Source organism: Barbatula barbatula, assembly GCF_947034865.1.
Source record: "Barbatula barbatula genome assembly, chromosome: 17".
Classification (NCBI taxonomy): domain Eukaryota; kingdom Metazoa; phylum Chordata; class Actinopteri; order Cypriniformes; family Nemacheilidae; genus Barbatula; species Barbatula barbatula.
In genome coordinates this window covers 7,021,133-7,143,028 of record NC_136780.1, presented here as the reverse complement: position 1 = coordinate 7,143,028, position 121,896 = coordinate 7,021,133, and the positions used below count along the sequence as shown (strand labels likewise).

General features: G+C 38.3%; 7 protein-coding genes across 12 annotated transcripts; 4 read left to right on the top strand and 3 right to left on the bottom strand.

Annotated features, from left to right (window-relative positions):
- The first annotated feature begins 292 nt into the window (after positions 1–292).
- On the top strand, positions 293–11,409 carry cacnb3b (calcium channel, voltage-dependent, beta 3b). The gene is made up of 13 exons (XM_079478436.1): positions 293–464; positions 4,336–4,455; positions 4,541–4,663; positions 4,878–4,999; positions 5,156–5,231; positions 5,983–6,063; positions 6,832–6,890; positions 6,965–7,065; positions 7,155–7,306; positions 8,197–8,292; positions 8,423–8,593; positions 8,662–8,709; positions 8,874–11,409. The coding sequence occupies exons 1-12, from the start codon at positions 423–425 to the stop codon at positions 8,689–8,691; spliced, it is 1,173 nt and encodes a 390-aa protein (XP_079334562.1). The 5' UTR covers positions 293–422; the 3' UTR covers positions 8,692–8,709; positions 8,874–11,409.
- Positions 11,410–15,472: 4,063 nt separating this feature from the next.
- rnd1b (Rho family GTPase 1b) lies at positions 15,473–28,417 on the top strand. Its single transcript, XM_079478855.1, has 5 exons — positions 15,473–15,723; positions 16,148–16,235; positions 24,952–25,061; positions 25,604–25,738; positions 25,839–28,417. Exons 1-5 carry the CDS (start codon positions 15,604–15,606, stop codon positions 26,082–26,084), a joined length of 699 nt encoding a protein of 232 aa, XP_079334981.1. The 5' UTR covers positions 15,473–15,603; the 3' UTR covers positions 26,085–28,417.
- Positions 28,418–38,392: 9,975 nt separating this feature from the next.
- Positions 38,393–43,634, bottom strand: dtx3 (deltex E3 ubiquitin ligase 3). 2 transcript variants are annotated; one of them, XM_079478566.1, is made up of 6 exons: positions 43,118–43,561; positions 42,888–42,934; positions 42,423–42,475; positions 40,881–41,692; positions 40,497–40,714; positions 38,393–40,368 (listed from the first exon to the last, which is right to left on the bottom strand). In XM_079478566.1, exons 4-6 carry the CDS (start codon positions 41,676–41,678, stop codon positions 40,293–40,295), a joined length of 1,092 nt encoding a protein of 363 aa, XP_079334692.1. In that variant the 5' UTR covers positions 41,679–41,692; positions 42,423–42,475; positions 42,888–42,934; positions 43,118–43,561; the 3' UTR covers positions 38,393–40,292. The 2 variants fall into 2 exon arrangements, with proteins under 2 accessions (XP_079334692.1, XP_079334691.1); XM_079478565.1 differs by lacking the exon at positions 42,423–42,475 and having other exon boundaries at positions 43,118–43,634.
- A 432-nt stretch (positions 43,635–44,066) lies between these two features.
- Positions 44,067–49,045, top strand: ptges3a (prostaglandin E synthase 3a (cytosolic)). Of its 3 annotated transcripts, XM_079478564.1 has the most exons (9): positions 44,067–44,303; positions 46,647–46,760; positions 46,969–47,038; positions 47,126–47,224; positions 47,497–47,586; positions 47,680–47,736; positions 47,863–47,890; positions 48,046–48,094; positions 48,176–49,045. In XM_079478564.1, coding segments are annotated over exons 1-8 (480 nt in total). In that variant the 5' UTR covers positions 44,067–44,301; the 3' UTR covers positions 48,066–48,094; positions 48,176–49,045. The 3 variants fall into 3 exon arrangements, with proteins under 3 accessions (XP_079334690.1, XP_079334689.1, XP_079334688.1); XM_079478563.1 differs by having other exon boundaries at positions 48,046–49,043; XM_079478562.1 differs by having other exon boundaries at positions 47,497–47,736; positions 48,046–49,041.
- A 2,348-nt stretch (positions 49,046–51,393) lies between these two features.
- mipa (major intrinsic protein of lens fiber a) lies at positions 51,394–56,658 on the top strand. The gene is made up of 4 exons (XM_079477842.1): positions 51,394–52,077; positions 52,451–52,615; positions 53,967–54,047; positions 54,147–56,658. Exons 1-4 carry the CDS (start codon positions 51,718–51,720, stop codon positions 54,330–54,332), a joined length of 792 nt encoding a protein of 263 aa, XP_079333968.1. The 5' UTR covers positions 51,394–51,717; the 3' UTR covers positions 54,333–56,658.
- Positions 55,958–71,613, bottom strand: stat6 (signal transducer and activator of transcription 6, interleukin-4 induced). The gene is made up of 21 exons (XM_079477841.1): positions 71,247–71,613; positions 65,367–65,500; positions 65,125–65,269; positions 64,682–64,762; positions 63,926–64,127; positions 62,510–62,601; positions 62,277–62,425; positions 61,335–61,469; positions 61,006–61,182; positions 60,399–60,486; positions 60,191–60,313; positions 60,007–60,099; positions 59,711–59,914; positions 59,391–59,485; positions 59,179–59,312; positions 58,461–58,610; positions 58,198–58,258; positions 58,017–58,106; positions 57,893–57,913; positions 57,494–57,571; positions 55,958–57,374 (listed from the first exon to the last, which is right to left on the bottom strand). The coding sequence occupies exons 2-21, from the start codon at positions 65,495–65,497 to the stop codon at positions 57,296–57,298; spliced, it is 2,328 nt and encodes a 775-aa protein (XP_079333967.1). The 5' UTR covers positions 65,498–65,500; positions 71,247–71,613; the 3' UTR covers positions 55,958–57,295.
- Positions 71,614–75,784: 4,171 nt separating this feature from the next.
- Positions 75,785–102,034, bottom strand: fignl2 (fidgetin like 2). Of its 3 annotated transcripts, none has more exons than XM_079478894.1 (3): positions 91,961–92,104; positions 90,212–90,355; positions 75,785–80,310 (listed from the first exon to the last, which is right to left on the bottom strand). In XM_079478894.1, the coding sequence occupies exons 2-3, from the start codon at positions 90,234–90,236 to the stop codon at positions 78,260–78,262; spliced, it is 2,076 nt and encodes a 691-aa protein (XP_079335020.1). In that variant the 5' UTR covers positions 90,237–90,355; positions 91,961–92,104; the 3' UTR covers positions 75,785–78,259. The 3 variants fall into 3 exon arrangements, with proteins under 3 accessions (XP_079335020.1, XP_079335021.1, XP_079335022.1); XM_079478895.1 differs by lacking the exon at positions 91,961–92,104 and adding an exon at positions 101,913–102,034 and having other exon boundaries at positions 75,791–80,310; XM_079478896.1 differs by lacking the exon at positions 91,961–92,104 and adding an exon at positions 91,712–91,801 and having other exon boundaries at positions 75,791–80,310.
- Positions 102,035–121,896: the final 19,862 nt, after the last annotated feature.

The following is a 121,896-nucleotide window of genomic DNA, read 5'->3' as shown; positions in this document are numbered from 1 at the left end:
TCTTTACATAATATCACTGCATTAGCACAGGCATCCCACTTGTGTACCCCCTCGGTGTTTCCTGCTGCAGGAGAATCAGATGTCAGTGTCTCGTGTGAGAGGTAAACAACTAAACATCTCTTCCCCCGCTGCACTGGTGCAACAGCATCTCCAGCGCGTGGAGAAAATGGAGCCTGATTGAATGTGAGTGCAGGCGGAAGAAAAGCAGCAGCGGCAGTGTGTGGATGCGGTGTGGGGGGGTGTTTGCTCTCAGCGAGCTGAACTCAACTGCTGCAGTCAAGGCATCAATTTTGTATAGGCGTAGAGTGCAGTTAGTTGGCTATCATCCGCGGAGGCTTCCCTTTACTGTTGCTCATGGGGAGCACCTCGCGTCTCGCTCGGCCGCTGAGTGATGCGCGGGGACATGAGCGGTCTCTATAGGCATGTCCGCGTCCGATTCAAGCGCAGCGCTGCTCAGCTGCAAGGTAGGGATGCTTCGCCTTCGTTCTTACCTTCCTCGCTCTCTCTCTCTCGTGCACTTGATCTCTGTCACTTTCTCTCTCGCCGTATTACATTTTTCCTCCATGTGATTCTGTAATCAATCAAGTGAATGAATTTTGCATGCATTCCACCCGCCTGCCTCACAGTCTATTAATAACCTCCTATAAGCCTTTTTTATGAATAAATGATTCTCGGTCGAGATACAAGACTGGCTTTTAGACAAGCATGAAGATGCATTCAACTGCATTCATTGTTTAAGTGATACAAGCGCGTTCGTCCGTTCTGCTCCTTTATTTGCTTATTGGTAAATTAATAATTTGTTGAATATTAATGAGATGAATATATGCTACAGTTGTTGATATGTCTTGACATGCATACCTGTTCCTCTGTTAAAATACAGAGTGACAGCCAGGGGTATGACTTTGAAAGCTTGTTTTCAGTTTCTGCATCTATTGCTTATTTCTTTTTTGATATTGGATACATCGACCAAGACCAGTGTCTCTCGACTTCACAGTATCAGTGTTGCAGGTGATTTATTGTAAAATAGAAATTCTGATGATTTCCTTTACAAATACCTAGGGGTGTGACGAGATTATCGCACAAGACGAGAACGAGACTGAGTTCACGAGAACGAGATTTTTTGAAATATATATAGGGAAAATAGTCTCTAATTCACCTTAAAAACACAAAATGCAAAAAATGTAGGTATTATAAAATCAACCTTCAAATTAAACTTCTATTTTAATTAATTATAATATGCAGTAATAAACTAGCCTATGTGTAAACACTGAAAAATGTTTTGTCACGAAATCAACTGACAGGCAGTAATTGCACAACAATTATCTGTGGTTAGCTATGGTGGTTGTTTTCTTTATATGCTTTTTGCACAGTGTTAGCAATCCTCCTTCCTCCACTGACTGAACCTTCACAGCCTTCAGAGAAACAGTTAAAACTGTATAAACAAATCGTATTTTATGCTAAGATTGCACTGATGTAAGAGACAGGTAATCCATTTTTGTTTGCCTGTGAATGTATTTAAAATAAAGTAATGTGAACTTTATTGCTATACTCAAGTGGTACTAGTGGTACAGTCCGCTACTGTTCAACAGCGTGCTGTGCTCTCAAAACACGTGTTGATTTCGTGTTGTGATTGTAGCTCACAGCACGCACATACTTTGTGCGGTTATTAGCATGTTTTGTACAGTAATGAAAACAGGTCGCATGACAACAAAATGTGCACTCACACAAATGCTCCCAAATATATTTTGAGGTCTCACAGGTTAAGGGAGCGTATGGGACTAAAATGGTCGCAATTTCGAGCCCAGCACTCCATCTTGCCATGGCGTGAGGATGTTGTGTTCTCACGAAACCAATCAGATATTTTGGTTAAACACAAAGAAAGATATTTGGAGGAATGTTAGTAACTGAGATTTCTGGGGCACCATTGACTACCATAGTAGAAAAAAATATTCTATATATTTTGTTCTGTAGAACACGGAAAAACATATTTTGAAGAATGTAGAAAAACAAACAGTTCTGGGGCATCTTTAACTACCATTTAAGTTTTTTCTACTATGGTAGTCAATGGTGCCCCAGAAATGTCAGTTGCAAACATTCTTCCTAATATCTTTCTTTGTGTTCATTAGAACAAAATATTATACAGATTTAGAACAACTTGAGGTTGAGTAATTCATGACAGAATTTTCATTTTTGGGTGGACTATCCTTTAACTGATGTGACATTCACAAACATTATTGAGAAGAGTTGTCCTGCACCATTTCATTCCTTTATTTCTTTATCTCATGTCTGTACATGTGGTTTTGAATGGTGCAAAGTTAAATGTTGGAGAGATCCACCCACCTCTCTCTGCTCTGGCCTCATCAGTCAGGTTCTCTGCAACCAACCTCCGGCTCCATGCTGTTCAAACTGCAGCAGACACATACGAGACAAGTGAAATACATTCTGACAATATCAAAACATGATGCAGTTAAAACTCTGAGGTTTAGGTTAATGAATAACTGTTATCTAACAAGACCTGTTAAAAAGTGGAGCTAGGTTGTGCGCCCCCTGCTGGCTGTGTGCTGTTACTGCGCATGCTGCATAACAAGTGAATATGAATGTATTGCATCGTTATACATTCATCCCATTTAACTGCATTCGGTCTTCCTTTAATAAAAACTGTAACATACAATGTCTTAAACTAGTAAAATAACTACGTAATATATATGTTTAGATTTGCTAAGATAAGACATGTGTTACATCTTGTCTATTTTGTGGTGAACTTTGATATTCCTGACTGGGGTTCTGATGCATTATTTTTCTTACATAAGCTTTGTTCACGGTTTTTTTCTGGAAAGGCTGATGGTTAGAATGTGTGTCGTAAGTGGAATATCAGATGAGGTGTTGTGTAAACACTCTTAGCTCATGAGGTTGCCATACACTGTGTCTTTTAAAGGATAACATTACTCTATCGACCCAGGTACTGACAGAAAAATTGCTTGTCTGTCATGTCATCTAAAATAGAGTTAATGTCAAATGTAAGTGTATGGGATTTAACATGTGTGTCGTCAGAGACGCAGCAGTTTAGTTTAATGCGCTCTGACACAATGATGGTTTTAGATGGGTGTTGGAAAACGATGAGCAGGTGCACACACCATCTTGGGCAAGCTGGAAGACCAGGTAAAATAAAAATTCTGTCATAATTTATTTACTCTCATCATTTCATTTAAACAGTATATGACTGTTTCTATCTGGAACACAAAAGAAGATATTTTGAGAAATGTCTCAGTAGTTTTGTGTCCCTTACAATGGATGTCCATTGGTTGGTTACCAACGCATTCAGATAACAATATTACTATGGTAATGTTAAACATATTTTTCTTAACATTTATTTGGAATAATTCCGAACAATTTAGAGATGACCATGACATAGAACAGCCAATGGTTTGATGAGGATATCTGTGTGATCATCCGCCCTCCCTACCAAGGTTGCTTTTTAATAAACATGTTCATTAAAATGGCAGGTATATTTTAATGGCACATAAGAATCTTATCTTAGACTGTGTCTGCTTAAATATGCTTTGTTTCTTTGGACGGTGGGAGCTGCAGATGCCTGCAGCCTGTGACTAGCTTTGATATTTAAATGATATCCTCATTGTTTTAGGTTTGGAGGGGAGAGAAAAGAGCAGTTTTAGGGCCGGGCTTTCAGTTTTGCTGGTTTGTACATGAGAGACTTCTCCGCACCCACCAACACGTGACTTTAAATTACAATAACAACTTTTCCTCTTCTGAATAATTTGTATTGCCTGTTAGTGTGCAATCATAAAATAAAAAATGTATTGATGAGATTATTTAGATTTCTGTGTTTATTGAAGGTTTATATTTTAAGGTCCAGTGTATGCAATTTGACGGCATCCAGTGGTGAGGTTGTGAATAGCAACCAAGGGCTCACTCCCCATTCTTTTCAAAGCACTACGGAGGCTGACACAGACCTAAAGCACGGTTTCACTTCTTTGCCGAAGAAGCGCAGTTTTCCGGTTAGGACTACTGTAGAAACAACATGGTAAATTCCATGTAAGGGGGCCCGCGGTGTATGTAGATGGAAATATCTCATTCTAAACGCTTCATTATGTAATGTCTTTATATACCTCTGAAGATATAGTTATGTATATTATATACATTTCTGTCAGTAGATCCTCTGAAAAATGACACACTGGACCTTTAAAACCTCTCATTTACTTTCTTAGGTAAGGTAAGGTCAGGTTCTCCCTTCTCGCTCTCTCTTCTCTATATCTTTGCTCTATGTGACAGCCTGTCTCTTGTTGTAGTCACATTCAGCTCTTGTCTGTTTTGCAGAGTTCAGCTGATTCCTACACGAGCAGGCCATCTGATTCCGACCTGTCCCTGGAGGAGGACAAGGAGGCGTCTCGGCGTGAAGCCGAGCGCCAGGTCCTGCTCCAGCTCGAGAGAGCAAAGGTGCACTTACTCATACAGATTTTCATTACTTCATCTCTTTCGTTTCTGTTTGTTAAGAGACTTTTTTATTTATTTATATTTGCAGACCAAGCCTGTGGCATTTGCAGTGAGAACCAATGTCAACTACTGTGGGGCTCTGGATGAGGACTGTCCGGTTCAGGGTGCCGCCATCAACTTTGAAACCAAAGATTTTCTACATATAAAAGAGGTGAGAACATTTATTTTTTAAGGAACACACAAGCTGTTCTTTCTACACATTGACTTTCTTTTGAGGCTCTAATTACAACAAATATTAAAACAACATGCTATTCACAAAGTTTTGACATCCAAACTGAAAATCGTGCTGGTTTGGAAACTGAGTGAACGATGACATAATTTAAACTAGACCTGTATTGGTTAGTGTATTGTTTTCCATCCTCCAGAAATACAATAATGACTGGTGGATTGGGAGGCTGGTAAAGGAGGGAGCAGATATTGCTTTCATTCCCAGTCCTGTTAAACTGGAGGCCATGCGCATCAAACAGGAACAGAAAGCAGCTCAGAGGTTGGACCAACAATTACATCTCATCATTATGGATCATTTTGAAATATTCTATAAATCAGCAATATATGTATGTGCTTCTCTTTAATAAAAAGAAAGCATTTAGTAATTCATTTGCATGTCTATTTCAATGTTTGGACATGTGTTTATTATTAACAGAAAAGCAGGAGGCAATGCATCATCTGGGAGCTGGAGGTCTACACCTCCTTCTGCAGGTGAGAGGTATTTAAATACTGTCGCAGTATTTGAACGACAGACATATTACCGTAATGACATTATTTCAGCTGTAATCATAAATATTCTTAGCGTTCGCTAAAAAATGAAACTTCTGTCATCATTTATTAACCCTCATGTCAGTCAAAATATGTCATACACCCCTATGGCTCTTGTGGAACACAAAGAAGATATGTTGAGAAATGTGTTTTGTGTCCATTCAATGGAAGTCAATGGGGGCTAATGTTATTTAGTTACCAACATTCTTCAAAATATCGTCTCTTGTGTTCTGTATCATAAAGAAAGTCACACAGGTTAGGACTGACATGAGGGCGAGTAAATGATGAAAGAGTTTTGATATTTGGGGGAATTATCCCTTTAGATGCTTGGTTATCATATGCAGATCTGTAATTCCTCCAAAGTTTGTTTGAGGTTTCAGTAAATCTGCTTTCATCTTTTAGCAAGATTTATTCCATTGTTAATATGAAATAATTTACTCATTCCACACGCTAACGGCCACTATAGGTTTTTCTTAAACACTTTTCTCTTGTTTTCAAAAAGCCAAACAGAAGCAAAAGCAGGTTAGTGGTTTAGGTTGCTTCTTTCCTCCCGTAATGCATCACTTTCCAAAAACTGATAAGACCTTTAGTTTGTGTCCAGCCTCATGGTCTCTTCAGATAGTTAAGATTCAGAACATGTAAGACCTGTGTGTGTGTGTGTGTGTGTGTGTGTGTGTGTGTGTGTGTGTGTGTGTGTGTGTGTGTGTATTGCAGACAGAGCATGTTCCCCCCTATGATGTTGTTCCATCTATGAGGCCTGTTGTTCTGGTTGGTCCCTCACTGAAAGGCTATGAGGTAACTCTACTAAATTAAGTTTTTGTTATATTTATAGAAACAAGCCAGTTTTATGATGTAACTACGAGTATGCAGGGTCAAAAAGGAGCATTCACAAAGCGCTAAATTGACTTTGTGCTTGAAATTCCTGGAACTGTTTGAATATATAGTAAACTGGAAGGATGACAGTCTAAAGCTTATTCGTGTGGCTCAAGCGAATTAAGAATCAATGGCAATCATCATTCTGTCAATAATCAGTTCACAAGAAAAGTCTGGTGAATGTGAAGTTTTGTACCTTTAAAACGGTACCTCTATAGACAATTGTCTGTATCAAGGTTGTTGTTTTTTAACTTCACATCATCTATATTGGCATATGTGGCAAAATGTAAATTTAGGAACCTTTATGTGAATTCCCAGACATTTTAAGATGCTTTTCTTGTAATTTGGCGTGTCAGTGGATTCCTGAACCTGAAATATTTAAGTATAGCTGTGGCACCAAGCTCTGGATTCACTAGTCAGTTCTTCAACACTGGGTACCTTCTTCTACAGCATCTATTTCTGGAGTCATTCATTTTTCACTCCTGCGTCTAAATAAAACCACATCACCCAAACCACATTATATACAGCTCTTCTTTCAAATACCGGGCAGAGGACTCCTTTATTTTCTCCTCGATTCCCTGGACAACATGAACGTTAACACTGTTAATACCCTGTGACCTAAATTCTCTTGGTTAATTTTGCATGTAACATTTTAGACCATATGTTTTCTTACAAAGTCCTGTTGTGCAGGTAACCGATATGATGCAGAAAGCGTTGTTTGACTTCCTGAAGCACAGGTTTGATGGGAGGTAAGTGCAAATACTTTTGGTGTAAAATTCGAATTTGTACCGAGTACTACTGTTGGTTTGTGGTCTCCTGGCAGGATCTCTATCACACGGGTTACTGCAGATCTGTCTCTGGCCAAGAGATCTGTATTGAATAAGAAAGCTATTATGGAAAGGTCTAACACGCGATCCAGTCTGGGTGAGTGACATTATACTGGAGTTATGCTACACAGAGCATTATTATAGTGAGTAATAAAATATTTGTTTGTTATTCTATTATTTTCTCAGCGGAGGTGCAAAGTGAGATTGAGAGAATATTTGAGCTGGCTAAAAGCCTACAGCTGGTGGTCCTGGATGCAGATACAATTAACCACCCTGCACAACTTCTCAAGACCTCACTCGCTCCCATTATAGTCTATGTGAAAGTGTCTTCTCCAAAGGTACAGCTTTTTTTATCCAGTCAACAACTTTTTTTTGTGTGTCGATTTTTATTAAAACTATTAAAAAACTAAGTTAATAAGAGATTATAATTTTCACCCTTGTCTAATACAGAATTATTAAAGATTTGTTTTTAAATATTAATATTTTGAATTAGATTTTATTCAGAAGTTTAGTTTCATTTTAGCCATTTTGTTTTTGTCCATCTGTGATTTTATTATATTTTTTGTATTTATTGCGTTGCTTTACAAGTTAAATTTATGAAGTTTATAAAGTTAAAGTTTTAATTTAGTTTCTATTAATATTAAATTGATCATTTTTGTGCCTCAACTTAAACTTTAGTTTACTGTGAAGGCAAAAAAAATTGTTTAGTTTAAGTGTTTTAGACAATATTTATGCCAAAATTTTCTTTGATTTAATTGAACAGAAATGTTTTAATGGTTTTAGTGTTCCTAAACTTTAACAAACTTGCCCTAAAACTAATAAATGTTTAATACCATGACACTGACATTCTAAACCATGAGTGAACATTTCAATATTTTTATTATAAAGTCGACAGAAAGTGAAAATGAATTCTCATGAGATCTATGTTGAACATTGTTAGCATACAAATTAAATAAAGTATTGAGTAATAAGAAGTGTGTATTTTGGGGATCTTTAAAGTCTATGATTTTCTTAATGTTTATAGGTCTAAAATTACCAAAAGTGAAAGAAACACTAAAATATTATCTACCATTGATTTCTTTACAGCTCTAAATTGTCCTCAAGTACCTTTAATGCGTCTTACATACATATCCGTGGTATAGATTTTATAGGTCACTAAATCAATGTCTTTCAAGCAAAACTTCCACAAGTGCTTCACATTTTCTCACTGTCACTCACTCCACACCAGGTCCTTCAAAGACTCATTAAATCCAGGGGGAAATCTCAAAGCAAACATCTCAACGTACAAATGATGGCAGGAGATAAACTAGTGCAGTGCCCACCAGTGAGTCCTGCAATACTGTAAACAAACATACATAGCTCTTATCAATGTACACACATTTAACTAAAGTGCTGATCCTGCAGTTTCTGCATCACTACTGTTTGTCCTCACCACTGCTGTCATGTTCATTCAGGAAATGTTTGATGTCATACTGGATGAAAATCAGTTAGAAGACGCTTGTGAACACTTAGCTGAATATTTGGAAATATACTGGCGGGCCACTCACCTTCCAGGCTCCGCCCCTATAAACCCTGTGGTGGAGCAAAATGTTGTAACCCCGCCCTCAGCCAACTCTAGCCAACAGGTGAGTTTATAAATGTCAGCATATCACATCTGCAATGACGGTTTCTTAAACACTTCATCTTCTTCTAGTTCTCAGAGACGCAGGAACTAATTGAATGAGAGCCACCACGAATAACGGTGAGTATTTAATAAAATGTAAAATACTGCTTCTAAATACTTGATTCTGATTGGTCAATCGTGACATTCTGCAGTCAAAAATGTTTTTACAAAATAAACTAAGCTTGTCACCAGAGGGCACCTAACCCATGATGATCTCTTCCTCCACGTCATGATTCTTACAGAGTGGTCTGTGAAAAACAAAACATTCCAGAAAGACCCCCAGAATATTCCTCAAAGGCCAGCCACTCACTGCCCCTGAATGATACAAGGGCTCAAAGCAGCTGCCCACCGATTAGAAAGAAAAGGAGTGGACGGATGGAGATTAAGATGAGGGTTTACGAGGAATTGGACCAATCCCAGCCTCACTGCGAGGTCACGTCCCCTTTCCCTGCACTAACACGCGTGTGGTCCTCAACATCTCAGGACCACTCTGCTGCAGGCCATCAGCCAACACAAAAACACAAATACAATTTCTCAGATACACACGCTCGGCTGATCTAAAGTAAAGATGGGTTATGATGAGATGCCGTGTTGTGCTTTAGCTGTTAGACAGTTTGCATGGTAAAACCATCTTAAATTGTATCCCCTTATAAGCAACGGTGCTAGCCACACACAATAAGAAAGCACCATGCTTTGTTGCATTTTTTCACCATGTCAGGTTTCTATAAAAGCGTACCGTAAGACTCTAGTTTTTGCATATGAATGGGGTCAGATGAACCCCAAAGCATCCTTAATGTGCAGGGCGACCTTAACACAGATGAGTCAATGAGTTATTTATGGTAGACCATAGAGAGATGATATGTAGTATGGCTCACTAAAACCCATAGCGGGGTAAACGGGTGTTCTGAAGCCCCTCGGTGGTGCCGTCTGTCCGGCAGGTTCTGCCAATCTCCTGTATTTATCCCTGGTGTCTCTTTGGCACTGATATCAGAGATCTCTAACCGTTTTACCACAGAGAGGTGCCCTATGAAACTAACATGAACCCGCACTGCCAGTCAGCTGAGTCAACCTCCTGCAAGTGTTCTTTTTGAAAAATAATACCATAAATATATACACTTTGCTTAAAGGAACAGTTCACCCAAAAATATAAAGTAAAATAAACATAAGAAAAGAATACGAATTTTCATTTTAGAGTGAAAACCTCTTTTATTTGCCTCATAAGATTCCTGTAACAACCATAATGCCAATTGCATCTTTACAGTTTTATCATTGTTTATATTGGAAGTTGTAGGGGAAACTGTTTGTCAACTAGCCATTCATCAATATTTCCAACCACATCACACTAACTTATCATTTCAAAAGATAAGTAAAAATAGACCACGTGAATGTTTGCTCACTGTTGCACTGATCAGCTTCATTAGACAAAATTAAAGTCTTTATACTGATTGTTTTCAGTGACCTCTAGTGGACATGTTTAAAACACTTTTACAAGAGTTTACAAAAATTCAGTTGTAATTGACTTTCATTCATTGAACTTAATTTTCCATTTAACTACACCGTTTGAAAAGAGAATGCAGTGGTTTTTCTTTCCCATGCAAGAGAATTGGTACTGGACCTTTCAAACATGCAAGGAATGAAAAGAACCATTGCAGTATCATAAAGGTTGCATGCTGTCCTTTCAGCTAGTGTGCTAAAAGTCTTCTAAAGCCGTAGATTTGATCTCCTGTTTTTGGTTCATTCGGGAGATTTCTTGAAGGAAGTTGTGATGTCGTGAAGGAATCATCTAGACAATGATCCGTTCACAAATTGGATCGTTTTTTATCTTTCCCATAGACACTTATTTGCATGATAAGTGGTCATTTAATGACACATCTGCTGCTGCGTTCTTGCTTGCTGTTCTTCCGTAAAACAACACCGCAACAAGTTATCACACATACAGAATGACTTATTTGCAAGACAATCTCTTAAAGATCACTTATTTTACTCTCGGCATACATGCACATGCAGTCTCATTGTACATTGCAGATCATAACTATGCATGACAAACTTTACAGCCATTTATAGAAAACCACTGCACTGTATACTAAATAAAAGCGATACAATGGGCGGAAAAGATGCATATAACCCATCAAAAACTGCTTGAATATCTTGCACACCAAAAGTCTAGAATAGCACAAACAAAATAATATGTTTTTGTTGATTACATGTGTATATGTGTAATATTATTTGCTTATATTGTACAAAACAATACGATTTGGGACCATGCTGAATATTGTTTGCTGTTTGGTTTACATTTGGCACATTTTTTAATCAAGATATATGGTTTGAAAAGCAACATGCAAGAGACACAAGCTTTAAAGCACAAAATCAATGACCACTAAAACAAGTTCTTCCCAACGATAAAATATGCTTGATATTCTTCCAGGTGGTTTGTGTGAGTCTTCAAAGTATATTTTAAATGCTGATTGTTTGATTCGATATTTATGTTGTTCTGCACCACAGTTTACTGTACTGAATGCAACACTGAAGGAAAAAAGACAATAACAAAGGTCTATCATAGAATAAAGGGAAATCAATATGATTGCACTATTTTGGTTTTGTGTCGTTTGGTTTGATTTACGATGCAATAAATGCACTGTAAGTGTGTAAACCATCTTCCAATACAGTTATTTGTAACATTGTACTAATGTGACAACACTGACCCAGCACTAAGTACTGATAAAAGACTAAATTGAAAAGTACTACCTGATGCTGAACAGAATATTTTGTGCTTCTGAGAAACAAAGAAAATAATAAAAAATAAAAAACATATTTTCTGCTTCTCTCTCGGCTTTTTCCTAAATCATTCACAAAGAGTGTGCTAATGCTGCATTTAAGACACCTCGGAAATGTCCCACCTCTAACCAGAAATTATTTCTGGAACAGTGATCTTTTGATGTTAATAAATACTTGTAGCCCCGGTTTAACAGAAGGGGCTTGAGACTAACTGATAATACCTTGCATTATCATAAGATGCTATCAGTAATGTTTTTTTTCTATGGCATTTTAATAAAGGCGACTTAAATAGCTTAAAGGCATTGTCTTCGCTTAGCCTATGAAACCGGGCTGTAATGTTTTAATGGTGTAATATCATTATTATCAGGAAATATCCCAAATCCGAGGTGTCTTAATCAAATGCAATCTAATGTAAATATCACAATTTCTATATCACTGATTTTTTGTTTCAACATTAAAAAATAAGTTACCTGGCTGCCTTAAGATTGCTATGCGAGTAATATTTAAAGTTGAATTAACTTAAAAAATTTAAGGCAGCCAGGTAATATAGTATTTTATGTTAAAACAAGTTTACAGTTTATCAAATGTACACCAGGTGGCAGTACATGAGCACTTGCTGGGCAATTGGAGAGCAAAGGCATTTATCCCTTGTGTGTGGTGTTCAAAAAAAGATGTAAATTGTTTTTCACCCTTATTATAGACTTTTCTAAGTAATGTTTTAACGAATAGCACCTCTTTTCAAAAATGTGATGTCACAGATGATAAATATTTACCATACAGGCCTAGGCCTTGAGTGTAAGAAAGCCGCAAGTAAAATGTATTATTATTATGTTGCTTGTTATTCGGAAAAAGCAAACATCTCTTAAGTATTTTTTACATTACGCATGTGGCTGTATTGATTTAAAAACGTAATGCTGTGGATCCACTATATACAACAAACATTGGCTGTGCAACAAAAACGTGAGCCGCATAAAGGGGTCAAATAATGCCAGTGGGTAATTTTAGTAAAAAATATAGATCAAATAAAGCTGTCATGTGTGAACAAGAGAAAAAGAAATCAAACAGTCCAACAGAACTTCACCATACCGTAAGTTGTTTCACCTCAAAATGCCACATGAAGAAACCCCAAGGGTCAAACTAAGGCAAACACCCAGATTTGTGCTTAAAGCTGAACATAAATACAATATAGGACAGATAATTTACTTCAAATGCTCATTACTGCAGAACATTCAGAATGCATGTAAAACATCTGTTGTCGCCGTTTTGAGTTCCAAAGCATGTCCAGACTGTTTGTAATTGTGTTTACAAGCGCCGTGAAGCACCTACACCATACTTCCACACTTCCCCTGCACTACTGAGTGCGGGTCACCCTGGCACAGGATCTCATTAGCACTTGCTAATTAGCTGCCTGCTGTGTTTCTGTCTGGTGCAAGTGGGCGGTTGTAGGTCAGGGGTGTTGTCGGAGTCTCTCTGCCTCTCTTTCTCTCTCTGCTGGAGTTTTAGCAGGAGATGATTACCGGTGTGGCCTGATACGGCCGATAGTGTGACATCCCCTGTCATCAGACCGTAACGGCCCTGTAACACAGCTCAAAGGGGGATTTCAGTAATGAGAGAGAGACGTGGATGGAAAGATGGGTTGGTGAGCAAACTGTCAAATTCGAGAGAGCGTTTCCACAAATTCTCTTGACCCCATTGTGCTGTTTATCAGATCACCGCCTGGCCCAGAATAAATGGGCTTTGCTGTTTCCATATACTTCTCTTCATTTCTCCACGATCCATTTTCTTCCTGAGAGCTTGACGCTAAAATGCTTTCATTTTCATCTCCGAATGACACAGCTATCTGTCACACGCGAGGGTTTATCTCTCGCTGAAAACCAGTACATATGAAACAGCACGAAGCAGAGAAATTACAAGCTTAACAAATATCGTTTTCTTCGTTAACTGCGCATTTGTATTTACAAGCAAATAACTATTCATTTAAAAGAACATACCAAGTGTTGAACATCCTACGTATAGAACAACAGAATGGAAATAAAACACGTATACAGACAGCATAAAGTTAGTTGGCTTGCAAATAAGTAATGATCGGTTATGATGATCCTTTCAATGAACTTGCAACAGCCATTGACAAATGTGTGTAAACCAAACATGCCAAAATGAAGTCAAACAAGAGGTCCTTTGGGTCCTTTCAGAAGCAAATTAGGAAATTCACACATCATTAAAGGATATTGCCATTAGGAGGATGGACAGGAATGTGTTAATAGCCCTATTGTCCTCATGTCTGTGGCTAATGATGCTATATGAACATAATTGAATTGATTACTTTGAAGACAAAGAGTTTGTCTGCATATGCAGGAAATCTTAAAAAAGGCCATCCTTAAATACGCATGTGATAGACCTCCCTGATAAGAATGCACTTCTAATGCAATCTATATCACATGTAGTCATTTTGACCGATGTTTACAAAACATTTTACTAAATGCTAAATGACTTACTACTAGTATACAGTATGTACTGTATATGATGAGATCTATATATGCATATTGGTAATAATATATATCTGTATTTGTAGGAAAACACTGATGAAATCTATCACAGTTTTGTCTTATATACCCACACGTAAAATATTGTTGTCACAATGAACCTTAGAGGTTAAATAGTATCGTAACCTCCTGACAAATCCTTCCTCCGCCTCCGCAGCAGATTGTGAGGTGGCACTTGGATATGTTGTTTATTCAGCTCCACCTGCTTCCCAGTTACAGCAAGGGACTTCTCTCATACATACTTCATGGGGTCTCCACCCTTGCAGCAAATACAACACTCCTCAAACTAACATCACAAACTGCTTCGTCAAGCATGATAAAAAGATGTTCCAGACAGAGGATTCAACCATACAGATTGTATTCTAAGGGATATTTGTGTATTTGTGATATTGAAGATCGATGTATATCACGAGAATATATAAACAAGCATGCCATCCATTATGACGGCACTATGATATGAGATATGCTCAGCAAAATGAATGTGCTGTGTATGAAGAATAATTGAATTTGTAAGTGGGGAAGGAAGAAGAGAAATGTTTGCTAAAGGTCTATTCTTCCCAGCCTGCATTCTTAGAGGTGTTTAATATACAAAGATAACCTTGAAGGTGTCAGAGTCTGTGTGTATCGGATTTTACAGACCACTGTAGCCTTCCGAGACTCCCTCAGGGGAGATATGCTGGACATCCCCATCAGGCCAATAAACTTGTGTCCTCACAACAATCAATAACTAAACTTCCCCGTGTCCAAAACAAACACAGACACGGATCAAAGAGGATTAATCCTGTCAGCAAATCGTGTAAACAGTGAATGTTATGCAGTTTGAGTCAAGGGGATTTTTATGAGAGGCCATGCGTAAAACTTTCCAGTAAAATATTAGACCCTGTGGAAAATAAAAAAAGTTAACATGCTTAAACCGATACAACTGAGGTTATTATTATCTTGATAAATAAAAAGTAAACCCAGAAATGAAACCAAAAGACAACACTTGCCGTTCTATGTGAAGACCATTGCTACTGAAGGATCGTTTAAGGTTAAAGTAAAGTTGTTAAGACCGGTAATAGAAATGAAACTATTGTCCTCTTGACTTGCTTATAATGACTAAAACAATTTACATAATTACTCCGAAGACACTACATGTAATAGCAATTATAGCTACTACTTAGTCTAAACGAGGTAGACCTCTAGATATTAAACACACACCTGAGAGGTAACACATGAGTAGCTATAATATTACAAAAAGCTTATTTTCATAGGCTATATGTTTAATTGTACACAATAAGTATTGCGTAATCGGACAACGACCCATTTGTGGACGATTCTGGTCAGCGAGGAACATTAAAACTCCACTGGAATTTAAAGGCATTTTTCATTAGATCAGGATGAATCAAAAGTTTCCCAAAAGGTTGAGTCGTCGGGGAAATACGCTCCGGGATAAAGAGTGGGGTGTGATACGTCACGAGCTTCTTGCACGCTGATTGGCTGCTGTGAGGCAAATATAAGTCCGCAGTCTCCGATTCAGTCACATCCACTGCAGGCGGAGTGGTGCGTACTCAAGTAGACATTACGTTTGCGCATCTTCGCGTTTTATTTAGTCTTTTCGTTTGTTTGTTTGTTTGTTTGTTTCGGTTCGGTTATTTAGCAGATATCGAAAATCATGAAAGAACGAAGAAATACACAGCCACTGGTTGTCAGGTGTAAACTGGTGCTGGTTGGGGATGTTCAATGCGGGAAAACAGCGATGTTACAGGTTCTGGCGAAGGATTGTTATCCAGAGGTCAGTAGACGATTTCAGCTTTTATTTTATAGACGTAGTTTATGCATTTGAGTTCAAACTATTTGTAACGTTAGTGATTTCCATCCTAATTTAAAGGTTGTATGCAACAGGCGTGCTTTCAAGGTCCATATTTGCCGGGAATGAATTTTCTTCACATCCAAATTTTCATAATATCCCACTAGTTAATAGTTTTTGGTTTATTCTTACATTACTGGATAAATCGATATGTGTAACCAATATGTTATTCATTATGTTATCGAATCAGTTATACGCGTTTAATCATTTTATGTAATTGTTTGGTGAAGCAACCGTAAATGCAATTTGTTAGTATTATTTTTGTTATATTTTTTTTCCCATGTGAATTTAAAAATGTTATATGTAAGCATCATACATGTTGATCACTGTTTACATGTTGCATCCACAGACGTATGTGCCCACAGTGTTTGAGAACTACACAGCGTGTCTTGAGCTAGACGATCAGCGCGTTGAACTGAGTTTATGGGACACGTCAGGTAAGATAAAAATGATTAAAAAGCAAATGGCTAAAATAATTTGCAACAATATAATTTATTTGTTATGCAAGCTGAATCCTAAATAGTGTGTCTTGGCATGAAATCTATACTGTATGTAGAGAATCAGTGGTGGGATATAAAAATGACATTAAAATACCTTAGTCTGTGCTGGACTGGTGCACTAAGATGCCCTTTGAAGTGAGCTAGTGTGATGTGAAGAGAATGCTGAGTGTTGTTCCCCTAGTCTTCATGTATTGCAATTACAAGTGGATGAGGCACAGTTTTCAATATTATACTTTTTACATTAATGTGGAGTGTAAGATTAGAGTGTTGTATTCAAGGAGACACCCAGGCTGTATAAGTATCACAAAGTTCATTGTAGCTCGGCTCCTAAAGAATGATACTAGCAATGGCAAAGTCAAGGGTTCAATTCCCAAGAAGTATGCGCGTCTTTCAATTAGTTTCCTTAAAAATGCAGTAGATTCTAATGAGACTCCATGGTCACCGAGGCAGTTCACATCTCCCCCACGGTTTCCTGTTGTAGCTATAGACCTGATTACAACATGCTGTGTCTGTCTGTACGCCTCACATCAGCATCTCCAGTAAATGACAGGCATGATCATCTGTTTTTGGATGTGTGCTAAATGCATGTCAACGTCAGGATCATAATTAGCACCCAGTAACGTGCGACTCGCTGAATCATCTATTTGTCTGTTGTACAAGTGTGATCGTCAGACGTTGTGGGGAAGAGGCAATAAGGCTGGGATTCTTTATGGATATTAAAGCGGCCCTGCAACTGTGTTTCATGCATTCTGACTTATTTACAATGTTAAACGTTTTGTCTTCTCATGCTTGACATGGTCAGCTGGTCAAAAACGAGTTGGACGTATTTTTGTGCTCGATGCGCTCCCCCAGCGTTCAAACAGGTTTCGGAAAGTTTTTTTTCAACATGAAAATCGTTACGTAACAACTTTTCTTAGTCCCTTATTGGACCATTCACGCATCAACCAAGGAGAGCGTGAGAAGGAGCATGCGCACAAGTCACTATCACTTGTGTAAAGGAGAGAGAGTGAGAAGTACATTTGCGGAGTTCAGCTGTGTTTGTCTGTTCACTGCATTTGGGTGATGAATGTTATATAAACGGTGGATATGACGCTGGATTATAAGATCGTTTGAAACTGATAGATAGAACGGCGATCCAAGCCCTAAACGATGCCGCACATGAACCGCACGCGGTACGTGAAACTGTCTGTGTTGGCAATGTGTGCGCACATGCTTTAGTTCCACCTCCTCCCCCCCACACACATAGCATGTTTTCGGAAATAATCGTACAGCTGTATCTGTCTTTTATGAATGTGATCAAACTAAAGACTCTACGTATATTCGAAGGGGGTGATACTATTCTGTAAGTACTCAAGATTAACATGAGATATGTGGAAACTGTGTGTGTTATGGCCTTAAAACACTATGAAATATGTATCGTTAAGATGTCATAGCCCTGTGCTCGCGCTCTTTGATCTGATCAGCTGAGAGGAAGAGTGCAGTTTAAAGTCTTGTAAAACCTGGAAGTTGTGATATTTTTTTCTTCCGTATTCCGACACATTTCCGAGTGAAAAGGAATTGCAAAAGAGAAAATATGTAGGTGTGGCTTGTCACTGCGACTTGATTGGATGTGTAAAAACAGCGTGTGCATTGATTTCGAAATGAAACTGGTAGCATACTGACAGTTGAAGGGGCGGAGTTAACGGATGCTCCGGCCAAGCCGTCTAGTTTACGTCATTTGAGATGGATAGTCATTTCAGGGCGGAAGTGTTCTTTTTTCAGATTTTAACTGAAGATTATGAGGTTATATGAATTTTAAAAAGAAAATGACCCACATTGATAAGCTATTTACTATGAGAGTGCAATATTTCATGAAAAAAATAAGAATTGTCATTTTGTATTTCACTGGGACTTTAAGGGGATGAGTGAGGGTTCGTATGGGAACGAGAGGGCGATGCAGTTTCATCCAGTTTAAGCCGTTAATCATTGCTGGTACTGTGGAAATGAACTGTATTCATGTCTTACTGGTTGCTTGCTTTAAATTTGTCTGTATTTGAACAAGTCAAATATTTAGTAAAGCCAAATGCTTTTGATATAGTTTCATTTGGGTTTAACTAAAGTTTAGGCACAATTGAATGTTATGAGTAACACAATACTATATTTAATTGTTACCTTGTGTTACAGTATTTAAGGGATAGTAAACCCAGAAATAAAAATTCTGTCATCAATTACTCACCCTTAGATTGTTCCTAACCTGTATATATTTATTTGTTCTGGTAAGCACAATGGAATTTATTTGGAAGGATGTCAGAAACCAAACAGATCCCATCCCCATTTACTGCCATAGTAATATGGGAGTCAAGAGGGGACGAGATATGTTTGGTTACCGACATTCTTCCAAATATCTTCCATTGTGCTTACCAGAACAAATAAATATATACAGGTTAGGAACAATTGTGTTCAGCAGAACAAAGGAATTGTAACAATCTAAGGGTGAATAAATGATGACAGTTTTTTTGGGTGAACTATCTATTTAATATTTTGTTACAATTTAGAAATTCTTGTCAGTACATGTTGAGTTTTTTATATATGATCCAAGCCCAATTCATGGCTATTCAAGTCTGCGTTTCCTTAAAATCATCGTTCATTTTTACTTTTGGATACATTTCTTTTGGGTTCCACAGATGAAAAAGTAAAAAAACTAATTGATCAGATAAGGGTAAATAAATTACAGAATTCTCAATTTGGGATGAACCATCCCTTTAAGTTAATAAAATATTATTGACTTATACTTTAGTATGGAGCCGGTATAGTTTTAAATAATTCCTCTAGTTTATTGTGTTAGCAAGACAAAGGTCATGGGTTCGATCCCAGGGAACCGAATGCGCTGGATTAAAGTGCCTGTCATAAGTGAAAGAATAATCAAAGCTCTGGTGGGGTTTGAAAATTTCCATTTATTTCCAATTACTTTTGCCCTGTAGCTCTACTCCATGTTTGAAACAGACTTCTTATTAGTCTTAGTTTCTTCCCATTGACTGAAATGAACATATCAATGGGCTTATGAACGGCTTTCTGTTGAGCCCAGAAAAAATTTACAGGTGAAAATCAATCCTCTCACTTCATCAGAAACTGCCGTAGGCTCTTAGAAGATGGCCGCTGTATTCCTAATATGGAGGCTATGATAAATGTGCATTGAGCTATTAGCTTGGATGACACTGCGTTTGCTTTTATGCTGATGGATGTGTATTTCTGCAAATATAAATTCCGCTGCATCAGTATGGGATGAGCGTGCGAGGTGATGCTCGTGAAATAATGCTCCATTAGCACATTAATACAGCCAATAGATTAATGAGCTCTCTGGTGACCATTGGCAGTTGATGACAAGCGACAATGAGGAAATGCCACTGCAGCTCTACCTTGGGCCCTTTTAAGGGGGTATTCCCTGAGGGGTCATGGCCAGCCTCTCACAATGAAAGGGGGAAGGAATCTCTGCATCTATGGGATTGTAGTGGTATGGGGGTGGGGAGCCATGGAGAATTCTCCAGGTTTTGTTCCCATAATCTCTAATGGGATGAAGAACAGGGGCTTTCACTTTCTTCTGTCTCCTTTGTGAACGTTGACCTATCTCAGCCCCCCGCTCGCATCTACACGAGGCTGGCAGTGTGGAGTGATTCCCACCGATTTGAGGAGAATGTGGTGTTGAAATTTATTTGCATATGCGCTAAACTAAAAAGCATTTTTTTAAATCAGGAATCATGCTATGTCATGCATTTTACTACTTAACACTGTGAAACGGGCTGGCTTCTCATGCTTAACATGGTCAACTTGTTAAAAAACTAGTTGGACGTATGGCGTAGTATTTCGGTACTTGATACACTCCCCTAGCACTCCAACTTGTTTCGGAAAGTATTTTATAATTCTCAGAAGTCGCTTTAATAAAAGCGTCTGCTAAATGACTAAATGTTAAATGTAAATAAAAAGCTTTCAGAAATATTCCTTTTATTGGCCATTCTCCCAGAAAAGCATGGCAAGGCAAACGACAGAGCCCACCCACGAGCTAACCGACAAGCGAAACCCGCTTACCATCAAGATTATCTGCGCTGCTTCAAGATGGGCTGTGCTGCAGCTCGTCAGTCTTGCGATAGTGAAGTTTAGGTGTGTCGTTTGTTCACAGCATTTCAGTGCTGGATGTTATATAGATGATGGCATAACATTGGATTTGGAGATCGTTTGAAACTGATAGATGGTGCATTTCCAGTGCTAAAAGATGCCAGACATGAACTGCATGCTATAAGTCAAACTAAGTCATCGTCTGTGTTTTGTTGGCAATCGGCGTGTACGTGCATAATGTACAAAACACGAAGGGATTAATGTGATGATGTGTTGCTTGCACCTCGTGTTTTTTCGGAAATTATCGTACAGCTGTATCTCTCCTTTATAATTTTGATCAAACTAAATACTCTTTGAAGATACAACATATGCAATATTACTGTATAGGCACTAAAGATTAATATGAGATTGGCAAAAACTGCCTGCGATACATCTTCTAAAGAATGTATAAGATCTTCTAAAATTTGAATCTTCAAAACATTTGTCATTTTATAGAACATTTGTCATTTTATAAAACATTTGTCATTTTATAAACTTAATGTAAGGATACTATTTGCATTATGTTGCACATGCAATAAATATTAGCTGCTCTCCTAAGGCATCCAGTGTGGTAAAACTTGCAGGTTATACATCATCGGCTCACTTCCATGACAAATAAAACATTATGTTCCATATTTTGGATTCCCTGGTGAGCACCCATAGGTTTATTCATGAATTTGCTGAAGGGCTTCAGCAGATGGAATACGCTGCGATGAACCGTGGCTTTTGTCTGTATAACACACAAAAGCAGCCCACTCCACCTCCATCTGTTCGCCTCAGAAGACTCTCTCTGTGCCCAACAGAAAGACCATCTCGTATCAATCACATGCACACGCTGGCCCACTTTTCAACCTAGCTGGTTTGCTTCAGGCATAGCATCTACACACAAAAAACATTTAGTGCTTTTGTGGCAGCGGTCCACTGCTCTTTTTCCCTACTTTGATTTCATGCATCGCAACTCTTCCGTCTGTTAATGGACAGACTTGGAATTCTATGTAAAGATGGTAAATAAAAGCTAGACCATATTATGCCTGCTCTGACCCATCTCAGACCCTACCAAGGCAGTACTGATGCTGCGTAGGTTCTATGTAAGGGTACATGAAGCAGCAGAGCAGCCTTAAAGGGATAGTTCACCCAAATATTTTTTCATCATTTACTCACCCTCATGTCATTCCAAACTGTATGACTGACGTTCTTCTGCAGAACACAAAAGTAGATATTTTGAAGAATGTTGGTAACCAAACAACACGGGCTCCCGTTGACTTTTATGTACATAAAATAACAGGGACATTTCTCAAAACATTGTCTTTTGTGTTTTCCAGTCATATACTGATTATATATCACTCATTACATATCACAGAGGGTTAATAAATGATTACAGAATTGATATTTTTTTGTTTATTGCCACGACAGAGCGTATTTCCTATTTTTTAATAATATTTCCTATTTAAAAGTAACATTTCTTTATGTGCATTTTATATTTCTGTATTGTTATTTTATATATTTAAATACATTTTAAAGTTCTTTGCTACATTTGCAGTTAAATATGGCTCAAGGAGACAGTGAATGTTATCAAATTCATGCAAAGAACTGGCAAAACTATAGTCATCATCTCTCCTTCACTATAGTCATTTCCAAACCCCTATACGACAAAATAATCAGTACACGGTGTATTCTTTGGTAGGTTTGGTCTTTAGAGGTGAGACCTCTGTATTAAGCCTTGCTGTCTTTTTCTCTTGCGGCTGGGATGTGTCATTTGTCAAGTATAATTGAAATTGCTTCTCAGTTCCCCTGGTGTACATCTTCATCGATTGCTGCATTTAGATCAGTAGCAGTTGAATGCAGCCTCACACTCATGCCGGTGTGTCCGTGACTTCCCATTCTGGTAGGAGAGAGAGAGGAGATGATCTGTGTGTCAGGGTGCAGGTATGTCTGCAGTGTGGCTTTCAGACCAATTCCTGCCCTGTTGTCCTTTAAACCTGTGAGCTTTGTGTGAAGGCATGAATGGAAGTTACGGAGTCTAAATGGCCATTAAATCAACTAAATGTAAAAAATATCATATTACAATTTTCACCAATTCTTGACATTTATTTAATATAATTTGCTATAAAAAAGTTCGGACAAAAGCGTCTGCTAAATGACGGTTGTAAATGTAAAAATAAAATGATGTTACTAGTCAAAATTTGTTTTGGATTTTCTTTTTTGGCCAAGGAATCACTATAAAAGGTGTAGGCAGAAAGAGAGAGTTTGTATTTACTAGTACTTGTGTTGTCAATTCATTAACAATTTCAAAAGTTTTTATTCGAATTAAAGCTACAATTTGTGACTTTTTCCAAATCTAATATTTAGCAAGCACATAAAACTGTTTAAACTGTCTATTTAAAGGGACAGTTCACCCAAAAATTACAATTCCGTCATCCTTTACTAAAAATGTCTTTGTTCTGCTGAACACAAAGGAAGATATTTAGAAGAATGTCAGTAATTAAACCGATCTCATCCCCCATTTACTGCCATGGGGAAAATTTATATTATATATTATGGGAGTCAATGGGGGATGAGGTCTGTTTGGTTACTGACGTTCCTCCAGATATCTTCCTTTGTGTTCAGCAGAACAAAGAAATGTATACAGATTTGGAACAATCTGATGGTGAGTAAATGATGACAGAATTAAAATTTTTGGTGAACTATCCCTTTAAGTCATTACATTATTGAGCATAAAGCACTGAAGAGGCAAAGGTCAATATATTGACTACGGAGGTCAATATATTGTTTCTTCATTTTTTAAACACAAGCCCATCACTGGCCTAACTCAACTTCTGTAACCAATGGCACAGTCATGGGAATACATAAAACATTTACCTTGAATGAGATGCTTTGCAGAAAATAATGTTTATAAAATTCAATAGCAACCCTTTTGCAAATGAAGCTGTCCTTCAATGATCATATTGCAAAGACAACGCAATCCTGCCAATATGCCTTATTCAACTTTTGAAAGGTAAGACCCTATCTCACTGAGCATGCTGCACAACTCCTTATCCAGGCCCTGGTAATCTCAAGGTTGGACTACTGCAATGCTCTCCTTGCTGGTCTTCTGCAAGGCTATCAAACCATTTTAGCTGGTTCAAAACACAGCAGCACGCTTCGTCTTCCAACAGCCCAAAAGGGCTCATGTGACACCCCTGTTCATCTCTCTCCACTGGCTACCGGTAGAAGCCCGGATCAGATTCAAGTCACTGATGTTTGCTTACAGGACTATCACTGTATCTGCACCGGCATACTTTTACACACCCATACACCCCATCAAGAACCCAGCGATCAGCAAACGAGTGGCATCTTGTATTGCCTTCTCATAAGGGCAGTAAATCGCTTTCCCGCTCACTCTCCTTCACTACTCCTTCCTGGTGGAACATTCATCCTAACTCGTTCTGGTCAACCACATCTCTCACAAACTTCAAAAAACTACTTCAAACACATCTCTTCTGTGAATACTTGACAGACAAATAAAAAAAAAGTACACTAACCCTTTCTCTCACCAGGTAGTGGTCTAGCTTTAGTTGATACAAGTAACTTTGTATTAGCACCTATTGTACTATTGCTCTTATATGACATATCGCTTATTGCTCCCTGAATTCTTTGTAAGTTGCTTTGGATAAAAGCGTCTGCTAAATGACTTAATGTAAATGAGAATGCCCGGTTAAGATAGGGCATTGATTTACTGACTCATGCAAACCCCCCTTTACCTTTAAGTGAAATCTGTTACATGTGAGGTTCTCATTAGAAAGAGGAGATTCCACAATTCATTCAGTCTTAGCTTCACTTGGGCATATAAGGCTGTTTACAGCACCCCAGCTCCATGGTACCAAGTGGGTGGGTACTTCTCTTTATCAAATGATTGATAGGCAGTTAGGGGACGCCTTTATAGCAGGGAAGAAGGACAGCGCTTTGCAGATGGTTGACTCCAATGCTGTTGCTGTGGAAACAGGGGGACTTGCATACGTGTGGGGGGAGCACGGGGGGGTCTTGGGCGGCTTACTTAAGGATTCTAAGCAAGATGGGAAGAACTGCCTACCCCAGCCCTATCTCTCCAGTTGCATAGTCTCCTGAATAAATGGAAGGAGAGCATGAGACGGAGAGATCAATGAGGATTTAGAGCTCAATTGTAATTTTCTTCTCTTTTAAAATGCCAGTAGGGCGAGCAGCTTTTAACAGGATGTGAGGATATGAGATGATGAAAGTGTGGAACAGGGACGATCTACCTCCCGTCTTTAACTGCTGATGTATACTGTACATTCTGGAACTCTGCCCATTTTAAGAGACTAAAATGCATTTTAAGAGACTAAAATGCATTTTAAGAGACTAAAATGCAAATACTTGAGTACTTTTGAGCATGAGAAAAAAAACTATTATTGCCCTACACACAAATATGCCATATTAGTGATGTCATATTAGTAGGAGATTATGTTCACAGTCAGCTGGTTATATTGCACATGACCTCCATCATTAACAATTTCCTCTCTTGTTTCAGGATCTCCATACTATGATAATGTAAGGCCCCTGTGCTACAGTGACTCTGATGCAGTGCTTCTCTGTTTTGACATCAGCCGTCCAGATATCTTTGACAGTGGACTTAAGAAGGTAATAAGATTACCATTGAAAATCCTAATCCTTAAATTGAATTTAGATCATCTACATTACAAATTTAAAGTGATAGAAATTTTAAATGATAGAAAATTCTGTCATCATTTACTCACCCTCTTGTCATTTCAAACCTGTATGACTATATTTAACTGGCCCTTTCTTTGAAATATCTTCTTTTGTGTTATGCTGAAGAAAGAAAGTCATTCATGTTTGAAATGAAGAGTAAATTATGACAGAATCAACATTTTTGGGTGAACTATCACTTTAACCTGGTCTGCAGATAGTGTACTGCTGCAATACATGTTTTTATCTTGTAACGAATAAATCCATTACTGAGCATAAGTACATAAAATAAATAATCCTCGATCGAAACACTGCATACTTCACCCTGATTCACAATGGTAATATTATCGTATTGATTTGTAAGGTGAGCTGTCAGGTACGATTTTGCAGGAAATCAGTATGTGAAGGAACCTACTATTTTATTACAGCTTTAAAATGATTTCTATCTTATGTTGGCACTTTTTGACTGTTTGCAGTGGAGGACTGAGATCCTTGACTTCTGCCCCAGTACTCGTATACTCCTCATCGGCTGCAAGACAGACCTTCGTACAGATGTCTGCACACTGATGGAGCTGTCCAATCAGAAACAAACACCCATCACTCATGAGCAGGTACCGACCGTCACTTTCTGTTCATGTCAACTGATGCCTACCTAGGCACTATTATTAACTATTTGTGACACTCAAAATGTTTTTGCATCTTCCATTGTAGGGCTCTGCCATGGCCAAACAATTGGGAGCAGAGGCTTATCTTGAATGTTCAGCCTTCACTTCTGAGAAAAGCATCCACAGCGTGTTTCGTACAGCAGCGCAAGCCTGCATCAACAAACTACAACCACTGGCCAAACCCAGCCCCACCCGACGGCTGTCCAAACGCCTGCTCCACCTACCCAGCAAGTCTGAGCTCCTCTCCTCCACCTTCAAGAAGGAGAAAGCTAAGAGTTGCTCCGTGATGTGAGTGGAGATTCGGCTCCCCCAAAAAGCTACACCATTCCCTGCGCTTTGGTCTGGGGAAGGGGGGTGGGTTCCGATTGCCACACGATCGAAGTGTGGGATCCTTCCTCACCCCCCAAAGAAACATCAATCAGAACAAGTGGACACTCTGCTGTCCTCCTTGTCCTGAGTTCTTACAGTGCATACCTGTTTTTTTTCAGTATTTTGCTTTCTAAAATGAGGTTCGATCATCAGCTGTCATCTTTTCACTCCTTGCTGTTGCATCAGTGTTATTGTGCCAGTTGAAGCTCGGAATGATTCAACTCCGTAAATAGAAAACAAATGTTTAAAAAAGGTTCCAATTACGTTTCGTACAATGTAAACGTACAGTGTATACATATGACCTCTCTAATGTGAGATTCAAAAGGAAATGTTTTAAACACAGTATGCACTAGAGACTATAGATGGGGGAATCGCTCCAGGTGATGAGGAGCAGTGCACGTGGCCCAGGTCATGTTGACACGGAAGGATGCATCGAACACTGGCACGTATTTAGCATCGTCATGCTAGGTTTCATTGGCTGCTGTGCAGGAAGTAATATGTAATGTTTTTGTTTTTGTGAGCTGACTGCTTTTGTGGGACACCACCTTTATCTGAAAATTAGTGGTGGGATAGTCTAAAACAAGGGCCAAAAATATTTGTAAAAAAGACTATTTATAATGCTACCAAAGTCAATTTTCCATTGTTCCCTCTGGTGAAATACTGAAATATACAAGCTTCTATTTTTAGAAGCATTAACTATCTAGCGTTTGGCGGGTTGTGAAGACCATCACGGCGATGATGTGTCTCCACGACTTCTGCTGCTGTAGTGTAGGCAACCACAAATCGGTGCAGCGGTGTACTTCTGCAAGGACTCGATCGGATCGAATTTGGCATGATTAATGTTCTTTTATTGTCGAAAATGACCTCCTGATATTGTAGCACTATGTTAATATTTGCAATCATTAAATCGCCTGACATGTGATCAGACCAGCAGATTTATTTAGTTTGTCATCCGTGTGACATCTAACGTAGCATTCTAAAGTAGAACCTCAATTTTTACATCTCTATATCAATGCTCATGTATTGACCTCCTTCGCAGCGGTACTTGCTAAAACATTTGTTGATAGTCCAATATATAAACGTTCGACCGGGAAAATACTTATAGCTTCATGGTTTTTGTGCAGAGTGCTTAATTTAACGTCTGCTTTACACCACAAAGCAATAATTATGGTCCTCATAATTCAAAGTATGTGAAGTGGCAATAAGTAAAAATAAAAAAGCCTGCTATTAATCAGTGCTACTGCTTTGTGGACATACGTACAGTATATGTATGTGGAAATACGTCACTGCTGCTGTAAAAAAAGCCAATATTGTGATTCTGTTGAGCTTTTGATAGAGCAATTAAATAACATCTTTGGGTCACATTCAATTGGATGGGAGATAAAACCAACTACTGGAGTATCATTTGTGTTTTGTTCATAGACGTATGGGGGATGAATGCATCAAAGACAGATGGACTTGGAAGGGATTCAGGCTGGACCTTTTTGATAAATGGAACAGCTTTTGGAGTTTATCTGTGAGGTCACGAAAATGCATCTTTTTGATCAAAATGGAACAGGCTGGCCCTGTTTAATAAAATACATCATTGTCATTTTTAGATTCAAACTGTTTGTCATTTTCTCTTATTTCTTTACACAAATGAATATTTTTCTTGTCATATCAAATCAGCTGTGATGGAAGTGGGCAGCCACTGTTATTTCTTTGCTCCAGTGGCTGTTTACAGACTCCACAATTGTGACCGAAACCCCATTTCCTTTGCATTGTCTTGTAACTTAAGTTTTTTTGGGAGGGGCGGGGGGTTGATGGACAGTGCATAAACATGTCACAGGGCAAGACATTGTAACTTCTGATTTACTTGCAAACGTGTTTTATAAAAGGCTCTGGGTAACATGAGCAGCCCAGATGATTCATCAAAGATACAACACATTGAGTCATTACACTGCCATTGCACATCATAGCGTACGGTTACACGTCAAGCATGTACTGTAGTTCCTCAGTTGTACAGGTCCTGTTTTGTAATCTTTGTAAGACATGTTAATTAATGTCAGGAGATTAATATTTGTTCATGTCGTGAATTGACAAAGATATGTTTGATGTAAACTTGCTTAGTCTTATTTATTTTGATTCATCATTTGAGGTGACTTATGTTTGTGTTGTACACAGTTTTGTTTCTGAACATTATTTTTTTGGGAATTATTGACTTTCTCCTTTCTCTGTCTTTGCAGTAATAAAGCTTGCCTTTGTGTGGCACACATGACTGAGTGCTGGTTTGTTTTAGATTTTGTACAAATCAAAGACTTTCTCAGAAAACTCTTGTAAATTCATTAAATTATTTTCACTTTAAAATTACTACAGTTTAAATAAACCCGTCAAGAGAAAAGACTGCCCTTAGCATCCTCTCATCCTACTTGTGCATGCCAAGTAGGCTGTCACATACCGGGCGATGAAAGAAAAGAACATGCCAACAAGATATCTCCATACTTATTCACAGACGAATAGATTCTTTGGTTAAGAAGCTGTGGTGCACATCTGTCTCAAGACACAACATCTGGGAGGGGTATGAGACACAAGCTGTTACACTGTCCAATGGAAGAACGCTGCCAGGAGACATGTGGCTGAGGTGGAGACCCCGACCCAGCAGCCAGGAGAATTCGGCATGCTGCACTTGCATTACTTGCAAGACAAAGAAGTGTTACTTATCTGGCACATGTATAACTGGGTTATCATTATCAAACATGGTAAACAAAATCTCTTAAGGCTTCTCTAACAAAGTAGAACATTCGATTAAAAAACTGCTGGTGGGGTGTGGAATATTTGTTTACCAGTGGGATATTTACAGACGTTTCACTATAATTTCTGATTATTTTTTACTTAATTTCATGTAGGAATATCTTAATGGGGTTAAACAAAATGCATTTACTTCAGAAGCGAATTAACACAATTCAGGCTTGATTTTGGAGACCTGCAATAAAACTGAATCAAGAAAAAACATTTGTATCTAAAAAAAAATGCATTTCTGTTTTAAAGACTCAATTATTATTTGCAATCTAAAATGAAATAATTTATGTCGAGCAATGTGTGCAACCAAACTGGCCCCTTATAGAGTAACGCAGAGATGACGTTCTTTTGTATGCAAAACCCGGAAGCCTGTTTGCATTTTAGCACGTCCGGTTCCATAGTCCCACAGTCAATGTTTTTTTAATGTGTTTTTTGGTTAAATGACTAAAATACAGTTTGTGAACCTTTAAATATTTTCACGTTTCGTTCTATGACATAAAACACACCAGTCATTACCCGCTCGTGATTTTTAAAGCTTTATCGTGTCTTAAAAACGTTGGTTGCTTACAAGTTGCTAAAAGCGACTATCAAGCATATAAATCTCACAAATAATTCAGGATGGGCACAAATCTCTAAAAACAAGGAGATTTGTTCGCGTAATAATACTTACCAGGGAACACCTTTTAAATAAAGTCTGAAAAAGTTGTCGGAGGCTTGATGGTGGTGAGGCTGATATCGATCGATCTTAGTGTATTCTGTTAAAAGCATCTTGACGACTAGGCTTCAAAAATAGCAAATATTATTATGAGTGACAAAACATGTTATCATCATAAACCTTTGTAAACCACAGAGCTCATTGTTTGCGATCTTCCAATTGTCCAGAGGAAAAACCCACAGGCCTTCGGTCGAACCAGTGCAACTTCTGGGTTGGTTTACAAAAACACGTCATCCCTGCCATACTCTATTACCATAAAAAGCAGACGTCATGCCTTTGCTGTGCTGAAAGCACTGACCTCCTGCCTTATATCAGTACATTTACTAGGTCGACGTGATCTCATGAACACCTGCCGTTTTCTCGATCCACTCAAAACTTCTTATAAAAGCATGCTAGAAGTATCTGGGTTATTGTTAAATGCCATGTTAACCACATGGACTGAAGAACACCTAACGTTCCAGTTTCAACTCATTCAACTGTAGTGACTTTAGTGACCGAACACAAAACATGGTAAACAAGCATACATATGTAAGTGGAGAAGCATCACATGTGTTCACAATTATGCCAAATGATGCCAACATCTGGACAGACACAGGAAAAGAAATTGCTCACTCAGCTATGAACGGATATGGGTCACAAGCATTATGGCACAGGGAAAGACCTAGGAATGTCCTAAAAATAGCTTTTTAGGAAGTTTTCCGGTAACACTTTACAACACATCATTTTCCTTAACATTGCTTAATGCATTAGGTAACATGATCTTACAATTGCATTTATTTATCTTGGTTTATATGAATTTCAGCTTCTACTAATGTGTTTTTAAAATCAAAAGTTGTACTGCATATCTGTTATCATTAGACAATGCAAAATAAAAAACAATATTGTTCATCGTTGTTTATGAAAATTATTTAATTTATTATTCATGTTACTATAGCTATTTTAAAAAGTAGCATCGCAATTTGAGACATGATATACTTTCCCTAGTGACTTTTTTATGACGCCTGGGTCTTCAATAAAAGCATCAGCACTCCCAGCATCCTTCAAAACATCTTTCTCACTGAGCACAAAGGAAACACATTCAAGTGTCTCAGACAGAACAGCGAGTGAGCCGCAATCCAAATAAGCAGATCACTGTTTGGGTTAGAGGTTTCATCCGTGTTTGAGCATGTGTGAACACACACACCTCCTGAGGAGGGGAAGCCAGCATCGCTCCTGATTACTGATGAGCTGTCTGCCTCTGCAGCACAGACACTTACACCCTCTGACTGTCTCACACACACTCTCACAGGCTCTGCCGCAGTGCAGGACCCAGCCAGCTTATCAACATCTATCGCTTTTATTCCATAGTATCTCTCACTGAAGCATATCAGGCTCATCACGCCAGTTCTTTCCTGCCCTGTTTGGTCATTTGCTGTTTGTGGCACAACATTTTGTTGTTGAATTTGTTTCTATTTCCCACACAATAATAATGTGACGTATTTGATTTGACACTTCATTTGTGATGGGCCGTAAGCATCTGGGTGCTCTGGGCAGACTAATAAAGCAGGCACAGCTGCAAGGATAGCATGTGCCCTGCATGACGAAAAAACCCACAGGGCAGCAACTACCGCAGAATTGCTCCTGTGCTAAAAAGGTTGAATAAAGAATGTTGAAAAATAGTGTAAATTAATGGTGTACTAAATATAACTTTATCTCAATACAGACACACACCCCTCAATGCTATGTTCCTGGTGAGCTGTCTATAGAGGCAACATTTTAAGACATCATGTGCTTCCATATCAATTATAAAGATTCCAAGATTCAGTATCATCATGTCTCCTCTGCGGAAAAAGCAATCCCAGAATGCACTGTGTAATGCAATGTAGTAAATTAAGTAAGAAATCCAAGACGGCAGAAGGTAAAAATATAATTTTTTCAGTAAATTGGTCAATATAACAAAAATTGTATTTATATGTACTGTATATTGAATTCAAATCTTACATAAAATAACAAAATAAATGTTGCATTAATTGAAACTTGCATGATGCACGAACAGCATCAAAACATACCTACCCAGCAAATTCAGTTTTTTTTCTTTGTGAACTTTGTGAAATTTAACTTTGAACAGTGTCTCAATCTATATTTTTGTTAAACACGACAAACACAGTACAGCTGTTGCTTTACGACTTCATTGCCTGAAACCTCTTTCCTTTAAAATATCACTGCAAATGCAGCTCTCTGAAGTCTGATGCAAAGCAGATATTGCCAGCTTTCTCATAGATGTGATATGAAATTTATATATCAGTAAATATTATAATCCGCCTTAAAACACCACTTTCCGAACGCATCCTGTCTGTAATTCGTACATTAATGATTCCAACAATATTGTGTCTCGTATCTGTATTGGTATAGTTGTGATGTGAACTCCGCTATTCTCCTTCATTTAGAATGATTTTTAAAGTTATAACTTAGTTGTCGTATAGTGTGAATGTCCATTAAAGCTGGGTATATACTGTATATCTCTTTTTACTCTTACAATAATTAAAAAGCTATTTTGTCATATTAATCACCAAAGCCCTAAACGGCATTTTTGTTGGACTGGTTTGTTTGTCGGACAAAATAATACGTTTTATATCATATGCTTTTATTTGGGGGAGGCACACCCTATTGAAAAAAACAGCTTATGCTGGTTTGGTATGTTTTGATGCTGGTTTGCTGGTTTAAGCTGGTCAAACCAGCATCAAAACATACCTAACAACGAGGCCTTACAACGAGAACCACTGTATTAACTAATGGTAAAATATATGATAAATGAAGAAAGTAACATCAATAAATGCTCAAATTTTTTTTCATATTCTAAAAATCAGCTGGGTTGTTTCAAATATGGAAACACTAAGATGGCCTGTTTCAAACAGTGCTTGGTCCATTTAATTATACATATTCTAACATTTAAACCAATGGTTAGGTTTGTTTATATTTTAACCTTACCACACTATTTTTAGAGCACACTTCATATTAACTAATGCAGGTATCTTATATTAATAAACAAAACCTTATTGTACAGAGACCAAATTTTGTTTATCCAAGCACAACATCTCACCCGTGTGTGTTCTTTTTTAATCACGCAGAAACTAGCTGACAGTATTGTGATCTCATATATTCCCATGAGCACCCTGTCCACCCCCTCACTCTGTATAGGGCAAAGGCAGACATGATCAACTCTTTACCATTCTTGAAGCTCTTCCAGACTCCCTTCCATTTATTTTTTCCAAGATGCACCAAATCTTCTGTGTTTCTAGGACACATCCAAACACATGATGGCATGTCCTGCCCACAATTCAGTCAAGCAAGTCAAGAGCCTTTCCCTTCTGGATGAGTAATCGCAAACCAAGCCTCTGTGTGTATGTATTCATACCGCTGCTCATATAATTGTCTAATTAAATATCGGTTCCGATGATAACAATATCCGCTCGCCTGCTCTGCGTAAACTCAAAGAGGATACTGAGCAAGCCAAGCAAAGACGCACAAACATGCAAAGATGTGCATACACACACACGCATTGTGCTCACCCTCATGCCATCACTAGGCAACAGTGCACACAAAGGCTGCGGCGGTGGCGATGCAATGTGATGTGCTGAATGTAACAGTATTGAACGCATTGTGTGCGACAGCCCAAGCAGAAACATGCGAAAGTCAAAAGTCAGGTTTACTCGTATTCTTTCCCCACCAACGACATAAAGACCAGCCGTGTCCTGTAAGTAAAGAGGAATGTAAATCCTAGGTGATGAGTCATTTTGTCCAAACCAATCAGGTCACCCATGCTTTCAAATGTCAAATACACATGCATAAAAAAGCGCTATTATAAGGAATAGCAGCTACAGCGACGTCGGTACTACATGAGGCTACTATATTGACCGTTTAAGGCCGAATGGATCACATGACTGTGTCACATGACAAAATAAATATGTTTCTTCAGTCACAACACTTTCAATTAAGCTACAACCCATTCTAGCCTTGTAAAACATCTGACCATAAACATTCATACCAAGGTAAAGCAGGTTTCTCTAACACCCTCCTCAAACTTAACTCAAAGCGCAAAAATTGCATCTGTTATTGCGGTCTCGGGCTCTTTCGTTAGGCTGAGGATGGAGGAACTGGCGAGTGAGATGATGTTAAAACCCAATGACAGGCCTGCGATTAGGGCTCACACTCCCTGAGCAAGCACTTGGAGGATGTTTCAACATGGCGTGTACTCACAAGATCTATGGCAAGTGAAGCACAAAGTGAGCTTTAAGGGGCTTATGTAAGAAACACAGAGAGACTCTATGTTCTGTACTGCTCACTTGATCCAAAAACAACTCATGTTTTTGGTATTTGGGAGTTGATGTTGGTTTCCTGATGGTTTGCTGCTGCTTCGATTTGTGTCAAGGCTGTACCGTTTGTTAGCCAGTTTTTGGACAAATACAAGTGTCAGATTTAAACCCGAAAATGTTTTGAACTTGAAGACAAATATTTTGCGCTACTTCTATGTCACTAACCAAATTATGACATTGATCATTTAACACAAGGTCAGATTTTCTTGCTATCATTGAAGACATCAGATAACACTGATAATGAAGCTGAATGCTGCCCATTCAAAAATATATATATATATATAAAATAAACAATGAAATTAAAATTAGACATGCAAAACATAAGCAGTTCCTCTAACTGCTTGGTTCTGTTTTGTTAGAAATCAAGCATTGTATGATCCTCTACAGCAGGGGTCTTCAACTACTTTTCTGTAGGTCCGGTCCGTAATCCATCACTGCTTATAGGTCATATATTAAAACATCCAGGGTTAAAGCATCCAGGGTTTGTGCCTTTTCATTATACTGAATTAAACATTTCAATCATATTTTATATACCGTAATGCGTTAGTTTACCCCAAATTCTTTTTCAAGTAGATATTTATGAAGATGGTTGAATAAATTAAAGTCAAATGAATAAAAGTCGAAAACACTAATAGGCCTACATGCAGCACAAAAGTAATCCCTGCCCCTCGACGTTAAACTGGTGTCTTATTAAGCGAATCAATTGGTCTGTGGAAGAAACTCGTATTATCATAGACATGGCTATTATCGCATCTTCAGTAGAACATTACAGTCAAAGGTTCTCTAAAGAACCTTTTTATAATCGGAGGAACCTTTTTTCGCCGCAATGAACCTTTTGTGAACCAGAAAGGGTATTTGGATGTTAAAGGGTCTTTATGGAACCATTTACACAAAAAGGTTCTAGGGGGTAATAACATACCTTGAAATGTCGCAACTGACTATTCAGGATCAAGTATCCCAGAGAGCCGTGTAATAAAAATCTATATATTCATTTCAAGTTTCCTTTTCCAGTAACACCACCGCTCGCTCATCCCACATGCAACCTCTCTGACCCATTTACCCCACTGATATCCAGTCTATTAACTGTCATTCCTCTAAAGTTATACAATAATATGTTTAAGTGGCAATTACGGATCCTCATTTTAATCACTTGTGCACACAGAGGAATGATGATAATGTCTTTAACTATAGCAAGTGATAACAGACTTTAAGTAATGAATAACAGTTCGAGCAGAGCCTTCAATCTGTCTTCTGGAAACCATGCCAAAACACAACCCTTGCCAGAGCTGTTCTCATGCCCTAATGTTGAAGTCCATCTGTAAATCTGTCAGCAGCATGTGAGGGCTCCTCTGTTAAATTGGGCGGAGAAAAGCCATACACAGATTTAAATCAGAAGACAAAAACAAGACTTATGCTCCCGCGGATTCAGACGACATGCTTTTTCCTATCTGTGCACAATATGCAAACTGCTAAATGATATTTTAAAGCAGATCTGTCTGCAAGATCAAAGAGCATAAAAAGAACAAACACTCTTTCAACCATCTTAAATAAAAGACACGTACTCTGTTGATGCCAGCTATATACTTCAGAGAGGTTCTAGAGTAAAAGAGAGAGAGAGAGAGAGAGAGAGAGACAAAGAGAATCAGAGAGAAGCAGCATGCCAAGGTTGTCCGAGTCCAGATCCTGTATAATTAAAGAGCACAGCGGGAAGGGGGCACAAGGTAGCTTCTTTGTGAAAAAAGGTGCATAAATGTTGATGCCAAAACCCCATAAAACACTGGACAATGTTGCACAGAACCATGAGAAGACATGGAGCAAAGACAAGTTTGGTAGCTGAATGTAGCAACCAGCTCACCTTTCACAATGTGTCATCATTTTGTGCCAAGATTCAATGAATGTCAATGGCAACATACTGGAAGTCACATTTACCTCCAATGTTTACATTTCTGTTTAACATGTTAGGTTTTGTCATTATTGTTACTCTATTTTAGTCATTGTCTTTAAATACAGTCACAGAGATGTTTTGTACAATTTCCTCTCCACATTTGCATTTTAGCTTCATTTCAATGGTTCCCTGCCCCCTCGTAATGCAAGCAGATGGTAATGACATGACAGAGATTGCCCTGGGAAATAGACATGATGAGTAAAAATCAACCACAGAACACACAATTCTGCTGCAGACGTAATATTGACCATTTTTAAAACAATTTAAATAAACTTTAACTTTAACTGCCTGCTAAATTGCATGCAATAGAAAAAAAGCTATTTCGTGTGTTGAAAAACAAATCATAGTTATTATAATAAGCTACATCCTAAGAAATTGTGAATCAGCCCACCCAGACTGGCATCATACAGTAGAAATTCGGTTTGAAAGTATCTTCCGGTCACAAAGCTAACGCACAACCTCCTAAACAGTAGCTTCCAAACATTCAGTTTTAAGAGTCCTCACATATTCTTCTGGTAATGTGAATTATAGAATGGAAAGGATCAAAAGGATGGACGGGAACACTAGGCAGAGTCAAAAAATGTTCTTGGCATGAGGAACAATTATTGTCTAGAGGAAGGGCTGACTGGGCCAGATGGGCCGGGCCATGAGATGGAAGAGCAGCAGATGTCCAGAAAAGCTTCAGCATGGCACTCAGTGCTTTGGAACTCACATTCACACTACTGTAGAAGCTCGCGGTCCATCCGGGCATCACACACTTGAGCCATCTGAACCTCCCAGCTCAGAGATATAATTTAGTAAATAGGAACTGGAAGATTCTTTTTGTATTAGCAATTAAAATCCATTAAAATCCCAAAATGTATAAAGTTTTTTTGATGGCATTGAAGTAACTGCATTTATTGTAATTGTTGTTTATGTTAATCATTTTTTATTCACAAATATATGATTATGATATGCCTTTTTTATTTAAATTCAAAGCAGAAATATGAACCAATCTCGCACAGCAAACACAAAAGAGAATTTCCCATGGCTAATTGTGTCAAGGAGTTATTTCCATACTCTTATCTAATACCCAGACACAGAGAGCGGTCAGTCAGGGCACATGAATAATAATCACAGTGGACCTCAAAGCAGATGGGGATTTACTGCATTGCTCAAGGGCACTCTGGCATAATCAGAGGAAATGCCTTGAGTTACATCTCAACACGGGTTTTCCAATTTACAGCACAATGCTTTTATCATCGCACCACCCGTCACGGCATTTCTGCCAACACACCCTCAAGTATCAGATGTTTTGTGGGCCAGAGAGACTTCAAGTAATACTCATGATTTTATTCCGAAGGACTATAACACAAAATCAATACTAATATCAGCATTCTATTTTTATTTTACTCAAAGCCAATAACTAAGACGGTCTATTCCTACCTTAGAGAAGGACCACAGGGGCTGATGTCTAATACTTTTTCATTCATAGCACATAACTCAGATTTATGGAGTCGTACTCTCTTGTGATGCCTGGGGAGATATGCAACCAAATCTGTGGTATAAAAAAAGCAAAAGAGTAACACACAATAATCCCAAATCAATATAATATGTTTATTAAAGTATAAATGTTTGCTGTTGTGGAACCAAAATATGCTTGGTTATAAGCTATCTTTCTCTGTGTTCATCAGAGCAAAGAAATGTATAGGTACAGGTGTGGAACAACTCGAAGGCGAGTACGATGACAGAAATATTAAATTTTTGGGAGAAGAAGCCTATGTCTTTACGTGGTCTTCGTGTATACTGGTCTGTTTTGGTCTTTGCTACACATAAATCAACGAAAGTGTGGCTATTATATATTTAAGCTATGGTGAATTTTCGTAAGGATGTGGTGGAAACGAGGCTTTGTTTGAAAACTTTACTAGCCTGGCAAATCTTGCGTGTGTATACATGCAGCAGCAGCCTACCTAACAGTGAAGATATCTTCTCCAAAAGACAGCTCAAATCTTCGGAACGAGACGATCCTTTAAAGATGACACGACAACCTGGTTGACCATTGTATCCGTTTACACCTTACATTGAAAATAAAGGTTTATACAATTTTGGCAGACAGGTGAACTTGTGACATGAAGGATAGAGGCAGTGAAGTACTAGCGCCCTCTGTTGGACTTTTTCGGTTTTCTGAACCTGCAATTGTACGACCTTTTGAAGCTGTTGAACGTGTAAACCATAAACACATAATTTATAAACGAAAATGAGTGAGATACAAAATGATCTGTTATAAGACTGACCCTTTATGTACGCTAATGTGGTGTTATTGTGCTTATCTACGCAATGCTATTATTAAAACATGATGATTTATTTTGGGGCAGATCATTTGCAAAAAATAATCTCCACCATAGATTCAGAAAACAACATCCAGGTGAAGGTCACGTGCACAAAATAAAAACAACAGAATTCAATGTAACAGAACAGAACCCCTTTATTCAAGTATGAAAATGTAAAGCACATTTTAATTTTAGCATAAAATTCAATTATGTAATACAAATCAATTAGAAAGGCAAATTATTAACTTTGAACAATCAGTCATCTTAAGAGGTCTATTTTATAAATCTGATTTGGAAGTGCATAGAATTTTGCATGACAGTAACATTTTAGTCCTACGACTGAATTGGTCCTTCTTAAAATAAACGGTGGGGTGAAGAAAACTCAAATATGATACTCTTTTAATTTAATGATACTATAAAATAAAAACAACCAAAGACAATACAAAAGCCTTTTTAACATAAAGTAAATATGTTTTGGTTTGTGTAAAACAATTGTAAGGTTGATAATCCAGCTCTACAGTATGATGGATTTAGTTTAAAGCTGAAATAATGTAATGCAGATTTATAAGAACAATTTAGAAAATAAAATACGAGTGAGTAAAGAGTACTACTAATAATAACAGGCTGTGACCTTAAGTAGAAGGCACAATAACATTTTAATGAGAAATAATCTGATAATTTGCTTCATGAAAGATAGGAAGCATAAATGTTGTACATTTAGGTGAATCTCACAAAATCTGTCAAGAACACACGGGGCCTACTTCACAACAAGATCAAAAGAAAGCTAAAAGGAAAAATTAATGATATTGTGTATAAAATTTAGATATTGATTTTTTGCATTCAGTGTAATTTGGAATGGCCTGTAAGCACACCTTTCTCCTCCAGTTCTCATAACTATAATATCATAGAATCACTTATAGTCTTGGTTAAATGTGACCTTGACTTTCTTCTGAGATTCACCCATTTGCTTTGTTATTTCATTGTTTTCTATAGTAAACTTTGCATGGATAAAGCTGCTAATTCTTCAAAATAAACCTAATGCCAGGTTTTTCTGGAAGTCTGAGGCAAAAACCCAAACGGTTACAATGATTTAAGCTATTATGCTATTTAGTTTGGTTTAAGTGGTTTACGCGCCCTTTTATTTGACATCATTTTATAAAAGTGGCAGAAGTTTTGACAACAACGTGAAGACTCACAAACCTGTAAATAACACAAAAAATCTAAATAAGGGAAAATTGAATCCAACAAACAGCAAGCAAGAACACACTTTTCTCATGCACCCGACGTTAAACGAATAACCACAACATTTCCTGAAGGATGAAGGAAAATGGATGTTAAAGGATCAAAATTAGGACTGAAATCAAAGCATCACAGGGACCTTATAATTAGAAAGGCCTGCAAAAACCACTCTGGAAGATCAGGCAGAATCCACTTTAAATTCTCACCATACGAAGATTACCTATGCTGCAAAGTGCCTCTTAGTGCAGATTACTGGAAAAAAAGGTTGTATGGGATTGTCCCAGCAGTACACATTTAGCTGTGCTATGCCATTTCTCCTCATCCAGATGTTACCATAATTTGACAAGGCCATTAAGCATAATGTGGATGGAAGAACCAGAGAAAGACAGAGGCCAGCAGCCTAGTCATTGGTTGTTACCTGACAGAGGGAAAAGGAAAGTTGTACTGCAGATAAGGAAACCTCTGTACACCTCTCGACATTCACATTTTAGCAGTCAATGGGTACCTTTAACTCAGCTGAGTACCATTTTAACATCTGTTTCGGTAAAGTGCAGCCCAGTTTGTGCCAAAGAAAAAAGTGTATGGAAACACACTGCTTTCACTCATGTAAACCGAGCAACGAAGCTAAACAAAGACTTAAAACAAAAACGTTTAAACATTGTGACAGCGTCCTGAACCAATGTGCAGCAGATGACTGTGGCTTGGTCTGACACAGTGAGTTTGTGATGAGACTGTGGTCAGGTGCACACATTTGCCATCTTTTAGAAAGGTCTTAGATGCTACGAAGAAATGGTCAATCGGGGGTTATTCCTTTCTCTTGTAGTTCCTCTGTCACCCGCACAAGATATGTAGGATCTGGATAACCAAAGCTGAAAAAAGGCCATAATAATGTATGAAATCAAGGTTGGCAAAAAACATATCTTTAAAAGTGTAACAGTACATTTATTTAATCTCAGAGAAATATTATTCATATTATCAGGCCTATAAAAGTGCATACCATCGTGGTCCACCCCATATTGAGGTCTTGTGATGAATATCATTCCAAGTAATAACATTATTCATGCCAGTGGTCATGGAGGTGCCTATGGTAAAGAGAAGGCGCTGTTCAAATGCCCGACGCAGCATGTGTAAAACACGGTTTCCCTCGGGACTGTCAGGCAGGTATGCCACGCGATCTGTGCCTGGGTACCTCACCCCGGGGTTTGGATGCTCTTGCTGAAACCATTTGAAAATATGATGGTTAACATAAGCTATTTATATCACCGAAAATTGTGTGAGACTTTTATGTGCTAGATAATGAAATGTGATCTACGATCTCTGTCGAAGTGCAAAGACATGCAAGACACACTGCTCTTCTAATTGGGCTGTAAGCAGAACTTACCGCTTGGAAACCTGGAGGGAAGGTGTAAATTATGCATATACAGCCGTAACCTTCATGTCCAGGCAACTCCAGGTCTGGGTCTCTTTCCACCATCATGCTCCCATTGGCTGGTTGGTTACCGATGAGCTGACCGTACACGAGTCTGCACACGGGACACGCCTTCTTTACCTGAAACGCCTGTTCTAAGCAAGACCGGCAGAACGTGTGGCCGCATTTGTCTAGAGTTGTCTTTTCTGCTATCTCCCCCATGCAGATGGAGCAAATAGTGCTTTCTTCTTCGTTTAACTGACTGACACTTGATTCCAGCCCGGTTCTTGCCATGGCTTCATGTTGCATGGGTAAAACCGTGCAGTTGTCCACATCACATGCATTTTTTTTGTACTTCTGCTGCTGTCTCTGAGAGCGACGTGGTTGGGGTGGGGGTGGAGGCAGCAAGCTCCCCTCCCCGTTGGGTTCCATTGCCGTCACACAAGGTAACAGAGAACGTTTCCTTTTAGGAGCTGCCTCTTGTTTGGTCATCTCTTTTCGGGCACAGCGGCATAAGTCTATAAAAGCTTTTCGCGTAAGGGGAGAAACTGGCCCTTCTGTCGGCCCAGTTTTGGTCCTGCTGCTGCCCTCCACTGGGGTGAGCCGCACGGCGCAGCAGCCGCCGCGCTCCCCACGTCGGATGATGTCTGCGCGTAGTCCCTGCTTGTCCTCAAAGTCAACCAACCAGGGCCGTCCAGCGGCTGCAAGGTAATCCCACACCGCCTGCGACACCAGCACCTCGTCACTGCCCTGCCCCGCTCGCACGCTCATCTCATCAGATGAAACTGGGAGAAAGAGATCAGTTTGCACATCAGTTGTGAAATGTATTACAAATAAAATACAGTATGAGCAAATGTTATAATATTTAGTTTTTTAAGTCTTTTCTAGTTGTTTGCTTTTTATATATCTAAAGATATATGTTATTTTAAACTATATCATCGGTAGCGGCCAAAAGTGATGTCCTGCAGGAATATTAGTAAAATATTTGTTTTAATGCCCCCTCAAATTGGATTTCATCAAAAATGAACCATCAAAATATGAGAATGTTACAAAATGGAGTACACAATATGGTTATCTATTTTTTTTCGAAAATTGTTTGGCGAAAAAAAATTCAGGTAATAAATAAAACTCAATAAGAGAAAAGCACACATTGATTAAAGTTTTATGAGTTTATTGTTAATCCAAAAAAGATTCATACATTTTGCAGCTTAGGTTTTTTTGTTCAAAACAACTAGTAATACACAAACATTTTTAACAAATATTTAATATATTTGAATATATGACTTCACTGTTTCAAAGTTGGACACCACTTTAAACTCCTACCACACCTATAAATATGCACATATATACCTAAATATATATGTGTATATGTTTTAGTAGTCAACATTTAGGATTTTTAGCTGTTTTACAGTCTCTTTAATACTCCTTGTAGAATCTCTACAAGTCAAAACTTTCTGTGTAAAATGGTTTATGATCAACTATATGTTAAACACTATTCATATGTAAAACATTTACCCTTTTATGTTTTCCCAAGATAAACATCAGCTTGTGATAAATTCGCAGATTGTCTTGTAACGACAAACATTTGATGATTAATAGGTGTGATGAGTCAAGCTTGATGACTTCACAGTACTTCATGCCTGACAAGACATGCTGCAGAAGACATTCAGTTAGACATTCTGTTAGGTCTCGACATCTACAATATTCCTTCTCATCTTTTATAAAATATATATTCATCTTCAGTAATCGTTTAATATTAAAATGTATGTTAGTATTAACCCTCTCCCTGTAGATAAGTGCCCTATGAATAAACTATGCTGAATATATGTCAACTGGTTCAACACCAACAGGCGGTCGCGAGAATCTGCAGAGGTGTTAACTGTATAAACAAAGAATCCTTACAGTATATGCTCCACTATCTGCTCCAGCTCAGACATTTCACTTGGTGCATGCAACAATTATATTTATTAAAACGAATACCTTGTGATCCCATAAATTCCTCTTAACTGCAGTAACGGCCCGTTTCCCTGTTTAGAAAATATAAATATAAGTTAAATCAATATTGTGTATTATTTTGCAGAGCAACCTGACAAACACACACATAACAGAATACCACTTGCTTTGGCGCAAGCACTAAAATAGTTCAAACATAAGAAGAATAGAAAAACGCTGTCATAAAGCCTATTGTGTTCGTGTAGTCGTATATTCACCTTCTGTGGTGACTTTGCCGGAAGAGATGAAGGTATAGGGAACCTACTGCAACCGGAGAATGCCGTCCACTCGAAGAAGTCGACAGACGACCGCTGCATTGAATTTGCCTTAAAAGCGATGACAATTCTTGTGAAACGCGAATGTATACTTGGGATATCCTACTCGAGTTCAGATAACGCCTCTCCTGAATGTTTTACGATACGCTAGCTCATTCTCTTTGTGATGTTCCAGTTCGCCGTCCTTGGCCAAAGGAAGCCAACGTAAATACAAAGAGCATCGTTGACTGTCACGACGAAAATGTCTTCTTTTTAACACCCTTGTGACACAAAGTCATCGTCCGTACGTCGAATTCCGTTGTCACACGGTTCCTTTTGTAGTTATTATAACGAAAAAAACCTGTGAATACAAGATCATGTGGGCAGGAAGTTCGTCACTGTGTAGACAGTTGGTTTGAGGCGGATTAGAGATTAAAGGATGTGACCGCTGCGTGGCGCTCTAAAAACGCAATCAATCGTCTTGGAGCTTTTTAAAGGGGAGCACTTATTTGAAACCCATTCCAGTGTAATTGGGATTAAAATATTCAATGAATAACATATCCCCCGTGTGGCCATCTTTTAATATCACGTGATTAATGGTTATGTAGTTTTGGGGGATTAGAAAATAAATGCGAGCGTGGCGCTGTTTTATACAACGTCATCAATCGTCGTGTGGCTTTATTGTTTGACCTTTGTACTTGAATTCCTATTTGTATGTAGCTTGTCATTTTATTATTTATGACTGTCCTTTATTTCCTCGTTTATTTATTCCCATATTGTCCACGTTTGTACTGTTTTTATAAATAAGAAAAACATTTCACCACAGTTAATTCTACAGTCCCGCATCAGCTGTCGTCTCGTACCATTGAGACGGCGCGATACCCTACGTTACCATGGAGACGCATTTGCTCAGGGTGCGCGCATGGCGCAGAGCGCGTAGCAGAAGTCGCTAGAAACGTCCGTCACCGCGTGCCAGTGAGTAGAACTCAGGCACGCGCGGAGTCTCGTACAGGTTGACAGTTCGTTAAGCTGCTAGCTTCCTTCTTTATGCATTCGCGTTAAACTTATAGCATAGATTCAGTACGCTACCTGAGGCGAGAAGGCGCAAGGGACGACGTAGTTTTTGGGGCAAACGGAAAGATATTAACATGTAAGTTGGACTGCATGATGAACTAACTTGTTAGCAAATGTGTTGGTGGCCTTGTACATCAGTATTTCTCGCTTGAATCGTTCATTTTAGACATTAAAAAACAGAGTATTCTTGAAAACACTGTATCGAATTGCATGGGAGAAACCGCTTATCGTCCAGAGCGGTGGTGATGGTGCACATTGTTCTCATAGCAGAGCCTGGCTAACGTTAGCAGTAGATACACAGGCCTTTAGTTAGAGCCCAGCTAACATCAGAGCTCCACTTCATTTGACTCATGCATGATTACTGCTCTTCGTTTAGGCGCTATTTTGCATTACTGTTAAATATACTGACAATTGACGCAATTTGGTTTAAGCTTTAATTCACCAAGGCTAGCTAGTTGCAATAATGGTGAAGGCTGAATTGATGTATGAATATACATTTTTTATTTGAACGAGTTAAAACTGTTGAGTGAACAAAACATATTTTTCATTAGTCCATCCTTTCATTACCTTTCGACGGCCGAAAGCAGGCTATAGAGAGCTAAACGTATATGTATATCCTAGTTAGTATTTTGTTGTAATAACTTGCATGTATTTATTTTAGATCGCAGTGTACAATATAACTATATCAGGATCCAGTTAAATTTGATGATCAGTTGTTGATGGATTTTTACCTGTTGTGTGTGTGGGTGTGTAACACAACAACAGTCCCAGGGAGCAACACGTTTTAGTAGTAATGGCTTGCTGTACGTCGAATGGATGGTTCGTCCACAGCTGTCGACACTACATATTTTAAAATGACACCACAACAATCCTCCGTTAGCCACTTTGCATTAGCATTCTCAATGACTTTGTGAAGCCCAGGGGTAGATTTAGGTTGTGTACACGTTGTGTTAATGTTGTTTCCCGCTAGGTGGTAGTGTGCGTGACGTCATCCTGCCCATCGCTACAAACAGTAGCCAGATTACCATTATAGATTTCCGCAAAATGTAAGCGAGGTTTTCTAAATGGCGATTAAAACAATATCGCGGGGTGACTGTTTTTCCATTAAATGATGTTATGCAATTAAAGTGTATTTTGATTCTTCTCGCTTTAAAGGGATACTCCACCCAAACATTCTGGTAGGAATTACTCACCCTCTAGTTGTTTCAAACATTGAACACAAATAGAGATATTTTGTAATAATGTTAGCAACCAACAGTTCTGAAGCACCATTGACTGACATAGTAGGAACATTTTAAATGGTAGTCAAAAGTGCCCCAGAACTGTTTGTTTTCCAACATATCTCAAAATATATTTGGTGTTCAGCAGAACCAAAACATTACAAAATATGTTTTCCTACTATGGCAGTCAATGGTGCTTCAGAACTGTTGGTTGCTAACATTATTCCACAATATCTCTATTTGTGTTTAACCGAACAAATACATTGTCTGCTACAACTAGAGGGCGAGAAAGAACATGACCACCTTTTCATTCATGACAGGATTTATTTTTGGGTGGAGTATCCCTTTAACTCATTCTTGTCGTACTTTGTACATTTTATGGCAGGTTGCAATTCGACTTTAGTTCATAGAGCCACCTACTGTGATGAAATCGTGAGGATAAATGAATATATTTCCTTATATATTTTCACGTTACCTCACTGTTCCTAATAAATCTCCATACGGAACTCCCTCGTTTTCCTACATTAGGGCCATCATATAAGATATTATTTAATGTGAATTAATTCCATACATCCATCTTTCCAAATGTTCTCCCAAAAACATACCGCGAATGGTCACTTGACTTGTAAATACGCCATAAAGTGTTTCCCTTGGAGTTTTGCCTTTATCATGTTGCCTGGAAAAAATCCTTATGCGAACATGAGAACTTTTTTGCAAATACATGGGGGTTTTTGCGAGATTGACGTGTTTCCATTGGGTGTATTTTCAATGCACTATTTCAATTTGCACAGTAATGCAAACCTGGCTAGTGGTTGCCAGAGGAACGTAAATTGTTGCTCTGGCTCCGTCCTCAACAGACCATCGGCTTTTAGTGTGATTTGCTACAAATATAGTTGGAATGAATTATGCGCAATGGCACGTCAAAATGAGTAAGGGCATATTACATTAGTAACAGTAGAAGTCACTCACCTCTTCCTCTTCTTACTTTCTATGAATCTTTGAAAGAATTGCATGTAGAATAAAAAGTAGCTTGTGTTAGATGTGCCACCAAAGTCTGGGTTCTTTGTGCACCTGACAAATATACTTAAGTGGTTTCTTTGGGATATGTCCTGTGGAGGACTTTATTTGATTGTCACATGGCTGTCGTGTGGCCTTATTTTCGGCATACTTAATCCGTATTTGTCTAATTCTGTATACAGGCAACCAGCAACTGGCAAGTGGTATGACAGACGAGAGGCGGTCTTCATTGAATTCTGTATAGAAGACAGTAAAGACGTCCAAGTCAAATTTGACAAAACAAAGCTTGATTTCAGGTATGTGTTTATTCTATGTTTTTATACTCTGCCACATTGACATCGTAACATAATTATTTGGAATACTACCAATAACTTATTTACATCTTTACATTTACGTATCTTTATTTAGCTGTATTGTATTAACTGATTGGCTGCCTTCATAGTGTAAAATGAATAGTGGTTCATTGTATATTGTAATGTAATATCCGGGGTTGTTGTGTTTTAGTTGTGTTGGTGGAACAGACAACATGGAACACCATAATCAAGTAGAACTATTTGAATCCATTGACCCAAATGTAAGTGATTCACTTTATACAACTGACTCATGGTTTATGATTCTAGTTGAGTATAGCATGGTATTGTGTGTTTTTTTTATTGCGCAGGGGTCTAAACACAAACGCACAGACAGGTCTGTGTTTTGCTGTCTAAGAAAAGCAGAAACTGGCAAAGCTTGGCCAAGGTTAACAAAAGAGAAAACAAAGGTAGAGTTGTATTACTTTATTTTTATTACTCAATTAAATTATTAAAATGCGAAGTTCATTTTATATTAAAAACACTTGTGTTAGTCTGAGCCGAGTTCGACCTGATTTCGAATTCTGGCTTGAGGTCCTGTGCCTATCCCGCAGCCATCACTTCACCCTGCTCTTTCCTGTCAAAATCTCTACTGTCCTCCTGTCAAATAAAGGCATTAAAAGCCCCAAAATGTAACTTTGGAAAAGATAACACAATTGTTCTTTTTATGTTCTTTGTGCAGCTTAACTGGCTCAGTGTGGACTTCAATAACTGGAAAGACTGGGAAGATGATTCAGACGAAGAATTGTCGAGTTTTGACCGCTTTTCAGAGGTGCATGACATTTTGAGGTTCTTTGACCACTATAAAACACAAATGAGTCATATTAATTCTTTTGTGTGTGTGCTTGTTTCTTTTTTCTTAAAGATGATGAACAACATGGGAGGGGAAGATGACTTACCAGATGTGGGTGGTGCAGAGGATGTGAGAGAAAAATGCCTTCCATAATATCTCTAAACTTTGAAAATCAAATATTAATTAATTCTATGTAAATATGTTTATGTACTCTAAAACTTGTCGTGGCTGACCTGTTTGTATATCAAATTCCAGGAAGAGTCTGCAGATAGTGATGATGAAAGTAAGTTTTCCTCAAAGATTGTTACTTTTCTGATAAGATTTGGTTGATGATTTGCATGCTTTGAGCTAATGTGTGTTCAGAAAAAAAATATTGCTGTTATGTTATACATGATATTCTTTAAAAGTTGAAATCTATCAACACATTTTTTTTTTCAGAAATGCCAGACCTCGAGTGAAGGAACAGAAAACCATCATACAGAGGAAGGCAAGAATTTAACTTGAGTTAAACGAAGAGAGACTAGGTTTAAGTTGGTAGCCATTTAAAAACGGAATCATCTCTTTGCAGACAAGGGATGCATTTTTACTGTTGTGTTGATGGCAACCTCAACCCCTCGACAATATACAATCTTTTCTGTTCTGCATGGACAATTATGAGCTCTCCATCATATATTGTGGAAACCGTGAATGCTCAGTTTTTCAACAATGGCTATTACAGTCTTGAGCTCTTTCCTCGGTGTCAGTGGCGTTATTGCATCCTATTACGCATACATTATAACTCGTAGTAATGGAGAAAGGGCGTGAATTATCCTTTTGACGCATTCTGCTTACATGACCTCCTGTCAAATTGTACATTTTATTTAATTCTGTTGTGTTGTGTGTGTTTGCGCTTGTGCGCGTGTGTGGAGGCTCAGATTTCCTTACATTTGAATGAAGCAAGCATTGTGTTAAGGCACATGCTTCTCAATTATCCCCAAATGCCATCCAAAACATGTGCTGCATTTGAAATGAGCGTATTCAAAGCCCTTGCACTGTTTCTTCTGTAAACTTGTTTTGTGTGTTTTTAACTGCGGTTTTGACCTTGACATAGGTTTGTATCAATCCAACATGTTCAAAGTACATGGTTCTGACTGTACACGCTGCTTAACAAAGTTATTTCAGGATGGCAATTAGTATTTGTGGATGTGTAGCAGGCATTTGTACACTTGTTTCTTCCATATGTCAAAAGTGATTAAAAAGCATACACCTCACTCCTGTACTGAACAAAAGGGTTACTTATCAACAGATGACCAATTTGTGTTTGCACTCTAAATAGAAATGCAGGTGCGACTAAAAGATTAAAACAATGTTGTGACCTGTCTTTTCAGGTTTATGAATTTCAGTTTGTTTAACGCAGTGAGGTTTTTGTCTACATATTTCTAATAAACTGTCTCTAAACAAACGCTGCATTCTCTGTTGTGCTTTTGTAGACTTAATATTGTTATAGATGGTATTATAATTTTCATGACTCATCTTTTCTGTTGAACATAATTTTTTATAGCAAATGTCAAAATGTTTGTTAAAATGCTAGATATAATTGTATGGAAATAGGTATAGATTCTGCTATTCTATTGTTACTAAAAGTTAAATCAGCGATCTTTTCTGGCTGAAAGCATGCCACAGTTTTGTCACCACAAGATGGCACTATAGCTTAATTACTGTATATCTTAATACAGCTTTACAAAAATGAATAATTTCGTTCGTTTTTGTCATTGTGACCAATTACATTGTTGTAAATTTAAGAGAGCCGTGATTAGTGGTCTTTATTCTGACATCTTTTTTCAATATTACTGCCTTTATCCCTTAAAATGGCAAGAGTCATCAAAGTTCCCTCAAACAACCTGTTGTTTTTTTAAACAAAGTTCCTCAAAAACAATTTAATGAGTTGACAGTCTAGTAAGATTTACATTCATTTAAAGTCGCTTTGGATAAAAGCATCTTGGCTTCAAACGGGAGAACATTTAACATTTAGTCAGTGAATGTTTTAAAGTCTTTGTGAAAGCTTTCCTCACTAACAAACACATATTTTCAAAAGTTCAGTCTTCAGAAGATGAAGTCTTTAGATTTTTTGGGTATTTTGAGTTCAGGCCTGGGTTTAAAACGTTTGACAGTTTGACAGTGCATCAAAGCAAATAGTTTCTATCTAGATCAACATTTCCTTTGATTCAGGCTGTAGAAATTCCTGAGTAAGCATTTTGTTTACATTGACAGTGTTTCAGGTTGAGCTGTCAATGAAAATTGTGCTGACGTCAGCAGTCTCCAATGAAGGTAACAGAAAAACTGGATTTCTGCTGTCAAAAGGTGGCTTATCGATACATGAGCAGGCAGCGTGTTAGAGTAATCCTACCCACAATAGAGGTACACAAAGCAGGCACCACCGAGCCAGCCTGGCAGAATGGCTAAAAATGACATTTCAACACCAACTGGTTTGGTTAGTTCTCCTGAAACCAAAAAAAGACTGCACGTTACGGAAAAGCCCTTAATCCAATTCACAACAAAAAACATAATAAATGGCAGTATGATTGATTAAAATAATATTAGCCTACTATGAAAATAGGGTCTTCAAATAAACATCTAAAGTTTAAAACAGTTATGCTTCAACTAGCACATCTTCTATTTGCATAAAAGCACATTCTGTGCACATTATTGTTGCTGCAAATGCAAATCAAAAGCAATAGAAACTGTTGCGAGCAGCCTTTTTGCTTCACAGCAAATAAGAGCAAAAGCACAAGCGAAGCAGTATCCTTTCACCAGAACGCCTAGAGAAGAGGCTGATACCCTCTGCTCTTCAAACATGGATTTTCCAGAGCATTACTGAGGCTCAGGCCAACAGGCCTGGCTGCATACACAATGTAAATCTCGACCTAATCAGTTCCACACAGAACCAACTGGTATAGCCCTGACCAGAGGATGCACTGGCGAAGTTCTCAGTTAGTGGGAAAAAAACTTTTCCACGGACCACTCATGTGCGAACAAAGCAGTAAGCAAAGCAGAGCGTTGATGCCTATTAAAATTCTGGGAATAAACCCACCAAAACAAAAGTAAAAGTGATCTGTACTGTACTTTGGAAAATTTGTGTTTAGAAATATTAAACGAATGCAAATGTCACGACGAAAAGAAATGTCATGCGCACATTTGATCATTTTCGAGGATGTGGTATTTACAATATTTTGAATGTCACATTCCTCAAAAATATTTATTCTCGTTTGTCCTGTGCATGTGTAGCAGGAGGATATTTTCTTTGTGTCAGCACACTATGAAGGAGACTAGACCATTTCAGGGGCCCTGGTGTCATATGTGAGTTAATCTGAGACCGGACACGAAGCAGTTCCTCACTGCTTCATTTTGGGGGCTGGCACAGTGGTGCACTGTGGGCCTTGTCTGAATATTCTCAGTATGTGCTCTTTGCATGACTTCACTTATAGCATCATTCCAAGATCATTTTATTAATAATTAGTTATAAATAAAAGTTTTGTAAATGTCCAAACTGCTTCTCTAAATTTCCCACCTTCCTTAATATCATGATAATGTAAGGTTTTCATTCATTTCGCATTTCTGTAACACACAATTAAATTACAAGTTTGTGGCAAAGCACCATGACAGTGACAGTGAGCTGGAACGACAGGACAAGAAAAACGTTTTAATTTGATCGTATTGTATTGTCCGCAGCCCCCTCCCACAATTCTACCTAAGGATTATGGTGTCACTCTGGGTTGGTATAAATACCCCGTCACCTCTCCGTTCCCCACCGTTTGCAGGACATGCTTATTTTTTGTCTAGCCATGTCCTTTTATTAAACAATCTTTTACATCGATGCTCACTTGCCTGTTTCACATTTGAGGTTTTATGACAAAGCCGCATGTGAGAGATCAACAGGGCATGAATTCATCGTGTGAAACAGGGCTGCTCTTGTTAACATCTGTAAGCATTTGTGTTTAGTGTTTCATAGCGTAATAAGCCTTTGACAGTAGACAAATCTTAAGGGAAGCTCTTTTTGCCAACTTTTGGAGGTTCTTTACTTTCCATTCACATCCCTCAATTTTTTGACATCACCTCTAAAACACCACAACCATGTGGGAATTCCGGTCCATGTCTTTTTGGCGGGCTGTGTTTGCCGAGTTCTACGGCACGATGTTCTTCGTCTTCTTTGGGCTGGGAGCAGCTCTGCGTTGGACAGCCGGACCGCTCAATGTCCTCCAAGTCGCTTTCTGCTTTGGGCTGGCAGCCGCCACTCTCATCCAGTCCATCGGCCACATCAGCGGTGGCCACATCAACCCGGCCGTCACATTCGCCTACCTGATTGTCTCCCAGATGTCCCTGTTTCGTGCGTTCTTCTACATCTGTGCCCAGTGTTTGGGTGCGCTAGCTGGGGCTGCCGTGCTGTATGGGGTCACACCAAACAATGTCAGAGGCAATATGGCCCTGAACACGGTAAGAGCCTTTCATACATGCAATGACTTCAATTGTTGGATAGATGACTTGAGTTGAGAGTTATAAAAACATAAACGCTTTTTCTAGACATTGGTAATGAGATAAAAGTTGTAAATTTTTAAAGTTTATTAATACATTATGTAAAAAAGTTCTGATGTTATTTTAGCATATGTTACGGTTATGGTGTGATGGTGTGCATGTGGCAGTTGCATCTTCAGAAAAAACCAGGAGAGACAAAATGATTTGGCTTATTCAGTCAAATATAAACAAAAGCAAAACCCTAATGACATTTTTAAAACCCCAAAAGTTGTTATATAATAAATTCCAGAAATTGAAATTATATAATAACGTAACCTTTTCTCGTCTCATTCAGCTTCAGCCAGGCATCAGTCTGGGCATGGCCACCACCATAGAAATATTCCTGACTCTGCAGCTTGTGGTGTGTGTCTTCGCTGTGACGGATGAGAGGCGAAACGGGCGATTGGGGTCTGCTGCTCTGTCCATTGGTTTCTCAGTGCTTGTGGGTCACCTGCTGGGGGTACGAGACTGCATTTACAACTTCCTGTTATTCAGATTTCTAGAGCAGTGGTTATAAAATGCTTCTCACAGGCCATGACACAAAGCCAGTGGAAACGTTACACTTTTATGTACTTATTGGCTAAGTACATAAAGAATTAATGTTCAAAACTTTTTCCTTGCAACGGCAAGCTTATAATAATCATTTATAATTTTGAAGGCTCCCATCGAATTTTGCCAAAATATTTTTAGTTTTTTTAACAAAAATTGCTTAAACCATTAAAGTAGCCTTACAAGAAACCTTGGATGACATAAAAATGAATAAAAATAAACAAATAAATAAAGGAAAGAAGGGGAAAAAGTTACGGAGGAACAATCAAAATGATGTCAAATTCATTAGATAAACACTTTTTTACTGTTAATTATCTTGTATGTCTTTAGAAAGTATTTAACGTCACATAAAAATTTACTTTGGGAATTATTTCAGAACATTTTCACTTTTGAATAAAACATTTCGCCAATAAAACAAAAACATTCCCTAAATATTACAAATTATGATTACATGCACATCACACATTGTTAAAGTCCCAGTGAAATGAAAAATGACAATGCCTATTTTTTCATGAAATCTTGCAGCGTTTATTGTAAATAGTTTATCAATGTGGATCATTCTCTTTTTAAAATCCGTGTCCCCTCATCTTCTTTTAGTTAAGATCGGAAAACGCACTCACTGTAATGACTATCCATCTTAAATTACGTATGTTAGACGGCTTGGGCGGATTATCTATTAATCCTCCCCTTCAACTGTCAGTCTGCTGCCTGTTCCATTTCAAAATGCAACCCTTGTTTTCATCAAATCGCAGAGAAGGACGAAAGCCATGGCCACTATTTTAAAGAAAAAACGATCACAAGTAAAAACTATAGCAACTTCTGGTTCAGGGGAATTTGATACATTTCGTAAAAAGTAAGATTGATTCGCCTTTGCGTGGTTACGCCACACCCGTAAAAAGAGAGGGGATCTGGTTGCCAGACCCTCCAGATAAGGGGACCCCGCATTGACACTGTTCTCTGAATATTAGCTGAACACTAATCATAGTGGGAAATGGGGGATTGTTTAATTGCCAGGCGTCAGTTTTCAGCACCACACAGGCTAGTTTTGAATGGCTGTTGGGTTCGTTTTATTACGGAGATCTGGCAACCTCTGCCAGAGGCGCAGTGGCAAAGCAGGGCCCATGTACAGAAAACTTTGCAATATTATGCTATATTATATCTCAGATATGGCAAACGTGACAAATAGCAGCATCAAATAAAATCAACATTATATTAATTTGATATTAAAGGCATTTTGCATGAACATTTCAATCTCACTGCAGATGTATTACACTGGAGCTGGAATGAACCCTGCCAGATCTTTCGCACCTGCCGTGCTTTTCAGGAACTTTATAAATCATTGGGTGAGGATGATTTTATTAACACAGCCTTCAGATAAAGTTCAAATGGATTGAATCTGAGCTTTTGCAAATTTGTATCTGTTCTCTCTCGATCTCTGGTAGGTGTACTGGGTGGGTCCCCTGATTGGAGGTGCTCTGGGTGCTTTGCTGTATGATTTCCTGCTCTTTCCGCGCATGCGTGGTCTGTCTGAGCGGCTGGCCGTGCTCAAGGGCAACCGACCCCCCGAGGCCGAAGCCCAGCATGAGACCCGAGGGGACCCTATCGAACTCAAAACACAAGCCCTATAAACACTGTCAGGACAAGATCGATCCACAATGAAAAATACATATACAATGATTTCACACTCCTCATCCCGACACACCACCAACATACCAACTCAGTCTGCCTTGTTAGGGAGGATAACACCACATGACCCCTTCCCAAGAAATATGAGGTTAAGAACACTTCGCAATGAGGTTTACGCTCTGTACCGGCAGGTATAGGGGCAGAGTCAGTGCCTACCTATCATGTGGCAAGGGGCATCTGTCATTTCTAGTCTGCTTTGAGTGAACTACACTAGAAGTGGACTTGTGCATGCTTTACAGTTTTATAGTGTTTGTGTTGAAATCTTTCAAATTCATTTATTTCAGGTTTGTTTCTTTGATATTTCAGAGATGTGACACATGTGCTATTTTATTAACTTTTGGAACAGTTTACATTCTAATTGCAGTCTTGCATTATGGAGTTGTGTGCATGTGCGCGCATGTGCCTTGTTTAGTTCTTCCTATTCCACCATCCGCCACATCAAGGATTTTTTTCAATCCCAAAATGAAGGCCTTTCTCCTTTAAACAGATGGGTTTGAAGGATGTTGATTCATAGCTAAAAGAGACATATCTTGAATTTGGATCACACTATGAGTCTGTTTTAAACTGTTATATTGGTTAAGTGTGGCCATGTGTGTGTTTCTTAAAAAGAAGCCCAGTCTCACAATCATTATTATTCAAAAACAAACAAAAAAGTTTTACCTGATACAAGCACTTGACCAAACTCGATGAACCCCCGCCCCTCCTGATCATTTTTTAAACTTGAGTTGAATATCTCCAGAAAAATTAGATTACATTAGTATGTTTGATTTCCGTTTTATTTTTGCATGCATAGAGTTTCTGTTTAGTTTAGTGGGTTTGGTGTTATTTTGTGTTTAAATGGCAAGGAAAAGTTTAGGCAAATGCATTTTGTCTCATGCTAGAAAATTTTGTGTATTTTCTTTGTGAAATGTAAAACCTCACTCATTGCATGTTCAAGAAACAACAGAGCATAATGGCACCATTTGGAACAATATGCATTTTTAATTTAGATTTGTTTCAATGTTTTCTGACATTTTCTGAACATAAGCTCAGTGTAGGGTATATCAAACAGTTTCCCTTAAAACTGAGGTCTGGATTTCTCTAGTTTGTGTTGCATTGGATATTAAATGCACATTGATATTGATATAGCATTTGACTTTTTCCCATACCTCCTCTGATTCAAGACCTGGCCTATGGAACATCGAGATCATCAACCTCACTGACTGTGTCACCTTTAAAGGGCACGGTAAACAACTGAAAAACGTCAATGTTTACATGAAAATATGTCTTATGTTAAGTGTACGGGTTTCCATTATCAACTTCAAATGTCTGCAGTTAATATAAATGATAATTCTAAGTCACTGAATGTCTCTCTGTTAGTTTTATGAGTGTAATTTTGGAGTGTGTTACATGGCCAAAGTGCTTGAATTGAATGAACAACTATTGATTTTTCTATCAATGTTTCTATCTTAACACTTTAGTATTAAATTAATAGAATTTAGTTTTTTTTGTTTTTAACTTCAGCTTGTGAATGAGGCAATCATTTTGGTCAAACCAGAAACATTTGATACCGAGGCAAGACATTGAATGCCTGAAAAGATATACTTGCTTTATTATATTTTCCCTTATGACATTAAAAGGGAAATAACATACACTTTTCTTGTGGTCCGGGGACAAATGTTTTAATTCATATTTAGCATATTCATCTAAACATCTGATAAAACACAATACAAAAACGGTGTTATTCCCTTTTATAAATGTTTTAAAATACAAACATTTACTTCTGCAACCTTTTATTTTTGGCACTGACACAGATTGGTATTTTACAAAAGAAATAAAACAGTATTTTTGGAAGGTTAAATCACAGTTATTGGGAAAGAAATCATATTACATTTGAATTTGAAGAAAGTTGACTTGATGAGTAAAACCACTGATGAGTAAAACCAGGAGAGGTTCACACAAAAACACTGTAGAGTATATGAAGAGATCCACACTTTTTGCATCATTTAGACACAAAACCTTATTCTGTGCACATAATTTATGGTTCTATTTATGGATTTATGAGGTTTCCAGAGACGTACGTATCAATGTGGAGAAACAGATCATCGTGCCACTTTACAAACAGAAGATACATGAAAAATTAATATTCATATAACATTTCGATTATACCTTCTCTGTTCTATCAGACTGTGTTATCAGTAGAATACTAAATATTCAATTGATAATATGCAAATCACAACCAAATAAAATACAAGAAATCATTTGATGGAGGCAATAAACACCAACTTTAAACAAGACTGCTGAGATTCTTTTTAGAAAAAAAATTAACTACAAATCCAGAAAGTACTGTCTGCATAAACAATTAGTATAAAATGATATAAAAATCTGTTTAACTTCCAGAATTGTCCTTGTTAAACTCACTGAAATCCCTTTAGGAGTAAACTTTGATAATGTTTACTAAACATTCTACTCGGTATCAGAGAGAGAGAGAACAAGATTTTTTGGTACGTTAAATGTACTCTATATGGTCCATCTTGACACAACTGCCTGAAACCCTCTGTTGGCTTCGAATCTTTTCTATTTGATTTCAGGGTAATTCCAACACACTGCTTTTTACCGCAATAACTTTAGTGTGTTTTGTTATAGTGGGAAGGAGTGTAACATTAAGTTTTATTCAAACCTTAGGACAAATCCAAAAATTTATAATGTTTTATAATTTTAATATGTTTGTAACATAATATGTTTACCATTTATTGAATTATAGATCAGCCTGTTAAGACACATGTAGCTAACATATCCCCATATAGACAAGATTTGTATTTCCTTTTGGGACCTTGGTAAGACAAACAGTTTGTATGGATAGAGCACCAAGTCACGTGATAGCCTTTAACCAATAAGAGGTGATGAATAGTACTGTTTGTCTAATTTAAGTCTTGGTAGTAGTTTGACAAATTTGCAAGATCATGTCCACCGCATCCATGTCCATATCCTCGGGATTTGACTGTCTGTTGCAGAATAAAAGAAAGGGAGAAAGTAAACTTACCAGGTTTGAAGAGAACTGTTACAACGGTAAATGCTGATGATATTAGACTATCAATAAACATTAGTCATGGTTGTGACTTACAAGGCTGATGAGAAGAGTGGTTCAGGAACAGACATGGAGTGCTCTGGCATATATGGAGGAGTAGCATGACTGGGCTGTCTGGGAAGTGAAGCAAAATAATTCTACATTCTATTCTATTCTGTTTATAGACCCCTTTTCAAGATGTAAACAACACTTGTCAGGCAGCACTTCCTGTTACATTTTTTTAACAATACACAAATACAACTAACAAAACCTTTAGAACTGAATCCAAATGTTTAACAAATATCTTTAAGACTTAATTCTCTATGTGAATAGGAAGTAGAAAGGACATTTTCACTCAATATTTGTGTGTGTAACATGTGCTAATGCAGGACTAAATTTAACAATAAGTTCTTACTCTAGTCAAAGTTTTCATACACTTTATAAGTTTATACTTACGGTGGGAAAACGTCCGGGTTCCTGTGAGGGGAAAAAAACGTATTTTACAAACTACACAATAAAAACACTGAAACAATGTACATGTCTGTGGTTGTAAGTGTAGATGAGATGTTCAAATACACACATGTTATGGAAGGGAGAGCCCGCATGGTAAAGCCCCGATGAGGGATCAGTCTGAGGTTGCATGCTTGAGCTTGAGGTGCTAGGATCTCCTCTGAAGATAATAGAAAACAATATGTCACACACCGCTAATGCATTTTAAACATATTTTCAAACAGAGGTTTTAGTTTAATCTATAAACTTACGCGTTAACTACTGTTGTTAGTTTAAATGGGATGTATCCGTCCGCATTAGGGGTAGAGGGCACTGTGTCAGGACAGGAGAAAATAGTTTTAGTAGGTTTTGGTTTTTGCAACGAAACATCATATCATTTTTTATTTGAGTAATTTAAATAAAATGCACTCATTCAAAAGTGTGCACACAGATTTAGCTATAAAATAAGTGTGCATGCCCGGATAGAAAATGATAACCATCATCTTTAAGAATCTGGTTACTTTGGTGTACTTGCCTGTAGAAAATTTCTTAAAAACTTTCTGTTTTGGATATTCAGGATACAAATGACTGATGCAGTTAATATCTAGTATACGGTCACCGAGTCCAACTGAATCCAAATCCTTCTTGGTAAAGGGTTGGATATTCTGAACTCTCCTGCCTCCATCTGGGCAGAAAAACAATGCACCAAAACACTTATTTACATGGCAATAATCTTTTTACGATCCAGTGTATGTAATTTAGCGGCATCTATTGGTGAGTTCACGAATTGCAACCAACGGCTCCCTCCCTTTCGAAGCACTACGGTGGCTGACAAAGCACTAAGATGCCGTTATGGTTTGCTACTTTGCCGAACATATTTATGAAACACACTCTGTAGAGCAGTTTGTCCGTTTAAATCTAGGAACAACATGGTGAATTCCACGCAAGGGGACCTGCGGTTTATGTAGATAGAAAAATATATATCTTAGGTAATATAAACATAACACTTCATTATGTAAGGTCTTAATACACCTCTGAACATATAGTTATGTTTATTCTATTGCATTTCTGTCAGTAGATTCTGGATCTTCAAAGCTAAGTCAGAATATATGAGCAAAAATCACATGTAAAGATCTTTACTATACATAACATATATGTCGTATTATCATAACATAATTACAATCATATTCTTTTATATTGTGGGATAGTCCAATGTTTAGATATATAACATAATGTAAAGACTGCAGACTTACTATCACTAAACTCTACGTAGGCGATGGTGATGCCACTAATCTCTGAATCACTAAAGCGCAAAAGAAACGTTCCATTGGGTTTGCTATCCAGAATGAGATGGAGGTGTTGTTTGCCAATGAAGCCAAAGATTAATCTGCAGAGGCAATGAAAGACAGTGTCAGAATAAAAGTGATACTTTAGCTAACAAAAAGTCACTGTTATTCAACTGTACCCTTCACTCCAATATTCTTTCAGGCATTTCTTTGTGAGATCAATCACCCCCTCGAACCACTGCCAGAAGGTGAAGTTTCGGCCAGGCAGAACTTCCTGTGATAAAATGAGTCAGTGTTGAGATGATCGTTCACTCCAGTTCACCAACACACAAACCCATGCTTTCACATATTTAAAAAATCTCATTTAACCTTCTCGGAATTTTTTTTTTGCATATGCGTTGTAACGTTGTAAGCACGATTCAGAATTGCAATTTGGATTAATGGAATGTTGGCTTTATAAGATCATACAAGCTTTATAGACAGGATATGTGTGTGTCACCTTGTTAAACTGAGCCCAGGACACAGGCATGTTGCTATAATCCCCTGGGATGTCTGGTTGGTCAAAGATCTTCTGGGCAAGAAAGTGGAGATTATATCCATCCAACGCACGCTGCGTCTGCACCTCAGACATGAACTTACTGCTCAGAGCACTACACATCTGCTTCCAGGGTACACGATCGGGTACGACGAATGGTATTCGGTTCTGAAAACACCAAAGCTTTCTGTTTGTGCACTGGTCCAATGGTCAACGACATGAAACAAGTTATTTTCTGTGTCACGTCCTGTGTTACTTACAGGCTCGGAGAAGGCGCAGTCCCATACGACGGTTGCCATCGCATTAATTTCCTGACTACCATGTACAATTACAACAATAGGAAGAGAGATTGTCTGGATGCAGAAAAGACAATAAGTCTATTAGCGCACACAAGTTTATGACAAAAACAGTACATAACTGTACAGTGTTCCATACTGTAATCACCTGAATGCTATAGGGCCTCTCGCAGCCTGTGATGGTTAATTCTGTGGTGAACAGCAGAGAAAACTTCTCCTCTGTCACTGATTCTGAGCCCTTCCTGTCAGCCCGTTTTATCTTCCTAATCGACTAAAAAGGAGAAAATCATTCGATATTTTAACCATTTATCAAACATGACAGAATAAACATCAACAAAGAGTGAAACACCACCGACCATATTTCTGAAAGTGCCACACGTGCTCTTGCTGGAAGTGTTGTGTTCTAATATAGCTGTGCTGTTGATAAGGTCTCCTACGTTTTCACTGAGTGAAAAAAAAGAATAGAAAACATTTGCATCATTTATAGTGTAAGTTTATTTAGTAAATGTACAGATGTCCTGTGAGTGCTCAACTGAAACCCTGATTCTGTTTGCTTATCTGGTTGTACCTGCACTTCCTCTTTATGTCTAAGCACAGTAACAACGTCTGTTACATGTATAACATGCATGGCAGCATTCGTAGGAAGATTTCAACATAGGTCAAGTGTACAAAAGTAATGTTATGACGCAATGACAAGTCATAGATTAAAGTGAACAACACTGTGCAAAATGCTTCAGTATCATCAGATTTTGTCTTCATATACATCTGTTTGCCTTTCTATGGTATGTACACATCCTGCTTCCAACGAATCTTTTCGGAAGATCTGAATGCAAATTCAGTCAGTTATTGTATATATTGTATCATACACAACGAAAAAACGCCTGTCCTCATTGTAAAGTATGTTTTGTATAATGTGTACTAGCATTGTAGATTGCTGTGTGTGCCAGTGATAAGAATGCTTACTTGGGTACGATTCCCTGTTGACCCAAGTTTTTCGCTTGTGCCTCAGTAATAATCTGAGTTTTCAACATGACGGGTTTTCCAGGGGCAATCTTCTCTCCCAGCAGATACCTCACGGTGGTGGAAAATTTTGATTGAGTTTTAATCACCTGTGGAGGATGTTTATCCACCACCAAAGAACTGAGTAACCAAGACAACACCAGTACATTGTTAATCCATGAGAAAACACATAGACGTTTTGAAATCATTGCATTATCATTGGTTACGTAATGTCTAGCTGAGGCAACCTATGCTACCTAGTTTTTTCTCAGCACATGTGATGGATTTGTTACCTCTGTATCAGAGCTTGGAGAAGACGTTCCAGACTCTCCTCCAGCGTGTGAAACTCAAAATCCTCTCTGTGGTCTTTCTTCACCAACATGATCTCCTGTCTTAGATTTCCATTCACACCAAGCAACTGCTCACACCTGCAACCGGAAAAGTAGTTGATAAAAGCAAGCAGATGCCAACATGGACAGTACTGTCCAGAGCATGCAACAAACAAATGCATAATGCACAATGCTAAAACACAACCTGAATATGCAAAGTAAATATTTACTAATAGCAAGCAAGCACACATGGTTTCTGAGTAGCAAGCACAAGTGGTTCAATGTGTTTTAATTAGAAAATAACATCACACTTGAATTTAGTAAAAAAAGACTCAAACCGCAAAGACATGTCTGCCTTTTTTTAAGGAAACAACAGGTCTGTACCCTGAGCAATTTTTGTCCCATTTAAGGTTTTACGCCACAAAAATGACTGAAATGACTTTGGGAAGAGACCTTTTACTTTTAAATCATGTATTAAACGAAGAATTCAGTAGTTTTGGTATCTTTATAAAAGCTAATTTATTTTACACAGAGATCACATGACCAGACCAAAATGACTGTTCTTTTTCACATAGCATTGGTTCGATTGGCATGTTTGGAACAGTGTTTTCCCACTCCACATTTTAAAAAGCCATATTTTCATCACTGTATTATTCAGAATCAGTTTACTAACAAATAAGAAGTGATTTAACTAAGAAACTGAACAGACAAAAAGTGCAAGAACAGGCGCAGAAAGAAATTGCGAAAGAAACAGAAATATTGGGACCTTGAAGAAAATTGGCTCATTTAAAAGCCCTTTATCCACGAAAGTCAGCAAATTAAATAAAAACCAAACCACTCAGAATTGCACAAACAGACCACAATGAGTGAAGTGATAACATTCATAATGGTAAAGTTGGTCCTCACCATGTCTGCAGAGGGCTGAGGTTGTCATCGAAATGCAAGCCAATGGTTGCTCTGTGCTGTTCCCACCTCCACGACTTAATTTTGTGCAAAAGACATGACTGGCATCGTTCCAGGGCACAAACGGCTTCCTGAAGGAGCTGCAGGCGCTTCTGTAAACACACGGCATAGGATCAGTGTCAAACACAGGTTCCAAACATTCTTTTTTCTCTGTCAAGTGCTTTTTAAGTGTTTACCTTTGCACAGATGGAACAGTTGAACCCAAGTTGCTGTATTTTGTTTTGTCGGGCGGCTTTATCCGGATTCTGGTGATCCAAATCGTTTTGTCCTGTTGGAGGGGTCAAACGAAAACAAGATAGAATCAACTTTTGATAAGCGTGTGTGCGCTTATCCGTATGCACGTGTACCAAATAATTACATGAAACTGTATCTTGTAAAGAGATCTCAAATTATAAACAGCTGTGAGCAAAAGGCCAGATTGTGATCTCAATCCAGCAGTTAAGAACAGTTCACTCTTTAATGTAAATATTAGCATTTTATTTATGTAAATAACTCAACTCTGTTATCACTTGTTGTATATTTACAGTAAAATACAAGTATATTTACAGCTATGTACTCTGCATATTAATTTTGTATTTATAAACACATACACTTACATGTTTAAATATTTAGGAAATATTTGTTACATTTAAATTATATATACATTTTATGAAATATATGCATGATGACATATATTATGTAAACACAAACTTTTATTCTGGATGCGATTAATCATGATTAATCGTTTGAAAGCCCTGACACTTCAAATAGTTACTTTTGTGTCCACAGTTTTAAAGTGGCAATCCGTAAGTTATTTTTATTAAAAATGAACTAAAACCAATTATTGAGCAAGTACATAGAAGAATGTTGTTTAAACTCTGTCATTACCCTTGCTTGATTCACCACGGATAGCTTGTAATAATGGTTTGTAAATTTCCTTGTCGGGGTCGTGTTTCTCCGTAAATCCTTATTTGGTGTCTTTCGTCTATGCGTAATTTCATCGCATTCGTAAACAGAATGAAGAGGATCCGGCTGCTAGCCAGTGTGTGGATACTGCGAGTGACATGTGGTTTGTAGCGTCCTCACAACTGTCGGGTAGGGTTGAATACAGAACATTTTTCTTGGAAACTTGAAGTATTATTTATTGCCACGTTTAGTACTTTTACTTTTAAACGCCAAGGAGCGCTGACATCTGGGGATCGCTCAGTTTCGAAAACCAAGAAAGTACAAACTGATGAGAATTTACAAGGGAAAAAGGGAATGTGATAGGACAAGAATTAATATTGGCAAGGCATTTCAAAGGTTTTGTGAACTCCGGGATCTGAAAGGATTGAAAACGGATGCAGATATGGCTTTATTTATTCTGAAGAAGTAAGACATTTCAATGTTTCAATAGATAACTCAAAAACGTAGCGCAATTGTTGTGTTAATACTGACGGTACAGTTTCAACTGTTGTTCTTTCTCTCTTTGTTATGTTCATTATGATAAATGAAAACCGTATTCGCATGGGATTAGTATTATCTGGGTACATTTTGTGATTTAGAAATGACCTCCCCATGTCTGTATTTCATCTGTATTTCATGTGTATATATATATAGATTTAGACTTTTACCTGACATAGGCTCAGCTTCTTGTTTTTCCCAGTTCAACTCCTCCTGCATCTGGTAAAGAGTTTGTCGGCAGTTCTGAATTTCTAAAACTTTCATCACCAGATTGTCCACGTCAGTTTTAGGATCATCTCTTGGCTGTTGCACGGTGTCGTTGGAAGCTGAAGTACTTTGATGCATGGGCTGCTGAAAGTTAGAATGTATTCCCTATAGAAAAACATATAGAATATGAGCATTTACAAACTGAAACTATTAATTACCCATAACATACAGTCAGTGGTGCAAAAACGGGGTATGCAGTATATGCGGTGTATGGGGCGCCGCACGAGGGGGGGTTTCTTAAAGGTATTACATGACAAAATATAGATTATATAAGTGAAATTAACTTTTCAAAGAATACAATAAATATACAATAAATATCCTTATTTGGGGTTTCATTTAGATTAAAAATGGTTAAGCCTTTTATCCGAAAAAATTAAAAAATTGCAATTATTTGATTATCAAAATAATTATTAGTTGCAGCTTAATTTACTGTGCATTTCTGTGCACTAACTTTATGTACAATTATGTATTGAAATGATTTAAAATATAACTAGAATGACTCCAAAGGTAATATAAAACTTGGGGTCCTGCCAAAACTGATCCTGCATACCCCTCGGAAAATGTGCAGTTGCGCCTCTGCATACAGTAAGAAATTAAGATTTCTGTTCCTATTTTTTCCAATAAATCCCACATCAAAATAAATTTTGCTTTGTTCTTACGCGTGCCAATAATTGTTTTTCTTTCCTCAGCATGTCTCGTACTGTCCGCACAAGATTCAGGGGCTGTGGTTGAAACATGACCTGAAATACATTAATTTAGTTACATATTAATAATTTTACAAGCAGACCGCTTCACATTAATCAAACATGGAAATTAAATATTTTTCAATATCATGATTAATTCTTGCTCATCACACTGGCTTGGATCAGCATAAAGCTGAGAAAGGTTAGCAAAAATATTTTGGGAACTGTTCCTATGATACTTCTGTAATACTGAGACGCCTGACACAACACATGATGTGGATCCTCTGAAGTTGTTCATTTTACTTTTGTTTTACATCAAACCAAACAGTACTTTCAGTAGCATTTCTACAGACGTTTAATGATACAGTAGCTTTCGCCTGGCTATAATTATTAACGTCAGGACTATTTGGGGTACGTACCAAGTTCCTGCTAATATGCTGTAGCTTGACCCTCTCCACCACATTATGGTTTTGTTTGGCCACTTCCTGCAGCAAATGCATCATCTGTTCCAACAGCATTCGGGCATGCGGCTCCTGCTCGATTTTGTCTAAGTCAAAGTTCTCCCTAAATCCAACAACAACACAGATGTACAACCCAATTCATACTGTTCGAAAATATACAAATGTGTATATATTTAATGTATATATCAGTGTCTTCATACCATCCCTGCTCCTCTATCCAGCTGGCCAGGTAGTGCCTGATGTCCAAAGGAAATGTTTCTGGGTAGAGTTCATTCATCATCTGGGTTGACAGGTACTGTAATTGCTGAGTCATCTGCGCCCACAACGCCATAGTCTGAAGAAACGGCCACAATATATATCAGGACACCTGTTATCGGCACTAAAAAGGCATGGCTCTCTTCATTAAGAAATTATTTCTAAATAAGCAGGTGCTGTGTTAGGTGATGGCCTGTAGGCTACACTATAACCTTTCTGTTATTTAAACTTGGCAAAAAGATATGGAACTGTAATGCGGTCGGCAGACCTGGAACACCTTCATATGTATGCATTTACTGAAAGGTAATGCATACCCATAGAAGGTTTGTCAACAAATCAGATTGAAGCATTCAACATCCCCATGGTATAAATGTTTTATAAACAATTATTGAACGTTGCAATGATGTACAAATTAACCATGTCATATGATATCCTGTCCTCTGTTCTTTGTCCACTAATCATAACTGTTGCTTTGAGGTATGATGTATAGTATGAGATGGGTCAAATGACTTAAAACTGCTTATTATAAAATAAAAAACTGCACCAGTTGGACCTTGACAGAGGTAATATCTATTATATTGTGTAACATTCTCTATGTTAAAGGCCCGGAAGACTTATCATTTCATACTCAATTGACCATGAAGATACTGAGACGATTTTGCTATTGCGATACCACAAAATGATAATATTGTTTTATCCCTACAGAACAATAAATATTTATTATAACAATCTTTCTATTTTGGAAATCTTGTTTATTATATAAGAAAGTGGATGGTCAAAAATGAATTGCAAGCTATATTTCAGGTTTTATACTGTATTATTTATAAGATATGATGATGGGCTGTGTTATATTTGATATAGAGTAAAAAGCGCAGGAGACGCTCTGAGGAGTTTGCAATCAATCTTTATTTGAGACCAAGAGAGAAGAGACAGTATGTCTACCTTATCTTTCACTAACACAAGGGACAGAAACAATAACACCATGAGACGCTGGGCAAAATAACTCAACTCAACCAGCACTAATATATAATAGTTTACATTAGTTTACACTGATATACAATAGTTATGTCATTTAATAGATGGATTGGCCATGCTACACTTTGCATATTCACACAACATTCGGATTTGATGTGATAATTATGTACTTTTAAATGTACTTTTAACAAGCATTTACATTTATAGGTAAATAAAACATACACGTACATTTTTTTAAGTTTGGCAAAATATTCAATATCAGCTTACGGTATCCAAAATATTAACTTATGTACCGAATGAACAACTTTAGAAATGTGTTCTCAAAGCAGTTAAATATACGGTACAGCCAGACATAGCATATGAGACTCAATCCCTAAATCTAAAATGTGCCAAAAGGCATGTAAGCATGTTGCATCACGTCCTTTTTTCCTGGCACTACATGTACTGGCTGTATATATCTTTGGAAGGACACAAGTTTAAACAGCTTTAGTATTACAATAGCTTTTAATCAAAACTAATATTTAACTTAAGATGCCTTTAAAACTGCAAACTTAAGAAAACACAAAAACCATACAATAAGAGCACATCTATCATTTTGTCAAAATGAGTTGATTTCTATAGGCAAACATCCAATCAGTTTATTGAAACGTCAATATGTGAACGATAAACGAATACTACTTAATGAAAAAAGCATAAATACTGGAAATTTCTCACTAGGAACAAGGAAACTAAAAAAGTGCCATCCCACCTTATATTTGACACATCAGTCAAGCCTTTTAATAGCCGCCTACACACATGTGACTCAGCTAGACCTGTCCTAAGGTTGTCAAACGGCTTAAATTCAAATAAGTACCTCAGCCAACACATTGTTAAAGAAAGATATGTTCGGTAAATGTAAACATATTCTCCCTGATGCAGTGATAATGCAATTTTATTTACATAGCGCTTTTCACAATTTTCATTGTTGCAAAGCATCATAATAAGAAATGTAATAAAAATAATAGGGGAAAAATGAAAGAGAATAAACGGCATTAAGATATATGATATACGGTATTTTCTATGCAGTGTAGATTGATGTCAATGGATTGTCAGAAACTATAAATTATTCAATCACAGTATATTTCATTTAGGTATATTATTATTTTAAATATTGTTATCAGGACTGGAAGCCCATATTTACAATATACCAGAACAATTTTTCAATAATAATCGAAGTATATTTAATTTAGGTAAATTATTATTTAAATATTTTTTTCAGGACTGGGAGCCTAAAATTTCCATAGCAGAACAATTTGCAATAGTACCAAGACGCACGGAAAGAATATACTGTTAATACATCAGTCTTGTCAGTTTCTGTTGTAAAATTGTAGGGCGTTGTTTTAAGATTATATAGTTTTTGATTTTGAAAATTTGATATTTCCTAATAAAGAAAGTTGGGAATAAGTAACTTCATGCTCGAGTCAAAGTATCCAGAAACCTTGGCTCACGATTGTTTACAAGCAAAAAGGTGGCTATTTAGTATTATTTAGTAAGATTTTGATTATATTTAGTTAGATACTTGACTGGACAACACAATATATTGAAATTATAGAAATATTGCAATGGTTTTAGATTAGGTCAATTATTTTAATTCTTCATAATGTAATGTATAGTAAAAGTTTTGAAGCAGAGAGATTGGCATGGAAATGTTAGTGCCTGTGTGTGCACATGAATACACATTCTCGGTGTGTAAGATGATCAACGATAAGAAAGAATGTGAAACGTATGGTGTTTATATACGTTTTTGAATAAGTTCAAATTGATTTGACAAAATTAAAGCATTATCACATTACATATTTGCAAATATTTTAAACCAGTTGTGAATATGGCATCAGATTTGTCTGTATCAACAGTTTGATAATTCATTATTTTTCCAATTAACATTCCCACAATACCTATTTTTCGGGCAAATTTACTTCATTTGTCTTATCAGAGTTACTTCCTATCAGAAACACATTTCCTCTCATGTTTGAGAAAGGCGACACGTGTGGCAAATGTCTACATCTGTAAACACATTTGTACTAATGTTTGAGAAAGGCGATGTGTGGAAAATGTCAACATCTGCATGCAGATGTCTATCTCACATCTGGCAGGTCATAGAAATCATCAGAACTATATTACATTCAAGTTATGAAAGGATTTAGGTTTAATAGGTTACTAGATCAAGGGATATTCCGGTAACCCTTAAACAAATTCATTCACGACTGTTTTAGATTTGAGAAAATGCCTTTCAGAGCCCAGAGTCCTAAATTAGGTGTTAGATTTCCAGCTAAAACCAGAAGCATTGCAGGAAAAACAGGTCTGGTAAAAGCTTTGTGTTTATGTAGCTCAGCCTCACATATCAAGTCAAATAAATACAACAGATTGAAATAATGAATATGTTTCGAAGTTTCATCATCCTTTGATTTTACCGTTCATACTCCAGCAATTCAGTACCCTATTTTATATGTTCCACATATTTGATGCTGTTGAGTTTATTGCATTCACGGCTGTTAGTTACCTTAAATATCAACATGGTTTCATTAAAAATTACAATAAAAAACAAATAAATAAAATAATTTTTTAACAGTAAACTTGAAGAGCTACTGTAAATATTTAAAGGGATAGTTCACCCAAAAGGAATTCAGTCATCAAATTCTTTGCTCTTCAAAAATATATTTTGAAGAATGATGGAAAACCAAACAGATCTGGGCCACAACCGACTAGTAGTTAATAGTGGTTACAAACATTCTTCCAAATATCTTACTTTGTGTTCACTAGAACAACGAAATTTCTAGATTTTTCACAATTTGAGGATGAGTAAATTGTGACAGGATTTTAATTTTTGGGTGAACTATCCCTTTCATTTGAATGGAATATCTTGGATATAGTAATTTGGTTTTGTAGGAATCTGATGTGAGAAATGTTTAAGAAATTAGGCATACATTTGGCTAATCTGAGCAGTCTGAGGTCTCTTCTGAAACTTCATAGGCAGACTGTTTTTATCTCAGATTGAGAATCAGAAAAACAGGATACTTAAGCACCATTATACCATGCAATAGGATAGACTATCCGCATTCACGGCTGTTAGTTACCTTAAATATCAACATGGTTTCATTAAAAATTACAATAAAAAACAAATAAATAAAATAATTTTTTAACAGTAAACTTGAAGAGCTACTGTAAATATTTAAAGGGATAGTTCACCCAAAAGGAATTCAGTCATCAAATTCTTTGCTCTTCAAAAATATATTTTGAAGAATGATGGAAAACCAAACAGATCTGGGCCACAACCGACTAGTAGTTAATAGTGGTTACAAACATTCTTCCAAATATCTTACTTTGTGTTCACTAGAACAACGAAATTTCTAGATTTTTCACAATTTGAGGATGAGTAAATTGTGACAGGATTTTAATTTTTGGGTGAACTATCCCTTTCATTTGAATGGAATATCTTGGATATAGTAATTTGGTTTTGTAGGAATCTGATGTGAGAAATGTTTAAGAAATTAGGCATACATTTGGCTAATCTGAGCAGTCTGAGGTCTCTTCTGAAACTTCATAGGCAGACTGTTTTTATCTCAGATTGAGAATCAGAAAAACAGGATACTTAAGCACCATTATACCATGCAATAGGATAGACTATCCTTTGTGTCAATCCCATTCACTGGAAAAAGACAATTTCAGAACAACATCGTGGACTAGACTAGCAGTTGCCAAATCTTAGATTTTACTCTGTACTATGATGCTCAATCAAACTGGCTTCAGAGCACCGTGTCTCCTTTGTGTTTACTGTTACTGTACTGTTACAGTAAATACACTTCACGTTATTCTTATTATTGACTGAATCATTGCAATGCACTCATTGTCAATATGTGGTTGACAGAAATTACCCTTTAACCAAATTCAACAATACGTCCATAAAACGTAGCCTGTACACAACAGTAAAATCTCCAAAATGAACGTAAATGACTATTTATTTATAATGAGCACACAAATACTGACCTACTTAATCTAACATATTTGATACAGAAATGAGCATCTCGTGTGAGCGTTTGATGCGTTTAGAAAGGCCACAAAATAGCCATCCATTAGTTTTCATGCAATATTTATGAAAATGACAGCATGCGGGTGATACATCCGTAAGACTGGAGTCTGCACAAGCAATGTTACAAAAACAGTGTGGAGAGTTTATACAAAACAGACCTCTCTCTAGAACACACAAACACACACACACAGAGAGAATTCAATACACTGTGCCATACACAGCCTATGGGGAACAGAAAGTAGGGCGTGAATTTTGCCTAGTCGTATGCACACAAAATGTTCTTTCCCATTACAATAAAACGTTCCCTTATTACATTCGTATAGAAGGTCTTTTTAGACATTCAACATCCTTCATTCATTTTACCAGTACTCATATGAGAGATACCGTAAACTTGTAAATCGTATTTTCACAGGAGACTGCATAACGTCAATATCCCTCATACTTCCATGGAGCAACCAGGCCAAATTCGGGCCAGAACTTTTCACGTTTGCGCCGTTTGTTTGACATACATGTGATGGCACAGCTAAGGTACATTATTCACAAGTATAACTTATTTAATTGATTTTAACCGAACAGGCCATCACGAGATCATTTTTATTCGGTTCAGCTCCCGCGTTGCCTTCGCGAGGGGCGCTTTCGCGTGCAGAAGAGATCGTTAGGAAAGTGCAGGCTTACTACGAAACGAATATTTTCGCACGAATATTACACGATAAACGAACGAAGGTCGCAATAAATGTACAGTTCATGGTTTGTATATCAAATAACAGAAGAGGGCCAAACGTACCTGTTTTTGACGCCAGCTCTTAACACATGCAAAGAGAAATCGATCCGCGTCTTCCGTGTGCGTTTGTTGTTTTTTCAGTTTACTTTCACTTTACAGTCACTGCCTCCTGTCCACCCTGACGCAGCTCCTCCACCAGGTGTCTAGAAAACTTTAACAGACTTTGACAAATGTATATCTGTTCCGTTTTACCAATAAGATGCGAAACATTATGTTTTTCGCGATAGACTGAAAGGCAGACCTTACTGAAATAATATAAAACAATCGAATGGCTTCCATTACAAATACCTTTAAATTAGTTTTAACGGTGTTGCATAGACCATTATAGTTTTCATTAAACCCCCCAATAACACCCAGTATTCATTTAATTAATTACAACTTTTGTGATTATTTATTTTGCTTTCTCGACCTTGTAAACAATTTCCCATTCAAATAGAATAAATACAAGGTTTTTTTTACAATGTATTGGTCAATACAAAGCAGCTTAAAGAGTTGGCGTGCATTATAATTTAGCTGTTAAAGTTATGTTATTTTAAGGCAATGCAATTCTTCCCTACTACCGCTTCGGTGACGAACTAGAGAGGCATTTTTTTGGTAACACCCCTAAAGAGTTGGCCTTCAAAGTGTGACACCACGTACACAAATATATCCAGTTTGTCATCGGGTGTCTCAAATCCTAGCGAGTCGCCTAGCGAGAGAACATTGTGGGCATTTTACGCCTCGTGTGATGCGCAACAGTGCCGCAGAAAGGCAGCGTCGTAGTTGTCGAAACAGAGCCGACGTCGCTTGTAGGCGGGGAAACAACGCCATTTCTGCTCGAAACCGCTTGATTTCCAGTAAGGAGTTTCGAAAGGTGTTTCCGTTTTCTCAGACCAGCTCGGTTTCTTTCGGGTTTTCATGATTTCTTACTGCATGTTTCCTGGAAATGCGAAGTGAGGAAATCGAGCGACTTAAACTGTGAATGTTTGAGTGATTCATCCACTTTGGTTTTCTGAGGTGAACAAGCAGATTATAGTTTAGGCCTATAAGGAAACGGTAACATCGGGAAACCGTGTAGTTATTTCTACTAATCGTTTAATCTATTCATCATGTCGAAGTTAACTGTTTAGACAAATGTTGTAGTAAGCTTTACCACCACCAGATGGCAGTCGACCATTGCGCAAGGGTAGAACAGGACTAAGTTATTAAAACACAGCTTGTTCCACGAAACTAAATGTTGTAAAATGATAATAAAACACAATTTTCATAATCACTGTACCTAAATGTAGGACATTGCAGAGTGAATACCAACTTCTGAAAACCTTTTGCAGTGTGGTCTTGCTGGGATGTCCCAGGCTTCAGGCATTCCTCATATCAGAGCCCATTTCCTGTCCGGTCATGATACATTTGGCCTGCGTTTGAGGGAACAGGTCAGCAGAATGCACTAAAGCTTTAGGGGCTGGTTGCTTGCCCAGCTTTAACTTAAAGTCAGAGCTGACTAGATCAATCTCCTGCTGATAGAAGTTGACAGGTCTAAAAATACAATCTGAAGTTACAAATGTTATCAATAAAAGTTCCAAGTTGTTGCACGGAGTGAATAATTTCTAACATAACAAACAACGTCCAGATGTTTCAAAATGTAACATTGATAATAATAGACAGATCTTACCTTTTCCTCTCTTTAAAATGGGTAAAATGGAAATGCAAACTTTTGCCAATATCACAGTTAATATTTGTGTTGCGTTAAACAAATAAAACAACAGAAAATATCAAGTCCATACAAACGTATTGTGCAGAAAAACAAACAGATAGATACAATTGAGGGGAAATTTGTTGGTTGGTTGACCCTTGTAACTCCTCGACTTGTTTGTTTATAAAGATGTTTGCTATGCTTACACATTTTTCTTTTACGCAGCTCGTGAGGTTGTAATTATTTTGGGGTCCTCTTAGGTAAAGACCCAGCACTGAGCGGTACTGAGGGGAGCACATCTGGAATCAATACAGCCCAACTGGGTAACTGGAGGGTTTTGGGGGGGAGTTTAGGGCTAAGGGTTGGGCTAGTTACGGGTTTGGCCCTGGGGGTCCATGTGTCCCTGACTCCTAAATAGACTTGATTGCTACCAGCTGGCAGCCTTAACTCACCCTGTGTCAGGGATCTCCTCTGATGTCAACCTTGTCAGTATCAAGGCTAGACAGGACAAAAGAGAGCAAGAGACAAGCGGTTATGGACATGGTGTTGGTAGAGACAGTCTCTGAGCTATGGGAAATGTTATTGCCTGTGCTGCACTTCACATGAACCCTCTCTGGTTTCCATCATGATACTTTCTACCTTGATGTAAATATGCAGGTCCAGTTCCATACAACAATATAGTCTAGTTCACATTATTGGCACTGTAAGCAGTGGAATGTGATGCTCTTTAGTGGAAGCCTTAAGCTTAACATGATGTTCTAAAATGACATCGAAAACCAGTATATTGCAGAAATCCCAATGTGCAGACAGCTTATCAAAGCACAGTGCAAAAGACATGAAGGACAAAACTATTCTGCATTTGTCCTAATGTGTATGCAGCCATCCCTAGGATTATCTGTTCTTTTCATATGGCAATTTCATTTTGTGATACTTTTTATAATTCACATTTATAAAATGCTTTTTTAATGTTTTTAAGATAGGGTCCAAGCAAGGACATACTTTTTCCATAAAGGCTGTTTACAGCTTTCCTTTTCAGCAGACCTTTAATTTGACTGAATGCAGAATAGATGTAGCAATAATTCGTCCCATTAATATCACTTTAGTCAATGTAGTTTAACTGCAGACAGGAGTGTCGCTTGAGAGGACATGTTGTGGTTGACTGGCTTAGTGGCTTTGGTTGAGTGGTTTAGATAAGACAAAGTAGGAGTTTCACATTTACGTATCATTCATCAGTAGGATTATGTGGTATTGCATAACGGCAGTAATGTGCACCTGGCTTTGTATTGTCACCTAACATTACAATGCATATGTGCACTTCCCTTTTTTTTCAAATGCCGACCCTAACAATAGTAATTTGTAGTCTTACCCTGGGTTAAATCTGTGTACCTGGTCATTGTGTAATTCAGATTCCACTCCAGCACTGGAGTCAAAGAGGTCGATTTCAAGATGACCAGGTCACATCTCAGTGTGCCAGCATGGTAAAGATTATGCTGGAGAAGATACAGGGAATTAATGAGGTATTTTTGCTAACTTGGGAAAATGCAACCATTCATCAATACCAATATTTCACTATTTATGGTTTCATGTAATTGGTAACACAAAAAAGCAAATAGAGGTACAGCCAGCAAAACAAGCTCTGTGCACAGACAAAACTCTGTGATGCAATTTACAAATTTGAAACAAATCTGCACTCAAATTATTATGTAAATAGAGTACATTAAACTGATATTAAACAAACTATCTTCATCTATTTATTTAATAAAACTGAGCTTTCAACCTTCAATTTCAACTAAAATAGGAAGAACTATAGGAAGAACATAACTACCTATTCTGTTTCAAAGCTAAACAAATACAATACAATGTATCAATTATATATTTAGAAAGCAAATAAAAATGTGTCTCTATGTCTTACAGTAGTAGCAAATTTCACTCTAGAACTTCCACAAGGTGAATGTTTTAGTGAGTGTATATATTCCTGTAACAAATTCATTTTTTTATACTACTGCAGGCGGCTCAAGGACAATTGTTCTTTATAGTGGGACTGGAGGGCAATGAATTCGTGCAGGCCTGCATTATTCATCTTAATCAGAGACCTGATCATCAGCATCCATCAGCACTTTACATTAAACAAGAGATTAATCTTCAGACTTTAAAAATATATTGGACCTAATGAAGGTTAAATTGGGGTCGGCTTTTTAAAACATATTGTATTGCTTCAAACACCCAGATATAAGAATGGTAATTTCCATCATATCTTCATGGATTGTTTTCCGCAGTCACGAGATTAAAGACTCTGAAATACAGTTATGGAAAAAGTGAAATCCAAGTACTGTCCTCTACATATCGTCGCTGTCCTTCTGAACCCTTTAATACTTTTTATTGGTTAGGTATATTTGCAAAACCCGGAGACAAACATAAAAGGTGACTACTTAATGGCAACAAAAAAAATCACGAAATATGGAGGCTTCAGAATGTTAAACTAACCATCTCTTACTACCTCGACTAAAGCTACAAGCAAATACAGTACTGCTCATTTTACTTGCTATCTGGTGTTTTGGCCACAAGGCCCTTAATATTTGAATAATCTAATATTTTTGATAATCTATTTCTTTACTGTTTGATGAGATATTCTGATTCTGAATTCATTTACGATTTGTAACTATTTGATTTTGGCTCAGTGACGGTTATGTTTAGGCGGGGTTTCAGCATTGCTTTTTTTGTATGATTCACACAAGTACATATTCATACGAATAAGCCACTTTATAAAATAGTAACAAATTCTTGTGAGATCCGGCTGGAACATCTGTAGTAAAAACAAGTCACCTTGACAACCTGCAATTCTCGCCAACCCAAGAGAAGCTGAGTCATGAGTGAATTTTGACATTCTCTTTAATATTGTGTAATACTTTTTTCTTAAAATACAGTCTTTTCTGAGGTAGACCATTACAGTTCAAGAACATTATCATTTTTAAAACAGACATCAAAAAAGACATGAAATAAATATTTTCATGTACAATATGCTGCAAAAATGAGGTAGAAATGGTTACAGAAAATGTACAAGAACGAGATCCAAGAACGAAATTACTGTACTAACAGATTCAAAACAGCTAATAAATGCCAATTTTGTTGGACAAACTGCTCAACATCTTTTCGTGTGCCTGTTTCGAAATGAGCAAAATCAGTATTATCCCTTCAAATGCTATTCAAATAAATCCAGTGGTACATCTCAGTTTTCGTGAGCAGGAATAGGTGCTGAACTTTGACATCTACACTAGAGATGTTTTTGTGCTCTATAGATGTCCCTGAATCTGCTAAGATGTGTAGTTTTTTCGGCACAGGTCAATACGTGCTCCTGTGGTCATTCTGATTGACCCGTGTGGCATGAGTGAAGCCACCAGCTGTACTTGAAGAAGCGAACAGTGCTATAGGGTTACTGGACATCAATCAGTCAATCAGATATGGCTTTTTCAAAACACAGTGGCGAGATAGAAGAGCGGGGGATGGAAGCTCAGCTCACCACATGGCTGTACAGGGCCCGCGACCAGAGGACAAACCATTGTGACGAAATCATAGGGTGGAGGGCTACGAAGTAAACATGGGGCTATTGCATTTGATCAACAAACTACACAAGCTATAGATAATACAGATCAACTCAGTTATCTTAAATGTGATGTCATGCATTTCAAAGATATAAAGCTAAAATTGTGCTAGTAGCTTGGGCCATTTAGACAAAAATGCTGAGAATGTTTTACATTTGGTACAGGCTGCTCCATCTGGATTGTCTGCATGATGAGGGTGTTTACAATTCGTATGCATTACACATGACGGTGTATCAAGTTTAATACGATTTATGATTAGACATGATTAGCTGCCAATTACATAAAAACATTCAAATTTTGCTCTTTGGGTTGCGTCTCATTAAGGTCATTTTAAATAGACATCGCAATGCCCTTCAATACAGATCTGTGAATTTCCAACATCTGTGCATGTTGCTTCGTACCTTTTGGTGGGTTGGGGTAAAAACAGTTTGTCCAACAAAATAAAACATCTGGTCTGCCATCTACATAAACACTGCATGAAGACAATCATCACTCCATCAAAATCTACATCAAAAATAAAGGATAAGGGAAAATGTTTTCATAGAGAGTTAAAAACATGGATTAATGGCATCAGATATTCTCTGAAATACCTGAATTACATTCATTATTTGTCTTTGTAGCATTTTCAAGTTTCGCCTACGAGGTAACAGCACAGATGCAGTGTGTGTACAAGTCTGTGTCAGATCTGATGCTCACCTCCAACCTCAATACTTACTACTAAGACCCTAAGATTACATACATTCTTTAGTTATAATTTCTGAGGTAAAGAAATTCTTCCTGAGTATTTCAAACAAGACTACATATACTAAGAACAAAAAACTGAGTAAATCAGAAGAGAGAAAACAGTCAATTGTGGACCCACGCTTGTCTTTGTGTTTGAGGGTCCTGAACGGCCAAAAAAATCTGAGATTGTGAGGAATGTGAGTGGATGCTTAGTTATTGATTTGTATTGAAAAATACGTTGAAGAACATATTACCTTTAGCAAACTACTTTTATGCAGAAGTGTGCCAACATTATTAGTCTGTCTTTTTCTCTTGTCGGACTTGTTATGGATTAGAATTTTAATACTTTTTGGGTAGCAATGTATACTCTTTTGGTAAAATGGCCGTGTTTTGACAAAGTGCACAAGATATGACTACGGCCTAACAATCGTCTTTGTAAAATACTGATGCTTTCTTTTCTAGAGGTTGCATAACAGTAGATACCTTTTGGTGAATGCTGTGATTTGGGAAAAATTGTTGGTGAGAATATTTGGTAAAACAAAGATTTTTGATATATCCTCAGCCCTTCGACACCTTAAAACAGCCTTTTAAGTAAATCAATGCAAAAGATACAACATCACTGGAGTTGACTGGCAATAAATAGGATCCTGAGAGTCGCGATAAATGTGGGTATTGTTCAGGAAAAGTCAAGTTATCTATAACCTCCAGGTTTAGTCCAGGATCAAGGCTGATTGGAATTCTAACGAAATTCCAAAATATAATTCAGACTTTGTGTCAGATAAGCCAAGCAACTAATAAATGCCCCTTCAAGAAAGGCCTAATATTTCATTTCTTTGGGAAAAAATAAAGTATATGTATATTTATAGAAAAACAACACACCGTGGCATGTTTCCTAGATTAAATGCATTCAAAATGTCTCCCCATCATAAACCAAATCATTTCTAAACAAATCCCACGCTTTTGGCTGCAACAAGTAGTTAAAAACAAAACATTAAGCAGTCCCCAACCAGTGGTTGACCAGTCTCTCAGTGACTATAAACTTTGCTCCACTCCATACAAGTGTCCAGTTCTTTGGGGGTGCTATGAGGGCGTACCTTGCAGAAAGCATTTTCAAAGTCTTGGAAGGCGGGGGAAGAGATTGACGTAGGGAGTCCGTGTAGAGGCACAGGTGTGGAGGCAGAAGCTGATGCCAGGGCCTGCTGGCAGAGCTGCAGGAGCTCCCAGACCGAGAAGCCTTCAGAGCGTTGCAGTACAGCTGACATCTCCCGTTCGCTCAGATTGCAGCCTTGGGGCGCCAGCGCCTGCAGAAGCACCTGTCTGCGTGTACTCCCGTCTGGCAGGCCAATGTGGTACCGCTTGGAGAAGCAACGCAGAAGCGAATCTTTGATCAAGTCAGGCCGTCTTGTTGAACACACCACTATAACCAAGCTGTTTTGACCATGCTGAATCTTCTCTAACTGGGCCTGAAGCTGCTGTCTGAGACCTTCCTCCTCAATGGCCTCCACCTCGCTCAGCAGCATCACGACGGGGTGACGGGTCACTGCCACTGAGAACAGTGTAACCAAAAGTTGCTCTGCATCTCCTTTCAGTTTGGAGGCCAATGTAGCACCACTCAACCTGTAAAAGGTAGCGCCCAACTGAGATGCCAAGGATCGTGTCAGTGTGGTTTTCCCCCCTCTCTGTGGGCCGAACAGCAGGACAGTTTTGGGTGGGCGGATGCCAGGGTTGGGCCGTAAGACGGGCCACAGCAGATCTTCCTCGAGTGCGGCTTTGATGTGACCGTTTCCAGCCAGTTCACTCCAGAGCAGAGCCGGGCTGCAATCCTGGAGTTCCCTGCTTACCAGATCAAGCATACGGGGCTCCATGCTTTTCAGAGGATCTGAGCGTTTCTGAGAACGCTGCTGGGTGAAACCCTGCTCTGCACCTCCGTTCTCGCCTGTCATGGCTGCTGGAGGGCTATAGTCCCCTGCTGTGCCATATGGTGGTGAAACCAATGGTTTCAGGCCATTGTACTTAACTTCACCTCCTTCCAGGCTCGACTGCGATGACGGTTTGCTGGCCTTAAAGGCTTGAGGATCTGCATTGGCTGTTCCAAAGCCATTTCCACGGCACTCTGCTTTGTCAGCGACGCCGTAGGGAGAATCTCCCCCAGTTTTCATGGGGTCATAACTATATTTTCTATAGCGTGAGCCATCTCCATCTTCCTCCTCCAGGGTCATCTCAAATGCTTTCCTCTTCAGAGAACCCCCAGGCTCTGAGCCCCCTAGACTGCTGTTCTGATATCCGTAGCTGCCTCCGACCACTGTAGGTCTTGAGGGAAGTGGAGAGGGGGCAGCTATGCCAGAGGCAATATAAGGAGCTGGTGGGTGGGTGTAGCTAGGAGTCAGGCCGGTCTGGTGTGGGTAGGTGCTGGGGGGGTAGTTGTATACAGGGGCAGAAGGCGTATAACTGGGAAGAAGTGAGGGGTTAGGCTGAAGGGCGTGGAGCGAGGCTGGTTGAAGTGCTGAGCTGGGTTGGGGACAGTACCCTGATGAGAGGTAGGTGCCATTGTAACTGGGGGGGTAGTCACTGGAATGGGGGCCACTGCAGGAGCTGCTCCCACTGTAGCCTGAGTCCGACAGGTTGCTGTTAACCGTTGACACATTGCCTGAGCCTGGAGGACCTGCTGATGTGGCAACCTTCGGACCTGTCAGACCATCATGGGAGGAAGGAGGAACCAAAGGATACACCCCGTCAGTGCTGTGCGTGAGAGGCCAAGGTTCCAGTTCAGTTTTCGGGCCTCCGTTGAGAGTCCCAAAGGACACAGGCTCAGGGTACGCACTCAGGGCAGGGCGCTCATATGGTGAGTCTAGCATGCCAGAGTATTTCTCAGCGTAGCGCTTCAGCAGGTTGGAGGCAGTAAGGGCTGATATGTCGTCATTGGCCCAGGCGTAGCTGTAGGAGCCGCGGTTGCGACTGGGGTACAGGTCAGTCTTGTGGGCAGGGGATGAAGTGGTGGAGGACACGTCCAAATGCTGCTCAGGCCACTGGCTCAGGGGCTGGGCGTGCTCCGGGTTCCAGTGCATCTTCAAAAGGCCTGCCAAAGACAACAATGTGTTAGATTATTCTGGAAACTCATAACCACCATACAAATCCAAAACTGAATATTGATTGAAATTTATCACATCACAGGATCGTCTAAGAGTCCCAATTTCACCCATATATCAAAATTTTTTTTTTAAATGTTTTTGCTTTTTCTATGGCAGCCAGAGATGCATACTATTGTTCTTCCCTTTTTAACAGTTACAACCACAGTAAGCATTCATAACTAAGCTAAATACATGTGCACCTTATTTTTGGTTGCTATTCTGCTTGGCTGAGCGACTGCGTTGTTTGCATACATGCTGACAGAGCCTTCTTTTTCTTGTAGTAAGTATAAAAGAAGAAGCCAGTGAATCTGCTCCTTTCAACCCCTCAACCACACAGCAGCCTTGTGTTGCCATCTGCAGCACTCCCAGAGGAGAAAGTGTTATCACCCTGTGTATGTTTTCCTCAATACATATCCCCTCCCACCACCACAGTCCATCCACAAAGCATTTCTCCAAAAGCCCTCTGTGGCCAGCTTGACAGAGGGAGGAAAAGAGAAAGAGAAGGAGGAACGCAGGAGGAGAGGGAGGGGATGATGTGGGAAAAATAGGGGGGGTTTGGACGGGTGGACGAAATAGTTACGCTATTCATTGACCACTTCTCATGAAGCATTGGGAGTGTGGAATGCCCATTCCTCTGGCTCTTTCCAGCACGGCTCTCTAAATTAATTATGCTGGCCTAATGCTGAGCGGATGAAAGACATCTTAATGCACACACGAAGAAAGGTTATTAAAGTTTATTAAAACTTAAACAGAAACTATTAAATTAAAGTTATTAAAATTAACATTTGGAATAAATATTATTTGGAAAACATGAAAATGAGATACATTGGATCAGGAATAAACATAAAATAAGTTTGAGGCACTAAAATGAATATCTGTAAATAAATAAATAATAAATTATAATAACTAAATTATAATTATATTATAATAAATTATCATATAGCAACATAAAAAATTGACAAATAACTCAACATTAAAATAAACAAAGCCCATAAAAAATTACTAAAACTAACATAAAATATAAAAATACTTCTAAATAATAATAATACAATTGCAATAAGACTGAAAACAATTACTCTTGCAAAAGGGGAAAATAAACCGAAGCCAGCTTCCAGTGCTTTGTTGTTTATTAAATAGATAAATAGATAAAAAATAAACTCTTTCTAGCATTTCCAGCTTTAAATAGTGAAACAGAGGGAACAATTCTACATTTATTTGAAATTTAAGAAAAATTAGGAATACAAAAAATATAAATTATAAAACCTCACCAAAAAAAATCAAAATCTTTCATTTTAAATTGAAGGTGTGCGCCATTTTGGCATTTTGTCAATACTTGAACTACTGTGTATTTTTTGTTGATCTTGCATTACACAGAATATAGAATGCCTTTAAACCAGCCATTTCATGAAGGTTTTCCCAACAGCTCCTTCCAGAGGAATTAGCCTGAAATTCCTCACATAGTTTGGCATTATTGAACTGTCAGGAATCAGCCTGGGGTGGGTTCTACGGGAAAAGATTGTAAAGTAAAGAAATAAACCATAAATCTTCATCTCAGGCTGCAATATGAAGAGGAAGTTAAGTTTCATTATTCACTTTTTTGTAAATAGCATGCTGGTGGTATATTGCCTGTATATATATTAAGTCCTGTATGGTATGTTCCTTGCTCGTTTTCTCCCCAAAACTTGCCCCACCCCCCTTTGTGTGCTTTTTCTGTTTCTTAAGGTCTCCCCCCCATTGCCACAGCTTCCCATGTGTGTCTTCAGATTACGCCTGCTTTTATTCCAAAAGATCACACAAACAAACCAGATGGCACATTGGATTACAATGTCCTTCATATTTAAATCCAAAACTTCAAGTACCACACGTCCAAACTATTGCTTCTTCTCATACTGCTGATTGTTTATATACTACAAAGCAACAAAAAAACACACTAAGTTCCTATTTTCTTGTACCTTATCTGGTATATAGCTCACAATGTTAAGGTCATGGGTTCGAAGCCCTTCGAAAATATTGCTGTTGATTCAATGCACTGCAAGTTACAAAAGCATTTGCCCAACGTATAAATATAAAGTTATGGGTCAACGTCCAGTCAATAGGAACAGTGTCCAGCAGGATATTCTCATCTGCTAGCTGGTTTGTGAAGTGCTGTAAGGAGCCCAATAATGAGGCCAGTGTGTGACTAAGATGGATGGCAGCCCAGGGGAGCTCATAAAAACTGCAGCGGGTAGAAAAGGAGGAGGGGGAGTGGACAGCAGGCGCTCCGGCCATCATGTGTGTGTATGTGCATGCACGCGCACGAGGGTGCGTGAGAGGATGGGGCTTGACATTAGGGAACTCATTCAGGCGGGCAAAAATGCTGTCCACTTCATCAATATGCATGAGCGTGTGTACAGCAGCACATATGGGAAAAGCTCTTATCCTAACTGGACATGGAAGTGCCTTTGGGTCAGGCTGTTCCTGAAGTCAAGGATAAGAACTATTCACAGGGAACAGTTTACGTTTTATAATGTTGCTCTTTCATTTTCTGCTCCCCAGCTAAAAGCGATACTCATTAACAAATTAAATGGCAGATGAACCGGTCTGCAATTAGATCTGCACCTCAGCAGGGATTCTTTAATAAATGAGATGTGATTTAATCGTGTATTTATTTAAGTCACCGTAGTTGTAGAGCTTAACTCATTGTGGGCATGACTGGGGTCCAAACACAGAATTCTCAATAATCAGAAATGTGATATTTAAAAAAATCTAATTTAAAGGAATAGTTCAACCAAAAAATAGTCCCCATTGACTTTCCATAGTAAGAGTAAAAAATATTATGGTCAATTCAATGGGGAGCATTTTTAAAACCAATTTATACAAAAAAAAAAGGTTTATGATTTTTTTTCGCATCGTAATTAATTTATTTCAGCTTCTTGCATGGAAGCACCAAAGAATTTGTATATTAAATAAAAATTTTAAGTTCCCTAAACTTTTCATGATGAGAATAAAAAAATGAAACCTCCCAAGAAAATACCTGATATTGTTTTTGAACCAGTTCTACGATGTTTTGATCATTTTAACCATAAATTATTATGGTTTTTACATCGTAAAAAACTAAATTATATTAAAAAGTATTTACAATTGTGAAATATTGTCTAGGTTACTAGTCAAATATAACATGCTCCTCTTTCAAAGATCCTCTTTGAAGCATTTTTTATATATTTCTGAAACAATTTCAAATCATGCTGGCATAGCATGAATCCTCAGGACTTGTGAAGTCAATGCCGCTCATCAACACGCTAACACGTACACACTGAAGCAAACAGAAACACTTCAATTGATATGTTTTGTAAAAACAGTATTTTCGCTATCCCTATAGCTTCAGTCTAGTAACCAATGACCAATTCTAATCACAGAGAGGCTGGTCCAAACGGAGACTTTCTGAATAAATTAAGAAAAGAATGGCCTTCTAAACAAAACTTCATTGTTTGCATCGGGCTCCTGGCCATTTCATTGACGAGTGGTTTGTAGTGGCGACTCTGTGAGGGTCCGAGGCTGGCAGGGAGACAGATGTTTCCACTGGTCGCCTTACTGTCTGTGCAGCCATTGTTGGGCGGCCCAGTCAGCAGACGTCCTCCTGGCCTGACAATCCTGTTGGTCCTGAGACAAAAGCTGAGGGATCCTATTGTCCGAGGCTTGCCTAATTATGGAAATCTTATTAATCTATTCAGCAGCAGCGCACTGACAGCCTTTGTGCCGTCCTGGGATTTATTGAGGGACTTTTAGTGATTGTGTGTGTTTTGTTTGCGTGCTCTTGATATTTTGAGAATGTATGCCGAAGCAACGGCAGGTTTGCCACCAAATAAGATGCAGATGGCCTGTGTGATCAGTTCACAAAGTTTTTTTCTGAGGTTTGCTTCGTTTAACTAATCAAGATTGAAAAACTTCACTAGACTTCAATGCAACAAATCACATACAAATTTGGTGAAACCAAAAAGCAACCTAATTATTACCTCACACATTAAAACAAATTAGTCAACAACTAGTCAATGTTGAAAAATATGTAGCTTGCACCCTTCTACTCTAAGAATCACAACTTCGACGTCATAACATTGGTTTCTGAATGTAAATATCAGGCTTACAGAAATATTAGTTGCGATCTAACACAAGCAGTCTGCCAGAGCAGAAGGTCTTGCAACGTGAGAGCAGCAGAGAAAGCCCGGGTGCCAAAGGATGCTCAGCATCTCACAGCTCCCCAGGGGTCCGTGTGCACTTTCAGGCCACGTTACTTTTGTTTTCCTGCCCCGAGGAACAAAACCTACATGGATGCAACAAGCCTTCTGGGACACGGGGCCATTAAACCAAGCAGATTGCACAGGGGCCAGTTGTAAACAGACGCAGACTGAATCAATCCAATCAGGTATTATTGTGAGTACCCATTCCCTAAACCCCACACATAGATTTAAGTAGGTTTATCTACTACAGACAACCCCCTCATAGGCAATTCCACTATCAAATCCCACAGACGCTTTTAAAGAAAACCTCTGCATCTTCAGCTGGAGAAACAGCGCACAGCCACCCTAATACTTGAAATAGTATAACATTTTTAACAAAACACCCACTCTCACAATCCCTCAGTTCAGAGTTTTTGATTAATTACTGTCACTAAAATGTCAAAAGAACTCAAAAGAAGTTGAATGGATGCACAGTGAACATCCTGTTAAGAATTATGTTGGGAAACTTCAGCCCACGGTGCTGGTATGTGAGGAACTCCCTTTGAAAAACAAAAAGAAGGCTTCTTTCAAGAGAAACGATTAAGAAGACGGAGAGGAAGAGAGAAAGATGAGAGAGACGGATAGAGAAGGTCTGGTTGAAAATAGAGCACCGAGAGGATTGTGTTTACATGAATTAATCACCTCGCTGTAGATAAGATGGCACCCGGCATTCTAATTATCTGCTGATTTGTATTCCACACAAACATCTCGGAATCAATGCCATGAAAGACTGCAATAAGTCATGCAAGATGCAAAGCCTCTTGGATAGTTATTCAAAATCCATTTTTACGTCAGGTTCTAACGCTATTTATTAGAATAATGACTATCGTTTATAATCCAAACATTTAGCAAAAACATTATAAATAAAAAACTACAATTAGCATGAATTTGAGATTTTCCTAGAATTTTGTGTGCCTGCGTTTTGCTTTGATGACAGCATGCAAGTTTGCATGACTACTTCACTGTAAAAAACACCTTGTTTGACTTTAGCTCAGAAGCTGAATTAAATTGTTAAATTTAAACTGGTTTTATAAGTCACGTGAGCTTCAATTATAGTAAACTATAATAAAAAATCTAGTTGCATTTAACTTATAAAATTAAAAGTAATTGGTTAAACTATATTTTTTGTGTCACATTAATATAATTTACTTTCAAGTGACAGTTCACCCAAAAATAAAAATACTGTCTTCATTTGCTAAAGTGAGTAAATAATTATTTTCATTATCATAGTATAAAAAATTGCTTTATAAATGTCTTTGTTCTGTTGAACACACAATAAGATATTTTGATGAATGCAGGAAAACAAACAGTTCTTGGGCACTTTTGACTACCATTGTAACATTGCAATAACTACTATGGTAGTCGATGGTGGCCAAGAACTGGTTTGGTTACAAGCATTCTTCAAAATATCTTTCTCTGTGTTCATCAATACAAGGAAATCTATAAAGATTTAAACTCGTGGGTGAGTAAATGATGACAGCATTTTCCTTTTTTGGGGAACTGTTCCTTTAAAAAGCCAATTTGATTTAACTTCAAAAGTGGTCAAAAAACTTTTCATTAATGACTAAGAAATTGTCAATAAAGTTAAATAAATTTTTAAAATCTTAAAGCTTTGTTATAATTTGATTATTTGTGGACGTGTGAACCCCACTGTGTTTATTTTCAATTAAGAATTACAAAATGATCTTAATTAAATTAAAGCAAATGAATAAATAATAAAAATAAGGTCTCAGATGAAGGCAGACCAGCTCTCGTGTTTTAACATAATGAAGAAGCGTGAGTGCTCCCTCAAACAATCCTAATGCCGCATCTAACCGCTCATCATTACTCACAGGGCATGCATAATTGAGCATTACAAAGACAATTATTATAAATCTTTGCATTAGTTACAGCAGTGTGGTTAACATGATCGCTCTCTCTCTCTGTTCATTTACTCCCTTTTCAATAGCTTATAAAGCAGAAGAGGCGACGGAGCCCTTACGAGTTTTCACACCTGCTCCTCAGTGCACCGCCAGACGCCGTGGCTCTTTTCAGGCGGGCCCCGTGGGGTCCCTAGAGGAAGAAACCTATCTACTAGAGTGGCAGTGAAGGATCTGATTTTCTCTCGATCCTCATTTCAGAATTGTTCTCCATGTGAGGTGCTTGCTTTAATCTCTTAGCGTTATTATTTTGCCTTAAGGGACATTCTAAGCGTTGTATTCTGTGGGTTCATGTTGATCTTGATCCTGTTTGCACACAACTGTAAATATTGTGTGTTGCACAGTATGAAACGGAAACAGCATTTGTGCCAAAAGTATGACATAATTCATTACTAGTGGAGGAAAGATGTTATCGTTTGGAATGTTTGTTAATAATGTAACTTGATTTCCAAAAATTGCTTGAGGTCCATTAAGTGTGTGAACATTAAGCTTAGAGGAACCCACTGGCATATTGGAGTCTTGAATGGCTAGATGTCTGGCAAGATGCTCATAATTTTAGAAACAACAACCCCACCCCCTGGACGGCTAATTCTCATCCACAAATGGCCAAATGCTGAGCACCCCCCACCCGTGCAGGAAAAACAGGGTTCCTATTTTCTGTGGCCGCAGGCCAGGTTTGGGTCATTGTGTCCACTAATATATCAAAGAACAGCTGTCCTAAGGCTCGGTGATGACCAATCACCCCCTTCCATCTGTCTCTCCTACCCAATCTCTCCTCCATCCCCGTCTTCCAATCTCTCTCGTCGCCCCCTCCCTCCTTCTCATCCACCCTGCCCCCTCACGGAGTTCCCTAACTGCGTTAAGGTGCCCTCACTCAAATTCCCTTTACTTAAAGATCCTACAAATGGTTTACAAATAGGACATTGAATTGGACTGATTTCCATCTTCGCACAAGGGTTTAGTCAAAAAACTAAATTGTAATCTTAAAACACCCCCAAGCACGGGGTCTTAATTAGGACTTTGGAGAAAACCACGAACAGACCCAATGACAAGTCACTGGAGGGTTAGCTCGGCTCATGGCTCAGAAGACCACACGCTTGATGCCCAAAGCCCCAAAAGTCTTGGACTTAATTGGAACCGTAATTGTGCCGGCAATGGGCCTAATGATCTGTCTTTAATGATCCTGAGATGATGAGCAAGGGCGGGGGTACCCGGCAGAATGTGTATCTCTAACCCCTTTTTCCTATGGGTGCCATCTCGCTGACTGCACGGTGGGCTAATTAAAGCCAATTCACACCCGCCACTAATGACCCCCGTGCTCATTCACGGCAACACTTCAGCACCTTGCTGTTTACTCAAGGGCCCCCTTGCCCCTTCAGAGCCACATTCTCTCATTAGAATAGATGTGTTGGATGCTCGTTGTTACATCGCTTCTTTGGAGGCATCCAGCAAGGTCCTTTCCATAGACCGGACTCAAAGCCTTAATGAGTTAACGGATGTGTCTCCTTTATCGCTTGGGCCTTTAGTATAGAGAGTGAAAGAAATGAGGTCATAATGAAGAGAGAGGATGGGTCAGAGCCGGAATTGGGTCTGGCTATGCTTGTTTCTCTTTAAATAAGGAATATGTTGGACAGCAGGGCCCCAAAGCAAAAAGAGTTAGGACACTCGTGGGCTCCTGGCCTGGGACTGATTTAAGGGTGCGTTTGAAGTGCAGATTACAGATTCTTTGCACCAAATCCCTCCAGGAGTATCCATGGCCCCAGGAATCTCTCTCAGATTTCCTTCAGGTTCGACTCAGCTTGTGGTCCCTACGTGCTCATCGGAGATCGTGCATAATTGTTTGTGGATGCAACGTGAGCATGTTACGGACAGACGATACCCAAATGCACATGTAAGTGTTGATGCGTGACTGTGCGAGCACAAAAATGCCTGTCCTCTTAAGTCAAACATAAACACAGACGTCAGAAATGCTTGGACATTCTACAAAGAAAATTCCAGCATGGATGTGACACTGTTCACATATATACCATATGAGCTGACCTTCGTTCAGCTGATTCCAGAACAGAGGACTCATGAGAGACAGAACTAAAACTAAAGGACTGTAGGGAACACAAGGAGTTTGCCAGAACGGGAGTCAAACAGGATGGATTTCCAACACTCTTGTGTGCTGTCCTAATTACACTTTAATTGACAAGATTCATGATGCACGCTCACAAAAACACACAAAGTTTTTATAAAATAAAATAGATAAATTGATCAATTTACATTTTTGGTTTCCAATTTTCAAGAGTAACTTTCAATTTGAGTTATAATATAGGAGTTATAATTTAATGGCAATTAACAAATAAATTAAGTAGGATAAATTAAATATCTTTAAGAAGCCATTACAGTCATGTCACTTCAGGCAAATGCTTCTAAAAAATGCACTAGACAGAAAAACTAGATTGGCATGTCTAGACATAAACCGTCATTTGAGTTCCAATACAAAATACTTCTTTGTACTCAACTTCTGAGGAATGTTTGACTGAACATCAGAGGAACCTTCGGCTAACTTCTAAGCAACATCATCAGTATTGATTAGAAAAGATAACCATCTCCCCTCGGTCAAAAATGTTTTCATCACGACTTAAAACTACACACACAGGTAGAGCTGGAGACTATTCGCAATACAAAAGGAATTTATCAAAATAAACACTGAAAGTAATACCATTGGCGCACGTTACAATAGTTTCTAAATGGAATTATAACACCATATTACACTTCAATGGTTGATCCAACAACCTAGCAAGCCAGCTTAAAAGTATTCAAACCGGCGACTCATTAATACATGATTACATCTCAAATTGAGGTGACTTGCTCCTTTAGTTTGATTTCCCTCCCTCTTTTCTTGTAACTGTCAAGGCTATAAAGCCCAGAGAAGAAGAGCTAAAGAGGGGAGAAAAAGCATCTCTTCAGGCAGAACTGGGGGAAGAAACCTCATGCTGGCCCGCAAACAATGCTGTTTTGGAGAGGGCCAGCACGGCGCTCAAATGAAGCCTGGCAGGGGGGTTAGGAATGGGGCTAAAACTGGACACGTCAGTTATTAGGTCGGTCGAGAGGGGGGTGGAGGTGAAGCTGAAGAGAAAGACAGATAGAGGAAGCAACTGTGAGCTGAACACTGGTGGGGTAATGCTGGTAGTCGTGGTGAGATGACATTGTCAAACAACTTACCACCCTCCCAATATATACCCATCCCTTTTCACTTAAAAAAAGAAAACATAACTTTGCGGAAATGTTACATTGTTATATTAAATGTTTAGCAGAACATAATGGAAGTTAATGATGTTTTATGACTTAATATATATATTGCGGATAAAAAACACTTTTCTGAACACATTTTTGGAGTTTTAAACTAGTCACTTACATTTAGAAAGTGTGTGTTTAAGAAAATAACCGGTTTGAAATTACATTCGAGTGTGCAAATGAATAAACTGTCCCTTTAAAACACGAAGATTCAGTAAAAAAACATGACATTTAGTTTGACACACTGTCAAGTGTGTAATTACTAAAACAGGTTTACCAACAAAACAAATACTTTAGTAATTGTAGCCATAGGGTAATTTTCCTATTAGTCCACCCCTAGACAAGTTGTATATATTGCAGTAGGTTCTGAGGCAAAAAAATGTGGTTAAACTTACTATAGGGAACAATAGGACTCAGCATTCTGCGGACCTGGTCTCGATTATGGCGACAGTTCTGCAGGGAAACCCAGGTTAGCGTCTGTACGGCTGTAGTCCATCATTCACTTGAACTCACATTAGGACTCTGCATAAAATCTATTCCTAAAAAAGAAAAAGGGTTTATCAGCGGTGAACGTCCATCATATACACTACATTGTATAATCCACCTGATCGTTTGTATCTGTAAACAAAAGTTGCATGAATTCAACAAGCCTGCAACCCACAATCAAGAGCTCCTAAGCCGTCATCTCAATTTTGGACAAGAGTGAAACAGTCACGGACACAAGAACTCTCTCTGTGGGCTGAACACACACAGGGGTATTCATTAAGGGTCTGCACACAGGCATTAAGCTGATTGTATGGCTGTGTCCAGCTTCTAAAGAGGTCTTTCTAAACCCCCTGACAAAAAGCACCACACATACCATAGCTTCTCTCCTCACCTCATAACCGCAGCGTCAAGCATGCTTTAACAAAATTAAGCTCATTTTATCCCCAATCACACACTCTCCTGCTCTAATTATCTCTCTTTTTTCTATGGCAGATTGTGAAAAGTCTTTGCAATTTAATATTAGCTATATATATATATATATATATATATATATATATATATATATATATATATATACACATCATAAAGAAAAAAAGAATGTTTTTAATCAGATGACCTTTTTGGTAGTGAAATAACCTCAAATAAACTGGACAAAAACACTTATATGATATTGGAAATAGTCAATTCAAAGTCAATGAAGATAAAGCGCATTAGTGATAAAAAATACTTTAAATATAAAAACATCATAATATATATATATATATATATATATATATAATATATATAAATGAGTTAAAAACGGAGCATGAACAATCAGATTGGTTTGTCAGAAAGGAAAACATAATTTCCTCTCAAGTGAGCGTGCAGAGAAGCTCACACATGAATGAAAAATATTACATAATAACGCTAGCCAAATAGTGTGCCGTTCAAGCGCTACTTTTGAGAAATTGAAACTTCCTTCTGACAAAACTGTATATGTTTATGACCGCTTTCAAAGTATTTTTTGTGAATGTGTAAATATTATTCGTATATCATTCTACAGATTAAATGGTCAATTTGAACTGTTAACAAACATATGCCAGTAAATAAAAACACAGCAAAATACACAACACAATAACAAAATCTGCGGTTAAATGCATTGGATTTTCTGTGGAGTTTCACATATAGTTTCCATAACTACATGTTTTACCACAAAACGTAGAAATTGTGGGAAACTTGTGTCAAATTCATGCAACAGACAGTCAAGAAAATATCCCGAATCTTATTCCACAAAAAAATGTGCACCCTGTTAAACTATAACACAGGAGATTTTACGTGCTCACTGACTGAAACACTATCCTAAACCAACAACCTCGAAACTTGCTCAGAATGAAGGCTGACACATTCTACAAACCCAATTCTGTACACACCTATCCAAACATCAACAGAATTCTCACCAAGTCATACATTTAAAAAAACACCTGCATGCAGAAGAGAGAGTGCACGAGAATCTGTTTCACATTAAAGCAGAAAAGTTGTAATGAAACGGTACAGAAGAGTTCAAACTATCAGGAGGAACAGTGGAAGGTGCAATTCAGGACTAAGACAGGGTGAATCATTTACAGACAACAGAAACACTAAATAGAAAAGAGTGCAGTTTAATATCAAGATGCAGTTACCTTCTCATGCCTGCATTTCTTCATTTGATTCAAAACCAGTTGGATAATCCCTGGAGCAGACAGGCTCGTGTGTGCGGTACTATGCTTTTTTCCACATATGGGACACGATTCAACTCTCTCTCTCTTCCTCTCTCTTCCTCTCTCTCTCTCTCTCTCTCTCTCTCTCTCTCTCCCTCCCTCCCACCCAACCAGTGACAACAGAGTACACACACACTCACACACACAATTACCCTCCCCCACCTTTCCCATCCCCCTCTCTCTCTCTCTCTCTCTCTCTCTCTCTCTCTCTCTCTCTCTCTCTCTCTTTTTTGTTAAAACTATTTAAGCAGAGAGCAAGAGAGGGGACAGAGAGAGAGAACGGTGACTATAGGGTGGGGGCAGCTGGCCAATCATACTTGGACTTTAGGCTTGTATTCTTTTTCAGAGAGAAGGGGGGGGGGGTAGTTTTTGGGAGCAAGTCCCTGTGGGAATTATCGTAATGGTGTTTATTTTAGACAAAATGGTAAAATTACTCCTCTGATTAAAAAATACCGGCTGGCACAAGATGTGAGAACGTCAGGTATTATGCTTCTAATTGACACTGAAACTATAATCAATATACAATATAGTATTCAATATATATAACATATACAGATTTGTGGTAAACATAATATCAGAAAATACTTCAATTAAATGTCCAGCGTATGAAATGTAGCGACATCTATCGGTGAGGTTTCGAATCGCAAGCCCTCGCTCCTCCCTTCGAAGCACTGCGGTGGCTGACACAGAACTAAGATGTCGTCACATGTTCACTTCTTTGCTGAAGGAGATAATGTATTTATGAAATGCGCTCTGTAGGGCTACTGTAGAAACAACATGGCGAATTCCATGCAAGGTGACACGTGGTGTATGTATATAGAAATAGCTAATTATAAGGTAATATAAACATAACGCTTCATTAGATACGGTCTTAAATTAAATACATAGTTATGTATATTATATTGCATTTCTGTCAATAGATGCTCCAAATATAATAACACACTGGACCTTCAACTAACTTAAAGCAACTTTTGCTTCTCTATCACCATCTCTTTTTAAAGCATCAAATTGAAGGTTGCTTTTGCGTACTTATCTTTATGTGCATTTAAAACAACTAACATTACCCACAAAATCCAACCCGACAGCTGAAATTATATCTGTACTATCATTATTGTAGGCTTAACGTGGGTAAGGTAAGGAGACAGTTGATTGTTTATGTACTTGATCAATACCTGATTTTTAACCAAAAAAGAGAAAAGCTTTAAACTGAGGTAAAAAAAAAGTGACTTTGATGCTTGTAGTTGTTGCATCAGCAAAGGTCATGACAGCCATGGGAAACGTTTATTGACACCAAAGTCCAATCTGTCAACTGAAGATTTTCAGCACCGTTGCTGCATATATTTCAACATACGGGAAAACAACAAAGATATACACAATGTCTTCCAAAATAGTTTTGGACATTAGAACGCGGTGTACAACTCAATGTGTGAACACATGATACGGCTGCAGCTGCCATACTGACCATTTAGCATGTTAGCATGGGAGGGACTAACGTAATGGACTCCCACATTTTCACAGGTGGACTGCAGTCCTGTGCTTTTATTTTTGGAGCTCATCAGCAATTTGTGAGGGGAGAGTCTGTGAAGTTGTGTCTTTGAATGGAGCGTTTCAGCACAGCTGAGGATCTGTTTTTAGAGCGTTGTGTTGAACCATGTGCATCCTACTCTTGTTACACAAGCACTTAAATGAATCACATAGCATTAATGGCACTAAAACTCCGTTATTTTCCTTTATCTCATATGCAAATCAAGGTTTTGAATGGCCAATACGGAAAAAGCCAAGCGGCCAGTGACCAAGTCAACTCAACTCCGCAAAGTAACTTGCACCATCAGCATCTATAAAACTATCCAGTGTCCAACAAAGGTCTTTTATCCTGATGCTTCTATTCAGCACCACCCCTGTTCAAAAGAGACTTCCTCACAAAAAGCCTTAAAATAGTGGTACTCCAGTGGAAAGCACTGTAGCTCAGCACAAAGCTTGTGGTGAAATGGTGGCTACCCATTTTCATGCATTTGTTTAAAACTTGTGAACGCATTTTTTTTAAATGGTGGAAATATATGGAAACCAAATGCAATATACAGGTGGTCACAGGGCGTGATGCTTTAACACACTGTCGGTCTACAGCAATGCCATTTTATTGTGGATCAGTCTATAATAGCGGTGTATGTTTTTTTCTAGACTGTAACTGGGAAAGGATACTGATTGTATGGGAGTGGATTGACAGGCCCTTATGAGGATGCTCGCCTATCACTCTTTGCCTACCAGAAAAGGCAAAAATCAACCGTTAACGCTGATGCAAGCAGTCTGGTTTACTGCAAGCCTGCTGAGTACAGCATTAATGACAAAGCAGCCTTACTTTAGAGAGAGAGAGAGAGAGAGAGAGAGAGAGAGAGAGAGAGAGAGAGAGAGAGAGAGAGGAAGAGAAGAGTCAGTTTGACAGGCGTCACTCATAAAATCAACTCAAGTGTGTACAATTCATCACACAGTACAACCACAGAGAAAATTGTTATTGCTCACAAGTTGCTCTTTCATAACTGAATGTCTTTTTAACAGTTTTTTATACGAAATAGCATTGATGAGAAATGTCAGATTTTTGTATCTTTTCAAATCCGTTTTAAAATTCTCGATGTAAAAAGCAAGAGACTGAAACAGAAGTCCCAAATGTTTTCCCCATATAATCTCATTGCTGTCTATATGAAATGATTAAGATATAACAGATCCTATTGGGAACCTTCAACACCACATGTTCACCAATAAGATCATTTAAGCATATTAAAGAAAAGAGCATCTTAGACTCCAAAACATAAACACAGATCGAGTCACGTTGCTTTGGACCTAAAACACACAAAACACAATGTGACCTCACAGTAGGAGGTCATGCCAACTCTGTCCACGTTTAGCAGCTTGTACGTCTCCAAGCAGTACAGCGAAGGGGGTTCAGGTGCACAAATGACGGCCGCCGTGATGAATCAGGGTAATAAGTAATTTGGTTGAATGAGAAACTGCAAGCTTTGCACTCACCCCCCGCTGGTACTCATTATGTGAGCAAAAGTGCAGGGCTACTCTAGCACATCCCTTAATGAAGATGACACGCCGGTGATTTTCAGTTTAAAGCTCAATAAGCTGCGGTCATTTCGGTTTACATTTTCAGCCGTTTGTTGGTTTAATAGGCCACTTTTTCAGCTCTCATCTTACGTGACAGCTGTACGCTGCTGAGTGGTACGCAGGGCTAGGAATATTGTACTGCTTTTTTCTAGCAACCACTTAAAATAAAATGAGTCTATAATTAGGCAGCACCGATCAAGCAGGAGACCCTCCTGAAGACATGTGTTCATTCTCGCCTGTAGCTGTATAAATATAAAATATGTCAATCAAAATGGTGGGAATTCTTCATGATATTCTGTATAGCCTTTTGCCACATTATAATGTAAAAATCTTTATAAAGAGATTTATCAGAATTTAGGCTTATTCAATAAATGTTTTATATATAAAATATTTATAAATATAATGTAATGTAAACATTTTTTTAATGCATTTATATACATGATCAACAACTTCACGTGATTAATGTGTCCGTACTATTATCGCTGTATAATACAGGTTACGATGCCCTTACTTTTGAGATTTAATGTTGATTCAATATTTAGCTCTTAAAATCCTTAAACTCTTTCACATTGATGTTCCAAATGCTTCTTTGTCTCAAATATTTTAAGAAAATGAAACAGTATAAGGAATTCAGGCCCTATTTGAGCCCCATTGCATACACAATGCTATCACAAACCACACACACAGTTGCCATTGAGTTTGTGTGTGTTTATGTGATTGTGAGGGGTGCGCATGAATGTGGTGATAATCAGTCCCAGACCGCTCAAGTTTGGTGATATGGTTTCATTAGCAGGCCGAGCGGGTGCAGAGTCTTTGGCTGAGATTAGGATGGCGTGAAACTCTAGCCCAGCCTCAGTGTCCATACAGAGGAGGGGAGTGGGGTCAGATGGATTATTTCTGGCTGTTTCAAATGTTTATTATTCTTTTTCTATCTCTAACAGCTGAAAATTGGAGAATTAAGCAACAGCATGAAGGATCAGCGCACAGGGGTTAAATCCAGCACCGTGACTCCTCAGTTTCTCAGTTTCTATTTAAGCTCTGTGTTTCTACAGAGTCTGAGTTTATGGAATGAGAGAGATAGAAAGAGTTTGCTGAATGGCATTTATTTTTTGGTTTCTCCTGCCTTAGAGTTTACAGCAAAAGCATCATCTCAATTTACCTCAGTATGTCCTACACAGTATAGACACTTGATTGACAGATTTTTTCATCCTTAACAAAATACCCTAGTAATCGGACCTACAGTTATAATATTTGAGAAGAGATCTCAATGACATAGACTGAGCTCAGAACCCCAATATCGGCAATCAAAAGTCAAAGTTCTTAGATTTTAATATACAGTAAACTCAAATATTGCAAATTGATCCGAAAATAATACACAGTATTATTTACAACCAAGGGCATTTTATTTTTATTATATTGAAAAACGATAGATCAACCGATCCGGTTTTGGACTGCAAGTTTCTGTAAAGACAGGATTAGAATGAATCAGACACCAATAGCAACTGGGTTTCATTTTAACGCCTTCCTCTCCCGTAGACGACTAGTCACGTCCATGCAAGGCTGCTAATCTGGCCAAGGGCATGTGAAACAGCCCACAGAGAAACATGAACTTTCTGTGTTACACAGGCATGGCGTTTAGGGCAGCACAAACAGGCCTTTGTGCACACAAAAGGTCACCTATGATGAATTTAGATTTTAATGCCATTCCAAATGCAATACACACCATGCCGTGGTCAAATTTAGATTTGTGAGCCGGTTAAAGAGTGAATAATCGACTACCAGGCAGGTTGAAAACGATTCCTTGAAAGCTGGGAAAGTGTTCAAAACAAGTGTTTAATGATACCACCCTTGTTATTGTGGTTTTGGGCGCTTTGAGAAAACCGGCCAGTTTAGAGAAACAGTAACATGGATAATTGCATGCTACAGCAATAGGAGCAAAGACTTTAGGGGAAGTATGTGGTTTAAGTTGTTCTTCGATCAAAGTGGCAATGGTCTTCCAAAGCTGAAAGAGGAGTCAGATGAGAATGCTTTCGAGCTCTAATGAAAGACAGAAGCAGGTTTATCCACTAGCTGCAGGGGCAAACTCCGGTTTCTGTGGCTAACCACTCGCATTGTTGCCATTCATGTGTGGCTAAACACAAATTATTTTGTGTGATATGAAATCAATGTTAATAAACACCTGCCAATACAGAAATATGTTAACACAAAATGGCACAACCAGTGCGGTGGAGGCACTAACTTGGGGCCTACAAAAAAAACGTAATCCCTGCAAAAGTCTATCGAACACCAAATGTAATGCATCAAGTCTTTTAAATGGAATTAATAAAAATGTAAAACTCAACATCACTAACTAGTCGCTGGAGCAATTCACTATTGTGATTCGTCACCAATAAGCACAGATAGCATTGATTCTCTTAAAAAAATGTTGGCAACATATTTTTTCTGAGTGCACAATAACTTGGACTGCAACTCTCTGTCACTTGAGCTCCTTTGTCAAACCAGGACTGGTTCGTTGTGTCGGGATAACGTTTCCACCAGCTCTTCCCTCAACAGGGCTTGATGTCAGGAACTCTAAATATAGCTGAAGCTCTGAGTTGGCACGGATGAGTCACGTACAGAGAGATGGACACATTCCAGATCGCAGCAGTTTCACACTTGCATGATTCATGAAGTCACCATTCATCTGATCAATGTCATTGTACCTGACAAATCAAAAAGCATCTCTGTTTATCATTCGACGTGCTTACACTGTTTGCATTGACTTTAAAGCCGTACGCACGGCATTATCAAACAATGTTGATTTTCCTTTCTGTTGCTCCATGATTGATAGTTTTAGAGCAGAAAGCCAGCCAGCGTATTGATCAGAAATAGATTCTGTTTGCAAAAAAAAAACAGAATTCCACCGTCAGACGTTTATCTGATTTGCAGCGCTAATCAGCGATTGATCAATGGTGCGAGTGTGTGCTGATGAATATTTCACATGGAAAATATTTCTCTTGGCACCTTTATAAAGACAAATATGAAAATTCTGATTGACATGAGTACAATATCTCTAGGTGGCTGAGTTTTGGCTATTGGAAAGAGCCTGAAGCAGCAATAAATTGAACAGGCAGCAGCTCTGGGGGGGGTGCAGCTGGAGCCAGAATGGCGTCTGGTGAGACAGAGAGGCTGTGATACACCCCACACACATTGCATTGAAAACTGATGGTGAGCCATATTGCTGGAGCCTGTTGGCTTAAGGCTGTCAGTAAAGCTGACATCAGCGTATTCTTTATAGTCTATCAGTAAATGTGTACGTATAATAGAACTGTTTTCCATAGTCTCTATTTGAGTACACCATCTTACCCAAGAACAAGTACTGTAACACTGAGGAAAGTCTCTGAATAGTCCAGACTGTGTATAGGGCAAAACAGCAACAAAAGCTGCTTGCCGTCAATCTACGTCAGTGTCTCCAATGGCAATGAAAGCCACAAAAAGGTGTACTCATTTCAGGATTTGTTCTTTATTAAAAAACAATATAAATAATATAAAATAGCACAGATAACAACTAACATAAGATAAAATCTCTAATACATATATTTTACCTAAAACAGTAAAAAGATTCTACAGATTTATTATGCATCAACTACAAATGGACTTTAGAATCGAATGTGACCCAGGGTGCACAAAGAGGAACACACAGCTCTCTCCCTGTCTCTGTAAAACGTGTCTGATGACTGAAGCAAATTGATCTGTTCAATAAAGGTGTTCCTCTGTATCAGCAACCTTTTTCTCTTTAACTTTTTCTTTCCATTGCTGACCAACAGAAAAGATAAATGCACCCAATTCACCCTCTAGCTCTCTATCCTGAGCCCACATTAACTTTATAATAGCTTCTTTCCTTGGGAGGCAAGATTCCAATTCAATGCGTCATGTTATATGAATGAGATTCCTATAAATGCCAATATTTATGCACATATATTTTCAGCATACGTCCGTCTCATTGTTGCTTATATTGAAGCTGAAAATGGCAGCAGCGGCAGAAGACATATTCAACAGATGTGCCAAGGTCTATGCATGTAAATGCATGTTAACACGCCTGTGCACAAATGCACACGCGCATGAAGCGCCATATAAACAAGCAAAAGCCTCCACTGGAAATAAGTACATTTTCATTTTCCTCCTGTGGTTCTGTGCATGTGTAAAATCTATATACATATGTTCTGTGGAACGCAAAATAATATATTTGGAGAAATTTCTCAGTTAGTTTTGAGACCATACAATGATAGTCAATGAGGATCCCTGTTTTTGGTTACCATTCTTTAAAATATCTTCCTTTGTGTTTAGCATAAGAAAGGTTGGAATGACTAGGTGAATAAATAAATGAGTAAATAAAATAATACAAAGGCATTAACAGGGTTAAAAATATATGTACAGTATTCCGTTTCTATGTTTGTTAAAATCTTAAAACGATTACATTTTTACATTACATTTCATTTCAACTATATATCAATAATACTAAAAATGTTTTTAAAATCTCCCGTGAAATAGGGCATTTTGTCTAAAGGAAATTAAAATTTGTCAAGCAAATTTCTCCATATGGGCACACGCGAAGTTGACAGCAATGGCTCGAGGCATTTGGGTTCCCCAGGTGGTCCAGGATAGAGGGCCGAGTCTGAAGGACACTCTCCCCATGCTCGGGTGCTAATTCAATCAGGCCTTGGTTTCCTAGTGTCCGCCTTCCCCAGTAATCTGCCTGTAATTGAGTTCTCGATCAGCTATCCATCAATAATTTATTTGATCCACAAATACAGTGACAACACAGCGGCCTGGGAGGAGATAGGATCCATTTTGGCACAGCACTGAATCTATTAGTGCTCCCCGCCCCTGTTCATCAGCTCCCTAAAGTGCCATCACTCGGTTAGAGTCCAGTTCTTTAATGCTAAGCCCTGAAAAAAATTGGTCATTACCTGCCTGTACGGTCCTGTTGAACAAGTATCACGATCTTTAGTGACTGTCCAAAATATTTAGTGGGTGCATTAAAGCACTAAGATTTTTGACTTTATGACTTGAATTCTATAGTGGAATATCAAGGATAATATCTAGGATTCTTTTTGCATAAACTATAAAAAAAGACTGCGCAATATAAGCACATTCAAGCTGAGAGATTTTTTACATTTTAATAATTTACATTGTTTAATACATACGTCGTACACCCACTACAAAAGGTCAAGGATTTCCTTATTCCCACTTAAAAAAGCGCGAGGATACTTGACAACAACGTTTTTTTGTGTCAGAAAAGTGCGACACACTGACTTTTGGTCCATTGGTGCAACCGGGAGATATGAAACAAAAGGAGATCATGAAAGGCAAGCATTTAAACGACACTATGTCTGTGTTTTCGTAAGCATGCCCCTGAAGCTTCTGCCGCTTCGGGTGACACTGCAGCAGGTGTTACAGAAAATGAGCCTGACAATGTATGCGGCGTCTCCCTCTGTCACGATAGCGTCCCGGGGTTGCAATGGTGCTTCTCTGTTCGCCGGTGTATTAGACTTTCTGCGGATAACCCACCCCCACTTTTAAAACCACTGCGTATTCCTTTAGCAAAATTAGCATATTTGTTATCATTAACATTTCTCGTAGGAGATTGTTGGCATACTAAATTGTATCTAACTAGCCAACTTCACAAACGTTTGTGTGAGTGGTGAATCAATAAATGAGTGAGAAAAGGAGAGAAAAGAAGATTTTCTTTACATTATGTCAGTTGCCCTGCTGAAAAAATAGCCTTCCCAAAACACAATAGATGCAGATGGGAATCAATAGAATACCCATTAATGCCTAAGACATTTTTTAATTTTAAATAAAAATGTGTGGTTCATAATGGTATTTTAATGGAAACCACTAGAAATTATGTAATGGTTTCTATCTTTTAGCAGGGTTGGGTTTATGACTGGTCTACCAATAACTACTCTACACCTCTGCTTGCAATGTTTGCTTCATAAACCTACTGTGAGCACTTGTTTTTCACTTTTATGAAAGAGGATGCCACGCTGTCAAACTATACACGGTCATCAACACCATGACCCATCAAACAAAGATGTAAAAACTCACAATGGCATATACGGTAAACTCACACAACCCGCACATACACAGTCTTTATGATGGTAGTGTTTCAAGGTTAAACTGTACAACTGTCTGAATGATTTTCAATAGATGCAGGACCACACCGTCCTGCATCTACCCAGATGCACGCACAAAATTTCAAAAGGCGCATAAACACAGAAATCCAGATGGAAACATACAGTGTGTTCAGACTGATGTCCTACAAAAGGGGTTTGTTAAGAGTGATGGATTTCTTCCTGCCTCACACAGAAGCAAAGTGACATTAGCTGTTTCTTCTGTCCTTCAGCCACATGAATTAATAGTTCATTTAAGCCTTCATTACATGACCAACACAATGACTCCTGTGCTCCACACTGGACACATTATATGGACCATTATAAAAGCATTAATTCATCTGCGAAAGTGCTGTCATGTAAGCTATAGAGACGCTAAGGCACAGGATAAAATATATAACAGTCAGGCAAAGAGGGGTTACCGTAAGTGTACTTTCAGTTGTATGACGGTATAGAGAAAACGTGCATTGATTTCTGTCAGCGGCAAGGCGCAAATTCATTAGAACAGTTTTTTTGCCCAACAGTGTGGTTGCGGGCTGCTGTCCAGTCTTGAATAATATGACAGTAATTGCTTCTTAAATAGAATGAAAGCTTAGGGAACTTGATGTGTTTACCTGTGTGGTGGCCTAGCAGATGATGTGTGTGTTCGAAAGCATTCAGCTGGGGTTGTCATCCGGGCAACGTGTTTGACTGTTGACATGTTTTCTCTCCTTTTCTTGTACGCCTTCGCTCTGCCCTATGACAAAAGGCAATGCAATTTTAGATGTTTGCGGTAGCTTTTTATAACGCGTCATGCAAAAACAACCACGTGATTTTCAGTGCCACATAAAAGTAAAAACATTCGAAAAGTCACAGCTCTTGACATAATGACAGCTCTTAGTACGCAGAGAACGGTCGTGCGTGCTCCGCAACGAACCATAAACAACATCTATATAGCCTATATAGTACTTCTTTAGCGTATGGACAAAAATGCTAAGAATGTTTTTACTTGTTTATTGTTATTTATGAGGGTTAGTTCACCCTCTTGTTATTTCAGACTTGTATGACTTACTTTCCTCTGCAGAACACAAAAGCAGATATTTTGAAAAATGTTGGTAACCAAAGAACGGTGGTACCTATTGACTTGCATTGGTTTTGCGACTATACAATAGAAGTGAATGGGTACCGCCATTGTTCGGCTACCAACATTCTTTAATATATCTTCAGAAAGAAAGTCATACAGGTCTGAAATGAAAAGAGGGGGAGTACATGATAAAATAATTTTGATTATTGGGTGAACTATCCCTTTAAGAGAGTTTTTCCACAAAAATAATAACGTACATTGTCGTTATAAGACATGAGGGTGAGTAAATGATTACAGCTGATAACAGAACGATAGTGGTTAAATATACCTTTAATTTACATGAAGAGTCTGGCGATTTCACTACGGACATACACACAAGAGCGTGCGAGAGAAAATGAAATGCGGTTAAGCTCTAGACAGCCCTATATCATCCTTCACACCCTAGACAGAGGCAGCGGTGCTGCAGCAGGATAATTCAATCTCTAAACTGCTCATTCTTTAGCCGCTGTCAGGGTCGTGTCTGCCGTGACATTGTAAGGCTGTCGTAATTGCATTTGCGCTGGAACCCAGAGCTGCAGCATCTACAAGCTCTATATCTGTCAGAGGAATGTGCCTCTCTCGTCAGACTGGTCCAGTGGATCCAGAAACGACCAGATCGGACAAACAGATGGATCAGTGGTCACCCCTACAACACACTGAGCATAAAAAAACTTACTTCAGTCATCGACAAAAAATGGACAGGACAAAATTATTATATTATATTATATTATCTGCGCTTGTTATTACAAAAAAAAAACATTTAAAATTTTATTAAATCTAGATAAGCACAATTATGGTAAGCTCATAATGTACAAAAGCCATTGTGCCTGATTGACAATGAAGCACCCTGGGGCTCTATTTTGGATCTGGCAGTACAGGTTCTGACAAGGTCTGGGCCTGCTGTGCAATTCTTACAGTCACAAATTGTGTAATATATCAACCTTTTAACCACAAGACTTTCGCAGTGCAGTCCAGGTTTACTTTTAGATGGATGATAGATAGTTGACAAACTGGACTGTGGCAACCCTGTCAAGCAAAAGTGATAATATTTTATACAATGATACTACATGTATGCAGTTAAAGTGATGAGATCAGAGAAATTTCCACAGAATACTTTAAACTCAAATAACGGGTTGGTGAACTTTTTATTATTAATAATCAAAACTTTGAGTTAAAATGCATACATGTATAAGGGAACGTAGCCTAAAACATACAAATGTGCAATTGTTATCCGGTTGCTATTTTTACTAGAACTGACTTTGCTTATCTTCAACTGAATCTTGCAGATGAAATGTATATTTCACATGAAGCATGTTTTGAAGTAACCTGTTAAAACATATTAACAATCCAAACAATTTAGGACATGTACATTTCTTTGCATTGGTGTATATGAAATCTCCCTGCAGCTTAACCAATGATTCTTTACGTGTATACATTTTATATTTCTCTCAATAAAATTTAAGGTCCTTAAGGTCATAAACCCAGAATAACAATAATTCGACTAAATTTTTTTTTTGAATTAAGCATGTAGTCAAGGTGCAGATCACCACACATAAGCACATTTTCTCAACATGTATTCCAGGTAGCTCATTTATTGGCCCTGGTCTGACCGTTAATGTGCTGAAACCCTTCGCTTCCACTCTTTCGGTCGGGAGTGCTGCTCTTGTACTTGTTCGTTGTGTGATATTGATCAAGCCACTGTAAAACTTGTGACTAAAGCTTAGCCTGTGCCTCTTGAATAAATCACACTATTGACCATACACTTATCAATAAGGGTAATGACAAACATCTGTCCCCATTTTTAATGAAATCGACAAGGTTTTACCGGCACTCCACCGACAGTGGCCATTCCAAGATTGACAATCTTTTAGAGCAAAGCAGTTAAAGAAATCAAGCGAACAGTATTTACTTCTACCTGGCAATAAGGTTATTGAAAATAACATATTCGGCTGTAAAATTGACGAAGAAATGTGTATTCGATTGAAATAAATATAAACATGACTAGGAAGCTCCTCTCTGACTGTTTCCTGTCCAGACAGTGAAGCTCATGTTCCACTGACTGTCTGTAACAATACCTGCCAGATGACGATACGCATCACCGGACATGAGATCCAAGCGTAGACCTCCAATAGCAGTTAGATCGATAGACAAGAAGCTTTTCCGCATGTCGTTCTAATGAAGAGCTTGTTGCAGTAAGTTAGTGCAGTGCCCATGTGACATCATTTGCATGCATCTCTGCACTTTGAGATACGGGGAACATGTCACGCCTGTGATGTGGTCAATACTGCTCTGTCCTGCTTGAGTGATAAAAAAAATAATATTAAGTCAAGCCAAATGCTTTTCTTTAAGATAATCTTTCATACCTCCAATAATTAAAAAAGGAATATGCATATATGGACGAAGGGACAGCGCAACAATGACCGCTCGACAATGAGAAGAGAGTCAATACCTCTTTCTACAGTAAGCATTGATCACGAAGCACATATGAAGTCGCTTTATCTTACACAATTGGATGAAAACGATACAATTATGCAATATAAACATAGCTAGAGGCAAATGCCAATATTACACATTACTTTAACATTACTTTAATCGCTAGAGCAGACGCACGCACTGCATATCAGAACAATGGAGATATCAGATTGCATTGTGGGTCAGAGAGGCTGAAACGCAAAAGTGTAATTACCACCACTGCACAAAATGATATTGTCTCTGAATAAAAGGGCTTTTTCATTAGAAAAGGCAGTATACCATAAGAGACATACCATGATTTATAGGCCTATATCTCACTCCAGTGATTTCATAACCTCAGCTGATTCTATGCGACATTCACAAGCTTTTAACAAGTCAGATGCAAATCTTCTAAAGTTCATCTTAACAGGTAATAGTTGACATATTTAATGCACAAAGGTACTCCTTGGTCCATATTTAGCCACAAGAAGTGACATTTTTCCATAAACCTTTAAAGCTCACCAAAGCATCACCACGGTTTCACTGTCACTCTCAACCGGTTCTCAATTCATTTAGTGGATGAAGCCCTACACACAATGAAAACCTCATAAACTAACCCACCCCCTCCCTCAAATATAACCACACAGGAGAAACCTGCGGGGTTTAAAAGTAAAATTTCATTATAGCTTGCTTTAGGACATTCTGCCGTCACTGGAATCAATTTGTTTTTATCTCTAACAGGAACATCAATTTGTTTTTACCTCAGACGGGAGCCTCTTAAAAATCACAACACACACATGCAGGATTATAAGGCCGTATAGTGGCCGAAACCACCCAAGCGTAACCTGCAGTTTGAGCCTGCAGTGCCTCCAACCAAATAGCTCAGATAACTGCATGGCTAAGGAATGTATATGGTCCAGATATGTGTGCAGTGGGTTTGCCACACCTAACTCATCACAGAGAGAGCTGCACAGTGTCTTATCAGAGAGCAAACAGGGTATGGGCCGAGCTGAGGCCAAACGTGGCGAATGTCTTCTCACAAAGCATTTGCAACAAACACTCCAAGGCAGAAGAAGAACAAAAGACGGCTTTCTGTCAACAACTCATCTTTCTGCTGAGCCACACAAGGAGGTGGGTATAAAAGGCATGAATGTAGATCATTCGATAAGAGAACTGAAATGAAAAATATGAACTGAATGACAAAAACAAGATACGCAATCTGAAAATTTAGCGTGTAGATATCAAAGAAAAACTTTGAATACAATTTTTTCATATAAAAATAGTTTCTGATGATCACAAACTGTCATGCTCTATAAAATGTACTATAAAAGCATCATAAAAGCAACGCAACATATGCGCAATACTGCTAGTCTTTCTGTTATCATTTTTTTTAAGTATTTCTTCACAATCCAATGAATTAAAGTGCATGAGTTAGAGTATGATATCAATTGTCATTGATTTTACACGTTTCTTCATGATGTCAAACACGCATATTTGAATTGAAAACTGAATAATAATTTACATGAATTATTTGACCGGAAAGCCAATAATGACTTTCGTTTCAGGTTTGTTCATCACACTTGTCATTGTACAGAAAAATGAGAACAGTCTGAAGGATGTTACAGAAAAAGAATAACAGCAGCTGTGGAATCGCATAAGGGCAAATAGACTATGTTAAATCAGTAAAGCATCTAAATTAGTCTCCACTAATGTTGTTTTCATTATTATAAACATTGAATGATTGGAACAATGACTGTCTATTTCACTGAGGTAAAATGCTTTCTGAGGATCTGATGGCGACATCACAAACTCGTACAGACTTTATTTTTCATTCATGAGGAAAAGCGGACAAATAGGCCTACGCACTCCCCGGCAATCCTGTTACCACGGGGATTTGTTCTGCCGGCGCAGTAAAAGATTAGTCCTCCTGGAGAGTGAATGGACTTGATTAGCCGGACAGCATTTTAATGGGATTGTCAGAGAGGCAACAATAAATCAGCTTTTGTGATTAAATGGGCGCTCCAGTAAAAGTTGTATGTCGAGAGATCAATAATTATTGAATGTTTCTCTCGCTCACACTATGGAGGCGGTGTAAGAAAACGAAATTTTGGAAAGCTAATGATCATGACAGATAGCAGCTGAGCGTTATTATGTGTGTATGAGTGTCAAAAAGAGATAAAAAGGGCATAAAACAATACAAATGAACAAATCATTATAATTATTATATAATTATTACGAAACCTTGTATCTCCATATTTCGGGATTCTTATTTTTGCAGTAAATCATTATTATTAGTCACCCATCCATGTTTGTCACTGGGTTTTGGAACTATCTAACCATTAAGGGAGTAGTTCACCTTCAAAAGAAAAAATTCTGTCATAATTTATTCATCATGTTGTCGTGTCAAACATGTATGCGAATTTGGATATCTGAGGTTTCGGAAGGACAGCGACAATATATAATACTTGTCTAATGAAAACTCTTGCTATATTCAATAAATTAATATTTATAATGCTAAGAAATTATAAAAAAACACATAAAACACCACATCACATTTTTGTTATTTAATTTGACTGCACAGGTGAGGATATTTTTATGTCTACGTCTATGAACTCTTAAAAACACAATGTTATAATAAGAGCTGTCGCAAGTAATGACAAACTGTCTACAGTAACAACAAACTCTTCACCATAATTGTTCACCTCACTACATAAAAACAGCAAAATCTTTGCTTGACAACCATTTTCTCTCTTTGAAGGACACGCATTACGTGCCATATGAAGTACAGCTCAGATGAAGCTATTGTGAGGTCATCCCTGAAATACTAATGATGACCACTTACAAATCCAGTGCTTACAAAAAGCGCTTTGGAGCGCTTGTTATGTGAATAACAAGATATTTTAGTCTTGTATTGAAAATGTACTGGATTTAATGGTTACAATGGGAATTGTATTGCTTTTAATTAAAACCATAATGGTGTTAACTGGTATTTGATGGATTGTATTTGTGGGATGTTAAACCCTATTGGAATATTGCCAAAACCCAGGAAAACTGAATGTTATAATGGTATTTAAATGGAAACCATAAGAATTTCTATAATGGTTCCTATTGGGTTTCTATCGGTTTTTCAGCAGGGATTTCTTTTCTCAGTAAAACATCTGAGACACAGGCTTGGGCTAAAGTTTAAATTGTCACCATTTAACGTTGTTTCTCTCTTGGACAAACACATGAGATATTGCCAAGCTCTCATTAATGATATTTTTTCCTGAAGGGTTATTTTCAAGCAAAACTGTCAAAACTGTTGTGAGTAGGTCATTGAATGGACAGTGTCTGCCTCTGAACTGTTGGTTGTAATTAGGTGTTTAATGGACAGGCTGAAGTCCAGACTGCATCAGTCTACCTCTGCATTCCTTCAGCTTTGATAGCACGCTTTCCCCGCGTCTGCCCCTCATCATCCTATCATGTGCCCCTCCCTCCATCTGTACTCCCTTTGGCATGCAGGAATCCTTCGGCTCTGGACAGTGTTTCATTACCCACAAACCTCGTCCATGATAGCTTAATGGCCCTGCATTGAAGAAAACGTGCAAGGCGAGAATGACAGGGAGTGAGTCAACATACAAGTAATTTTCCATATTATTCCCATTTAACTGGGATCTGGTCTGTTTGGAGCATTGTCAGATGAAATTGCTAAGACAACAGAGGATGAGGCGTGTGGAAAGAAAAGGCTGCGACTGTAATTGTCATAGCGAAAGCCTTGTTGTTGACACAAGGCCACAGGAGAAAGGACACTTCAGAAAACCATTTAAATGTTTATTTATTTCTAAACAGACCTGGGTTTCATCTCCAGCCATTGATTTCAGAAATACAGACACACAAAGATGTCTAAGAGTCTGTGTGTTTGCTGAGCACAGAAAAACCTCAACCACATAAACACCCAAATGGAAAATGTCGTTGGGTCAGTTGTCTCACACCTACTGTTTGGAGGACTGTTTTGCAAAACTCAAGGCTTTTGATGCAACAATGACACAGCTGCATTAATAATTTCACCTTTTTTCTTACATCTTAGTTAATTAAAATAGTAAATATGTAAGTGCATAATAGGTGTTTGGTTAAAACTGTCTTTCCGAGTCCTTCATAATTTTAAGTTTATAATAATGAATTATAAATTGAGCTGTCAATTTGGCAGATTGAACCCTCCTATTAAACCCTCATAAAAATATGCAAAGTAACTTGTGATTTTATGTTTTAAACAGTGACGGCGATGTAGAGGCAAAAGCTATGAAATGCAGCTTTAAAAACATTACTCTTTGCAATCTTATGTTTTATAAGATTACAAAACCTGTTTAGTATTTACCTTGGGTTGTATTAGTAACCACTAGTATTTGGTTGTTTGGCTGGTTTGGTTGTTTCACCTCAGCATACAGCCGATAGAAACTAATGCCAAGGGCATTCGTCATAACTTCCACAGGGTCAAAGGTGCACGACTGTCCCTGTCATGTCAAACAAACAATGAATTTACTGATTTGATAAGAAAAAAACAGTCAACAGTCACGATACCCACACCATCGGCCCTGAAGAACGGGCTGGAATAAACAATAGAAAAGGAGGGGTGGGACTAAAAGGTAATCATAGGTGATGTGGATAGTTTTTTATTATGAGGCTATAGCTGTGCAGATGTTATTATAAAGGGTAATTGCTTCTGTGATTGGCACAGATGGGGCACCTATAACTGTTAACCACATCTCAATGCCTCTGCTATGACAATTTTGCCTTCATGTAGCTGTGGGAAAAAAAATGAAGAAACCATTTACATATGGTATGTGTTTAGTAAAATAATCATTCTTGTTTCATTCTGTGAATTACTAACAATATTTCCCCCCATTTCAAATAAGAATATTGTTTCTATTTGCATTTATTTGCAGAAAATGACAATTGAAAAACAGGTCAGAATAGAGCTCAATAACTGCAGAAGAAAACAAGTTCATATTCACTTTAAGAAATACAACAGTGATATTTGTACACGTATTTAGAAGTCGAATTTTTTTAATGTGATAACCTTAACAGTTTTCTTATGTCTTGTCATGCTGTCACTCCTGCGGTATGATTTTGTTGAAATTCAACAGACGTTGGACTGGAATAGCCACAATACCTCTAGAAATGCAGATTAAACTATTTGGAATGCCGTCTTATTTTTTTCCGCAGCTGGATATACCAGTTACATACAGGTGAATCTATATATATAAAGAATAGAATACTTAAAGTCACCTGCTTATCTACAGTCTCTCTAGCTCTCTCTCTGTGCTCCGTTTCCTATTTAAACACACACGTTATGCGGGATATGGACACCCAAGCCTGGACTGACTGCTCGTGTTGTCTTCCTTTCTCTGGTTTCGGTTTTAGTTTCAGCTGCATTCCACTTCATTGAAATCACAATGCACTGGTCCTGGAATGAGGTCATGTGCTTTTTAATTGTATGGCAAAGACTGACTAGTAACGACAACTTACTGTAAATATCAATCAAAACTATCTGAAGTATTGATCACGTGAAGCATCAGCGGTAAACATGTCATCATGAATGCAACATATAGAATGGCTACGGGAGTCAATTCGACCACAGTCAAATGACCACTTTTCTTGAGGGGGTTGTACTTAGCTATGCAAAACATGCTATCACAATGCAAGAGTAAGTTATCATAGCTATATGGATTCTTTAATGTTCTGAGACACCTTTTCAAGTTTGTACTTCCTCAGAATGGAGAGAAAATGAACGTCTGCTAAAACATTTTGGCAGAATGTCTGTTCTTTCCCTCAATTTCACAGTTAATGGAGGCCACAGCCGTGTCACGACAGGCTGCAGACAGGCTGTCTGATAGTGAAGACCGGCCTAAAGGGAAGTATGAACCAATCACACAAGTCTAGCATGTGATCTTTCTGTCACTCTCTTTCTGTATCTCATTTTCTTTGTTCTTCTCCCTCTCTTCGTCTTTCTTTGAGGACAGCTAACACTTCTCCACTCCATCCCTGCACCCCAGAGAGAGATTAGACAGAGTGAAGTCTTGCTGACAGGCTCTGTTAAATATTTATGGTGGAGTGCAGAGAGAAGTAAGCCGAGTGTTGTCTACATGTGGCTGCGCAGGCTTCTGTAGATCCACATGTGGTCAAGCTTTCAGCTTTCTGTTCTTTTTTTCATCCGTTTTAATACACTTCATGAGGGGGATTCCTGGTGAAGTAACAATAACTAGAAATGTTAAGCTTGACAAATGTCAATTAAAAAGAAACGTCTTCAAAATTCAGGTAGTGCTCCAAATATTACCTTTTGCATTCGTAAAATATAAAGCCAGGTAGATTTTTTTTATGTTAAGGACCTATATATTCTTTGCCAGATGAATGGTAAATGTGACATAATTAAGATAACAGGTAAATAATTTATTAATAATCAATACACAGAACTAAATAATTTCAAACAATTTATTCTATATTAAAGTTTCAAATCACAAACTCAATGCACATTAAACCATTGCTACCAAACAGATCCCTGACATCATAGGACAGCACAAGTGATTCTGAGAGCCTCTCAATTTCTTTACTCCTTTTTCTACCACCTCTGAAACACGAACAACATGCACTGATTTAAAGCAACACACACAGATGGTGAAACACTGTTGTTAGAGTGTTTGTGTGTTAGCCCTGGGCCACATGAACCAGCAACGCTGTACACAGATGCCACCTTTCCTGTGATCCACATCCCATTAAAGGAAGCCTGGCTGGTGCCCCAATCAACAGATCACCTTTTCAAAAGTGTCTTTGTTCCCTGAGCCACAACAGCTGGGAACAATTAACTGCCAGTACACAGCAGTAGGGGTTGCCAGTCAGTGTATTATTGTGCCTGGACATGCAAGAGAGCCTCAACTTCCAAGCTTAAAGCCGTAAATCAATCCACCTCAGTTTACTCCCAACTCCAGCATTCTCCAAAAAAGCTTTACTTTACTAACTTTTAAAACACAACAGACTTGCCCTAAAGTTTGTTTGGGCTTGGATTGATTCAAGTCACTGAGTATGTTCAGTGTCCTTGAAATAGCCACCCAAAAGCATTAGTTATTAACTATTCTTGAAGTTTTCCCTTTGAAAAGTCTTCCTGCTGACAGCAATAACACATTGCGATCCGAGTTTAATCAATGGTTGGACTGTCTTGAACCCCTTAAGTCCTTAAGAAAGGGAGGCAGGCTGAGAAATCAATTTGCAATTTACATAAGCGGCAGTGTGTTGAAAACAGGCTAAAAGCTATGGCTTAGAAGAGCCTGCGGTAATTAGAGTCCTCTTACTACAAACACTACTGGATTGGGTAATCAATGGTGTTCGGGACGGTCCTGGCTATCTCCAAGACTGTTGCTCATGTACGTGCAGTACGTCAATGCGCTCAAAGGTATCAACCAAGTAGAAACGACTACAGCTGAGTGTGTTAAAGCATGTAATACTTGCTTTGAATAGAAATTAAAGAAAGAGAACGAGCACACTTTATGAATGAAGTGAACAGTAGCTAAATTTAAATTAGCCCTAATAAATGGAATTCAAATTCTAAAAGGCTTGCAAAAGTGCAAAAAGCTAAATCTTAAAAGAAATCTGAAAAGTCAAAAAGCAGAATCACATTGTAAATGTCATTTCAAAAGCAACATCGAAACATCACTATCTAAACATAATCGAAAATCTCACAAAGCAAATGTCAAAATAAATAAAAGACGAAATCAACAATTTAAATGTCATTAAAGATTAAACAGCAGAATCTACATTCCAAATTGTGAAAAATCTAAGTTTAAGATTCATTTGAAATGTAAAAGCAGAACCAGCATTTTTAGTGATGTGATTCTAAATAAAAAAACAACAACGTCATGAATTTAAATAAAAACAAAAATGAAAATGTGATTAAATATTTTTAAAAGCAGATTCACAATTTTAAATTTCATAAAAAATTCTAAAGCACAATTAACATTCTTAGTGATGAAATAACTAAATTATAAATTCAAATTGAATTCAAAAGGTCTTAACAAATAAAAAAATCAAACTCCACATTCCTAGTGATTTTAAATGAAAAATACAGTGTCAAAATAGTAAATGTTCACATATGAAAACCAACATCAAAATTCTAAAAGTCATTTTAAACTTCAAAAAGCTAAATAAAAATTCTAAATGTCTTCTTTACATTTAAATAATGCACCACAAGCAAAAACTGCAATTTAACACTTTCAATAAAGACTTGATACTGACGTGACTTTCCCTCTCTCAAAACACATCAGTACAGAGACACAGATGTATATCTCCACATGTACTGCGCACTGAAGCTGCGGGGAGGTTCTATGATTTTGCTTTCTTTTTCTAGACTGAAAAGAAAAGCGGGCAGAAAAGGAGCAGATTTAAAGGGTTAAATGCTGAAAAAAAAGCAGCGAGGGGACAAAAGGACCATTGTGAGGTGCAGAAGTCTCCCCGGAAAGGAGAGAGGAAAGAAAGCACCACTCGCCGGTCCCTTCTTTCCATTGTAAGTGGACGGAGTGCGGCCACGCATGACAGATGCCCTGCCCATTGTCTCCCATCAGCCTCCTCTATGCCTTCTGGCCCTACTGGAATTCCAAGAGACGTGTTCTGCGCGTGTGAAAGTGCGCAGCTTTGCATGTGTGTGTGTTAAAACGCGTCGCTGCTGTGCTCCTGGAGTCCGCGTGGAGCCATGTATGAGTTAAGGGGAGGGGGTTTGGGTGTGTGAAAAGGGGCTCCAAAGTCTGAAGTGCCAAAGTTAGCTAAACCACTCAATACAGCTCCTACGGTCCTGTCACTCAAATGCACGAACACACGTGAATGAGCGTGAATTTGCTTACACACCCGTCAGCTCCCCCACCCAAAATAGAAGCAACATCAGAGGCTCAGATTAAGATATCTACCTACTGCCAATAGCTATTACACACATCACCACAACAAGTCACTAGAATGACCGGCAGTATTCTAACTGTGGCAGCAGAATCTTCAGTGAGAAGTACAATGTGGACAGGAAGTTTTGGGGGTGCAGTGATGCATTACACTCTCTGCTAAGAGACCCACCATGTGGTAAGTTTCCAAAAGCATCCCATCAGCTGTCAGTCAGCAGCCCAGAGCTCCAGTGGGGATGCACCGGGTACAATAGAGATGCTGAGTTAATGAGTGAATTGGAGGATAACGGATATCCTTGCATCTTAAAGGGACAGTTCAGCTAAAAATTTTAATCATTAACTCAGCCGATTACATTATATAAAAAATTCTCTCTTATCAAAACAGTTTTTTTAGTCATGTGGAATATGTTTATGATACGTTTATTGTGCGTTTGCATCAATTCTATGCTTATAAACCTTCAGTTCCAATTCATTATAACTGTAATAAGAAACACAACTGGTTCATTCTTTAAAATCACATGATCATAAAGACATGGCAGTACACACAAAAATTGAAATTTTATAAACCTTTATGACTTTTTTTTCTTCTGCAGAACACAGATGATGATATTTCGAGGAAAGTTAAAAACTAAACAACATAGGACTTCCATTGTACTGAGACATTCCTCAAAATATTATCTTATGTTGCACCGGAAAAAAGACGCTTGGAATTACATCACAGAGGAAAAAATCTATTACAGAATTCATATTTCTACTGAACTATACATTTACAGACCAAACTGCAGCTTGAACTTTCTACTTGGCCGACTATAAACAAAAAGTATGTTACCAGAAAACAAAACATTATACAAATGCAATGCAAATACAGGTTAAACATGCAGTAGTATTTGTATCTAGCATTAGGATCTAAATGTTGTTTTGCAACAGCGTATCATGTTTTTTATTCCAGCACTGGAGGTGTTGCTCTGCACTATACTGGACATCAAAAGAGACAAAGACTAATGGAAGGAACAAAAACAGGGTCATACACGCACACCTCCCTCTCTGCCCAGCCGTGTTTTCAGATGACCTCTCTATGTCATGATTCATGAGAGAGCTAAATTAATACCTGAAGAAAGTAATATCTGCATATTGTAACTCACTGATGTTTACATCATTGTATCCTAGCTAAAATCGAGATACTCAATGCAGATTTTGCACAGATTCTGAATACATCTTTTTCCAACTCACTTGACTTCCAGTGAGGACAGACTAGAATTCATGATGGTTTTTATTGGAAAACTTCACCTCTATAGATTTCAGATCAATAGATCAATGACCGAGGGCCATTGCCAGAACACATGCATCTCTAATTTTTGTTAAGGACCCTCACCGTTTGTTGGTTGCAATGTACAGTATTAGTAAAAGTACTGCAGGGAGTGCGTGTGCATGCAAGATTACCAATAAATGTTTGATCACACATTTTGTCCAGGAAAATCTCTTTGCATGTAGATTTTCTGTTGATTTTGTTAAGGATAGCATGTGCAGTGTTTTTTAAATGGGGAGGGACACTTTCATTCATCAAAGCATTTGAAAGGACAAAAGGCATTTAAGACTTCATCAGTACCTTTGGTTAACTGTCCCAGAGATGAAAGGCTGTCAATTTTAAGTTAAAGTGTAATTTTGTCAACATTTAAAGGGATAGCTCAGCCAAAAATGAAAATGCTGTTATCACTTACTCAACCTCTTGTCATTTCAAACCTGTATGACTTTCTTCTGTTTTGGTTACCAACATTCTTCAAAATATTTTTTTTTTGTGTTCTGCAGAAGTAAGAAAGTTAGGTAAACTATCCCTTTAAATTCAAATATAGAAGCTATTTCATAGCTAAAACACATACTAAACACCACAAAAGCGCAAAATTTTAAGCATATTCACACCAAGGTCCCCTCTGTATTTCCCTGGCATGCGTCTGCGCCGGTGCGCATGTGTCTAAATGAATGCGTGTAAACGTTTAGACCCGTGTGCAGCACGCTATGCCTCCCAGCACGGGCTTAGGTGACCCCAGTCAAAATCAATCAGCCAAACACAATGGGACGATGCGCACATGGGAAAAGCTCGGGTCAGTGGCGCGTTTAATTCTCCGGCCCGATTGTCATTGTTCCAGCAGATCGGCCTTTTCTTTTCGGGCCCATAAACTGAGGAGTGGTGCTCCTTTATCACAACGCAGCAATTATGAGTGTTCTTCAATGCATGAGGCACTGAGATGAGTGGATTATCTACTTTGGGGAAATAAATCTAATCTGGCCTTGAGAATCAAATCACCATGCGTGGCGTCACTTCGACTGTGGTTACCAAGTACCAGCTGGGCTCTTAAAAAAGTTTGTTAAATTATTAGACTTTTATTCAGGGTGGCGACAAAAGAATGGGGTTCCAGGGAGATGGTGGGTTATATGAATTTATAGAAACACAAATAAAAATACTGGGTTGCTAATCTCACTGCTTTTTTGTATTGTAACTACAAATTAAGACAATCCATGAACTCTCTCAAGCCACATGGTTTACTGCCTACAATGTTATAGTATTATGGTATAAGTATTAAGGCCCATTATCGTGTACCATAGATAAGCCTTATCAGTGGTTCACAAAGTGCGACAGTAGTGCCACTCCCTTTCTTCTTCTATTATACATTTAACCAAAACTAGATTTTAACCCTACAACTCTAAACAAAAATCTGTACAGTTAACATTTCGTTTAGTTGCTAAGAGCCTTATTCAACAGTGCATGATTTTGTGAGCTATTGCTTTTAGTTACCCACTTGTCATTTTAAACCTATGTGACTTTCTTTCTTTCTTCAAAATAAAAACACAAAAAAATGTTGGTAACAAAAAAGTGTGGGTCCCCATTCACTTCTATTTAATGGACACAAAATCAATGCAAGTCACTGGGGACAAACAGTTTCCTGCCACCAACATTTTTCTAAATATATTATTTTATGTTATGTAGAAGAAAGAAAGCCATACAGGTTTGAAATGACAAGAAAGTGTGTAGATCATGAGAGAATTTTTATTTTGGGGTGAACTGTCCCTTTAAGACGTACTCTGAGATCGTACCTTAACCCAGTCTCCTTAAACAACCTTCAGCATTAGAATATATAAAATAGGGAAAAGAAGGTGGGGGAGCACGCAGCAAGCCATCAAAGCAGGTGACAGGTAAAATGGGAGCGATGTTGCTCGGTGTCTTTGATCAGACCTTCAATCACAGCATTATAATTCTATGGCATCACTGACCGATGTTCTGCATTCAAATGATAAACATCAGATTTCCAATCTCTCCAGCAATAAATGACAATAAAAGAGTACTTTTTTCTCATCCACTTTAGTTTGAGATTTTGATTCTTAGTGTTTCATTGTTTCACTCTTGATTTTGGTTCCCTCCAACACTTCAGTGGGTCAAGTGACGGGTCACGGGTTAACAGGATTTCTGCTGAGGGAGGGCCGGGTGTCTAAGGCTGTATACAGGAAGTCACCTCTGGAGGAGGATCTTACATTTCACACGCATTAAAAACACAACTTCAAAATTGGCATGAAGATGTACAAGTGCAACCTGTTACAGTCTGCCTATCAAAATCATTAAAAGCGTCAATCAACAATTGCAGGACATTACAGAAGAGAATTTCCATGAATAATATTGAATGATTTTTGTAGAAAATACCTCTGTCCTTGTTAATATATCTCTTATTCACTTCATCTTTGTGCCAAAGTGTGACCTTGGGATGCTCTACAACTTCCCCAGGGGGTAGGGCCTCACGATCACCTGACACATTATTCGAATCTGAGACAATAGTTCAGCTGCTCTTTAACTGGATGAAGAATCTGTGTCTCATGCAAAATGTCCCTCACCCCTGCAGAAGGCTAAACGAGTGATGGCTTCTGCATTCGCAAAGCTTTGTTTGCTTTTTATGATCTTGTTACAAGACTGCCTAGCCATTTTCATTTCTCTGACCTCCTCGCAGACCTCTGGACCACCATGCCTCTCCACTTTTCAATAAATCCAAGCTCCAGATCTCGACGCTTCATCCGCACGATCCAACGTGAAGGTTTCTAACCGCTGAACTGGGGGAGAAACTGGGAGGGCGAGAGGTGAGAACCAAACAGTAGGAGATGACAGAAGAGGAAGAGTGTGAGTTTAGGGAGGAAAAGGGAGGGGATGTGAAAAGCGAGCCTCACAGTGCTGTTTTGATAGAGCCCGTCCTCGATACCGCTTCACGGGGGCCGGTGCGCGTGTCGCCACGCAGCGAGCATGTTCGCTGGACCGCAGGCTTTCGGAAGAAAGGGCCCTATTGAGCAGGCTCGCCCCAGATGCTAGCTTTAGCTGCACAGTCCTCCAGGCTATAGCAGAGAGCAGGGGAGCGAAGAGAGAGGCCACCACAGGAAAAAGAGATCGGAATCTGATATCCTATCATTAACAGCCCAAATAAATGGAGAAAAAAGGCTCTGCTAAACTATTGACCTCAGTTACAGTGTTTATTGGCAGGAACATTAGCAACAAAGGTGTAATTAGCTCACAGCTCCAGCCATGAAACGGCATCTGGTGAGAAACCAATGAAACTACTTCAGGCTCCATAACATGTTTACTTAAAAAGGGTTTGGATCTTTGTTGGGGTTGCCCGAGACATGAATGAGAGGTTAAACAATACAGTTTCTTTCTAATATCTGCAAAAGATCTAATAATATATTGCATAAATGAAATAAATCACATTCGTAATATGTAGTCTCTTTAAGAAAGAATCGTATTTACATCATTAAGAGTCTTATCCAGAAATGATCTTTTAAAATAAAGCTCAGTCAACACCTTTTACAATAAAGGTGCAATCCTCTGACCTCTTCAGAAAAATGACACCATCGCTTTACGATAAATCACATGAATGAATGCATAAATCTGTATCCACTAGTCCACCTCTGACTTCTGCAGGGTGACCGCTACACACTGACCCCTATGGAACACACTATTTTCTCCCTATGCATTTTAAGGGCTGAGCTATGGGAATATATCAAATAGAAATAGTAATTTAGGCGTCTTGTCCCTAGGGGACCGATCGGGACCAGAGCACAGAGTAGAGTAGAACCTGTCCACACAGCTCTGAATAATACATGCAGTCTGCTTATTACAAATCTAGCAAGGACATCCAGGCGCCGCCTGCGAATATTGCTTTACGTCACACGTGCACACTTACAAAAATGTAGCCACGCATGTAAATACAAGCATCACAGATATAGAAAATCGGTATGTAGGAATGTAGAGGCCTACACGAAAGCACATGCATGCATGCATAAACACTGACTCATGATAATAACAAAAGGGAAAGGAAAACAGAAACACTCAAGTATCCATAAATAAACAAATGATCACTTTGACTGGAGAACTAGAGCTAGAGTGAAATGCACAAAATACGTCATGAGGTGAATTAAACATCACTGATAATTTGACGTATATTTCCCAGCTCGAAATGTATATATAGTTAGGTAGCCGATTTCAGAACATGATTCAGCAGCTCCCATAACAACTTACACGTTTATACGAGCAACTACGCCATCTTCAGGTGTTATGATGAATTACACCAGAAACACGGGCATTTCATGAGGTATCTTGACATGTCAGGGATAATTTGTCAATATAAAAGAAAGAAATATACAATTTAACATTGTTGATAAATGTTAATATCTGTGTAGTTTATAACTGAGGTTGATTTGTTGTTGATTGATTTAGGCCTATGCAATTGCGCCCTCTTGAGGAAATATCAGTAAAATACATCACCGTAAAATACATCACCTGTAACCAGTTAATATATTTCAACGTGTTAACATGTTCGACTTTTTAAATAGGTGAATTTAGTCAACTAAAAACGACTTACCTAGTATTGATTCCACTGTCAAAGTTGATCAGCTGTTTAGTTGTCTGTGTCATCCACAGGCGCGGAAAAAGGTATACGGGAATTGGTACGGTGTCCGAAACGGACCTTTCAGAGACTTCGCTTGAAGCATAAATAATGTGTAATAAACAAATAGTCCAAATCATTCATCAATATTTTAGATTTTCTGTCGTTTATTTGTTCATTAGCAAACACGCGCAGTACCGGATAAATTATTTACGAGAAGACACATTATTTTGCGTTAAAATATATTATTTTACATCATGTAATTGCCATAGCCACCACTAGCAGGAGCTGTTTACTTCAAAACCTAAATGTTAATGCTTGCTAATGTTGTAGACATGAATCTTAAATAAATGTTACCTGTTTAATTCTTAAAAGACTTGAACGAATCTGTAATGTTACTTAGTCAGTCACTGTTGCCAATTAATAGCTGTCATTCTTATAAATATGTGAAGTGACTCATTTGATAGTTGTCTAACTGGTATCTTAACTGACACATTACAGTGAGCAAATAAGCAATATCACATAAGGCAGTCATCCTTAGCCAGCTTTTAATGCATGTTAATGCAACGCATATGTCTTGAAGAATGTAGATCTGGATGTAAATAAACAGATGCACATGGCACTTTTCTTGAATTCATTTGCGAATAACCATACTGCCTCAGAAAGCACAGTGTTGTCATGCTTCTCGTGGTTAGACACGGAGAGAGGACCCAGATGCAGACAGCGGGTAAGGGGTTAACAGATAATTTAATAAATAATAAAACAAAGACCCACGTGGGGGTAACATAAAACATGGATACATAACATGACTGGACTAAGACTAACTACACTTAAACAAGACTAACATAAACTTTAACGATTACCATCTAAAAATTAGACTAAGCCACAGGAACTCACCACACAAACCACAATGAACCAGCACAAGACAGAACACACAAGGGCATTAAGTAAGGGAATAATCAAGATGGGGACAGGTGAGGGGCATGAACTTATTAACAAGCAATAACGAGGAACCGAGAGGATGGGAACAGAGACGAGACCGGAGAGAGTCTATGGAAGGCCATAACTGCCTCTCTCCACACAAAACATGAGATTCTGTCATGATCCTGCCACTAAACCAAGAGAAACATGACATGATGCGGCAGAATCATGACAAGTGTGTGGGCGATCATATGTTTCTCTGACATAAAACAAACACTGCCCAATCCATCACTATGATTGTTTAATGTGCACGGTGTAAATGCTACTGACATCCTTGTAGAAGAAATGCAATACAACAACCAATGTCTGCAAAGAAGAATGCATTATTCTTGTAGCCACATTACAGGTTCCCTGATAAAAAGTAGTGATGTTTTATTTGGTAAATATTTAAACAGCGGTTGTGTTAATATCTGTGTCACTTTGGTCATCCTAAACACACAAAGAAAAACATGAATTCTTGCAGCTTGTTTAATGTCATTTGGAATTTTCAAGATTATGTGACGCAACCCGTCAATGAGCTACATATCATCCATACTCATCCATCAAATCTGCAGTTCTTCTAATGCCGTTTGTGATCCAGCTCATGTGGCGGAGTATGAGAAAAGCAATGCCTTCTGGAATTGGTGGTATCAGGGTGACATGGCAGTGCTATAACAACCCCCCTTTATTGATTCACTGGACTTTGTAGGTCTGAAACACTATAAATCAAAGCAGCTGGCTAGACATGTCCGGAGTCTAAATAAGAGGTCTTATATTGAACAACTACCATTTAAAAGAAATATCTAATGGCCGCCCTTCTTTAAAATGTATAGTTTTTAAACATTCAACACATGCATATACACAGGCATGTAAATCATAATACATTGCTACTATGGCACACTGTCAAAACAGACCGCAATGATTTGGTTTATTTATGTGGGCTGTGAAGGAACTGGGTCATGAAGCTTCCAAGCGCGCAACACACTACCTCCGCCACGCGCCTATTATGCGCAATTGAACCGCCGGGAGCAAAAAGCTCTGTCCATCTTCGATCTGGCAGAAGACATATTGACTTGTTGTGTGTGTTTCCTGCACGTATGTTGTTTCTCCTCAGACACAGTTGGTGCAGGCAGCTTGCCAAACTGGGAGCGGGCTGCTGACTCAGCTGGCAATGGTGCATTCATTTATCTGCACTGCAGTGCTCCGCCGCCCCCCCCCCCCCCTCTCTCTCTCTCTCTCTCTCTCTCTCTCTCTCTGT

Excerpts from the sequence above, each read along its gene's own strand:
- cacnb3b (XM_079478436.1), top strand. The coding sequence starts at position 423 with ATGTCCGCGTCCGATTCAAGCGCAGCGCTGCTCAGCTGCAAG. Across the intron at positions 4,456-4,540 it reads TCCAGCTCGAGAGAGCAAAG|ACCAAGCCTGTGGCATTTGC; the intron begins GTGCACTTACTC and ends TTATATTTGCAG. Across the intron at positions 7,307-8,196 it reads TGAAAGTGTCTTCTCCAAAG|GTCCTTCAAAGACTCATTAA; the intron begins GTACAGCTTTTT and ends ACTCCACACCAG.
- rnd1b (XM_079478855.1), top strand. The coding sequence starts at position 15,604 with ATGAAAGAACGAAGAAATACACAGCCACTGGTTGTCAGGTGTAAACTG. Across the intron at positions 15,724-16,147 it reads CGAAGGATTGTTATCCAGAG|ACGTATGTGCCCACAGTGTT; the intron begins GTCAGTAGACGA and ends TTGCATCCACAG. Across the intron at positions 25,062-25,603 it reads TTGACAGTGGACTTAAGAAG|TGGAGGACTGAGATCCTTGA; the intron begins GTAATAAGATTA and ends GACTGTTTGCAG.
- dtx3 (XM_079478565.1), bottom strand. Across the intron at positions 40,715-40,880 it reads TCCCTCCAGGTTTCCAAGCG|CAAGAGCATCCAAACCCCGG; the intron begins GTAAGTTCTGCT and ends AAATGGTTTCAG. Across the intron at positions 40,369-40,496 it reads ATATGGGGTGGACCACGATG|CTTTGGTTATCCAGATCCTA; the intron begins GTATGCACTTTT and ends GCCTTTTTTCAG.
- ptges3a (XM_079478562.1), top strand. Across the intron at positions 46,761-46,968 it reads AAAACAAAGCTTGATTTCAG|TTGTGTTGGTGGAACAGACA; the intron begins GTATGTGTTTAT and ends GTTGTGTTTTAG. Across the intron at positions 47,891-48,045 it reads TGCAGATAGTGATGATGAAA|AAATGCCAGACCTCGAGTGA; the intron begins GTAAGTTTTCCT and ends TTTTTTTTTCAG.
- mipa (XM_079477842.1), top strand. The coding sequence starts at position 51,718 with ATGTGGGAATTCCGGTCCATGTCTTTTTGGCGGGCTGTGTTTGCCGAG. Across the intron at positions 52,078-52,450 it reads GCAATATGGCCCTGAACACG|CTTCAGCCAGGCATCAGTCT; the intron begins GTAAGAGCCTTT and ends CGTCTCATTCAG. Across the intron at positions 54,048-54,146 it reads GGAACTTTATAAATCATTGG|GTGTACTGGGTGGGTCCCCT; the intron begins GTGAGGATGATT and ends GATCTCTGGTAG.
- stat6 (XM_079477841.1), bottom strand. The coding sequence starts at position 65,497 with ATGGCGTTGTGGGCGCAGATGACTCAGCAATTACAGTACCTGTCAACC. Across the intron at positions 58,611-59,178 it reads CTACGTAGAGTTTAGTGATA|ATGGAGGCAGGAGAGTTCAG; the intron begins GTAAGTCTGCAG and ends TTTTCTGCCCAG. Across the intron at positions 58,107-58,197 it reads CTAACAACAGTAGTTAACGC|AGGAGATCCTAGCACCTCAA; the intron begins GTAAGTTTATAG and ends TATTATCTTCAG.
- fignl2 (XM_079478895.1), bottom strand. The coding sequence starts at position 90,236 with ATGCTGAGTCCTATTGTTCCCTATA. Across the intron at positions 80,311-90,211 it reads GAGTCCTATTGTTCCCTATA|GCCTTTTGAAGATGCACTGG; the intron begins GTAAGTTTAACC and ends TGTCTTTGGCAG.